We start from the raw sequence: 108,470 nt of genomic DNA on the forward strand, positions 1-108,470 counted from the left end.
TCAGGAGTAGGACAGCCCAGTGAGCACCAAACTACAGGAAAGCATTCCTCCTGCTGCCACAGGCTTTTCTGTGTGACCTTTCTGTAGCTTGGTCACTTGGATGAGATTTACTACTGTCCCACTGCAGAGCAATGTGAGGATAATTTGGAGCAGTCAGGCCATACAGTGGTGGAAGAGCCAATATGGAGACACCCACTGCTTCAGGACTCATGTAGGTTCCACTGGAGCTTTATCTTGGGTACCTTTTGCCTTGCATCTCATGCGTCTTGTTTCCCCAAAATTCTAAATGTATGGAAACCCCTGCCATCTTGATTTAGCAACATCTCCATTCCACTCATTGCCAATGACATTATAAAAACAAGTTGAAAACTGTTTTAGATTCAGATCACTACTACAAGTTTGAAGGAACTAAAAATATTGGACTTCAAAGATCCTCAGGAAAAGTAAATTTGTCGATTGATAATGCATTAATCTTTATGGAGAAGTCAAAACTGTCTTTTTCAGGTTAATGATCTGTTCCTAAGGAAAGCTAGTTAGATTAGAATGTGGTTTTCAGGGGTAATATTTTCATCAGCTTCCCTCTATCTCTTCTGCTACATTTATAGCAGCATTAACTATCACTGCTTCAAGCCCATAATACTTCAGCAGCTGCTCAGTTTGAAATGACAAAAGCCCCTACAGACTTAGGATGATATAAACATGTTTAAGGACAAGCACTTTTTATTTATAGAAAAGACTGAAAGACCTTTGTCTGATTCTACCCGAGTAGCACTAGCCAAAAATATTTAAATGAAATGATTTTCAGCCAGTAAACATGATTTCAAGAAAATCACACCATTTAGTGGAATTGTGTTCATTGATGTCAGTCATAAAAAAAATTAGCAATGATCATGATGCACACATTGAGCACAGTCCAGACAACAGCTTGCCTCAAACTGTGAGCCACTCGACATAATCATAAAGAACAAGGCTGGATCCTGCATCTGGACACAGCATTATTACATCTGACAGCCTGGCTGCTAGATGATTAGCTGCCATGGAACAAAGCTGTCCAGGTGAAGTTCATAGTATTCTGCTCAAGATAGGAAGGCAGGCAGGCTCCCAAACTGTTCTTGTTCTCCATTTTTAGGTAATCCCATAGTTACCGTTCTTGATTTTGGTGAAGGAACTGAGCATAGATGGGTCTATTTTCACTCTTACACTTCTAGAAGTTATAAGATCCAAAGGCTCTGTACAAGCTCACATATAACCAACACCTTGGACATTGCTCCCAGGGTCCTCAAAATAATTCAGACTTGTTACTTTGAAGCTCCTATGCTCCATACTTGGAACTCAAACCTGCAGGTATACATACAGATGTGTAGGAAGGGGTAACAATTTCTTCCCTCTTCCTTTCTATGGCTAACTTCATACAACAGCACAAAGACAGGCTTCTCCCAGTTTACAATCAACGACATTCACTCCAGGCAGTCCATCAGGTTAGACAGATGCTGGTTTCACACTCCCTGGCCAGTGTTTCAGGACACAGCAGCATCGACTCCTTATTCACAGACTACTCTTGAACAAGCTGTTCCCCTGGCTCTTCAGCCCCACTCAGCTTCACAAGCCCAGGTCTTAGTGACTTTTTACTTTGCAACCTGAACCAAAGCTGCTACATCTAGCCTGAGTCTCCTCCATCAAAGGCCTTGAGCCCATCTCATGCTTTCTGCATCTTTCTCATGCTATTATGCATACATTGTGGAGGTCTGGTTTGTTTGGGAATTACCTAACCAGCAAGCTGGGTCCTACCAATCATTCCAATATTTTTTAACCTTGTGTCACTGTCCACATTTTAGAGAAATTTTGAAATCATAGCTTTAACCTTTTGTGTCAGAAAAAAAAGAACAAATGTTCATTCAGCAACCTTAATTGTGCCTTGCAAGTGACTAAGGATAGCTGCCCTTGGTAATCTCAGAGAAAACCTATATATACATAAATATATATATATAAGAAAACATACAGACAACAAAGTAAAATAACAAGGAAAAAAAAAAAAGTGAAGACCAATCAAATGCAGCTCATCATTTATCCTGCAGTAACTCTGGTATGATGAGCAGATAAGTAAGTAGGAAAACAGCATAAATGTTATCTATGCCTATACCATATGTATCTACCCATTTGTCTGGAACAGTCCAAAGAAGAGTCTACAGAGGTCAGTGTAAAACCTGAACTCAGTGCTTGATCAGTGTATTTTGGACAGTCAGGCTACATGCATCACACTAAATCATACTAAATCAAAGAATATCTGACTTGGAAGGGATACAAAGAAGCTTAGATGTAGAGCTTAGGGATATGGTTTAGTGGAGGGCTGTTAGCGTTAGGTTGGAGGTTGGACTCGATGACCTTGAGGTCTCTTCCAACCTAGAAAATTCTGTGATTCTGTGATTCTGTGATTATCGAGTCCAACTCCTGGGTCCCCAAATTACCATCCAAAATAAACAAACAAATTAATCTGTAGCATGTTGCAGAATGTGCCTTTGAATCCTGCCAGTGCCTAACTTGTAGAGAGGGTGACTGCTTTACTTGGTAAAAGTCATGAGCTTGTCTTTCAGTTGCTTCAAAGAAAGCTGTGAAAACTGTTGACAACTACAAACAGGACAGGTTTTCCTGGTGGTCTAGTCTCTGGTCATGCCTTACCACAGAGATCACCTTTGCAACTGAGGAATTAACAGTATGTTGTACTGACATTGCAGTGGATGCAATTTTAGAGAGGATTAGGTTTTGGTGGTGGTGGTTTTGTTGTTTTAAGGAGTACATTGTAGAAACAATACTTCTGTTTAGCATTTTCTAAATACTATATGCTTCTTAAAAGGCAGAAATACTGTGTAGATGGTCGATACCTAAGTCTTCGGATAGGTGCTATGTACCAGCAGAGCTTTGTGGATTCTTGCTGCCAGCCTCCAGGGCAACAACAGATTGAGTAAAATGATTGTACCACATATGTTTGCCTGAACTATAGAATAACATTGCTCAAATCAGGAATGCTATGAACTGTTTCTGTCTGTCAGATCTATCAGAAGAATATTTCTTAGCCTTCAGGACTTCCACATATGCAGTGGGAAGCAATCTCACTAACAGACTCATATGAAAACACCCAAGACAAGAGACTAATCTTGCTTGACCATATCTTGTCCAAGGCCATTCACAGTAGCAGAGATGACTAAGCTACAAAGACATATGAGGACTTGGGAAAAAAATAAAGCCAAAATCCAAAATAAGAGCTTGCACCAAGTTTTACAGAAAAATGAAATTACCGTGAAAGATGTCCATGTTTACAAGCAAACTGGAGTACAGTAAAAGAAGCATGTTCTACACTGAATCCATTAGGGATGTAGCAAAGGGTTTTCTCTGCCTTTAAGAGTTATTCATCTTAACTTGGACACAAAGTGACCCAGAGGAAAAGTGGGAGGCAGGAAAAGCATGTGTTTTGCAGGTTGAGAGGATAATAGAGAGAGCAGTTTGCAGCACCCACTTTCTGGCCTCCCCATCCCACTGATACTTTCTCCCACCTAGCATATTTTCCAGAACTTTGATGTATATTCTCCAGCTTGAGAAAATATTGTCCTTAATTTTAAGCAAATTATCTTTGGGAAAGTGGCTCCAAAATCAATGGAAAACCATCATGGACACTAGGTAGTGGACTTACATGGCCTGGTGAGAATTACTTATCTTCTTCAGACTTGTACTGTTCTGAAATAAGTGGAGTTCCTAATTTGGTGGCACATTTACTCAAGAAGAAAGCAAAGTAACTACCCTATCTGAACAGAGAATTTCTGACAGTAAGAGGTAGCACATTCACTTACAAGTAGCATGACTCCCTAGCATAGAAATATCTCTTGAAGCTCTGTTTGCATTTAAAGATCTTTTAGAATGGGCTTTTGTCACCCCAGCAGACCAGCAAAGAACATCCAGGATAGCAGCCTTCCAGTTTTGGGGAAGTCTAGCAAGCTGGGGTACAATATAATTAAAATTAAAAATAGCAATTAATAAAAGTCTGTTCAGTAATTCCCTGCTCTTCCCTGTGCATGTTACATTAGACTGTCCCTGGTGGTCAGCATCTTCTTTCCCATGAAAGCACCTCATTCCTCCTTTTCTCTGTCATGGCAGAACACTGCTCCCATTTGCACAGAGTGCTGTATACACAGATATGTTAAGACAACTTGTACCCTTGTGAGATCTGCTGCATTTTATATAACTTAAGCATTGCCCTTGCCACTCTAGAACAGGATGGAATTTTATTCCTATCTTGTATCATTTGAAGAGAAAGCATTAAGCATGTAATTGTTACCCCTAGGAAGAATAGTTTAAGAAGAACTTGTCTAAAACATAGCAAAGCTTGAAGAAAACTAAATCCATAAATATTCATTCAGACACTAATAGTATATGTCTTTATACATATATATAATGTATGTATGTAAATATATAAATATTTTTCTCCTTTATTCCCCTTCATATATATATATATATATATATATATATGCCCCTATATATGTATATATAAAGGGGAAAAAATCTGCCAAGAACACAGAAACAAGTCAAACTCCAGAAATAAAAATACCATAGTTATGCTTGGCTTGATAACCCAATGGCTCCCTCTGCAGGGTGAAACATTATTCAGATAAAAACGGTCTTGTACGTAACCAATGCACTTCTCAAGCTACATGGACATGTCAAAGTAATTGCCAGTGCTGTCTCACTTTACACCATCCTCTTAAAATTTCTGCATATGTCAGTTTAGTCCCCTTCCCCTTTAGTCCCCTTCCCCAGTGCCAAGTTGATGCTATCTTCACATTCCTCCTTGTAATAAGGTGGAGATACCAAGTATGTTGTAATTCCCTGTTTACTCACCAGACCCCACATATTTGAGGCTTTCTGTTAGAAAAGAATGCAGACAGTGAAATAATGTTGCAACTGGTTGAAAAATAGAAAAATAGGAACATAGAAGGTCCTTCAATCAGAAGAAAAAAAAAAAAAAAAGCAATGCCTTGTTAGTTTAAATTGAAGGAATAAATGAGTATATAAAGAAAGGAAGAAGAAAGGAAGGCAGAGTTACCAACTTCTCCTTTATTTGCCAATTTAGAACATATTTTCTTTTGTCATTCTTTGTCTTTCCGAGAAAGACTTGATTATTTATATGCCTCTTTGTAATGTCTCAAGGACCAGTTATTAGGAGATGATGTTTGAAAGGTAAGGCCTGGGACACACTGTTCTTGGGAAACATTCTGTCCGCTTCAAGCAGCAACGTGTCTATTTCTAATCACTGATTTCTCATTTCACCTTGGAAATTGGCAGCGTATGTTCTCCCAAATTCCTTTTAAAAGCTGAGTGGCTTTTACAACAGTAGTCTGAGCTGGACATATAAAATGTAGTTAGAGAAAGCTCAAAGTAAATATGATTATTATTCTATCACACATTATTCCAACAATAGAAACCAATAAGCTGTTTCAATCTGTATTGAAACATTAGTGAAGCAAATGTTTCCCACTGTCAGTCCATCTCATAGCAATTCCCCGGAAACCAGACATGCCATTAACTTTAATAGAAGTAGCTTCAGGGCAGGAGGAAGACAGCTATATCTATGCTTTTATTTAAAATTTTAACTACATCTAATATTCATGAGGTAGACTATTTTTTGTACAGCAATAAATAGCTACATAAATTGAACTATTTATTTAGTGATCATTTTTATATGCTTCTTTATACACTCAAACATCCTAAATGTGTACTAGGCATATGGCTGCCATCTTATCCTCACATTAGAAGAAACATCAGACAGTGCTCCAATGTGTATAAAAAGAATGCCTTCCTACACGCTACACCTTCTTTGCCTTCTCCTGTCCTACTATCTTCTCATTTAAAAACTTTTCATGTGACTGAAACCCATACATATTTCCATGATTTATACAGCTTCATTGTTTTCTGAGGGGTTCAAAAATCATTTATTTTACAACTCTCTCTACAAATGAGTGATCATAATTAATAGAAGATGGCATGTGAAATGGAGGTTTAGACTTGTGTTATGTGTCATATATGTAGATGCTGTACTATCTATCCAAAAGATCATAGAAGCTTAGTAATCACAGAAGGTTCAGAAGTGGACAAAAAATTCTTCTATATTTTACCTCAAGGTAAATTAGAACTCACATTCAACAGCTCATGAAACATACTTAAGCTTTCCTCAGACCCAACTCATAGACAAATGTTACTAAAACTGTGATAAAATAAATTTTACATTCCAGGCAATGTATTTCTTGTATATTTAGCACAAAGAAAATAATAATAAAAAAAAAAAGAAAAAAAAATGACACAATTCAAGATATCAGTTGTGGCCTTGCCCATGTGCTCACTACACCACTCACACCAGCACAGCAAACCAAATCAAAGGCACACTGTATTGAGTTTCAACTGGTACTAGTCAGTTAGATAAATCTTGGAGACAGCATGACATGTAAAGACAAAGAGTATTTTCTCATTTTTCGTCTAAGATCCATTCATAATAGGGACAAAATTCCAAGTCTACTCCATATTCTGGCCTCAGTCTCAATCACCTCTCTATAAAGAAAGCACAGTAAGCCTAACATGGCTAACAGCTCTTCCTCAGAGCAGACATCAAGCTACTTTACAAAGTACAAGATGGAATTCTACTTTCAGCTGGAGAAAGTTTTGTCAAGGCAGAAAGTAGATTTAGACATACTGCTCCAGCAACGTAATGTGTAATGAAAATAGGCAGCCAGGCTCTTTGTTCTATTAGGAAGTGCTGATTTAACCACAAGAGGGAGAACAAACACTGTCGAAAACGCAATGAACCAACTGTAAAAGAGCCAGGTCCAGAAGCGTTTGATGCTAAGCCTACAGCTGATAACCTGCATTCTAATTTGTAGTGAAAATCAATTTAATTTCCTCTTCAGCTTTAATTCCTTGCATGTAAATCTTCAATACTAATCTGTTAAAGAGGCAGAGAGAGAGAAAGGCATTCATAACGTTCAGCATTTGGTGGATAAATTATATGCAAAGCCAGGTCAGAACAGCAGCAAAGAGGCCGTGGGTGTGAGGCAGGTGGGACTAAAAGGCTGCACAGATTGCCTGTGCCAAGAAGAAAGGAAGATCAGGTGCTGCAGTTCAAAGAGCTGAGTCTCCCTCCTGCTTTTGATCCTGCCATTGCTGTCATGGAAGGAGGGACTGGGGTGCATGAAAGTACCAGTCCAACTCAGAAGCTACCACCAACCTTAGTAGCAGCAAGAACATTCATCCACACCCTCTGGGACTGTTCCAGCTTCACTCCCTGTTCCCCATTTCCTTTACAAGGGTCAAGAAATAATAACTGTGGTAAAACAGACATTACTTCTCAGTATAGTTCACATTACTGCTGTGTAATACCAATAACACAAATTGTTTTGCCCAAGCCCTCCCTCTCCCTTGTTTTCTGGTTTGAAGTTGCTACATAGATTTTTGCTGCTCAGAAACACATCTACATCCTTTGGTGTTCTTCCATGCACATCTTCTAGGCCTCCACATTTGCTGCTCTTCTATGCTTTTGGTATCAAACCTTTTCCATTAAGATGTTTTGCTTTTCTAGTATAAACACTTTTGTTTTCAAAATTTTCTGCCCAAAAAAGTAATGTAAAAAGTTCTATAGTATTTATTGCCTCATCCATTGCCACTTTTATTCACAGAGGTCTGAAAAGACAAAGACTTGCTGATTGTTTTCCAGGCTTCCAGCCTGTAGTATCTCCCCAAAATAACTTCACAGATATTTGATTCTTGATATTCCAAATAATTTTCATCTAATACCTGGATTTACTGACTTTAGATTTTATAGAAGAGGCTTTCCAAAGCACATCAGCAGCAATGGATACTAATGTTGATGAAATTAGTGGATGTTTGTATCACAGAAGACAGAGGCATCAGCACTTTCCAGTGCTGGCTGGGTCCCCCCAGCTGCAAAGCCAGTTTTACGTTCCTATCCATTCTCTGCCCAATCTTCCCAAACTGGATTTCCCAATTCTTTGTCTCCAAAAACTTCACATTTTTTTTGTTACATCTTGCCTTGGTACTCTCCAGAAATGCAGGCTGCAGCACCCACTGAGCTTCTGCAGGTGTCTTTTACTCCTTGAAAGAGATACTTAAATACCTAACAGATACTTTCATACTGAGCTGTTTATATATGGGTCAAATATCAATTTGTGAAATCTTTTGCCACCAGCACAATATGTTTTTTTTTTTTTATTCTTTATGTCTGAATATTATATAGTTGATTTTTGTTCTTGAGCTGAAGGCTGTTGATAAATATAAGGATAAATAAGGATAAATATATCATGCTAAACCATCCAGAAAAAAACAACCTTTAACAATACTATACTTGAATATCCATTTCATTCAGCTATTGCTGCAGTACTTTAGCAGAAAATGGCATCCTCTGCTACTGGTGTTATGCAAAGAATAGGAGCACAAAAGATAATGCTTGTGAATACTGATTTCCTGACTGACTTAATCACTGTGATAAAAGATAATGTCTCAGTACTATAAAACCCAACTTTTCTGCATGAAATGAGTTACATTCAGCATAAATCTAGCTCATTCTGGGAGCTGAAAAAGGATGGTTATAAGGCTGCAGTGCAGATCTGCATTATGCATCCCATAGTTTCAATGAAACTTTGTTAAAAGAAATGAATTGATTCTGAGGCTATCATGGTACTCACCACACCTGCTGCTTCCCTTTGTATGATGGGATCATTAAAATTCTTAAACTAGTTTATTTAAAACTTCTGTTAATTGTGTGCCCTTCTCATCTCTTCTCATTCTTTTGCCCTTCATGCTTTCTCCTTTATTTTCGTCTTTCTTTCCTCTTTTTTCCTCTTTCTGAATTTGTTACTTTACGAACACTGAATGGTCCAAGTGTGAATCCTAAGCATCTTCCTCTTCCATTCCCTGTAATGGGAGAGAAAGGACCCACATAAGTCTCTGCATCTCCATTGGAATAAACTAGCCAGTTATTGTTCATCCTCAGAACAGAATACAAAGAGACTTAAAATTAAAAAACAATAACAGATCTGTAAATAAGCTGGTGATACTCTCATGACTGTACATTACAATACTTAAGTTCTTTAGCAGGGTGTGAGTTTTGCATCAGGGTTGCAGTTAAAAGATTAGCAAATGAGACTGCAGCATGTTAACTACACGTAACCACATTTACACAGCTAGTGGTGCTTTACAGAGCTGCGAATGTCACTCTAAATGGTTTACAAATTGATTCATTTTAGGCCACCCATTTACATGAAATAGCAAAAAATAACAAATTTACAATCGTTTTTATTGTTTAGTTTTCCTGTGTTGTTATCTAACTGTAATTGTTCTGTGTATTGTAGCAGTAAATGTGTCTTACATAAATTGTTTTAAAAATACACATACTGTTATTCTTAATTACGTAAATTTTACCTTCAGAAATCTGAACAATAGACAGTTTCTCTTTACACTAAATTCACCTTGTAGTTGTTCTACCAGAGGGGAAAAAAAATATATTCAATTGCAATCTTGAAATATTATTGTTTTCTCAGTGCCTAATGATACCCTTCAAGCCATCTCCAAGAGGTAGTGATGTCAAACCAACTCCCTCTCAATAGAAAAATAATATTTCATGGAGAACACATTAATATAAATAAAATAAATTTAATTACTTATTGAAGGCTCAACATACAGAAAACACTAAAATATCAAACATTTTATTAAAAGGATGGAATCATTTTATGGAACTCATGTACATATTTCTCTTTTGTAAATATAAAAGTGCATAGATGTAGTGATCCTTGGCTGAAAATGAAATTTTTAACATTGAAACAAACATGCTTTTGTAAGGGCAGACCTTTGACATAATAAGACAATTTATCTATGCATTTATAGCAAAACAAAAATAACAAAAACAAATACTAGTATATATCATCTGTTTTCTCTTGGATTACGATTTCATCTAGAAAACAGAGTGGACTCTGGATGTAGTTTTGGAGCCAAATTACCAGTTCTGATACTATAGAAGGGTACATGAATAAGGAATTTGTCTCTTCAAAGGCACTGGCACAAACACATCTATCACTTGTTTCAAGTTGAGGTCACTGCTCCCTACTCCCAGAAAATAGCTGACAGCTGCATCTGGTGTCTGATTTTGTTTTATTTAAAGTTTTGGTTTTTACCATGAGATCAATATCTGATGGTACCGGCAGTCATTCTGCAAAGAATTAAGTCATTTCTTAACGTTTTTTTCCACACAGCTTTTACCAAGTGCTTACCAATATAATGGATGTGGTAGAGAATCAGCCCCTGTACTAGAAAATTATTTCTCTACCTTCCTTATCCAACGTGACAGGCAGCCATCTCCAGAACAGAATCCTATCATCATTTGGTACCAGCAACATTTACAACGGTGAGAAAAAATCTCTGTATCTGTTGTGTTTGCTGAGCTCTAAGTCTGGTAGTCATTACTCCCACTGCAACTTAGGCAGTTTCCCCTGCTGTATCTAACTGTTACTTTTGCCAAAGTGCCAGAGCAGGTTAAGCATTAACATAGGCTGAGGCTCCTGCTCCATGTACAGAATAACTTGTATGCAGGATAAAGATCAATAAAGTACATATTTTAACAAAACACAAACATTCTCCTTTATTAGTGCCTGGTCCTTTGATCTGTATGATTTTTCTCACCACACAGCTCAGTAGTCTCACCAGACAGCATGGAGAGAATGGCTTGCTGAGTACACATAGCCTTCTGGTGGCTGTTGGTTTAACTAAGCCCCAGTCATTGCGGATTTCACTTTTTTTTTTTCCCTCCTTGCAAACTACCAAGTCAGACAAACTAAACCCCAGCCAAACTCAAAAATTACTCTTTCCTAAGAGCTCTGTGCAGTGGGAGTGCTGGCAATTCAGGGAATAATAGGATAACCGAGGCTGCAGGAGTCTCAGGAGTCTCTAATCTAACCTCTTCCATTGCTCATCTGTCTACAGATTTGAAAAAAAACTTTTCCTTATATCCTGTTTGAATCTCTTATTTCAGTTGACGCCTATCTGTCATCCTTTCAGCATGCATCACCCTGAACATCATGGTTCCATCTTCTAGAAAACCTCTTCACTGCTATTGGAAGGTCGCTATTAGGGTCCCCTGAAGATTTCTTTTCACCAGACTGATCAAATGCAGATCCTCCAGTCTCTCTTACAGGCCAAGTGTTCTGAACCCTGACAATCTTGATGTACCCCACTGAGTTTACTCCAGTTTACAGGTGCCTTTCTTCTATTGGAGTTTCCAAAACTGGATGCAGTATCTAGATATGGTCTAGTGAGTGATGAGTCAAGACACATAATCATTTCAGCCCGCCTACTAGCCGTTTTCCACAGAGCTGCATCCCAGGCAGCCAGGGCCTGGCCTTTTGTGTTATGTGTGGTTCTTCCTCCCCAAGTGCAGGACTTTGCATTTAATCTTGTTGAATTCTCTAACACTTCTGTCGACCATTCCTCCAGCCTGACCAAGTTCTTCAGAATGGCAGTCCTGTCCTTGAGCCTACAGACTGCTCCCGTCCAGCTTGAAGTTATCTTCAAAATCAACAAAAGCACACTTGTCACCTCCTCCAGGTCACTGATAAAGATAGATGGATCCCAAGACAGACTCCTGCAGAACTCTGCTTGTTACTGGCTGCTAGGTAGAGTAAAACCTACTAAACATTATCATAATCTTTAAGAAAATTCAGAGTAAAAACATCCATCAACAAGCTTGGCACAGATGCAGAGATGTCTGTATTGCGACCAAAACCAGACTGCCTGCAGAGCTTCAGATGCAGAATTACCTCAGTATTTCACAGCTTAATATGGCTTCCTTGGCAGCCCACTAGCACTATCACTGAAACCAGTCTCCAGCCCAAATAGTCCATCAGTTTCCAATGACTCTTCAGCTCATCCTTATAGTGGCTTTACTTGGATGACATTTACTTTTGTTCCATTTTGTTTACTGTTATCATCTATTTGTTGAGTGTCATCACTGGTGATAATAAAAATGATAGAGGAAGAGCTAAACGTGACTTTCTTCTTTGGCCTGTCCCCTCCTTTTTGAGACATTACTATTGGTCGTATTGGTTTGTCATTCTCTTCTCCTGGGGTCTCTTTCGCAGTCCTCTGGAATCTCATCAAGCGAAAGCACAGGAGTTGCAAAAGGCATTGTCGAAACTGTAAGAGAAAATAAACAGAATGAAATTACAATTTGCTAACTGTTCACTATCATATATGATCCAGTGAAGACAGCAATACAGTAAATAACTCAAAATAACCTATTTCTTGTTCTGAGTTGGTTCCAGTGCCATAACAAACAGGCTTTTTAGTGGGCACTTTTTCCCATACACGCTCCAAAGGATTCAATAGGATCACGTGGCCAGTAGAGGGCACCGAAATACAATCTAATATTTTACCATCAGCAAGCTCTGCAGTCAACAAAGAACAAGAATAAGCCCCAGAACATGTCATAGGTATTCTCTCTGAGTATTCAAAAATCTAGTTTGATCTAGCAGGGGAAGAATGTTCTCAGAAGCACTTCATAGGAGGATGTACAGGGAAGGAACAAAGAGGGGGAGGGGAAGGTACAATGAAAGTGAAGTTTTCCATTTATACAACTCCAGAGACCGAAATTTTAACAAAAGCATTTAATAATACCAATGTAAAATAAAGTTGCAAAAGTTGGTAACATAAAACTAAAAACGTTCCCTTTGAATAGGTAAGGAATGGAAGCCTTTCAGCTAACCAGAAGCCACTTATGATACAGGCAGTCTATTCTACCTTGAGACTAAATAACACAAGGTTTTCAGTGAAAGCTCTTATCAGTAAATAAGAGGACAATTCCAGTAGTACCATTGTTCTAAATGCTCCAGTTATGGCCTTCCCTTCACAAAACAGAGCATTCAAGTTCAAGGGTTAGAAGATGCATTCAGTAGTTCCACGTCTGTGCATATCTAAAGCTCAAATGTGACTCTTTGGGGAAATTCTCTGGTTTTACAAAAAGTGTATTAAAAAAAGTTATTAAATAACTCATAATGAGACATGTCTGTAATACTTGGAAAGCACTTAAACACACACACACAGTAGGACATCTTTCTTAAATGCCTGCTATTTGGCTATTTTAAGAATTACTCTATATTATCCTGCATGGCTACTGACTTCATCTAGTTGTTATGCAAGAAGTTCTCTGGCACGTTAATATGGAATAGAAAATTAATCTTTGGTATAGAAAATTAATCCTACGCTTACACAGGGTAGGCAGGTAGGTCCTGTTGGGAAGGGAGCCTAGGAAGATGGAGAAAGGTGATCTGGTGTTATGTAAAACACAACAGAATGGTCATGTGGAAGCCCTGAAGTCTTCAGAGATAATGTGGTACCTCTGAGCAGCATGGATGTGAGAAAGCACAAGCATGTTAGCATAGGTCAGATATATGAAGGATATAATAGGGAAGAATTGGTTTATTATTCCTATAAAAAAAAAAAAAAAAAAAAAAAAAAAAAAAAAAGGTAAGCAAAAATAAATCACTTTGGTCTTAATCTGGAATTAGAGGTGAGTGAAAAGCATTTCACGATACATCTCCAATATGTTTAGCTGAATCATTCTCTTTGTGCCTATGACTTTACTGGCATTGTGCCTGCTGTTGGTTTGATTTGCTTCCTGGTATCAGAACCTACAAAATCTTTTTCAGATTAAACTAATCAATCTGACATCCAGGTACAAAGTCAGAGCCACCATATTAAAATGACCCAGTTGAAAATACTCTTTTGGAGCATGACTGTTGTCAGTGTCCTAAGCAAGGCTCCGAGGGTCTGCAGCCCCTTTCCACCCTCTGCTCCTCCAGGGTTTAGCTCCCCATATCCAGGGCTGACTCTGATACCATGCAGCTACGTAACAATTGCGAGATATGTTCATCTGATTCGTGTCAGTATGGAACAGTGCTAGGGCCTCATGGTATGATGAATGTGACCTTCTGTCCTACAGACCCTTGTATAACCACAAGTCTAAGAAAAACAGAGTGGTTAATGTATATAGTTCTTGTACCTTGCAAAGGAATGTTTTAGCAATTCCTGTCAATAGAGAACTTGAAGGGAAATGTATGTGTAGGCTTTTCCTTGAAGTCTCTTATACCTGGGAGGGGGTTCAGAATAGCTGCTAACTATTATGACTATTTATTGTGACTATTGCATGGGACACTACGCCAGTCTCTGTTATCCGGCCAGGAGATTAAGGAGACAGGGAGAGCTGAAGAACGTCTAAAAGACAAAGCTTGCAGGGGATGTTGCACAAGTCTCGGACATACAGCCTAGTTGGACAAAGGAGAAGGACAAGAAGGAGGAAGACTATGAGCCTTCAGCACAAGAGACCCCCAGAGGGACCACCGGAGACTGATAAGCACGCTCCAGTAGGAGGGTTTGGATTCTGGAAAATAAATCTAATAACCTTGGTTTTTTTAGAAGTAGTAATGAGTATGTGTTAGCCTAGGAGCATAAAAATCAGCTACTTGATGTAACTGGTGTGAGTCTGGGTGGAGCAGACTCCTGGCGCACCCAGCACTGTTTGCTTACCTCTATTCCTTTAATAAATTGTCAACTTTGATTATAGTCCTGTTTTGAAGACTGAGCCATTTATTACACAATGAATCAGCCTGCCATGAAAAGAGCAGTGTAGGAAGAGCTACAAGATGCCACACTGGGGGCCTCCTGCTTCCACTCAGGAGCAGCACTGACACTCAGCTTTGCCCTTGGTCCTGGCCTAAGCTGCACTGCAGCTATGCATTTGCCAGGCCATCCATCAGGCTGATTGGACCCATTGACTTGGCTGCCTTGTGTCTGGACTGCTGATTGGCCCTGGCTGTTCCCTGGTAATAGCACACGAGTGTAGGAAGTCACAGAAAATTCCACCTTTACAATAAGTTAAAGGTAATGAAAACCCAGGGAAGTCCTTCTAGCAATCATTTGTTTTGTTTCTTTTTAACCCTTTGTCTACTGATTCTACTATACTTAAATTCCAGATATCTTTAACTATATATCCTTGATTTCAGAGGTTTACAGTGTGAAGTTACATTTCTATTTAATGTTCTGGGTTATAGTGAAGCTATTTTAACATCTAAACAAATTCACCAGCTCTGCTCAGCTACACTCAGTAGTCATCTTTATAGTACTGGTGATTTACAGAAAGAAGTAAATTACCTGGTTCCACATCTTTTACGAGCTACTGATAACTCCAAACACTTTCACTCTTTCTCTGCTCTGTAGAGCAGCAAAATAAGCTAGTTTACACCATTAAATCATCAGTCTGCTTTTCAAAATGAAGACTATAAAAGTAGACGGAAAGTTGTTTTTCCTTATAGATAAATACACCTTCTTAACCATAAAAAAAGTATCTCCAAAATGCACTTGACTGTCATCCATATGAGATTCTGGCTTTGAGTAAAATAAAGCTCTGAGAAATGTTATTGGTATATTTATTTATTTTTTTCACCAAAATTGCAAATTCATCAAGACAGAAACGATCTAAAACAGTCTGTCAGATTTTGTAAGATGTTTATTTAAAAAACAGATGGAAACATTTTAAGAAAAGAATGTTTCACTTTTGTACTTATAGGTTACCTTTTTAATACTGTACACTTAGAAACTTTTAAATACCTAAAAAGTTATAATTCTTTTGTCACTATTTGAGATTAAACAAAATTTCAGTGTCCTCTTTCCACCCCCCTCCATCTTTCTTCCAGATACCAACTGAATAGATACTTCTGCATTCAGTGTTCTATGCTTTCCATGGTTGAGCACCTGAGAAGTAATATATTAGGAGCATGTGTTCCTAAAAGTTTTCTAGGCTTAAGCAGAAACTGGATTATGGATAATGGTTTAATTTCCTGGTATTTTAACATTAGTGAAACACCCTCACTTAATACTCACTTTGCAAAACCCTAATGTCAGATTGTTAGCAGACTCTCTCTCATGTTTTTGTGAGAACACTCATTTGAAACACTATGCTGTGTTGTTCAATCTTTGTGTTAGCATAATGTAAGTGTCAGAGAAGCAATGGTCTGTTTTTCCTGAAAAACAGACATTGGACATTCTGAATTTTGTCTGATGGACTTCTACTGTTGTAAAGGCATGATTCAGAGAGGATTTTCTAAGTGTAGCCCATTTTCAGGGTAAATTGTCAAAATCAAATGCTTACAGTTTCAGGGGAAGAGTTCCTTCCCCTCCCTTTTGTATGAATGCTCACCTGTATAATTCAGACATCTAAAATCCAATTTCTCATAAACTATTACTTTAAGCACAATCTGTATTTTTAATTTACTAGATTTTTGGTCATTTATCCTCGCTGTTCAAACCAAAACATCTAATCAGAAAAATCTAGTCTTTACAGATCAAAGTAAATCAGATCTAGACTCCACAACTGTGGCACAGGCTACTTATTATTCAAATAACAACATTTTTCACGTACCTACCTTTCTACTCATGAAAATATAGATGACTGGATTATAAGCAGTGCTTGACTTGGCAAAGAAAGATGGGATGATAGCTACTGTTGGAGTTACAAGGTTGCCGTAGCCATATGTTACTAGAAGGGAGACCACTGCATAGGGCATCCAACAAATAAGGAAGGTAGAGATCATTAAGAAACACATCTTAGCCACCTTCTTTTCATATTTTAGAAGTCTGATCACTTGAACAGTCTGAAAGTCTTCCACACTGCGAAGCTAAAGAAGAAAAAGGAAAATGTTAAAGTAAAAGCATTGAATACTTCTACTTTAATTTACAAATAACTAATTCACTAACAGTTTTAGGTACAGATGTTATACGCTCATTTTTATCAACTACGGTTCTTCTGCAAGCTTGCATCGTGCTTCCCAGACTTATTGTATACATTAAATAATGTAAAAACTTTAGAAAACTAACTTGCCTTCATCCATTAACATAAGCAAGCTCAGATTACATTTAGCAGTCCTTAGTCTGAAAACTTAGACAATCCTGTAAATTTGTTTCTTCCCTCTGAAGATAGTTGATGACAATTTGATAAACATTTCTCTAAACTGTTCTGTCACTGAGTTTGTTACCCTGAAGTTATAAAATTTCTACTTTAATCAGAATAGTAGGCAGCAGGTTCCCAATGTCATTTGTGTGAATCTGATAAAATGCAGAAATGATGGGACACATGTGAACGTCCTCAGCAATAGCTGTCAGTTGTGCTGATACTGTTGACCACAAACTTGAATGGGTCTGTTAGACTGATTATCCACAGAATATTAAACATTATCAATTCCTGACCCTGAAGATCCAGACTGAATTAAAATGGGTTGCCTGAACATGGAAACTGGTTTAACAGAGCTTAGTCTCCTCTTGGAAGAGTTTTACAGGGTTATCCTCTCAATAGCAATGAAGAGGAGAGAGAGATTTATTTAATAATAAGAACTGAGACCAAAGATTTTTCCCCTCTGTTTTAAGGAAGGATCTACTGTCAATCAGTGGGCAGGAACAGTTTCCTAATCTGCCTTTTATTTCTAACTCACCTGTAACTCACAAACTACTCAACATATAAGTCTTGGTAGCTCTAGGCTGGTTCTCTTTCAACCATACACCCTTTCTAGTGGTCCCTGACATGGCTGAACATTAAGGTCCTGAAGTTTGAACAGGAAGTGAGAGTGCAGATTCAGGCTCTGATCCAAGTTTAAGAAATGCTGGTACAACACATAACTAAAAATATTTAATTAAAAGAAGCCTTATTTCCATCAACTTACCATTCTTACTGCATATAGAATATGTCCATAGCAATAGGCCATGATCACAACAGGTACAACCAGACAGCCGAGAAAAAAAAAGAGCACAAAGGAGGTGTCATTGGGGTCTTTTGACTTCCAGTCCACTGAGCAACCTAATCCATGAATTTCCAATGTGTATCTGTTCCAGCCCAAAAGAGGTGCTCCAGTCCAGGCCAATGAATAGAGCCAGATGTATGTGATAGCCCGCCAGGACCAGGAGAAGTCAATCACTTTTGCATGGACCACTCGAATGTAGCGTTCATAGGCGAGAACAGTGAGAGTCATAATTGAAACAATTCCTGTAAGAAAAGTAAAGAAAATCAATTAAATCATTCACAAACATTGTAAAATGAACCCAAGTCCTCTTGATAACTTGGTGGCAAAGGAAACATCTAACTCAAGAATAGTTAGCTCATATTATGAGTCTAACACTAATAAGCTTTTTAGGTGACACCTCAGTAATCGTTATCTACTAACTCAAACAGTACTCTAATTTCAGAGCTATTCAGAGTAGGGTATTATAATCTGCCCCATGGTGTATGGCGGACAGAAAGTAGGACAAATAAAAAGGATGACTGAACTAATACTTTTTCCTAAATGTTATTTCATTAAGTGACGGATCATGCTCCAAGGTTTTTTGTTCCGTTTTGGTGATTTCTTTTCCTTCCTTTCTTTTAAGAAAAAGCTGCCATATAAAAATGTGATAACAAACAATAACACTGTTATGAATCGAGACAATTCAGAGCTGACACTAACATCAGGGAAAGCCTTCAAGAACTGGGAACACTGAACACTTAACATTAATAAAATGACTAGCAGAATTACAACGTCTATCAAGATTTCATGCAAGTCTTTCTATTAAAGAAAAAAAACAAAACACAGATAAAGAAAATTGTTACGTAGTTGAAGGAGTCATCTCTGGAAGAGATCTGTTTGAGTTTCCTGTCTTGAAGGTATCATAAAAAAAAAAAAACATAGTCCTCATTTCAATTATTTCTGCATTCTCTGTCCACCTCAACCACACTACACACTTAATGTGTCAAGACAGAAATGCTGTTATTTTCAGCTCTCAGCATTATTCTATCCAGACACTTTAATGAAGTCAAGGAAATGTCCTGAGTAGGACATAAGGATTTCAGTTTCAATGGTCTATGAAATTTAATGATAAAGAGCAAATCTGCCCATTATGCATATGCCAGTCAACTGAAATCTCTGTTAAGATTCAAACATCAAGCTCATATACTTTTAAACAACACAGCCTGAACACAAAAGGGTTTCACAGCACTCTGTGTACAAATACTTGTGTCTATATACTTTTTATTTAATAAGCAGCATGGGTATTTATCACACATTCCCATAGTGTTTCATTTTTTCCAAGTACATTTGTATTAATCACAATATTCATTTATACAGGTGGGAGAAGGTTAAATGTGCAGATCTTGCTGCTAGAAAGAAAATAACCATTTTAGCAGTCAAAAACCTTCAAAGGATATCACAAACATCTCATCTCACTTAAAAGAAGAATAAACATTAAGGAATACAAATCAACAATTTGAGCACCAGCCACATGAATTTTAGGAAGACTACTAAAGATAACAAAATCTAGGGAAACATTTAACCTCTGTGTCAATATGTTAATCCACAAAATCAGCATACTACTACTAACCAAGTATCTCACAGAAGGTTATGCTTTAAGAGATCTGTAAGAAAGCTGCTTTGTCCTGCAAGTATCAGAGGATTTTTAATTTATTTATAAGTTCATGAGTTTAGAAATCTTTCTTGATTAACAGGAAACCGACGTGTTTTTGTCATTTAATTATACGTCTTCTCCATTCTGCATCAATGTGTATCCAAAGCATGTCTGACAATTTCAGCAACATCTTTGAGAAAGAAGCATTGATTAGCGCAAGTAATTCTAGAATAGCCTCATGGATAAACCATTAAAATGGGATATGAACCAGGTTTCGTATCTGTGAATAATTTGGAGTAAAGACTGGAAACCTTGTATGTTATTTCAGTTTCTTACCTATTGGGAATTCCAGCTATATGGGTATGCACTTTGTGGCAACAAATTCCATTATGAAGCTGCAAAGCTGTAAAAGCAGAAAAATGCCCAGGGGCCTTATACAGCTCTAAGTACCAAGGGCTAGGATATGCTTGCCACCTCCACACTTAGCAATGCAGACATAATACAGTGGCAGAAATCTTCAAAACATCTATTCAAGCCTGACCTGCCATGGTCCATGTGCAATGTGCACTTTGACAGTGTGCAGCTTTTTCCACATACTAATACTACTTTTGAGTTACAACCAAATTTCTACATAACAAAAAATATCTTCATTGAGTTACCTGCGGCTTACTTGGGTAATTGCCTGCACCTCTGCTGCAGTTATCCTGCAAATGGGAAACTTCTCAAATGAGCAAATTATAATTAAATTGAAGCGGGGAAGGGAGAATTTATACATTTCAGTAGGTGAAATTTAATTCAATTGGAGATTTTAGCTTTGATGTTAAGGGGTAGTTTCAAGCAGCAGTTGTAATATATTCAGCAACCTACACAATACTTCTTGAATTTTGCAGTTATAATTAAAAAATGAAGGAGATGTACATCCTTTTGAGCTTACTTTAAGTTCGTTACTTTTTTTCCTGTTGTAATGCAGGATTCAATTAAATATATTCTATGTTCCTATTAATGCCACTAGCAAGATTAGAAAAAAAAGACATCTAAGATGCAGCTAAAGAATAATGGTTTTATGTGTGTATATATATACACACACACACAGTCACAGTGTTAATGAAGTAAACCAGAGCTTTTCCACAAGAACTATCTAGTTACACAGTTCAAAGGGCTCAATAAAAAAAAAAAATAATTCATTCATTTTGAGAGCATCCCCAAATGGATTTAAGAGCTCATTTTCTTTAAGTTTTCATACCTGCTTCTAATAAACTCCTATCCCTGACAGACTTATTTGCAGGAGTCTTGCAGTCAGCCTTTAAACAAACAACTTTTCATCTTTAGAGAAAACAGTTTGGGAATCAATAATAACTACCAAATAAGCTTGCCACGTACACGCATATCTGTTTGTCCTTGAAGCCAAAGCTGTTATATCAAAACAACTTCTATAAAAGCTAATCCTCTAGATTTGATGGGGTTTTGTTCTGTAAGATTACTAGCTGGTGATTTTAGATAAAAAGCTAAAACTAGAAACAGATATATAAAACTTTATCCTTGCATTCATATTTTGTTATATGTAGTGTTTATTTCATTGTTATACATCCAGGTTTTTCCCAACAAATGTCAAATGAGCTCTAGAGAGGCCAAATGAAGTTTATTATGGTTGATTGCAAACAGTTCATGAGTGAATCCTGCAGCCTTCACTCAAGCAAAATTAATAATAAGCATTAATAGGGCCTCTGTACCTAAGGACTTTATCCATTCTCCTCTTTAGATTTTAACTCAAATCTTTCAGAATTATTTCTTTCTGAATCTTTTTCTATATTAGGCTCCACTTCACTGTCTTTTAACGGCCTTTCTAATGTGAATGATTTCTTCTTTTAAAACATTGATATACTAGAACATTTATTTTACATCCTAAGAGATCATTCTTTATGGCTTGTTCACAGTTCTGTGTCTTTGCCCAGCATTAACACTATACCCTCACGTCAGGAAGGATGGAGGGAGTGGGTGGCAGGTCAAAGTTAAAGGACTTAAATGTGGGATTGTATGCAAAGCAATAAAAAGCATCAGTTATTTGCAGTTCAGAGAAGACTGTTAAATTCATCCTGATAATAAATATATGTTAAATATGATGCTGAACTGGTTGAACCATCTGTTAAAAGTCCATTTAATGGATCTGATGGGATATCTATGCTGGGCATTAAAGATTCTCTGCTTCTTCTGTGGTCATTAAGCCTTCTTGGCATAACCTATAGTTTCAGGCAATTAGGAGTAACACATACCTGTAGCTACCTTAATTTTCAAACAATATGCAGGACACCATAAAAATCTTAATATAGTTTGGATGACAGATTCATTTCTAAATTTGAGGAAATATGGCCTTAATTTCTGTACCTTTCTACTCATTAAACTTTCAGGCAAATTTGAGCCATAGTATCTCATTAATTTCTCTACTATAATTTATTTTCTTCCATATTCAGATCTAAAATTGAAAGGCAATCTAAAATTATGTTCTACTGTAAATAAATAAATAAATCCAGAATGCTAATCTCATCTAATTCAGATTAAAATAGGAGTAAAATCAAGGTTTAAACTTGTATTACCAGCCGCAATTCCCCTCTACTGACAAGCAAAGGGTTGAAAACAACTTTTCTAATATGAGTGAAAAAAAAAACTTGTTCTGGATCTCATAGCAAAACACAGGGTTTTTGTTTTGTGTCCTGTCCCTGCACCCCTGTCCCCTCTTGTTCCCATCCCTTTCGCCCACCCCCCCAGCATTGATTAACTCTTAATATTGATTCCTCTTTGGTGAAACTAGCTTTGATGTCAATTTTCAGAAAGATTCCAGGAGCTGAACACAAAAGAACAGGTAGAGGGTAATTGTCCTTTAACTACCCATATGCTGAACCACAGAGGCTGGCAAGCACGTACCTGGTGACACTGGAAATAATCCTTAGTAATGAAGGTATCATAAGCAATTTATGAGACTATGTTCTGTGAGGTTGAGGCTTCCTGGGCCTTGGGGGGAAGGTAGCAGTGCTGTTTTCAATATTATCTTGCGAATGGCTGCATGCATCTGGTATTTGGATTTACATTGGCTACTGAAACTCTGTGCAGATCCTCTTTCATACATGATGTGGATCATTTATTTGAAAGGCTAGATTCAGGAAATTTCACATGTCAAATAAATAGAATATTCTTCAGATATATAATGTGTCTCTCCAGATACCTCAATGCCCCCTTAGTGCTGAGCTAGCAATTTGTGTGGAACAATACTCAAGTCGAACAGCCGGAGCTGTCAGCTGACTCCTAAAATTTTCAGCTGATAATGCAGGAAAGAAAGAAACTCTACACAGTGTTACCTAGAATAGGCACATAAAGGAAAAAAATAATCTCATGCAAGTAGAACATTTCTCATTTTCTCAAAGATTCTCTGAAACCTGTTTTCAGAGATACCCCTTTCATGTCTCCACAGTTACACACACATACCTGGCCCATCTTCTATTTTGCCCACCTTTGTTATTTTTGTTTCAGTACTGCTGCCAATTAATATCTTGCATATTACACATTTCAGTGGGAAAGGATATAAATACATAGTAGTAGCAACTACACCTACTGATTTTTCTTTGTATACTCAAAAATCAAACTGAAAGACAAATCTATAACCACAAAGGGTCTCAAGTCACATTTACCATTAAAGAAGTGAGAATATAGCCCGTTTCTCCAAGGATATGTATTAACTGTTTCAAGTTTCATTACTGTGATTGAGATACCTGTCACTACTTCTACATGCCACTTTCTGCAGTCAGTCCTGTCAATTAATTAGTCTAAAACAGCCCCTGTGAAGCAACCACAGATCTTTGGTTTCGAGCCATTTAAGTTAAAGAGGACTCCATCCATCTTCCTTTCTTCCCCATCAGGAAATCCAAATACGTGAACTTTCAACCAATTTTGGTTGGCTGGTAAACAGCAGGCTACAGTGTCTGTTATAACCACTGAATTTAAAGGTGTTCCTTGAGTTAAGCCAAATCCTCGTAGGGATTTGTCAAGAGCACAGAGATGCAAGGCTTCTTGTGCTGTCCCCACAGAAACACAGTGCTTTATGTAATGCCATACTTTGATTGGGATCAACAGTGGCAGTTCTCACCTAGAAGAACCTTGCCTTTTTTAGCATGGGATATACACACATCATCTGTTTTCTTGCACTGCTTCCAGACACCTTTTGTAAGACCTACATACGTGCAAGGCTCCATTCATTTTCCATATACAAATCAAGTTTTGTTGCCCAGTGCAGAGGAACACACTGCATTTTACATTTTTTTTTTTCTTTTCTAAGCAGCTTTTCTGGGAAATGATGGAGATTTCATCCAGGATGAGTTACACATTTTAACATGATGAACTATGTGCTGATTAAAAAAAAAAAAAAAAAAAAAAAAACAACAACAAAAAAAAAGTGTTATAGAAAGCCATTATGGTTATTGTTTGGATATTAGCCCCTAGTATGCAAACCTTTTAAGAGCCATACGTGAGAATTCATTACTTTGACTCCCATAACAAAAACATGTATTTCAAAATGTTTTACCTGAAACTATTTATTCTTGAGATCTAGGTAGTATGATTCAAGACTAAGGCCCAAGATCCTGAAGATTGATTTAACTTACTTGTAAGTCACAGACTTTCAAACTCTTTCTGAAAGACTCAACTGACCAATATTTATAGATAATGCTCGTCTGATCCATAGATTTTCATCTTAGAATACTCCTTTCTTCAAACACTGATTATAAACACTGTGTTAAGGAACTATGGATGCTATTTTAACTCTGATTTAAGCCTGGGCAATTGCATTCGCATGAGTAAGATCATTCTCATTTAAATTGTGTAAGTTAAACATAGCAGAACAGAAGCGTATTCTTGTTTAAGCCAGTAGCATACAATTTCTATGTTGCAGCTTGTACTCTTCCCCAGCAGCAAGCCATTGAGAATTAGAAATGGATGGTATGCTATTTCTTATTTAAAAAAAAAAATCCACAGAAACTATTTTTTGTTGTTGTTTATTTTTTTGTTTTCCTGCTGGATACTGCACTTGGTATAGGTATCATCATATCTCATATGTAACTTTCTATTTATTCTATTTTTCCAGAAGTCATGATACATCTTATGATACATATTCTTGATACATCATGAAATAATTCAAGCTACACAGTGTAGGTCATCATGGAGAAGAGTGAAAAGCACATATCAGCTGCACTGTATCATTCCATACAGTGTGTCTATTCTGATTTTAAAAACATTAATTAGAAAGCAATATTGCAACACTCTTCAGAAATAGATGTGTTAGCTTCATCTAACAACACCCACAGTTGGTCCTGCCTTCTCCCTGCAATATATAACTTACTTGGATTCTGTTTGCCATACTGCCCACCAAAACATGGCTTGCAATGCAGACAGAGTGGGTATCAGATACACATTCCTGACAACTGAGCAACTCTGCAAAGTAACTACAACATTTTCTGTGATTCTATAGGAAATGGACTCTCTGTCAGGGAACATAGTGATAGGACAAAGAATAATGTCTTTAAACCAAAAGTGGTAGATTTAGATTAGATATAGGGAAGAAATTCTTCACTTATAGGGTGGTGAAGCCCTGGAACAGGTTACCTAGAGAAGCTGTGGATGCCCTAGGTGTTAAAGGCCATGTTGGATGAGGCATTGGGCAACTTAGCATAGTGGAAGGTGTCCCTGCCTATGGGAGTGGCAGGGGGATGGAATTGGTAGTATTCTGTGATTCCATAATACAGCAAAGAAAATTCACTTTTGAGACAGACCAAGGCTTCTGTCAAAGAGCATATTATTTTTCATATCAGTTAAGACTTAACCTGCATCTCAGTGCTGAATAACTTTTTTGCATGTCTTAGAGGAGAAATCCCCTCTTCTGCAAGCCCTCCTCATCTCCTTCACAACAGAACAGCTAAATGCCATCTATTCAGTTGAAACAACTTATTGTCCATGGCAAGACAAGGCATTACTACACTATTTTGTATTACTTAATATATAACCAAATCTATATGAATTCAGCAATTAAGTTTTAGAGTATATTTTTGGTGACAACTATGTTTTGTTGCTTATTTTTCAACAAATTTTAGCATCCATAGCCTAATCTAGATAGGTGAAAAAATCACTTCTCCTGGACAGAACAGATTTCCAAGTACATTTTATATACACCTCTACTATGAAAATAGCATAGAATTAATCACCTCCTCCATGTTCAACACTGATTAATTCACTTCAAATTGCTAAAAATTGCTAAAGCTGAAAGCATGCTGATCAAGTCTCCAGCTGTCTGTAATGCAAGACCCTAAAACCGTCTGCCGAGTATTAGAAAATGCTTTTAGTGATATTAAATCAGTGCATATAACATGTATTGGTAATGCGAGACAGGGGTACAGGGTATCATTCTTTCACGGCATGTAGAAGGAGCCTTAGATAAACCTGTGGATGCACACTTCTTTTGCACACATCAAGTTCTGCAACAGTCACTGTCAGTTAAGAGTCTTATTTGTCTGTGAAAGGCCAGAAAACACACAAAGATTATTCACCTTTAGTGTGTTACTCTATAATTAAACAAATAGTTACTTCAGGTAAAAAGAGTAAACTTCTCTGTTAAAGAGACATTTGGGTGTATTTAACTGTCAAGCATCTTCTCTAGCTCTTATACCCAAAACATACACTCAATGATAACAGAAAACCTTCTAGGTACGAGTTGTGTAACTAAATCAGATTTAGGGATTACCCAGATCTCTACTACTTGCAGCTTGGTTGACTACTACAGACAGGAAAAGAGTTAAGGTTTTATATAAAGAAGGGTTGGCAGGCTCAGTGGGACCGGCACAGAGTTGACTGCACAACTGTGTGGAAAGGTGACCCACACAGCTTTAATACATCACTTAACTGAAGTAGGTATTTTATTCCATCAGGACAGCACAACTGTTAAAAATTAGAAGTCAGTAAGCTAAACTAGATAAGGATCACTCTCCAAAACATACAACCGTGACATCAAAACTTAAACTTGTCAGTACTCATTAGATGAAATGATGACAGTTTTGCACTCTGGCGAGCAGATTGTCTCCACACCATCCTCAGCACCTATACATTGTAAAGGTTAAACCAAAGTTCAAGTCCCAGAAAAAACATTCAGCAGTAGCACCAACAGCAAGCCCCAGTCTGCACAAGGAGCAGAAATTGCTACATGGGCTTGCCTACTTATAATGTTATGATAATGCAAATGTAGACAATTGCAAGGAACATAAAAATAGCTGATTGTCTGTCTAGGGATAAACAATCTGAAGCTATATGACTTTCTTCTCAACAGAAAAGCTTTGAAACATGCAAATTTGCTTACAGTGCATAAGGTCTGGATCTCAAGTGCCTCCAATTAGCTAGACTGACTGGTAAAATGAGAAGCACTTTTGCAAATGAAATATTCAGATGCTCTGATACAAAATTCCTAGGAGAAGTGTAGAAAGAGCTCTCTTTGCTGTGACTTTTTTTTTTTTTTGAAAAAAGAAAAAAAGTTGTCATCATGACGTAACAAAGACTTCTGAAAACGCAGATGTTACCGCTTTGTTTTTTAATCACATACTCCACCTATAACAACATATGTAAAAATTATAAATACAGCTGCATGATCACAATTTTCAAAGTGAATTCTGATTCTGGATTATTAACTACAGTAATTGGAAAGAATGCGATTTTCAAAACTTGTTAAGAAATATCCCTGAGTTTAAAATGAAAGTCGCAACTGTTTTAAAGTAGTTTTAATCATGTGTCTTAAACTTGTTCACTATTAGGGGAAATTATAGCTTAAATCACTGCAAACCTATGTTGCTCAAGACTGAAGTGCTATAAAGTCAACAGTGAATATAATGCCACTATTTAAAATTGTTTCCATTCATCTTCCACATGGAGGCTGTTTTGAGTTCATGACACAAATACTTTTGTTACCAGAAGTAGCTAAACACAGAGGTAGGCCAGGATCAGGATATCAAGTTCTTAGCATAAGCTGCAATATAGCCACAGAAGGGGTGGTGCTTTTCAACCTTATACATCTCAAATTCAAAAGCTTTCCTTCAACTTGTCATTTATAGATCATCTATAAACTATAGAACTATTTCTGGAAGGCATGTCCTATGAGTAGAGGCTGAGGATACTTGTTTGTCTAGCTTGGAAAAAGAAGGTCAAGGGGCAGCCTCACTGCTCTCTGCAGCCTCTGAAGGAGGGGAAGCGCAGAGGGAGGTGCCGATCTCTGCTCCCTGATCAACAATGACAAGCTGCACCAGGGGAGCTTCAGAATGGACTTCAGGGAAAATTTATTCACTGTGAGGGTGGTCAAACACCAGAAGGGGTTTTCCAGCGAGGTGGTTGATGGCCCATGCTTATCAGTGTTCAAGAGGTATTTGAACAATGCACTTTAACGTTCGGTTAGCCCTAAAGAGGGCAGGCAGTGGACTCAATCTTCATAGGTCCCTTCCCATTGAACTATTCTATCATATTAACCACAGAAGACAGCTTAGAATATCGGCTGCTCTCCCAAGAAAAACAAGATCAAAACTGAACAGCCTTTGGACTGGAAGCGTACAGAAAACTTCATACGACAAAGTACAAGCTCATGCACAAGAATGTAATCACTTTACAGTAAATAAACAGGCTTTGGTCATTCCACATGAAGTAGCTGGACTGTGTCCAAACCCAGCAGACAAACCTTCATCAGTGAAGTAACCTGATGGTATTTGTTATTATGATTTAATGGACTTCACAGCCATGATATCAGAACTACCCCCACTTTATTCTAGAAACTGCTTTATTAGGTCACTCTGGTTTACTGAAGTTGAAAGCTACAAAGCTGCAACTGTCTTGCTTAGTGATAGCCTTTACTTTTAAATGTCAATTTAAAACAGTTGATTTCAGGTGTTTTCTGATCAGTGAGTGTACTTGTTCTTCCCAAAACTTCTCCAAAGAGGGTTACACTGTAACAATTATTGCTAGTTACTATGCATACAAGACTTCATTGCCTTACCTCCCCCCTCCTCCCCCCCCCCCCTCAACCCTTACTCCAAGAAAATAGCTGACTTGGGCTTTTATATTTGAGAGAATATAAAAGTGTATTTGTAAGTGTAATACCTAGTTACTCTGAATGAAATCCCCAATCAGTCTCTTCACCACCACTACTACCAAAAAATAAAACACCTTCAAGGCATTGCTCTCTTCATAGACATATTAAGTATTGAAAATAGAAGCTGTGGTGGCTATAGTCCAGATGATAAATAGAGAAGGGTGATGTTACCTGCAGGGCATCGTTGTTTTTTCAGTATTGACACGCCTCTGCTCTCCTACTCAGGGAACTACATATCTTCACTATCAGAAAAGAGCGATCTTTGTATTTCCAGCAGAGAACATGGAAGCATTGGTATGTACAAAAGACTTAAGACTAGAAGTAACTTTACTGTGTTACTGACAAATTATAATATCCAAGTGAAATATTTTCGATTACTTGACATGGCAGCTGAACCAAATCAGGAATATCAGACACCTTAACTGAAGTGGTGCATTTACTCTCCACTTCCATGGAAAAGACTCCACACACAAACATGCACTTTTCTAATACATCATAAAAAAATTCTAATCATTGAAGCACACTATGTGAGAGGAAAATAACATTACCAAGCACAGGAAGATGTGGTTTTGCAAACCAAAATGCTACTTAGATCATTCTGTAATTAAGACCCATGAGTTTGCCTACTTTTCTTTGTAAATGATCTTTATATAAGAAAGCAATGCAGGAAAGCATCAACATAAAATATAGTGACCAAATAGTGACTAAATAGTGACAATATAGTGACTAAAAACCAAAAATGAGAAGACACATATGATCAAGCATTTTGCTTCCCAATTTATATCTCATTATTTCTACTTATTCCATCTTTGGAAGATAAGAGATGATTACTATGATTTACTCTTTTTTTCCCCCCTTTACCCTTACTATACCTCTTATTTTTTGACCTATATACAGAATACCATCATTCAAAATTTTAAGTATAACACATTAGGGATAAACATAGTAACTGAAAGATACTTAACTGTGCATGTTTAATGTTCAATTGCCTGGCAGAACCAAATAGCAAATGCCCAAGTTTCTCAAGTATTTGAACGGTCTGACTGACATAGTCAGCCTTATGTTCGCTGGGTCCTCTAGTATTTCCCCTCCTAACACTAGGAACAAATGTTTAAAAGCTATGCACCATTAAAATTATTATGCAATACCAAAGCCTGCACAAAGGTCTAACTACAGCCTGAATCCACCTGCCTCCCAAGATCCAAGATTTTTGCTACTGTATGCAGCAGCAGTCAAATGAATCACGAGGAACCACACACCTTCATCCCAGCAGTCCAACAAAAGCACACTTAAGTGCCACATGAAACAAAGATTAGGCAGGAAAGCCGCAATCCTTTCAAGAGACATTAATTTACCTTAATAAATCCAATTTTCAGTGAACACACATTTTGTGAGCACGTGCAGTAATCCACCTCTCAGTTGCACACCTCTGCTAGAAAGAAAAAGAACTTTAAAATGAACTTTTTGTTCCTGGCTAGCACTTGCCTTCACCATTATAAACACAATCCTGTAATTTACATCACCCCCTATCAGTAAATGAATAAATATCTATATTCTTTTTAACAGGCTGTATGTCTGTTAAATACACAGCTGGACTACATTCTGCTCTTTTGCAAACTTCTGTAAAGGTTAAGTATGAATCTCAGAAAAGAACACAGAAATGTTATGTGGGGGGGTCGGAGGGGTTGTGTTTTGAGTTTCAGTTTGATTTGTTTGTTTGTTTTTGTTTGTTTTGGTGGGTTTGTTTGGATGAAACTAGTGGAAGTACTTCTACAGTGCTGAAAATCCCCTTTCACAGGAAGCAGTGATTTTGCAAATAGCACTCTGACACTGTTACAACTGAAAGATAATACTTGAGTTTCACATAGGGATAAAAATAAATAAATAAAAAATTAAAGTGCTTCCATGTTTGGGATAGTTTTATAGACCAAGAAGTCCAAACACTTGGGGAGGCTGTACCCCTCCTGCTGTAAAAGAGCACGTTTAGAGTAAACCATCAGTTTTCTATCGGCACCACTGCTGAAGCTGCGCACGTTCCTCACCCAGAGGCTAAGGCATTTCCCACAGAACACACAGCTCTCCATGCCAAGTGCCTCCATCGGGCTGGGCCGGGGCTGAGGGGGCGGCTGTTGGTGACAAGAGGGGAAAGGAAGGGCAGCACCCACCGAAGAGGCTGTTGCTGAAGCCGTCCCAGACGCAGCCAGCGGCGTCCCAGACCCAGCGGCTCCTCAGGCAGGACATGAAGGTGAGGCTCACGCCGAAGACGGACACCAGCAGGTCGCTGAGGCTGATGTTGACGAGGAAGAGGTTGGTGGGCGTGCGGAGCCGCTTGAACTTGTAGTAGAGCACCAGCACCAGCAAATTGTTGCACAAACCCAGCACGCCGATGGTGGCGATGAGCAGCGCCAGCAGCTCGTAGGTGCCGGCGCTGAAGGGGGGCCGCTCGCCCGGCGCCTCCTGCTCCGCCGCGGGGGGCTCCAGGCGGCTGGTGGCGGCCGAGCCGTTCCCCCAGGGCATGGTTCACGGGCTGCCGGAGCCCGGCCGCAGCGGGGCTCATCCCCTCCGAGCTCTCCAGCACTACTGCAGCCCGGTAACTAGAGCAGCAGGAGGAGGAGCCCTCTCCGCCTTCCCGCCCACGGAGGGCGATCCCTCAGGCGGTGTCGCCCGTGCATGCCATGAGGTGCCGCCGCCGGGCGGCCCTCAGCGGCTCCGGCTCAGCCCCGCCTGTCGGTGAGCAGCCTGGTTGTGACCGGGATGGGGCTGCTGCCTCCTCTGCCGTGAAATACTCCGTGTGTTTCTGCTCCCTGAAGCTGCTTTCCTGAGCGCTTCCCGTCAGGGAGCTCTGTGTGGGGCAGTCCGGCTTTACGCCGTGCTTCAGGAAACTGCTGAGCCGCTATTTAGACTCCAGATGTCTCACCAGTGACACCGCCCTCCCCTTCCCCTCTGTGGACGTAGTTTCTATTAAGACTGGCTTTTTTATTATTTTTTTTTTTCCCTAGTGAGTCTGAGTTTGCGGCCTTTGCTTACGCGTCTAAGAAGTGCAGCAGAGGAGGAAGGTGTTTGCCCACAGCCCTCTGAGATGGCTGTAGCAGCTGCATCTTCACAAAGCAACTGGCAGCATTATTTTTGATTCCCAGGTAAACTTACGCAAGTGATTTTTTTTTATTTTTTTTTATTTTTTGGTCAGACACGAGGCAAGTAAGTCATGTCAGGTACTGAAGCTAACACTATGAAGTCACCTATTTTTCTATCTTTGTTTCCAGTGTGTGTTGTGCAAAAATGGTATAGAAGCCTGCCTTCCTACAACTGTAGCTGGTAGTAGTCAAGGAGTTGAAGTAACCCCCAGCTGTGCTAGGTTAGCTGTACTGTCTCCAAACTGAGCTTTTATTCCTGAATATGTATGGCTGTAATTTTTGCTCAGCCAAGCTTTAGACCTAACACACCTTGCCAGATGAAACATCAGTCTTCCCCACAGGAAGGCCTCCAGTTTATTTTCTGACCCACACACATTCTTATTGGAAGTCAGGTGCATTAAGAACACCGATAGGGGCCAGCCTTCACTGGGATCAGACAAAACTTTCAGTTTAGATCTCTTCTTAGTTCAGATTATATAAAGAAGACCAGATATGTCAGCTATAGACGCAATACAATTTTCATAGAAATGTGGCCTGGCAAACAAACAATACCTGCTTGTTTTGTGTTTGTTCGTTTGTTTGTGTTTTCCCTCTGAGCATAAATAATGGTGTTAAGAGGGATGAAAGGAGAATATGATTCCTTGTGGACTGAGACTGAAAACACTGGTAGTTGAGGTAGTTTGGATGTCTTTCAAGATGCCTACATGAACACAAATTATGGGCTTGCAGTGGCAATTTTATATGACAAACTAGTGCTGTAATGCAATGGGTCAGAAAAGTAGAACACTAATTGAAGTAACCATTCTTATCAATATAAACTTTATTTACAATATTTTCAAATTCATCAAATATGACATAATCAATAACTGAACCCTAGTTGTAAAACGTAGTTGTCTATTTCTTGATCACTGGTCTTCCGTCTTTTCTGTTTACAAAAGCAGTAGGAGCAGACATCTTTCTCAAATTAATTATATTACCCCATACACACATCCCCCACCCCCAAAAGATGGATTAATAGAACATGTGACTTCCTTCCAAAACTTCCAGTAACTGACCTGTGGCACCTTAGCATGTGCTTTAGGAGAGGCATAACTCTTTAGCTTTCTTTATCAGTAAAAGGGAATTACCTGTGCATGACAGACCCTGTGCAAAAATACCATATTATGGGTTGTTTTAGAACCAGCTGCTGCATGGTAAAAGTCTCACAATAATAATAAGACATGGCTGGGCTAAATTAATGATACACATTATTAAGAAAAAATCTCTATCCTCTACCCTTAAAAGAAAGTCTTATATTTAGTGTGTATCTTGTTTTTGCTGCACAAAATGAAAAGAGAAAAAATCTGTTGAGGCACAGGGTAGAAATTTAGTGAGGAAATAAATAAATTTTAGACAATGTACTGCTCATCAGCAGATTCCATCATATACTCAGGGTTTCTAAGTAGTTTTCCAACTATAGCACCTGACAAAAGTACTCACTCTAGATGTCTTCTGGATTTCTAGAAAATAAGAAAAAACGAGTCCTGTATTATTACAAAAAAAAAAAAAAAAATGTCCTTGCAAATCCCTAGGTGTTCCTAGATCACTTCTGCATTAGTTCTTTTAATGTGTTGTCCATTATGTACAAAGTACATGGAATGGTAGAATCCATTGGATGTAGATTTTCAGATGACCAGCATATATATGTGTAGATATACATGTATGCTTACATATGTATACGGAAAAAAATAAAAGCTAGCTATTAAAATAATGCTTCAAAATTAAAAAATTCATAGTTATCTGGGACTGACTTTAGAAGTTCTCTGACTTGGCTGTATTTAGACATTGAAGTGTTTCAGGACATCAGATCATTGAGTGTCAGTCACATTAGAGGTGAAGAATGAAGCAGAGTGCTCTCTAACCTTGTGTAGGAGTAGAAATAAAAACCCTGTCATATTGACCATGACTCCTAGTCTTCACTGTATGATCAAAAATGTCAGTGAGATATTTTCAAAAAGTGAGAACACTGGGTGGTGGAAGACAAGTGTTTTAAGCAACTTGAGACATCTTTAATTTCCCATTTGTTCATTACCTTATATTTTGCTTTCACTCATTTTCTCTATTATCATTATTATTATTATTATTTCTGTTCTCTATTTTCTCTATTATTTCTTCTTTATTTTCTGCTAGCTTCCTTCTGCTTTCAATTCACAGGCTGTTTCCCATCTTTTGTGACAAGCAGTGTGAGAAGAGAGGCTTTTGTCCATACTCAATACATTTGTTTCAGGAATCAAATGTGCTGGGATTTTGTTTCTTGTTTTGAACTCTAAAACTTATTATTTCAAAGGGTATGTTAGACAGCTAGACTGCAGTTTCTGAAAGAAACTAAGTAAATAACCAGTCTTCAGCTTTTTAATTAGGATTTTGACAGCCTTCTGCTGGTATTTGATTTCTTATATATTCTCTTTGCCATTCTTTAGCTTTAAAGGCAGATAAAAACCAAATGATTATTCACTGCATCTATATATAGCTGCAACACGTATCTACAGCACAAGGAAGAGTTTATGGACAGACAGGTTTGTGGGGATATTTATTTATTCATTTATTTTTGTGGCTGAGCTTGATCTAGACCACAATCAGAGACTGAACCCAAGTATACTACATGCCAGAGCCCAGAGCCTCTTTAAGGACAACTCAGGTCATTTTAGAGCTATTGTGTTTTCTTTTGGACTGTCATTTTACTTGGTGACGATCTGTCTTTAAGTTAGACTATCGGAAAAGACGACTGGCAACCTGGTAGCAGGCAGGGAATAAGATCTATCACTTTTTGCTGGTTTGTCTTCTGCAGTAGCTTAGGGTTATCTGTTTTGAACTGGCAAGGTACATGGTTAGAATTTTAAAACTAGCATACAGTTTCATAGACTTCTGGTAGTTCTTGAGATACAAATTGAAAATGATTGATTTTTCTAACAGGCTGCCAATCCAGCAATGAGATGGCTGTAGCTGTTCTTTGTGCCTGCTGTACAAAGTATCATTAACTTTGTACTGATCTGAGAATTTACCAATCGAGAGCAATGTGATCGCATAGTAAGAACGGGAGAGTTGGGAAGTTCGACTTCTGAATGTGTTACCTCTACCATATTCCACATCCAATGCTTTTCACAGTATCAGTAAGGGAGACAGGAAAGAAAATGCTTTTTATTCATTTAATGCTACTGTAAACTTACTAATGCAAGGACTTCCTGTTACTCATCAATTTAATATTGAATTTGTCTCTTAGACTTAGCTTATCTTCTAATGTAGTTCCTCTCTTCTTTACTTTTGTTTGTCAGTCTATTCAGTCATCACATCTTATTTGAAAATTGTGCTGTACATTTTTTGGAGTTTAAGCGTTGAAGACAGCAGAATTAGCTGGTACTGAAAACAATGGTACTTTATTTGGGATTTCCATGTATTTAGATTGTGCTGTATAACAAGAAATCCCTTGGTTGCAAGAGAACAAAATATAGTTTTCTGTTCTTAACCTTTCCATCCTGTTAATTGAGAAATGAGAATATAATGTCATGTCATACAAGCTTAGATGATGCAGAATGGAGAAATTAGTCAATAGGACACACTGCATAACAAGGGTTCAGCTTGAAGCTCCATAAGGAATACACCATAGCTCTAGCCAAGATACAGTATCCAACAAACCACAAAGTGTCTTGACACACTAGTGAAACATTTTCCTTTATAATGGCTGGAGAATTACTGTAGGAACTAGCAAAAATGCATCTTCAAGCTATCCCTCCCTTTACCAGGAGTCAGTGCTGCTTTCCTCTGCACAATTCTCTTCCTTATTATAAACAAAAGATGTACTCACTGTGGTTGAGCAGGAATACCTAGCAACTTTTGTCCTCTTCCCAGTGGAAAAGATCACTGCTGTTCGCATGATTTTTTCCAAGTGAGTGTGATGAGTATGGTCTTTCTCTGTTTTTGAAGAAGTGGTTTTGTTATTCTTGAAACATGGCTGATCACTGTCAATCCTTTAGGTAGACACAAAACATATACAATACAATTCCTCCTTTCCTTTCAACCACAGAATATCCACAAAGCAGAAATTCCACGTGCAGCAATTCAAGCAAGCCTTGAGCAATGAGCTTGTCATCCACCTTGGATTAAGTAATAGAAAAGCTGATGTGGAGATAAATAACTAAAGAACAATACAAAGAAATTGATCAATATAATCTAGTAAAAAGTGGATCTAATGAATAGACTGAAGTTCATTGTTTGAACAGAGTGCCAATTTGCATAATGTTGTATTGCATAGCAACGTGGTTTCAGCATTATTTTTTTTAAGAAACTGAAAAGCTGAAAAATGCAGAAAAGAATCACAAACATTATTTTGAGACCTGAAGGAAAATGTTGGAGTAGGAGGTACAGAATTCAATGTATTTTAATTAACAAGAGAAAAATGGAGAAGTAAAATCAGGTATAAGGGCTGTAGTAGGAGAATATACCAACTATTTCTCTAAATCACTGAAGACTTTACAAAAACTGTCTAGTGGAAGCCGAAGCCACACAAATTCAAATGAGAGTTTTAAGGTTTAACAGTATGAGCAATTAACCTTCGGAACAAACATGATGGATTCTCCATGTCTTGGTGTCCACTGGATACCTTTCTGCAAGTTACGCTCTAGAAGAACATTGTTGGGATAATTATAATGATAAATGGCTGATATTTAAAGATCTGTGATACAGGGGGAGTGAAAGTAGAAGATCTAATCATCCCTTCTGGATTTAAATGTTATGAATTCATGCTGTCTTCCTTAAATTCGGGAGCAAGAATGTTAATTAAGGTCAACGGATATTTTGGCCTGCCTATTCTAATCAGATTTTCTCATCCAAAAAATCAATCATCTGCTCAGTAAAGCAGTTACATCTTCACTGGTATTAAGAAAAAAAAATCTAGGATTTATCTAGGATTTTGTAAATTACCTTGATGAGGGGAATAAAAAGAGGAACAGCTTTTCTCACTTCTTACAAATTTGTGTTTTTTTTTTTTCTTTTTGAATGACAGAACATACCAGTTTTTATTCATTATCACTAATGTGTTTCTCTGAAGTACCCTGGAATTTTGTTGATCATGAAAATATGTAATTGCATTAATGAATGTGAATTACATCAACGAACAAATGTAAAATTTGCTTAAGCATGGCAAATGCCATGAACAATTTTTCTCACCTTCAATTATAGTTCATTTGTATTTGTTATGCCAATGACATTCCTGTAAATCTATAGTGGATGTGGGAGTAGTGTGATAATCAGAGACATGGCAGAATTTAATGTCAGCAGAGTGTAGTGTTGTAAAAGGGGCTGTGGATATTGCACACATGTTAAAATGTGGACATTAATTACAGGAATTTGTAATACTTTAAAACAAGTAATTCTGGGTTGGGATGTTGTTCCTGTTTTTCAGGCAAATTTTAACAACCTGATAAAGTTAACAAGACAGAAATGTTCATCCGACTTGGAATTAGTACATACTGCCTTCACTTGACAAAGTTAGAAATGGTAAGCCTCTACAATTTACAAAATGTTATCAAGCATAAGGAGTCAGATTCACTAAAAGTTCACAGAGACAGTTGATCATCTGTAATGCAGAACCCTAAGCAAGATAACTAGCTTCCATATGCACAGAACCTACAATTATAACAAGATCCAAAGTAATTAACATACTAATTATTGGTATCTAAAGACTTTTTTTTTTTAACTGCCTATTCAATAGATAGTTACTATTCTCTGAGGAAAGCTTCTAACACCATTCCTTTTACTTCATTCTGAACCATTCTTATAAGACAGCTGTTTATATCATTACTTTCTAAAGACTGAATGAAGCTTGATTCTTTGGAATATTCTCACAAGAAGTGGTACTCATCCTTTATTCAGTAGTCACTGTGATACTTGTTCAGGAGACAAGATTTAGATTTGATTCTCTTTCAGCCAGAGGAAAAATAAATTAACTTTTCCAGCACTCCAGGAGGATACCCTAGGGTTCCACTATTCAGTAAAGAATTTAAGATGTGGTGGGATGGAAAGACAATGCAAATATAACACAGGTTTTGGTGCTTTCACAATGATTTTGATTGGTCAGTGAGTGCTCTGGGCTGTCACTTTTCAAAGTGGTAGCTGCAATTTTGTTTTCTGAACAGTCACATCCTGCTTTTAAGTTGCCTGGACAACTACAAACAGACAGAAGTTCTTGGGTCATTGAGAAGGAATATCTGACTTTAAGGTCCTGACTGAACTTAGGCACAAGTTAAATGTGGACATGTGGATCCTTTTCAAAACAGGGATCATCTAGTAAATATTGCTGAATTTTGGCCAGACACATACTAATACCCAGCACTTAATCTCAGTGATCATTATTTGTATGTTAGGAGAAAGAAAGAAACAATAACTTAACTGGAAGTTAAGGAAGGAGATAAGAGGGGTGATTGGAGAAAAAAAATAAATAGATAGTGCTCAATGAAGACTTTAAAGAATTTTACAATATAGGAAAATCATCAGGAAATAAACACTGAAGATATGTAGTACCCAAGAGCAGTGAGAATAGGAAAGGATAACAAGCCAAAGGTTAGAAGCAGGGTTGAGTTTTCACTCGTATGGGTGCAGTACCATGGCACCTAAGCAAGGCAAGCAGAGCAGCTCTGTTGGTAGCAACCACAATCAACAAACAGTCCAGAACAGTGCAGTGACAAGACAGGGCCAAGATCAAGTCGGCAAGCACCATTAACAAACCAGGCTCAGTTGGAAGAAACCTACTTGCAGCATAGCTAAGTAAGGGCTTAAATAAAGCTCATAAGCCAAAGGGCAGTGAGAGGTCCTAGGTGAGGCCGTTCAGTCAGGTAAGGCCCATTGAGGGATGCAGGGTGCTGACAGGTAACAAGATTCTCAACTAACACAAGAGTAATGGGTGTGTTGCCCTTTGTAAATACATGTAGCACTAAATCTGAAATGGTGACACTGGTAGATGGATTGGCTTAGACTGGGTAGTTTTTTCCCCCTTGTGTGTTGCACAGAAAAAATAAAAACATAAAAAAATATTTATAGAAGGCATTGTTCTGCTTTGCATTTTCCAGGAGCTTTTCCAATGTACAAAGTAATCTAACAAAACTGATAGGAGACAGTAAACAAAAGTACGTGTAGCTTCTCACAAGCAGAGGAAGTTAGTGTAGATGGCTCTAAGAGCTTAAGGAAGAGGAAATTGGACAGCTGAAAATACTAAAACTCCACCGGTCCATCAAGGGATTTCTTGCAATCTTAATCATAATGGCATATGCAATAAATAAATAAATAAATAACGGTTTCCTGCAGAGTAATTGGGTTTCAGGATAGATCCATTGGAAGTCCTATTTTACTGAGTAAGGATTTTTAATATAATAAAACCAATGACAAAGCATATATTGAAGAAATGGAGAGAGATGTACTAACGAAGCAAATATTTAATGTCACTCCCAAGTACCAGCTGTCAAAAAATGCTTTTCTAGTTCTTTTCAACTTGAGTTGTCCTCCTTGTATTACATTAATAATTTCAAAACATAACATCCCTGATAAAATGCTTTTATTACTGGAAAACCAGGCACCCCCACCTAATTGAGGTACCTGGCCAGACCTTACAAAGAGTAGAACATGCCAGAATATCACCAGACTTCTCTCAGTTCTCCTATCACCAAGCAAATATAAAAGGCGAGCTGGCTCCATCATTCTTCACCAAATAATGTGTGGATCCAAGGAACTCCACAACAGCAGCTGTTCCTAACTGCAAGAGTTGGTATGCAGCTTTTGGCAAAGTCTTGAAGATAGTCCAAAGCATAGAAAGGTGTTATAATCTTCCTTCCTTCTCACTCAGTACAAAATTATGAAAGATAGTATGAACTTGCAACAGCTAGTTTCAGAGGTATGTTCTTACCAGAGAATGATATCTTCTATAGCTAAGTCATTGCCAGCTGTAGCAGAACTGAACCCTTATGAGATCCTTACCTGGCTCTTGAGGTGAGAAAGATCAAGCATGTTCAGTAACCAATTGCACCAGACTCCAGGAACTAATCTCACTTGCCAGGTTATTACTAGTAAGTGACACAGGGTTGCTCAGTGAGTAGAATTCTGTGATGTAATGGGAGGTTGTGACACCAACAGTTTGCTAGCATGTTTGCCATCTTGAGATGCTAAACCAGAGTCACCTCTTTCTTGTTATATATTCCGGTCATGCAGTGACATCTCATATGAACTCATGTGAACCACACTGTAAGAAGAGTCCTTCTTTCTACCTTGTTGCCTTCTCTTAATAAAGGATGTCTGAAAAGGATTGTGATAACAAGAGTTGCTCTGCTCTTAACGTGCCAGATTTCAAGAATGCTTTGAAGGAGTTCCAGAAACTAGTTGAAAAAACAGTAGCACAGAAGACAGAGGAAAGATTAGGCTTGTATATTAAAGATGGTAAGAGGCTCTTTCTGATTAAATAAGTGTAATTTTCTTATTGAGAATATGTGTCAGCAACAAAACAGTAGAAAAGACATCAAATTAATGTTCAAACCGTGACTTCTTGACTGTTACAGGAAACAGGTAGATTGCTCTGGGAGAGTACTTTTCACCTCCTTGTAGGACTTTTGGACAAATTACAATGCCGTGGTAGTTGTTCACAAAGTATAATTGGCAGAGTTGCCAAATCTACAAGTCATCATTTCTGTGATGTTTCTTGTGATCTGTTAAAGCACAAAAATGATGAATTATGTAAATACGATTTCTTGATGGTAAATAATCAGGGCAAAGGTTTGCTTTTTTCAATTCTAGTGGCTATTATTGCATGAAAGGATAAACTTTATCCCAGCACACCTTTCAGGTTCATTTCAACAAACCAGAATTGTGTTATTGAAGTAAGGGAAGACAAGAAGAGCTGAGAATTTTTCAGATATTCTTTTATCTGTTTCCTGTCATGTGTTGCAAATCATGTGGTTTTAAAAAGTAAGACCGAACTTTTTTTTTTTTTTCAAAACGCTTTAATGAATACAGTGTGAGAAGATGTGATCTCCACTTTTTTGATTTTAAAGGAGAAATAGAACAGGAGGTAGAGGACAGAAGCTGTAACATGAGTCCTTTGTCTCTCTATGTCACAACAAGAGCAGTCTCATTATTATTTATTCTGGCCATCGTTCAGTTGCTAAAAAAAAAAAAAAAAAAAAAAAGAAATAACTTGGAATATAGATGTGCCTTTGAAGTTAAAAATTAGATAAAATGTATTGTGTGTGTTGATCTAGGCAAAAACAAAATTGAAGGACTGTCTTGGAGTACCTCATTTGTGGCTTCGTTATCCTGTTCAAGAAGTAATGTTTAATTTCAACAAGCTGAGAAAGAGGCTCCATGTTTATTTTTACTCTATTAGTAAACAGTTTACAAACCTGTACTTACTTGTTGTTTAAATGCAAGATTCCAGGGAAGACATTTGAAGACAGGAGGGTAAATCTATCTTTCTGAATTTCTCTTGTGAAATATGAGTGTTAATACCTATTCTGTAACCTGATGCACTTTTATCAATGACTTGAGAGATGAAGGAGGTAACACTAATTTAGCTCTAATTTAGCTTGTGTTATTCTGTGTGCTATGCTATTATTAACTTTAGTCTAAGTAAGAAAAATCCTATTCTCCTAGTACCAAAACCTGGTATGTGAAATTTGAGCATCAGAAGATCTGTGTTCGGTGGAAGTAGAAGTTGTAAATATGAAAAAAATTCCCAAAGCTACCCCTAACCTATTTCACTACAGTAGGGGCTTGCTATTTCAGGCCATTATGTCAGTGAAGGTTTAAGTATGGCAGAGCTTTGCTGACCTCTGCCTTTTCCCCCATTTTGATAAGTTTAAACAACTGAGTGTTTTGCAAATGACAGTATTGTCTCTACGAGTTTTTAGCTAAGAGATTCCCTGAACTGGATTTTCTGCTGACTATCTCTGGCTAATTTCAGACTTCTAAATATGTTGTATAAAACAGCTTAACACATGGGAGAATCCAAACTGCTAATTCTAGCAGATTTTTAAGAGCAATATTTGTTCGTACTGTGCTGGTTACAGCATCAGTTCTAGTATTAGTAAAAATAATAATAATAATAATTGGAATTAAATTAATAAAGCCTGTGTAAATTACATTTTCATTTGTAGGTGAATCACTTTTTTTTCCTACAATGATGTTCCTGTTTAGTACATCATCAGCTGAGCTTGCAAATCTAAATTCTTAATCTTTATGCTACATTGGTTACGTGAGTTTGAGGAAGTTGGCCTCAGTTCTCTCTAAGATTCTTGAACCTATTATGTTGATGCACATGAATGCATGATGAAGAATGACCTAACTAAATAAAAACATTTTTCCTGTTTGCTTTGTAAAAGAGCACTGAGCTGTCTTCCAGAACTTCTTATCCTCAAGCAAAGTTTGATATTCTAGATTCCTGACAAGGCAGCAGGATTTGGATCATAGAGCCTGAGGGTAGAAATCAATATGTGTAGGTCTTCTGAACTACTTCACTGATAAGCATTAGCCTCAGGCATCTTGACAAAATGCAAATATCATATGACTACAGTATGCAATTTGTGCCCTGAGGGTAAGTCTATCTTTATCAAGACCATTGCAAATCTTTCCTCTCCTTCTTCTCCCAGAGATAGATCTGCCCCTTACTTTTGATTGGAAGCTTTAGAGCTATGCCACCATTTTAGTAGATTTTTTTGTAACCGGAAAATTATTGAAGTCTGTAAGTGAGTGAGATAATCCATTTTTCTTTTTCTAATAGTGGTAAATAGCAAATCCTGGCAAAAAGAATGTAATAATTAGTTAAGTAGATCTGGTTTACCTCTCTTAGTTTCTGACAGCATATACCAGCTTAAGCATTTTCTGCAGCAGATTTGCTGATGCAATCTATGCTTAGTATCTCTTGATGGACTTTTCATCTATCTGTCTGTAAATTAGTTCTGAATCCATCAAAAAAGGATGCTTCCATAGCATCCACATTTTTATATATTTTATGAAAAATACTTTGTCTCATTTCTTTTAAATGTGGTGGCCTACTTTTCAAAGTGTTCTGAGAAATTATGAATGCTTGCTCTAGTGAAGTATCTTTTAATAAGATGTTTATCATGGATAGTGTTTCAAGCAACTGTTGTACAAAACCAAATTATTTTTACATTGTTAGATCCAATCTGTATCAAGAGCATCCATGATCAAACGCTTAGATCTTTGTTTTATTTTATGCCTGAAGATGGGTTGTTGGGGGACATAAATTCCAGCACACAGTAACTATGCTGTAACAGCATAGGTGACAAGTCCTTGCTGGTCTTAAAGCCAGGAGGCAAGGTATTACTGAGTGATTAATTCTTTAGCATATTTCCATTTTACATTACCATGGAACATCACATTATTTATGTGAATGTTGAAGATAACCAACACCTGTTCTTTGCATTTTATTAACAACTGCTATCAAGTAGTTTCCTAACACCATCCTGAAAACAACGTGTTTGGTCTTTTCTGTTTAATAAGCTTCTTTATGAGAAGATTTCTGGTTAACACCTCTCTTAAAATTGTTATTTCTTGCAATGTCACCTAACTCACAAACTTTGTTTATGTCAGGGATTAAAAATTTTCTTCAACGAGGGCCTGAGGGAAATTTAGTAAATCATTGTCTGTAGGGGACATCAGATATCATGTAACTGCCTTCTAGTGAATTTGACTGTAAGCTCTCTTTATCAGACAAAACTTCAGGCTACATCCATTTCCTTTCTTACTAATTCACCTTGTGAGATGTAAATTTGAAATCTTTTTCTTTGCATGTCATACTTGCATGTCACCCTTCTTCCTTACTTCCTCACTAAACATGAGAGGATAGTTAAAGATGCAGTCCTGGCTTTGCTCAGTATTTCTTTGAAACTCACTAAAAAATTACAGATTTGCTGGTACAAGTTGTACAAGCTGAGTTCTTGAAATAGCCAGCTGCCATCAGACATGACGTAATGTTTCATTACAGCCCTAGTGAAATTCTCACATGACTCAGCATCCTCTACTTCATTTCAAACTCCTTGCTTCTTGTATGGGAGAGAAGAGTGAGGTGACAATCTCTTGTGTAGAGGTGACAAGCTAGATACATATACTATAGAGTATGATATGCTCTATGGGCACGAAGTGGAGACCAGTTGAGAAAACTACTTCTGAATTCATGCTGATTGTCAGGTTGAGCCAACCCTTTGTTTAGGAAAGCCAAGCAGTAGCAAATTATGTTCAGGCCCTCTACCTAATAAGATAACTGAAGAAAGATCTGTTCATTTACTAGAGTAGTGTCTTTTACTGCAGATTCTTACCTGAGTTTCCAGTACAGTCAGGCTAATTACCTAGGTTACATAATTATTTTTAATTCCTGAAGCCATTGGCTAAATTGATGATATGCTTAAATAATGTTGTAGAAGGTATTCAGAAAAAGGAGGGAAATATGATTCGAGGTACAGAATTTTTAGCATATTAAGCACAAGAATTGGTAACAACTGATGCACTCAGCATCAGCATTAATGAAGGAACTAAAGAACCAGAGAAAGCTGGAAAAGTCATAGAAAGTTTCTTCATTAGCCAAACCATGTTTAAGATAGCAAAAGGATCAACATTAATTGGTCTCCTTCAATAAAAGGTCTCCTTCAAGCTCTAATCTTTTTAACTTCTTGACATTTAAAGATTTGCATATTCACTTACTGGTAAGGACAATAGATTTTTTTTTTTTCCACCCACATTTGTAGCCCCTCCTCTTTTTAAATTTACTTTTCTGAAGTTTACTTTATTTAACACTTGAACAGCCTAAGTCCCTTTTCTTTTCTCATCCTCCTTAGGCTTGTCTTTCAAGTGAAACTTTTTCAGGAAAAAAAAAAGAAGACAATTTCTGTCTTGCATGATTAAAGAACTATTGAAATAGTAATTGGCCTTTTAAGAGACTGGAAACTATTCTGGGTATTCTACTTGAAAGTGGCTGTTGTTTTAGAGAGATGGTGAAATAGATATGTCTCCCTTAATTGATACATTCATTCTTATATTTTTCATTAACCTACTAGTCATGTTAGACAACTCACATTTATAATCTGCAATTTGGACATACTATTAATTACCCCCTGTGAAAAATGGAAGTAGCTTCCTTTTTATCACTTAATTTTTCAAATGAATCATCAATAATGGTTACTTTCTGTAACATTCTAAATAGCCATTGTGTCTTCTGCCATCTATGCTCCAGTACTCAATTTTTTTCTACAAGGACTATATTTCATCCCTGTTCTCCTGAATTCCCCTGCTGCTTTTGTTACCGCTGAGCATTTCATATATACTGAAAGTCAAGGAAGAGGCATACACGTCACTTTGTTCCTTTGATACTTCTCGTTTTATCATCTCTGTCTCTCTCTTCCTTCCCAGAACTCTGTCCCTGACCCTTTGTTCCTCTTTTCCTGCTCTCACAAATACAAAATTTCCTTCTCCATAACTGGCTTCTCTTTAGCTTGACAAAATCTGCAGGATGTGTTCCTGTGACCTAAAAGATCATGGAGTGTGACTGTTTCTACTCCTTTATCTTTTTGATGTTTCTCTTTTTCAAGTACTTTCATTTTCAAGTTCCCTGAACTCCATAACAACATGCCCATACTCAAATAACACTTTTTTATATATAAAAAAAAAAAAAGTGTAATTTTAAATTTTATCTTTAATCTCATTAGAGTGCACTTTTAGTCATTTACTGTCTCCAAAATTTAGAAGACCTAGGTGGCCTAAAAGGTGTCATTTATCAGTTGTCAGCTGACTTGAAAACCTGACCTCTGCATTCCAAAGGTAGCTGACACTTTGAAAGTTCCATTTTAAGTGGCAATAATGAACGATATGTAAATTGTATTTTGCATCATATTTTATGCTCTTTGTCAACCTCTGGTATTGGATGGGGTTTATTGGGATCCCTTTCTCCATATCAGCAGAAGCTATTTTTGCTGCTGTAAGGGATTTCTAAGATGTACTTTCTTTGGGCAGTGTTCTGCCTGCTGGGCAGTGACAGTGGACTCAGCAGTGACCTGATACAAGGTTATAATTTAAAAAAGGTTATCATTTAAAAAAAAAACTACTCCCACCAAAAAAATATTCCCTGGAAAGGTGGAGGGCTTGTTCTCCTTTGCCTGAAAAAAAAATAGGAATATTTGCTTAAAAAAAAATGGCACTCCTATCTTTCAAGAAGGCTGAGAGGAAGGATCAAGGGAACTACAGGATGATTAGCCTCACCTTAATCTCTGGTAAAGATGACAGAGCAACTAATTCTGGAAAATATTTCCAAACACATAAAGGACAAGAAGGTGACTGGGAGTAGTCAGCATTGGTTTACAAAGGGGAAATCATAGAAATCATGCTTAACCAACCTGATGGCCTTCTACAGTGACATGACTATCTATAAGGGGAGAGCAGCAAATGACATTTACTTTGACTTTAGTAAGGCTTTTGACATTGTCTTCTATAACATATTCTTAGACATGCTGGCAAAGTGTGGGTTAGTTCAGTGGGTAGTGAGGCAGAAAGAATACTGGATGAACCCCTCAGCTGCAGAAAAAACAGCTGAAGGCAAGTCAGTAGCGGTGTATGCCAGGGGTCAATACTGGGGCCAATACTATTTAATATCTTAAGATATGACATGGATGATGGGAGTTCCAGTTGTGTGCCTGTTGCAGAGTTGCATTCAGACATGAATCTAAAATTCAGATTTATATTTGGGTACAAGATGGAAAAATAAGGTGATGTCACAAGAAACTAAAAGGAGAAATTTTAGAGGCATAATAGACAGTGATTTGTGATGGATAATTGTGTACATGGTAAGGAGGAAGCTACGAATTGAAACATGAAGACTAACATTGTATAAGAATATGCACAATATTTTTGTTGAAAGTTTTGAATTGCTCACAGAAGAAAAAAGGGATCTCTGTTGTATAATATGAAAAATGTTGAACCAGAAAAGAGTGCAAAATTTTGTCTATTTCATAGGAGAAAGTGGTGCCGTGTCTTCCCAGGTTCAAGAAGAAAACATGGTTTTCCTTGTATCTGAAAAACAGCAGATTACTCATCCAGGTGACCTATTTCATCTTGAGTTCAAAACAACAACAACAAAATCATTGTTCAGTGCTCTGTGTTGCACATTATTGAAATTACTGTTGTAAGATCTCATGGCTGCCTTTGTTTACTATTCATGCTTCTTGTGTGTTCCAGAATTTATGTTTCTTAGTAAACTGCCTCAATATACTGCTGCTGCCCTGCCCAGTTCTCTCACCATTTTCCTCAATTATTTTTGAATTACAACATTGTCTAAGTCAGACTATTTATTTATGCAGTTATTCTTTGCCTTTCCGTAGCTTTCAAAAAAAAAAAAAAAAAAAAAAAAAAGAATAGGACTAGCATATCCATAATTCATTAATAATATTTTAAAATGTAACATGATTATTTAAATAAGGTATAGGATAATCTATGACATGATGTACTACTGTCTTTGAGTTGGTGCCAATATGTATTTCAGGAAGAGAGAATGTTCCTGGTTTTATGGTTTTATTTGTTTAGTATTATGTTTTCAAATGTATGTAGACTTTTCTGTGCCCGTGAGGTGAAGAGTGATATTATGTCATTAACAGTTGTCAAGAGACAAGATGTGATTAAAAGCATAGTGAAGGTGCTCCATTTGGATTTCACAGTAACACCCTCTCAGAAAGGAGTGATAACTATTTTTAACAACCAGGTAATTCTGACTCAAACTTTTCACTTTTCTACTAGACACTGTATGCGTGAACTGAGTGAGCTGTGATCTGAAGTGCAAAATTACCCATAAAAAAAGATAGATATCTTTTTTTTTTTTTTTTTTTTAAATAAAGTTAACAATTTGCTATACTTTTAAGTACAGTGGGAAATATACATTGCTATTTTGAATTATAAACCTACACAAGAGTCCATGAAAGTTGATAGGAAGTAGAGATGGTTGTAAAACAAAATCCTAATAGAAGTCATTTTAATATAAAATAACCTGCTTTCCTTTTTCTAAAAAGTTTTATTTAATACAAAATATCCTATTGGAATTAACTTTTGCATATACAGTGGAAACCAGAGTATTAACAATTTGCTACAGCTACTGGGAATATTCAGAACAGAAAAACATTTTTCAGTCTGCAAAGAACAGTTACTCAATACAGCAAGGTCTTGAAGCTCGAAAGTCTTGAATTTTCTGGCAGTCTGCATGACACTGCTTCTCTCCCCTTGTCAGCAAGCCATAAGGAGATCTGTATCGTTTTAAGTAGAAGTTCAGGCTCAAGATATTGTTAAAATATATTTAGTAAGTGAGTCTCCCAGATAATACTACTATTTAAACATATATAATTCTAAATGTTGTGAGGTACATCACACATCTATGCTCATTGACACTTTACATTTGTACAACCTTAATACAACCAATTTATTAAAAGCTGTTTAAAACAATGCAGTAAATTTTTAAAGCATCAATAAGATTTTCTAGAGGTTTCAGCTAGTTTCAGTTTATGACAGAAGTGTGTAAAGCAAGAACATACTCCTGTGGATGATTAAACAACAAAGCAATACTGCAGTTTTGGTAAATTCTAAACTAATTTATTTGAAAGCCTAATTATTTGACCTCCAGAGCATTATCCCTCTTACATACCTAGGAGAAATAATTTCACAAAGTATAATGTTAAAAATAGATCTCTTCCCTACCCCCTACATCCCCATGCAGTTTTGAAGTTAAGAATTGCTGCTTCCTCATAGTCTGGACTGATGTCACTGACATCAGTGACTGCCATGTAAATAGTTTTCCATACAGCTGCTTAATGCAGTGAATTGGGGACCTCAAATTCCATTTACAAGACTGTACATTCTGAAAATGACTAAGGCATTACGATAGCAGTCAGTTACTCATGATATGATCTCTGATCTCAGTTGATATGAGCAAATGACCTTTGACTTCATTAAAATTGCTCTGATACATCTTGATACAAGCAAGAATAAAATCTTGCTCTTTAGCAATGCAGTCACTTGAATCCTGTTATTAGAATATGACTTCATATCACAAAGCCAAATATAAAGTTAACAACTTTTACATCATTTTTCTTCACCCAAAGGCCAAAAATTTAAAGAGAACTGGCATTAAAGTCTCAGCTAGTGACTTGTTTTGGCTAGTCTAGTTTTGTAGCCTATCGGTAAGGAACTACAAAGATTCTTGCCCTGAAGTTGCTGCTTGGTGGGACTTGTGCTCTGGCTAGAGGGGCAAAAATACGAGTTCATGAGCAGTTCATTGACAAACGTGGAGGCTTATTTTGGGTATATTTGTTGCATTTTTAAAGTAGAGGTGATTACATGTGGTCTTCTTGGATACACATATATCCCACACAAGTCCGTGTGTTCCATGTACATGAATGAGTAATATTTGGTCTGATATAACCAGTGAATCTAAATAATATATATTTCAACTGTGCCACTTCTGAGATATTTGACTGCTAAGAAACATATATATGCAGGAAGAGACAGGGCCATATTCTATTCATTCACACTGACGGAAATTGATGTGCAAACAAGCTTTCCACAAGATCAATTTAGTGTTATTCTCTCTGCTCTTTGGAAAGCAAATACAACTTAACAATTTCCTTAATGATTGCTTTAAATCATTGGAATCATGTCAGGTGACAATCTAGATTTTTTATTTGATACTGGCTAGAAACTGAGAATAGTTTAAAACTGCCAAAAAAAAAAAAAATCAACAAATAGGAACAGGAACAATAAAGAGGTAGCAAACCATCACGCAGCTTGTGACTGTGTTAAGCTTCAGTTAAATAAGAATTGATTAGATTTTTTACCAGAAAATAATTAGTATCAGTCATGTTAGATGACCGATACTAAATTATTACATTAAGAGTGCTAAATTTAGACAGTATACATCAAGATAGTTTTCAAGATCGTCTCCTGTTTCACCGGTAACATTCTTCCATCATTCACCACATCAATTCCCAGTTAATCTAATTCTCTAAATGAGGGCTTGGAGGCTTTTCTAAACCCTGATTGCTGTGATAAGAAATCCTATGTTCTCTCACATATCTGCAGCTACTAGAAATTGAAGGGAAGTCAAAGAAATAATTACTTATTTGTAGGATAGAGTGTTCTTTATCTGAGGGCTAAGCATTGCTGTCTGCGACAGATATGGACCTAATACACTACAAAACCTGTATGCAGCACTGCATTATCAGCCATCTCCTGCTTCTTCTAGAACATAAACCAGATAGGTACCCTCCTCAGGATCTCAAGCCTGGACACTGCCTCAGGCAGCACAGAAGAGTTGTATAGGTAGGCAGCTGGAAAAGTCTCTGTGTAGGCTCTAGTTTATGTTATTGTACATAAAGTCAAATCTGATACAGAGAGTGGATATGAAACAGTTGTTTAACCGTTCTGTTAAATTCTGCTCAAAGACTGTCCATGATGACTCTGGGCACCATGCCTTTATGGGAAGAAAGAGTTTGATCTCAGCTTCTCTATTTCCAAACAGAGGAATTGCTGGGATGGGAATGAGGCACTACTGATTTATTACTGATAATGGACACGGGCAACAGGAGGTAAAAAAGCAGCTATGGATGTTTCAGGAAGGAATGATTAAAACTGATTTTGAAAACTGAGTGTTAGTTTGGTTAGAGGACAAAGAAGGTGGCCCTGTCTTTGCTGTATGGTTGTGTGGGATATGCCTACCTCCATGTGACTTCAGTTTTCAAGGCACATGTTATGCTGTCTGCTAATAGTTAATTTTGTTGAAAGATGCTGTACCAATATGCATATTCCTATTTGCAATGTAAGGTTATATCTCTACCTGGTATTTTGCTGGCACTAGTTAACGTCATCTGGGACAGCATTAACTTGTGTTTTCATATCCCACATTCTACCTCTCATAGGATCCAAAACTGTTCTATTAGAAGCACAATTTCATCAGATGAAAAGCTGATCTGTACTCGGTTGTAAATTTATTTATTTTTACTAATTTTGCTCAATCAAACATCTCAATTTAAAAAAAGGAAATTAAAAAGTTAAGAAAAAAAAAGTGAACCAGTGAGACAAAAAGAGGGTTTAACTTCCTCGCTTTACATGTAGAACAACAGACAGACAATCTAGAGATGTTTCTCGGAAAGACCTTAACAGCAGTCTTTCTGTTGGCTATTATTTTTCTGTTTTGCCTGTGATACAGCAGGGCTGTTTTCAGAGTTTTAATTTAATTGCTATCTAGTTATTATGACAGCATATTTTTGTTTTTCAGATGAAAGTTCTGGCAACCACCAATGTTGAAGTAAGTTCATTTTTCTCTTTCTTTTTAAATCATTTGAATTAAAAATCAATAGATAATAAAGTGAAATAAATAGAAACTGAATATTTTTCTGATGCAACTTCTGACCTCAAGACTTCTGCATAATCTGGCATAGTGTACCACAGGTCAAATGTTCAATTTGTTCTTTTCAATTACACAAACATTTAGGTGATCTGATTTCTTTCCTCTGATAAAAAGAAACCTGAGGAAAATGCTGCATTTTCTACCAAATTGTCTATCAGTAGAATTTCTAGTAGAATTTTCCAGGAATTTTTCTTCTAATTTCCAATACTTCATTTTTCAGTGTAAAATTTAAATGAGAAAAAGTATACATTCATTAGTGGAAAACAGTTCTACATCTTACTAATTAGATTGGTTGGCTACATGGTATATATTTTAAAAGATTGTTTTACCCTGGGAGTGTCACTTCAGATTTTAGATAATGAGTTTCCTTCAGTTAAGATGAGATGCAGATGAGAGCTGCAATTGGTCTGCAACAAAATGGCATGATCCCTTGCCCTAAAAGTTTCTGTAAGTATTTTGTGCTATTGGTCAGTGCTTTTTTTGTTGATTCTGTCACATATTGTGAATGCTGCAAAAAGGAAAAATAAATAAACAATACCAAAAAAAAACCTCCAGACCACAGGTACAGCTACTCCAACTTCAAAAAGCAAACAAACAAACAAACAAAACCTCAGTGCTGGGATTGCATTTAATTTTTTTGCAAGGCTAATCTGACCTGTGTAATTAACATGGAGAGTTAAACCATAAGAAACATTCTGGGGACCTATTGACTTCTGGAAACTTAGACTAGGATCTTAGAGCTTCTTCTACCACTGTGTTACAGGAGTGAATTTTAATAGTGTGCTTCTGATTTGCTTGTAAGAACAATTTCCCCAGTCCAAGTGTATAAATGTAGGATCACATCAGAACAGCGTTTGGTGTTTGGCCCTGGTGAAACCAAGGGGAAGAAGCCAGAACTTCAGCCTGGTGCTACAGTGGGCAGTCTGTGGCTGTATGGTCCTCTTCTTCATCTGGGCACCAAGCACTAATCTTATAATGTATCATCAGGAGAGGTGGATGGCATTTTACTTTGGCAGAAGGAAGATATTGGGAAGACATGGCAGAATTAGGTACTGTTCAAGAACATGTATGCCATAAAAAGTGTGAACGAAGGATGTGTTTAATATAATGGTACCTCTCAGTGTTAGAGTATAACCATAGTTATTAGGACTGTAATTCCAAATGGACACAGTTCCAAAACTGGTACATTTTTTTAGTATCTGTAAGCGCAAAAATCTGTTCAGCTCTGCACCAGATCCATGTGACCTAGCCTAATCTGACGTCTCTTTTGTTATGTGCCATTGTCGTGGTTTAACCCGACTGGCAGCTAAACACCACGCAGCCGTTCGCTCACCCTCCCCCCTCCCTCTCTGGGACGGGGGAGAGAAATGGAAAGTGAAGCCCGTGAGTTGAGATAAAGACAGTTTAATAAGACAGGAAAAAAAATAACAAAATAATAATAACAATAATAATAATGATGATACAATGGTGATAATACGAAAGTAATAATAGTATGTACAAACAAGTGATGCACAATGCAATTGCTCACCACCCGCTGACCGATGCCCAGCCTAACCCCGAGCAGTCCGGCCCCCCCCCCCCGGCTAGCCACCCCTATATATTGTTTAGCATGACGTCAGATGGTATGGAATACCCCTTTGGCTAGTTTGGGTCACCTGTCCTGGGTCTGTCCCCTCCCAGCTCTTACTGCACCCCCCAGCCTGCCCGTTGGCAGGACAGAGCAAAGGCTGAGATGTCCTTGGCTTAGTATAAGCACTGCTCTGCAACAATTAAAGCATCGGGGTGTTATCAGCACTCTTCTCATTCTAAGCCAAAACACAGCATTCCACCAGCTACTAGGAAGAAAATTAATTCTGTGCTAACTGAAACCAGGACAGCCATCCTCTCATGCATTTCCCCCCGAGATGCTTCCACTTCTGCATGCTTCCCTAGGGAAAGAGAAAAGGAGGATAGTAATGGTTTGGACCCCTCCCCCTTGCAATGTAGGATCATTGCTGCTGGTTATCACCGGATCAGTGGGGATCGTTGCTGTACACAACACTATGCAATCCTTCTGGCCCTCTGTTTGAAAGATTAGCTGTTATATTCACTTTTTTGGTATTACAATTGTGAAAATTTCAGGTACTCTACTTAAAAATGCCCCCCTTCTGCATCCTGCTCTGCTTTGTTGAAGGGAAAGGGCAATCTTAATTTAACAATCTTAATTTGAGTGTTTGCACTGAACAGCCATCTCCTTAGTTTATACAGCTTCCTCTCATCCTTCTAACTGCAGCAGTGGAAATAGAATTAAAATGGCTATTACTGACTTTAACTTTTTGTTGGTTGTTAAAAGATTTTGATGTTTACAGAACACAATGTTTTAAGCTATTCTGTTCTTAACTTTGGAATTTTATATCCTTATCCCAAATTGCAGTGAAATAAAATTCTGGATTGATTTGAGAGAATAAATTCCACTTCCAAGGCAGTTGAAATGTATGATGTTATTAAATGTATTAACTTGGGTATTCTTTGAGAGATATATCTCTAGAATTTGGTTACGATTATTTTAATTATTTCAAAATAAGCTTATTAAAATTGAATGTTCTCATTTCAAAAACTTTTATCTAAACTATTATTAAAAATCAAATGCCATTTATCTTATGAGTGTAAGTCATCACCCACAGTGCACTTATTAAAGACACAGTGAACTATACTAGTAGAAGACCTCTAATGGTCTTATAAATGTTATAATATAGAACTATGAGAAAAACCTCGTGATTAATTTCTGAATAGCTAGCAAGAAAGCTGCCTTTGCCTTGCAGGGCTTTTATTTCTCATCTTCAGATCTGCAGAAATAAGTCCTTTCTTTTTTCACTGTAATTGTTGTACCATTTTCATCTGATTTTATTTTTTTTGGTTGGTGGAGTCCCTTGGGAGGCGGTTCTGAAGGGCAGAGGGGTCCAGGAAGGCTGGGCGCTCTTCAAGAGGGAAGTCTTAATGGCGCAGGAACGGTCTGTTCCCACGTGCCCAAAGACGAGCTGGCGGGGAAGAAGACCGGCCTGGCTCAACAGAGAATTGTGGCTTGATCTTAGGAGGAAAAAGAGGGTTTATAAGCTTTGGAAAAGTGGGCAGGCCACTAAGGAGGACTTTAAAGAAGTAGCGAGGCTGTGCAGGGACAAAATTAGGAAGGCCAAAGCTCATCTGGAGCTCAATCTGGCTACTGCCGTTAAAGATAACAAAAAACGTTTCTATAAATACATCAACACAAAAAGGAGGACTAAGGAGAATCTCCATCCTTTACTGGATGCGGGGGGAAACTTAGTTACAAGAGATGAGGAAAAGGCGGAGGTGCGTAATGCCTTCTTTGCCTCAGTCTTTAGCGGCAATACCGGATGTTCTCTGGATACCCAGTACCCTGAGCTGGTGGAAGGGGATGGGGAGCAGGATGTGGCCCTCATTATCCATGAAGAACTGGTTGGTGACCTACTACGGCACTTAGATGTGCACAAGTCGATGGGGCCAGATGGGATCCACCCTAGGGTACTGAGGGAACTGGCAGAGGAGCTGGCCAAGCCGCTGTCCATCATTTATCAACAGTCCTGGCTATCGGGGGAGGTCCCAATCGACTGGCGGCTAGCAAACGTGACGCCCATCTACAAGAAGGGCCGGAGGGCAGACCCAGGAAACTACAGGCCTGTCAGTTTGACCTCAGTGCCAGGAAAGCTCATGGAGCAGATCCTCCTGAGAGTCATCATGCAGCACTTGAAGGGGAAGCAGGCGATCAGGCCCAGTCAGCATGGCTTTATGAAAGGCAGGTCATGCCTGACGAACCTGATCTCCTTCTATGACAGAGTGACGCGCTGGGTGGATGAGGGAAAGGCTGTGGATGTGGTCTACCTTGACTTCAGCAAGGCTTTTGACACCGTCTCCCACAGCATTCTCCTCAAGAAACTGGCTGCTCTTGGCTTGGACTGGCGCACGCTTCGTTGGGTTAGAAACTGGCTGGATAGCCGGGCCCAAAGAGTCGTGGTGAATGGAGCCAAGTCCAGTTGGAGGCCGGTCACTAGTGGCGTCCCCCAGGGCTCGGTGCTGGGGCCGGTCCTCTTTAATATCTTCATCGATGATCTGGACGAGGGCATCGAGTGCACCCTCAGTAAGTTCGCAGATGACACCAAGTTAGGTGCGTGTGTCGATCTGCTTGAGGGTAGGAAAGCTCTGCAGGAGGATCTGGATAGGCTGGACCGATGGGCTGAGGTCAACTGCATGAAGTTTAACAAGGCCAAGTGCCGGGTCCTGCACCTGGGGCGCAATAACCCCAAGCAGAGCTACAGGCTGGGAGAGGAATGGTTGGAGAGCTGCCAGGCAGAGAAGGACCTGGGAGTGATGGTGGACAGTCGGCTGAATATGAGCCAGCAGTGTGCTCAGGTGGCCAAGAAGGCCAACGGCATCCTGGCTTGTATTAGGAACAGCGTGACCAGCAGGGCTAGGGAGGTGATCGTCCCCCTGTACTCAGCTCTGGTGAGGCCGCACCTCGAGTACTGTGTTCAGTTTTGGGCCCCTCGCTACAAGAAGGACATGGAGGTGCTTGAGCGGGTGCAGAGAAGGGCGACGAAGCTGGTGAGGGGCCTGGAGAACAAGTCCTACGAGGAGCGGCTGAGGGAGCTGGGCTTGTTCAGCCTGGAGAAGAGGAGGCTCAGGGGTGACCTTATTGCTCTTTACAGATACCTTAAAGGAGGCTGTAGAGAGGTGGGGGTTGGCCTGTTCTCCCACGTGCCTGGTGACAGGACGAGGGGGAATGGGCTTAAGTTGAGCCAGGGGAGTTTTAGGTTAGATGTTAGGAAGAACTTCTTTACAGAAAGGGTTGTGAGGCATTGGAACAGGCTGCCCAGGGAAGTGGTGGAGTCACCATCCCTGGAAGTCTTCAAAAGACGCTTAGATGTAGAGCTTAGGGATATGGTTTAGTGGAGGGCTGTTAGCGTTAGGTTGGAGGTTGGACTCGATGACCTTGAGGTCTCTTCCAACCTAGAAATTCTGTGATTCTGTGATATGCCATCTTCAGTACCGGCATTAGCTAACTGATCAAGCTGTGTATTTGTATGCATCCTTATGCAAATGAAATAAGGCACTGAATTCAGAGATAAATTACTAGACTCCAAACCTTCCATCTATGGTGGCTAATGATTTGCAGAACAGTCCTTAGGTTCCTCTACCTTCTTCCATTAGTGTTCTCATTCTAAAGGTGTAACAGAACAGAGATTTAATCAGTGACAGAGATCTTGGCCCTGAGGATGTTGAGCTAAAAAGGCTGCAAAACACAGTAGTTCTAGGAATAAAATGCAGGAAATTGCAACCATCAGAACTTTCCCAACATCATGACTGTATATACAGAACATGAGCTATGTGTACAGATCACTTATGATTTTGTTCCAAATATTTTATGGAGCACAGGTCACTTCAATCAAACCTGAGTTCATTCCTTGATGAGGTTATGTAGCTGAGTGAAAAGAGAAGAGGCATAAAGATAACACACTTAGAGCTGTACTGTATTTGACTTAGTACCATATGACTTTCTGTTTTAAAATATGACCACTGCAAACAAAACACTAAAGTGCATGTTAAATCGATTAAGGACTGTCCAAATGACAGATGCCAAAAATATTATTCAGCATGGAAATATCATTAAATGGGAATATTGGTAGGGAACAAGTTGCTTCTCTTGAAGAATAGAAATGAAATGTCCTTTAAATATAACGCAGAAAAGCATACACAGACCCAGTGGATGGAAGCTAGGGCCAGGCAAGCCAAAATCAGAAATTGTATTGGATATGAAAGAATGAAGATAGAGCCCTGAAGTGACAGAACAGAAGAAAGAAATAGCAAAACCTGGTGCAGCCGCTTGTATGTCAAGTTCTGTAGTGCTAAGGAGAAGCACTTAACACCTTAGCTCTAAAGCTGGAATTAGGCAGCACGTTTTGCTGGTAGTCTGTGGCGAACCTTTCTCTTCAATCAGCCACTTCTCAGTGTATCAAGCTGATCTGTTGTTAGTTTGCTCATTGCTCTCCTCAGGATTTCATACTACTAATTTCTGAGCAGTCTCAAGCCCTACTAGGAGTTTGTTTAGATTTCATTGTGGATCTTTAGGACAGAGCACCATGCTCTGCTATTTATTCAGCCTGTTCATTCTGAAGGCTAAGGTCTTAGAACACAGAACTAGCCTGGCAGGCAGTGTTGCCCAACTTGAACAGTCTCTCCATCTCTGTTAGGCTCTAACTTCTCATTTGACATTCTTTGGAGCATGCAATGCAGAAAGCCAGACTCAGTTATTAAGTGGGCTCCCCAGCCCTTTATATCTATGGATCTTTGATGTAATTTAAGTAATTTCACTGAAATTATTAAAGACAAATTTAGTGCAACTTGAGATGTGAATCCTTCATGCATGAAAACATTTCTGTTGCTGCCTGTTCCAGGAAACTTCAATTTAGCTATGCTGGATCTTTTCCTGACTCCCAACTTCTAATAAACTGGTGCAATAAACATCTTTTTTCCTACTTTTGCTACTGTATTATCAGATAAGACTGTGCCTACAAATAATGCAAAAGCAAAGAAGAGAATAAATCCAGAATATATTTTACTAATTCTTGCTTTTTCCTGGGTATAGAAATGGCATGCCATATGTTGCAACCTGATTATTATTTTTTTTCAGATATAATTTTAGGCTGCCAGTCAGTAGTTAGAAATATATATCTTCTGTAGAGGGAAGAATCTAACGAGATTCTTAGATTGACTTTTATCTTTTGTTCTAAGTAGTATACATACCTTTTAAGAATTACAGAAAAAGTTTATTTAGGAATTTCAGCATAGAGTGAGCAGGGACATAGCAAAAATAAATGCACTCATAATGCCATCTTTTTCTGTCATCTTCAGAGAAGGATAAGTAGTACAAATATATCAACTAACAATAGCTATATTTAAGCTTTTACCAGAAAAACTCCTTCATAAATTCTTCTCCTAACTGCAGCTTCCCTGTCATGTATACTTTGTTATTTGCACAAAATCACATATCCGTCTTTGTTAATGATTATTTTTTTCTCATGAAAAGACATGCTTCCATGAATGCTGGAATTGTTGCCTGAAAAGTTGGTGAGAACTTTTCAAGTCATTCCATAAAATCTTTTTTCTTTTTCCTACTGGTTAATGTGTTGGGCTAGAAGGGACTCATATGATGGTTATTCAGAAATGAAAGGAAAACTGTTAAGTCATCAGAGCTGAAATGCTTGAATTCTTTGAGCAGTCATTCATTGGCTTTCAACTCAGTAACCTCATTACGGTATTCTGAACTGTTCTTATGCCAAAACTGAAGCTGAGCAAAGATGTACTTATCCATTCAGGCTTCTGATGGACTCTTTTTTTTTTTTTTTTTCTTTTTTAAGCCTAAGGTGTTGATGAGGCTTAATAAACAAATTGTCAAATCTGTAACTCAGATATACCACCACAGGCATAGCAGAAAGCACCTTATATTTCAGCACATTAAATTAATGCAGAAGTAACATATAAATATAAGTCTCTATAATAAACCATGGAATAAGACTTCTGAAATGCTCCTCTGCATCTGATATGAGTTAGTGATAACAGAGGTTGAACCTGGCAATTTCATTTAAGAGCTGTTCTGGAGAATTCCCAGTCCCATTACCTGGGTTTGAATTTAGTGCTGAGTGTATGGAATTTATGCGGAGATGGCTTAAAATATGTATTTTAACAACAGACGAGATGACTGGATGTGATTTCCTAACTCAGATGGAATGTGTTGTGGCTGTAACTGAAAGGACAATCATTGTCTGGGACTATAAATCAAAAGGAAGTCAGGTAGTATGTTGGATCATGCAAATGTTAAAAAGGAGGTCTGAAAAAGATTACTCTTTGTTTTCAATGTACATTCATGTATCCTTTTGTCCGACCGGATGAAGGCATTAACTTTTGTCTTTGTAGCAACTCAGTTAAACAGTGGAATACTGAAGAAGGAATATCCTTCCACACCAAACAGGCTTTTAGACTCTCTTAAAAACTTGCAATAAAGAGGAAAATATGGTCCTATGTTGCAGACAGACCACCAAAGCAGTTCAGTTTTCTGTGTATATCTGATGTGTATATGTTGACATTTATAACTGATGTATATGCATGTTTATCTTGAACTTTATTTAAAGAACAAAGGGACAAGTCTTCCAAAGGAATTCAGCATAGAGTCCCTTGAGGTAACCTCTTGATTTAAAGAAAACCTTTCTTCAAATACTACATTTTCAGGATTTTTCAAGAGTAAAAGCATCTTGATGTTGACAGCATGTGTTCAAGCAGTTAAAGTCTTCTTGAATGCCTTATTACAAAATATAAGTTTTGCAAGGATTTCTAATCCATTTCTTAGTTTTTTTCTTTAGTTCCAGGGTCTTTTCACAGCAGTTCTGAGTTAGCTGAGATGAGATGAAGTAAAGTAAATATTTTTAGAATAAGATCGAGCCTTGGGATTTTTCATTTCTTCTCTTAATATTAAAAGGTCTGTTCCCAAGCTCAGCTAAGTCAATCTAAGTCATTCTGCCAATTCAATTGGACTCCTGGGAAGGAAGGCTCAAACACATATTCTCATAGAGCTTTCCTCCAGTCATTACATGAGTGAGATTTTAAACTGTCTTGGATGAATAGGAACAGTTCTCTTATGAGATCCCAGGAATAATATCCAGACAGTCTGTATCTGTGTTATGTCTCTTCAGTGTTTCTGTGCTACACAGAGAACCACAAAGTGGTTAATTCCTATGGCGTATGAACCATTGCCAGTTTATGTTGGCAAGGATGCTTTAATCAAATAACAGATGGAGTCAGACAGTAGAACCAATAAACAGTGTAACGTAGATGACCCAAAATCTCATTCCCGGGTCTTCTCAGTATAGCAAAATACCACAATGGCTTGCCACTGTATTCATTGCCACTGTCTCAATTCCTAAAAATTCAAAAGCCTGCCCATGTAAGTACACTTGATACTCTTAGGCTGTAGTAATAACTCCTAGGCTGTGTGTGCTATTGCTGCATTTTATGGTTTGAATAATTCTGTAAGTCAACCATTTCACATTTTCTTTTAGATGGCACCTTCTTTTCTGACAGGGAAGCCATTTAGGATTGTAGCAAATACATCATTCCAATTAACTACTGAATTTCACAGAATAATTGCTTTATCATCAAACCAATGGAAAATGGTTTGCTCTGTGTTTGCATGGTGACTATGTCAGATCACCTGGCTGATGATAATATCATAATGGGAGATGAAAAGGGAGATGATAAGGTTCACCTGCTTAAAGTGACCGGTGATCACTTCGGATTGAAGTAATGTAAAGGTGAAAAGGAATCACAGATTCAGATTTTGGATTCCAAAAATTTTAACATGTAAGTTACTTATGATAAAATATTATCAGTCTGGCAATATTTGTTGAATTTGGGTGTTCTCTGGTCTGGGTGGAGGATTAGTTTCTATGCGTAAATTAACCCCACCTGAAATGAAAAAAAGAAAAAAAATGCAGGAAGTGTAATTTGCTTTTCATTGTGTGAAGAAAATACTGTAATTTTCAGGAGGAGATCTTACAGCAGCAAGGCAACAGAGCAAATGTCCAGGGAAGAATTCACAATTGCTTTTATCCAGACATAGGGACAGCCTTATTGTCCCTGATTAGATAGAAGCATAATTGCTGCTAGAGAAGTGCATGATTCAACTCTAACCTTAGTTCTGCTCTAAGATCTGCTTGCTTTTCAGCTGGAAGAGCGGTTCTGGATCTGGCCTGGATATTAAACACTAGCATTTATTGCACATAATCGCATTCACAAAACTATTCAGCCATGGGCATATTACAGTAGATGCTATTATATCCTAATAACATCTCAATTTATATCCCTAATGTTAAACGCAAACTACATGATGACTGGGTTGTGAAAGTTAAGTACATTTCTGACCTAAATTGTTTCGGATCCTGCTCCTCAGACAGTATTCATTCATTTGTTTTGGATGACATAAAGAGACTAGAGGATAGCTTGTATGTATATGACATCTTCCAAAAAAAATATACTTCTTGCCTTAGAAGTTTGCATGAGATCTGTGCTATGCAAGATGCTGTCCTGTTGTATTGAAAATATCTTTATCCAAAGCATTGGTAATACAAATGAAAATACAACTATTAAAGTACTTGAATGTTTTTGTTTTCTAGCTTTTAATGTAGGACTGTCCTTATATGTTTATTATTTACCACCCCTAAAAATAAGTTACACTTGCAATATTATCTGCTTTAACTTCTCAGTAGGCAAATTTTAGTTATAAAATAGATTACTTTGTTACTTGTATATCATGTATCTATTCATTTGAACTTTATATCCAATATATATATATAATATATAGATATATATATTCATGTGTTTCGTTTACAGTTTCGGTTTCACAAGTTCTGTTAAACCAACTAGCTTAAACCAAGAGAACAATGTATTCTGAGGGCTTCAAAGTGGATTTTGTTTGCAGCAGGAAAACAGCTGTGTCTCCCTTATTTGTGCCATATCATTCATATGATCCACCAGTCTTATTGCTGATTCCAAGCTGTCCCAGTTCATGATTGTAGAAGAGTTTATAGTCCAGTTAGAAATAAATAATATAGGTAAACATAATTTGATGCAAAAAGGAACCATAAATTACATCTATATAGATTTTTTATTCAAATATCTCAAAGCATTGTAAACTTTAGATAAGGTTCACAATTACTGTGAGGTATATCCAGAGATTAATAGATTTTTAAGGCTAGTGGCAACAACTATGATAATCTTCTATAGCACAAGCCATATTTTTTAATGTTGTGTTCTTGCATCAATCCAATAACTTTAGGTTTTATGAATATTGTATATTTGTTGTGTTTGAGGAATGTGAAATATAAATTAATCATAGCTTGTTTAAGGTCATATACTATGTCAGAAAAGCTGATTTTGCTAGAGTTTTGGAAAAACAGTTAATTTGAGGAGAAAGAAAACAGAGACTGGAGAATCAGAAGTATAGTCAAAAGAGTAAATGCTACAGCTATGCACTCCTTTTTATACAGAATGTTAACTGCAAATGTGTTGGTAGGTCTTTTTCAGTTAACACTGACTATAATTGTGCTTGCAATCACAATAATTATCTTTCTTTAAGCAGTTTCATTCAGCAGCTAAATGAAATTATATTTAGTCAACTGAATAATTACATTGTTGAAATAGCCCATGCATCAAATCACATTGAAATGCCCTTTCCATAAGTAATTGTGGTTCAATTATATGATTTACTGGTGCTAACAAAATAAATTTCTGTAATTAAGTTTCCAGCAAGCAAATGTTATTGTTCTTGAAAAGGGATGCAATCTTGTCTCCTACATGTCTGTTAAGTTTTTTGGTGTCTGATGAATGGTTATAACCTTTTATTGTAAAGCATCTAAAAAGGGAGGTGTGGCTGGGATCACAGAGTGCTTCTGTTACAAGGCCGTGACTTGGACAGGACCTCAAACTGCTAGAACCCCTTATTCACTCTATTATTGGAAGAGAATCAAAACTGTTCATTGAGGAACCAGTAGAGAGTTATACAGAAGTATTAAATTTAAGAATTAAAGGAGAAAAATGAGAAATTGTGAAGTCATCTGCCAGTCACAATTTTAAATCAAATACTTGCTGTTTTAAACTATTAAGAGAATACAGACTCCTCTGATAGGATTCTGAAAAGAAAGCTTTTCTTCCATTAGGTAATGGGGAGTGAACAACCTTTTACTTAGACCTGCCAAGAACAGGTTCCTTCACTAATCCCAAAAGTTTCCAGAGTCTTTTGGCAAATTTACCACCATCCACAGTTATGGTTTGCAAGAGCCGTGGTTACTCTCTAGCTCAGAATAAATCCAGACCTACCTGTCTGGATTTCAAAGAAAAAAATGTATCTTTGAATGAGTACTCATTTCAGTCTGTATAGCCCAACTACACTGACAGTCATCATTTCCTGGCATAAATGGGTGTTAAACATGTTGTTGCTGAATCCAAAATTCTAGAAAATACTTGCTCATTGGTAGTAAAGTATGAAACATGGAGAGAGAAGCAGAGGTTGTTCAAAGGATAGGCTAAGCTTTTGATGTAGGAAAAGGGTCACAAAATCAATCTCAGTCTGTGTTGGCTGTTTGAATGCCTGTGTTTCTTTTAGTAAACACAACAGAATAAATCTGTAAAAATGAGTTTTAGAAACTTGCAGTCTCTTCATGTTTTTACACAAAGTAGGTAAAATAGTGACTATGTATTACACAATACTATTATACAGAAGCAGCACAAAACTAATTACAGTTGGTTTATGCAAAATAGTAGCCACAATAGACCTCTATTGCTGAAACAGGCAAAGGCAGATGGTTTGATGCCTTTGTTCAGTGAAGAACTTTAAGCATGCAGATGTATAACGGCTTTCTTTAGCAACAGTTAACATTTTAGGATTCTGTTTGGAGTATGACTGGTAAAGAATTCAGCTGTTCAAATCAGAGATCTATTATTTTACTGGAAAGTGCACCTTGTCCCAGTTTTATTGATGTTACTATCTAAGTCAGTTACAAATCAATTTGCTTTTAACAAGATATTGTATACATTACGCAAACATCTATTCTATATATTACAGAAGAGTAAAGTGGAATGACTGTAGACTGCATTTTCCTATACTCTTACCTGATTAACTGTTTTATTGATGATTACAGACCTGTAAAGGAATTTGCTGTCCCTAAAGGGGTGAATGCCTTCACATATTGTGGAAAAGCAAAAGTCATTGTCACTGGAGGTTAGTATTGGGCTTACGTTATGTATGAAGAGAGTAGGTTATCCAAGAGATCATTTTGTTGTGATTCTTTTCCCAATTCAATAAGATGAAATAAAAGCTGTATTAGTATCTTATGCATTTAAATAGAGGCTTCTGTCTTAAATGGCAGGAAACAAATTCTCTTGCTTGTAATTGCTGGGATCAATGCTCTGAAGAGATAGATATTCCAATAGAAATCTAACAAGGGCTCAGTCTGTTTTTGATTCAAGAGTCTTGTCATTTATTTAATAGAATAGGAGAAAGAGTAGGATGAACTACTCTAACTCACCTTTCCAACCCACAGTGGTAACTGTCTTGGTGAGGTTTTAGAGATTACTCCATCAGCATGGGCCCCATCCCTTCCTATTATTCTTTGGCCTTCTTTCTTGTCATAAACAGTCACACTGGCTCACCTTAATAATTTTTGTTGCTCTTCTCTCTGATCATGTTTCTAAAAAGCTTTACTGTTCTTTCTTTCTCCAAGTGCAGACTGCAGAAATAGCACTCTCACATCCATTTCTTCCTGTTATCTAATAAGTTTATGAGCTTCTATTGAAATGGTCATATTTCATGCTGCAGAAATATGGCTGGAGCATGGCAGCAGTCTTGTTTGTGTATTCTGTCCGATGTGGTGGTGCCTTGAAGTGACTACATTGATGCTTCTGATCTCAAAGTCTTCAGTACCACAGTCCTGCTTAAAACTTAGTTAAAAATTGTTCTGAATACACGTATCACATAACAATTCTTGGGTTTACATTTAATAATAAGGAAACAAACAAACAAAAAAAAATGGCCAAGATCACAGAATCATCAAGTTTGGAAAAGACCTTGAAGATCATCTGGTCCAATCATCACCCTACTACCAATGTCACCCACTACACAATGTCCCTAAGCACCATGTCCAACATTTACTTGAACTCCTACAGGGACAGTGACTCCACCACTTCCCTGGGCAACCCTTTCCAATGCCTGACAACTCATGCAAGACAGTAAAATAAATCTGGGGGGAAAAAAAAAAAAAAAAAAAAAAAAACATGGGAAATAATACAACTCAAGTTGAAGTGTTCAAGTTTACCAAAGGGAAAACTGAGACAGATATCACAAACAATATCAGATGAGATGTGTATTTCAGAAGTTCTACTGATTTTCTAGACACAAATTTTAAAGGGAAAGCAATAGTGCTATAGGAAAGTTGTTACTGAAAAAAATGACATTCAGCCTTCGGAGAGGTCTTATTTACATTGATTACTTTGACACAGACACAAAAAAGTAGTCTGCAGAAATTTCCTGATGCCATAAAGTAGGGAGGCACTATAAAGTGGCATATGATTAGTATTACCCGCAGGTAAGAACTGGAGGATTTTACTGTAGTAATAAAAACAGGGTGAAGACCAGGACAGAAGATCACGTACACAGGAACTAATAATACTTTCTGTTACAGACTGAAAATTCTTCATATAGAATTAGCAAGGGAGGAGAAAAATCTGGATAAAATTCCTAAGAAAATTCCAGACCAAAAGTCAGCCCAGCCCACTCTACCCCCACTGACAATAACCAGCAATAGGCACCTCAGGCAGAGTAGAGGAATGGAGCAATCCTGTAGCTATACTTGCCTAGGTACTTGGGTACCACAGTATAGTGGCAGTAGAAGAAAGAAATATCCTTAATCTAAAATGGAGCTTGAAATTTTTGAAAAGGATAGATAACATACATGACTGTGAGAGTTAGAGACTAGTCTTGGATTGTAGGACTTCTAAACTGCTCTCTAAACAGCTACCTAATGAGAAAATATAATAAGGAGATGAGCTTTCTCACCAATACATTTTAATTTGTCTTGAGGTTCACTGCACAAAAGTACAGAGTATGGACTACATGACAAAAGTTTAATAATACTGTGTTCAAGAATGATTCTGCAGTGATGACTTTGAAAAACTGTAAGAATTGTGCTTGCCAGTAACAATCTTCAAGCTTTTTCCTGGTTTATAACATTTACATATCCTTGATTTGGAAAGAATTCCAAATCTAGCTTGTTCACCCATTGACCTTCATCTTGATGTTGGAAGGCTTTCTTCTGCCTCACCCTCATTCCCAGTGCTTAGTCTTGCTGCTTTCCTTAAACTGCTGCTTTTCCTTGAAAGGAAATTATTCCTGATCTGGATTACTAATAGTCACAGGAGAGAGTGGGAATATATGGCCAAATCCATGACAGGATGGGATCGTACCTTTCAAATTTACAGTAAATTTTAGATCATATGGGGCTACTGTGAAGCTGGACCCAAAATTAAGAATCCAGTCCTTCAGCCTTTGAGAGATCCATCTACTGAGCTCTTTGGAAGCTAGCTTTATAATTCAGTTCTCAATTAATAAAATATACTATTCCAATGGCTCAGCAGTCAGCTGGACTAGGGCACACTAATTTTGTCTCTATATATTAAAAAACATTACTCTTTCTTATCTGGCTGAGAAACACGTGAGACTCAGTTAATTAAATGAACAGATTCAAATGAACATACACACCTGATGTAGTAAAATCTTTTTGACTAGAAAGCCTATAATTTTACCTGTAATTTACCCTAACAATCAATGGCCAGGGAAGGTAAATAATTCAATAATCATCATGTGTAGATTTATTCATGATGTGTAAACATTTGTGAAAAATCATATCAGCATGTCATATCGTATCATATTCAGCAATAAAAAGACAAAAAATGTGAGAGAAAAAAAAAAAAGCAGCCTTTGATTGTAAGATAGCTTTTTAAGTAATTAGTGAGGATAATTTGTTAATGAGCTTCAACTGAGCTTCAATCTACTGTTATTTCGCACAAATGGTTTGCAAAATACTAGATCCTACAATGTATTTTTACACTGGGAAGTGGCTATTTAAAGACATATGTTTTAACACCCCTACTCTTCTATTATATATTTAGTTACATTTGAATACTCTCATGAGTTTCTGTTAGCACAGTGATGCAACCTAGTTTTATCTTCCAGGCATTTGACATTTATAAGAAGAAAGATACAAGCAAACCTGGTACATAGTTCACTTTTCATGCTAAAAGCTAGACTTCTTTAACCATTAAATGATACAAGCCCATTAGTGGCCCGAAAGATGGATCCCACAGTAGCTCAGAGTAACTTTTCTGTGTAACATTTTGCATTATTATGCTCAATGTTAAAGTGATATGGTTTTCCTCTTACTCAGGATCTATTTCAATTCTAACTATGTCTTAGTCATAACCTCAGGGAATAGCTACACTTAAAAGCAAATCATATATGCATATAAAAGCTGAAGAAGATCAGTTTTAAATTATATGATACATCAACTTCTAACCTTACTAGTTTTTCAAATCTAGCTACTCTTCTCTTGTGAACAATAAAGTAGAATCAAAACTATTGGTTATTTCTAAATCTAACAGTAGCAGCTTAAGACTGATTAAAAGGAAGTCTCCCATCCTTGTTCAATAGTCTTTTTGCATTCCTGGCAGAAGTGAAGTAACTGGTAACATCTTGTATCTTGATTTTTTTTTTTTTTTTTTTCTAAAGGGACTATGCATTGGTATTGACATTTTCAGGAATTCTTGGGATCATAGTTATAGAAATGATATCCCAGAACTCCCAAAATACTGGCCCTTACAAGTATAGGAGAGTATTTTCTGTGATGCAGTCTAATTCTAAGAACATATGAAGATGGACAAGGCAGCACAAAGGGAAAAGAGAGAGACGTTGGTTAATATGATCAACATATAAACTTGTCTTAATTTACTTGTTGTCTAAGTGTTGTAAGGAGATTTTTCAGACATCATAGCTTAGGATTGTAGGCTTTTAAAAGGCTGGCTTGAGAAAATGACAATGAAGTTGCTTTAAAAAATAGGAGGCCTTTGTGTGGGACAGGAGCAATATGGAAAGAAACCAGAAATTATATTTTATGTTTCTAGTTTTTTAGTGGAGAACAAGCTAAGCCTAGTGTTTGTTCAAAAATGCTATTGTTCTCTGTAGAGTTTCAACACCACTGAAATGCAGACAACTCATTGGAATACCAATGACATCTTATACCAAAGACATCTTGGAATACCACATAAACTGCAAACCTGTATAAGCAAGGGAGACAGTTTGATAAAGGATAACACTTGATAAGGTCTTGGAATCCATAACATCTAGCTAGAGTAGAAATGTGGTCACAGAATCTGAAATAAAAATATAAAAATAAAAATAATAATAAAAAAAAAAACATAAACACATTTTCATATTTATTTGTCTTGGAAGAGAAAACACTGAAGTGATCCCATTATGATTCAAATATTTGATTTCAAAGAATCTTAACTTCTTTTTTCTGATATTTAGAGAGATTCAAGCTTTTCTTGAATGTGTTTTGTACCCATGCCTTCTGTGTCCAGATTCTGAATCCCGGAGGCATATTTGGATCACAGAAGAGAATAGATGTTCCAGCAAATGTTCCAGTGAAGCAGTGAATGTCTGCCCTAACTGTCGTTAGGGCAGAATGAGCACATAGCTTTGCAGTAACAGGGCCAGTCTGGCATTAGTCCAGAAAAAGGAGAGAGAATGTATCTACTGCAACTACTTCTACCATTATCTCAACATCAGTAAAATGAACTAAAACTAATCCACTATTTCACATAGGAAGAAAACTGTATTGTTAATGTAGGGAAAGGTTTTCTTTCTGAATGAGACTTTTTTTCCTGTTAATATCTTGAATAAATAACAAGTGTTAGTGATTCTATTGTTAAAAGAAACTCTCTGTACCATAATTAAGGGTCACTTAATTGAGTGCCTGCTCTCTGTTCATATGCCATCACCTCAGGAACATAGAGAACAGAGCACAGCTCCGCTATCTTACGCAGAAGTTACACCCTCATTGCACCGCTGCAGCTGTTTGCATGGTCTCTTTCTCAGGCATACCTTTGAAATGATCTGGCATAAAACAAAATTATTTTTTGTTGTAGCTATTCTAAGAGTAGATCATTTTTCCAATGTCATTCAGAGAGAGGCTACCTAAACTGTGGAATCAATTTAACCAAGAGGGCCATAAAGCTTAATGCAAGAAAAGGGAGATGGGGCGCTCCTAAAAGAATCACATATTGCTGTAATAAGAAGGAATAGATCTCTGTGGAGAGAGGTTGAGGGACTGACCAATGACAAGAGGCTGAAAGAGCTTCAGGAAGATACTTGGAAAGCATACTGAAAGAGATGACCTTTAACTTTCCTCTTCGTAAACAGAACTAAGCCAAGTGTCACAGTCTGGAGGTTGGGTTAATCTTTCAGGCCATGTACTTGCTCCTGTATACTTTTTTTGGCTTTCTGCATGTCACTTTAAGATGAGAGAAAATTAAAACTGAAATTGTAATCTAGATAAAATGTGATTGGTTCATTTATTGTATATTAAAATAGGCTGTTCAGCTAATTTCATACAGTGCATACAATTGCAATATTTGCCAGGAACCGAAAGTAAAAATATAAACAAATTAGCATCAAATTTAAACTGGAATCATGTCCTCTTCAAACTCCTGAAAAAAAAAATATGATTTTTTTTCAATGTCTACAATTGAGTTTGCATTAGTATGTAAACCCAGGAGCTTGCTAATATGTTTTTAACAACTTCCTTGTGTTTTGAAATGTTTATGGAAACTATTATGAAAACAGTACCAAAAGATTTATCTATAATGCAATCAGGGATGATACCCTAATTGCAGGTAATTTTAATGTATGAACGTACAAATAAAATGAAAAAAAAAAAAAAAAAAACAAACTTAATTCTCATTTACAGTAAGAAAAAAAAATCACTTAGCTGTTTTTATTTCCCATTTGCCCTCAACTTTCACGTCTGCTCCTCTTCCCATTATGCAGGATCATCCCTTTCCATAGAGGTAGTCATCCCTTCACTACTGGGTTAAATGGACATAATTATTGTTTTGTTCTTTTTCTCAATCAGATCTTTGAAAGAAAAAAAAATCAATTCAAATTCCAATTCCATTTTTAAATTAGTATTCTGCTTTTATGGCACTACCACATGTGCACCTGACATTCCTCTAAGAAAATAAAAAGCCTTGAAATGCTAATTAGTTATGTGATTTTAATGCAAGTATGAGGACAAATACTGAAAACATATCAAAACATAAGCTGGAATCCAGCTCTTAGAAGGAAAAGTTAGCACCCTTACGTGGGAGTTGCCTACATAGGGAAACCAGAAACTTATGAATATTAGTATCTCCATTAAGAAACTCACAGTGTTTGTGACTATTCAGTCTTTCTGAATATATGAATTCTTTTCTGTCAGGTCATGACAAATTCCTTCATTTGTGTCATCCTTGTATTAATAGCAGACCTACAGGGAAGCTATCAGGACACCGACACAGTGTTTTGGAATTGTGACAAATGAAAAACATCAGTATGTTATCAGCCTTTCTTCTGCAAAGGTTAAATTGTTTCATTAACTTCATGGAAATCAATGTTATAAACGCAAGTAGTAATGTGTTTTTGAGTAAGTATCTCTGGTAGCATCTAGTCCAAATTTCATTGCCTGTCAGTTAATTTATTTTAATTTAAAGGTAGAGTTTTAGCTTAATATTTCCAAATTATTTTATATTGAGGAACAAGACTAAAATATAAGTATTTGACCTTTCTGTATGTGCAAAAATAGTATTTATGATAGTAGATATTAATATTCTGATATACTCTGTATCACTTTGGCAGCTGACAGAATTATAACATAACTGCTATCTGAATGCTTCGGTCATGATCATCTGCAACAACTTTCTACAGCTTCATTTACCCCTCTCTGCCTGTCAGCCTGCTAAATCTGTAGGTGGATTTTTTCTTACATTGGTCTCTCCATACACTGTGTTCAGATCTCAGCCTCTTTCTGAATGGTGTCTGAATTAGAAGACACTGCTCCAAAATATTGTTAAGACAAAAATACAAATAGCATCAATAGTAAAATTTCTTTAGCCATATACTGTAAGACTTGGCTGGAAATTGGTGGGTTTCATTTAAATTATTGGTGGAATCATGGCGTCAATGCTTTATCTTATTTTGTCAAGTTAAGACTGTTCAGGAGAAAATAAAAACATCTAAAAACTTGTGCAAAAATAAATGAAAAGCTACTGAAGTGGTAGTTGCTCCATAAAAGGCTATGGAGCTCTTTCAAATATAGTCCTATGCAATATTCTCAATATTCCGTAATATTCAGTATTTTTATTAACATCTGCAGTGATGGAATAGCGAGTATGGATGCTAGATTAACCAATTGCCTCAGGTTGAATAAGGGCTGCAAGCCACGGGCAGAAATATTAGAGTACTGAATGGGTATTAAAATTGAAGGTATGATCTGTGGCAAAAGTCAGTTGCGTCCTATAAAGTAATAAGGACCAAATATAGGTAGTCAACTGAGATATCCAGCTTTTTGATGTGTTATGTAGGAAATATTACAAATCTCTCTGTATAGTGTGTCCATGCTGCTCCTCTGCCACAATTGCTTACCATTGCTCATTGAGGTGGAGTAAATACCGTGTTTTCACATCTTTAATCCTATTCTTAAAATAAACTATACTCTTCTGAATGGGCTTAAATTAAATAATCAGAAATATGTCATTTTCAAATAATCCTTGAACCATAGCCATTCCTCCTTCCTCACTTGTATAGATCTATACTTGTCTTTTCTGTAGGTAACTACATTTGCTGCAGGCATGCACCACTGCTGAACTAAAAAAGGTTTTGACAGATAGCCTGCAAGCTATGCATGTAGGAAAAATATAATAAGACATAAAACAAGACTTAAGGGGAATGAATGTACATGAAGATATCTATACAGGAAAAAAAAAAAAAAAAAAAAAAAAAAAAAAAAAAAAAGGAATGAAGTACCTTAGGAGATTTCTTGAGGTACTTTTGAGGTACTATCTGGGCCTTTCTATGATTCAATACAATACCTTTGGAGAGAAACAAAATCTATTTTACAAGACTCCAAGTATGTGGACTTTTATACCTGATCTTAATTAAACATACTTGAGTTGTGTCAATGACATCAGTAAAATCATTTGTACATGAATTTGTGAAAGTATATTCTAATTAAAAATTAACTTTGTGTCTTTAAATTGTGCTGTGAGTTATAAGTTACACTTCTCCTCAGAAGTAAAAAGAAATAAAGAGAAATTCCTATACTTTTAAAAGGCAGATAAATCTTGTGGTCGCAGTTGAAAGCTATATCAAAAAAGAAGAAATCCTTCACAGAGAAGTCTAAAGGACTTTACAGATAAAGTCATGATCACTCTGTGTCACAAAAATAAATAAATAAATAAATATTACGATATATAGATGATTTACATGGTTAAATCTTTGCATTAGGGGTAAGGTAGCTCTCTTGTCAGCACACTGAGCAGACAATAAAGAGACAAAAATGCAGAGCCTTTACACAGTCTCAGCCATTATATAGCACCCAGTAAACTGTCTGCAGGCTCATTAGTTTACAATTAGACTCACTGTTCCATATTACCCACTTTAAATTCTTTCCATTATTCCACCATAATTTGGAAAAGGAAGTAACCTTATATATTACCAGTCTTGTGGTTATAATAATATGCTTAGAGCTAAATCCTCCTTCCCTTAGCCTCACATGTAATCCTATTGACATCAGTTTGCTCCTAAGTCTTCTAATAACTACAGGGAGTTGTAGTACTTTGCAGGATCACCTTCAGGGATCATAGGAAACACAGCTGCGCTCTCTGCAGGTAACTCACTCATTTTAAATAACACGACAACAGAACTGCAGTTTGGCCTCTGCTTCATGCCTGGTGATTTTTGTCTTTGAGGGCTCAGACTTTCTGTGTGAATTTGTAACTTTGTCACTTCAGCCTTCCACAACAGCCTCCTCATGATAACCCAGCAAGACAGTGTTCCTGAGCCTGAACTTTATTGTACGAAGAGTATGTAAAATATTTATTTAACAATTTTGTCTTATTTCCCAACTTTTTTCTAACTCCATCTTCTGTTACCATTTCAGTTGGTAAGATCATAGAATCATAGAATCATAGAATAGCTTGTGTTGGAAGGAACCTTAAAAATCAACCAATTTCAACCCCCCCGCCATAGGCAGGGATGCCACCCACTACATACAGTTGGCCAAGGCTTCATCCAGCCTGGCCTTGAACACCTCCAGGGGTGGGGCATCCACAACTTCTCTTGGCTACCTCTTCCAGTGCCTCACCACCCTCTGAGTGAAGAACTTCCTCCTAATGTCTAGTCTAAATCTCTCCTCTTTATAAGATGAATCTTCTGCTTTGTGTGTGTGTGTGTGTGTTAAGAAAAATAGAAGAGAAAGGTGTTGCTGGTCTTTATATGCTCTCAAAACATAGACTTTAGACTAGATGGAAAAGATAGTTCAGGCTTTTTAGTGTGTTCTGAGATTTGGGGATTGACAAAGTAGTACTTGAGAGAAAAGTGTTTATGTATGCAAATATACACATTTAAAAATGTTAAGGGGTGTCAAAAAGCTTTGGCAAGAACTCACTTTGAATTCTGGAGGGATTCGGTTCCAATTTTGCTCTGTGTCTGTGAAAAAAACATCTGTAGCTATGGGGTTTTGCCATTAGGTTGAGAGATGAATGATACAAGAAGAACACCTGAGAAAAGAGGGGAGTGATCCAGGCTGCAGTCCTGGAAGGATGGCAGACTAGCTTGTTAAAGCTGTTGCAGCAAATATAGGAGAGAAAGACAACATGCACTCCTGGAATGCCGCTCTGTGCCTACTACCTACTGTGTGAAGGAAGCTGGCCCCAGTGAGGGAACACAAGCAAAAAACCCTGCATCCCAAACAACACAACATCCATATTCAAAAGGTATGCCTGTGGGTCAATGCCAATTCTCCTAATATGCAAATTGAACCAACAAGTTTTTTCATTAATATAAGAGTGTTGTAGACACAGCTCAGCTTTTCCTCTAAGGTGGAACAGTGGGAAAAAGAAAAGTCATTTTCAAAAGCATTTGATGCTCCACCTCCTCTCTATTGTGTTTTGTTTGCAAGTCTGTGTGTGATTTCAGAAGACATAGTCAAGCATTTTGCCATAAAGAGTATGTTTTCACAGGGCTTCAGTGATTCCTGGTGTTTGTCATGTCGATGTGGAAATTTTTATAAATCTTTAATAAATACACAGAACAACACTGTTTTAACGAAACGTTCCTAAGGCAACTCCCCCAGTCACCTCCTGGTTTCAAACTAAGCATGCCTTTCATTTCCGCTCTTTGCACATGCATTCATGCAGTTATGTGTGCTGATACAGATGAACAGCAGTGACATTATATCTCACGGCCATGCTGGTGATGCCTTGTGTTAAAATTACTCATGTGAAACAGTGGCTTATATAATGTCCCCATCCTGTGCCCCTCGGCTGGAAAAGGAAGAAGGCCTGAAGGAAGGGAAGAGATTTGTGAAAGCTGTGAGGGACCCAGGTTTTTGCTTCAAGTGACCACGTATTCTTAATGTGGTATTGGCATTAGTGGCTAAACAAAGAGCAAGAAAGGGCACAAGAGGCTCTGATATTTACTTGTGCTGTAAAATAATTTTCTCATTGCTTTGATGAAATAAGACATCAAGCTTATGTCTTGATTGTTGTTTACTTGAAAAAGCCATGTGATTGTTAAAATTGTGTGTCTTCAATTTTTTTTTCTAGTTCTACTTTGTAATGGATCTGGATGATGTCTCTGGAAAGGTTATTATGTCTTTGTTCAGTGACTTATTCTTTTCTCCTGAGTGGAGTATCTCTATAGATACATACTTGTGATAAATCTTCAGTTCTTAAAGCTATTTTTATACCTTCTAATTGTGACTGTGCCAGAAATGATCTTTGAGATCTACCCTTACTTTCTCAACTTTTTATTTCTTCTCTTTCTATTTCTGCTGGTCTACTTATTTTAGACAGATAAACAGTTTCTTCATTTTTCTGTTCAACTGGGTTTCCTGGTTTTCAGAGGCATTCTCACTACTTATTTTTCCATGAAGCTATTCCTTTTGTAAGCTTCAGAGAGTGTCTGAATACATTTCTGAAATGTGGTCAAAAATCTAGTAGAGGAATTTGATGGGCATGGTTCTTCTGAAGCAATATGGTCTCAGAGAAAAATTAATCTCAGAAGCTCTTTAGAGCCTTTTCCTTTTGCATTTTCCATGCAACAAACAATATAATCGGGAGAAATTTTCTTTCTACTTAAAATTCGGAAACATTCATGTATGAATTTCTCTCTGTTGCCAGAACTGATCTATTTAAACACTGGTGTATCTGTTTGTTTTTTTTCCCTTCTATTGCAAAGTTTTGCTGGATCTTCTGTAACCTTCTTTAAAATTAGGTTATGGATGGAAATTTTAATAATCTCTAAAGCTTTGTATTTATCTCCTTTCTTGACACTGCATAACCCTTTCCATCCATTACTCTTTCCCTTATTTTTATTTTACAAACAGCGAACGGTCTTCCATTTTGTTTCTTTAGCAGCTTTTTTTTTTTTTTTTTCTACGCTGAGAGGCTATTTTAAGTGAAAAGAGAGATACTTCAACAATTCACAACATACAAACTAATGAACTTTCATTCTTAATTGTACAGTGTATGTCTTCTGAAGAAATAATTGCTGGGAATTGCATTGAACTTTTTATAACATTAATGTAAGCACAAGTGAAGTCTTCTTAATTATCAAAAACATATTTAAGGAGAGGGCATACTGCCTGTGGATTATAATAGACACATACTATGTTCAAGAGAAAAATAAACAGAATTCTAAATGAAGAAGGGAATAGGATATAATGAGGAAAGCTGAAAAAGTCTAAACTTGTGGTTTATGTTTCAGATTGTAACTTGCTGTATGTCTTTGGGAAACACTTTCTCTGCTTATAGTTGTAAAATGATATATTTTTTTCATTAATTAATTATATATTAAAAAACAAAACAAAACAAAAAAAAACATGGAAATGTTTAAGCTTTTATGTGATCAGAAAGACAGATATAAGTGGTATTCTGCAGACATCCCTAATGTTTCCAAAATTTATCTGATCCCAAATTTGCAGAGAAAGTATTTATTTCTTAGGGATTTATTTCTTTTGTTTTCAAATGTCTTTGTATTACATAGGGATTTACATTTTGAAACTTTTTTCTTTTTTTTTTTTTTAATTTTCAGCAATGAAAGCTGTTTTTGATTGTAGCCGGTTTTGTTATAAGGTTGACAGATGTCATGTTCTTGTTTCTTCCTCAGAGTTCTTCCTGACAGATTTCTATGTTGGTATTAGGCAATATGGGCTAAAAGCAATTACTTTGCAAATCAATACAACTTTAACAATAATTTAATACCATCTCTTCTGCAAGTTACCAACATTTCTAGGTCAGCGGCACCCTTACAGTGGTCAATTTAAATTATACATCAAATAGTGTTTCTTGGCATTTCTGTTATGAGACTGGCTGTAAGTCATTTCCTGTTAATGGCATAACTTCTTAATGACCTCAGTAAGTACCTTATGTCATTAAAACATTTATGAAATGTTCTGAAAGTGATGAACAGAATTCTATATTCTTTTTTCTGTCTAATCTCTTTCATTTTTTTCTAAGGTGCCAGCTGTTGTACTATCTAATATATCAATCAGAAATAAAACAAGTCATTTTTAAATAAACTTCCAGTCTCACTGTCCAGTGACTGGTCCTCTAATTACACTTGTATCTATTCTTGTTGGGTTATGGCATCTGATCAGGACAGTTTCATGAGGCTTACTGGACTTTCTACACAGTAGGCAAGCTAGTATAGCAACAAGGCTGCTTTTAGCTGTGGGTAAATTAAGTAGGTTCTCAGGAATAAAAATGCAAGAATCTGCACCCAACATGCAGATAAGTTTGGATTTGTAACTACCTTTACCATAATGTTTTTCACCATATAGCAGATTCTGGAAAGAATCAAGAAATGGATGCACATTACAATCCCTTAAGATTTTTCCTAGGATTTTTTTTTTCAACATTATCAGATCTCCAAAATTATTGCTCTTTTAGAGAAATAGCACTCCAGCCCCAGTCATGGCTCTCTGGTTGCTTCTTGTTTACTGGCCAAGGCTATGAAGTTAAAAGTTGAGTGATTGCATCAAGATCATCTAAGGAAACCCATAGAGATCTCCACTGAGTTTCAAGGCTAAGAATAAGGAACAGCTGAGAGAAGAAAATATCCACGGATTGTAGTCCAGGAAGCTGAATTATTCATGTAATATTTCTTTCTTCCTGAGATGCAGTTTAGTTATCAAATTCAGCTGAATATTTCATGGGTTTGTGCTTATGTGTTTTATGGGCTAACATTCTATGGAGCATTTCATCCAAAGATTCAAAGACCTTTGTCAAAGTCCGCAACATTCCAAGTATTGATGGGAACATTTGTGTTAAAAATCCCAATTTGAAATGCAACACTACCTTTTAATAATACATGAATATAAACACCTTGCACAAATGCCTACATAAAACTACAGTTTTGTCAGCTGAATGAGAATTACATGCAGAGGTGGTGACAAAATAACTTTTGATAACATTGTAAGTCTATCTTGCTGGGAAATACGCTACACTAAAAACCGTGGGGTCTGAGAACCTACATCGTGATTTCTTGCAGAATTAATAGCAGTTTGCATGGGATAGCAACAAGTACAACATGGGTTTGATCAGGCAGGATGAATGAATGTTGCCAACATATTACTAACTAGTAATTCTAGAGTCTAAAGCAAATGCCATGTTGTCTGTTGAAACTGAAAGAACTATATACGGGTATAAGAAAGAACTATATCTGGTATATCTACTGTTCCGTAGAGGTTGGTAATGTGACTGTGGGCAGTCGCAGTTGCGTATACAGAGTACAAGAATTGTATGTGCATAAAAATGACCCATCTACAGGATGTCCTGATCCTGATTTCCTTCCAACATCTGCTGTCAGTCAAAGATTTCAGGAATTCCTGATGTGGAACCCTCTGAAATTTATCTTTGTATTATTTGACAAAATTTATTAGTCCAGTCCAGAATACAAGCTTTTAAACTATCGGCATTTGTCTGTACTTGACTGAAAAGCATGACACAATGGAATCATTTTGTTATTAAGGAGTAGAATTGATTCTCAGGAGATCTGGTTCTCCTGTGGACTTCTCAGGTCAATATTTCAAGACTCAGCCTTTCTGTGCCGTTTAATTAAAATGACAATAAAGATGTCTTCAGTGTTTGTCTTACTTATTTGGGGATGTAACAATTAACAACATGATCTGCATTAGAGGGTATATTATTTTTGTCATGCAAAAAGAGTAGTTGAAAATCCAATCATGATACAGTATTAGGTTTTCTCCCCCACTCCTCTCTAGCTTTTTTGAGTGTGGAATAGACAGACCCTTTCAATGCTTCAGGTTTTTCATGATAATCAAGGGATTCCTGGAGAGTTGGAGACTCTTGCCATGGTATTTGACAATGATAGTGGCACATTGATTGCAGGTATGCTACTGTAATTAAAGTGTGAGAGCATCCCCCTTCTAGAATGTGGTTTCCCTTATGATTGCATACTACTGAAGTTGAATGCAGGAATAAATTATATGAGATGTATAGAATACTGTGCATTCAGCGTATTTGCACATTAAGACCATCTTGAAGTATGTCTTGTTATATGTTGTGCTAATTTCAATGTGGAAATATTTATGAAAATATCCAGCATGGGAATTAACAGCAGGAACCAGAGGAAATGAGGAAGGCTTCTCTGAAAGCAAGGTGAAGCTTTTTTAGAAACATTAAGCTACATGTAATTTCTTGACTCCATAGCAAGGAGCCTGGAACCTCTGAAGGCCCAGAGATCTGCAGGTGTCCCTAAGGATTTTAGACTTCTTTATTTAGGGCAGAGAACCTAGAAACCAGCGGCTTTTTCTGTCCCAGAAACATGGTCTCTGAAATCCTGGAGTCCTCAGCTTTGAACCTGTCCTGGGGCTATAGACGTCTGAGGATTATCAGGGAAATAAGGTCATTGTCTTTGGAGACAGCTTTTTCTGTCCTTGCAACAAGAACAAGGCACAAAGCTTGTCAAATCTGAAATGAACATGAAATTTCTTATTTTCAGTGACCCGGCAGTTTCTGCTGAATATTTGTGTCAATAAACCTGTTTTAGAAGCCTAAATATATACATCGGATGAGAGTTCACAAATGGTTGCATGTATTTTGGAATTGGCTAAGCATTGCAAAGCTTAAGAAACTTTATCTTCTAGGTCTTATTTAAAAAATGGTCCAAATACTAATCAGAATACTTTTTAAAGATATTTCATTACTAAAAGGTACAGATGGGATCTTCAATTCAAATTTAAGTTAGTGAGATTTTCAAGGTTTAGTAATCTAGTGATTTTACATAGCTAAGTCCTTGTGAAAATGAGATGGCTTTGCCCTTATAAACAATGATTGGAGCAGTGCCTAAATATCTGTAAAAATCTGGCCCTGAATTCTGTTAATGATTCCATTAAAAGGTTAAGTAAATGTTCCCTTGCTCCTGAACAGGGCAAGAGACTGAGGTTATATGTGAGCAAATTAATCCTTATTGCTATGTACCTGACTTTACAGAGATTTTCAGTTATTGGTTCACTAAAATCAATAAATCATGGCTCACCTTCATGCTTCATTGAATATTGCCGCAGCTTTCCTTCTGTGCCCATTTCCAAGCTGCTGGACTGTGTGCCTGGGCTCATGCCAAGTATTAGGCAATTCTGCTCTTTCCTGCATGCTCACTGCTGACTGCTGCTCCTCTGCTGGTAGAAGAGCAATTCAGGAATTGGAATTAGAGGCTGGATTGTGAGCCTGCATTGTAAAAACCTTGCCCTTTCCTTTGTCTTGTCTTCCCCATCTGTCTTTCTGTTATGCAGCCCTTCAGATCAGAGGGCACTGGAAGGTGCAATGCCGTTCAGACCTGCAGTGCTGTATAAAAGAAGGTGCTGGAAAGACCTCATTGGCTGCAGCTAGAATTGCCTTATCTCTAAGACAGTGGTTACCAGAATTTATTTTAGTGATATACTTGCCAGTTCATATTTCATTTATTTGGGTTCCATTCCGACCCACTGTGGTCCAGGGGGATTTACCACTCTTAATGATCTTGGATTCAGGGTATCAATCCCATAAAAGGTAGGCAGGTGGTTGTTTAAGGCAGGGAAATACTTAGCTGTTGTTTAACTGATGTCTTGTGGGGAGCATGGGTAAATGTTTTCTCTTTTCAGAAAACAGACAAGACTTTCTTCTCAAGAAACAGACAAGATTCCTTATGCCCTTCAGAAGAACTCAGAAGAATACCATGTCCTAAATTAAACCTTTCTATAATGTATATATTCTCACTTGTCTCACCATATGCAGGTTCAACTGTCATTGATATTTATCCCCCAACTCACATGATACAAGATATGAAACAGGTTCCACAGACACATGAGAAAAACATCAGTGTTCTGGCTTACAACAGGACTTTTCACCGAGTCCTCACTATCTGCTCTCAGTCAATACGGAAGGTGAGTGTAAGTTGTCATCTGAAATAGTCCTGGCTATCAACTGAAATAGTCTCAGGTTGTTGTTTATTTTGTTTGTTTGTTTATTACAAATAATTGATCGGGCACTTAGATAAGTGATTAGTGTTTATTATTCAAAGTGTTTGTTTTGTGACTATTCTTATGCTCAGATTCTTCTGGGAAGTGGTAGCCATGATAAACAGGATATATATAGTTCAACAGCATTTTTTTGTCAGAAAACTGCTTTGCTGACCGCACTACAATTGCTAGGCAGATTGAGCAAGGTTTCAGAGGCTCTGGATTTAGTTAGGATTTATTTCCTTTGGCCACATTTTGATTCACCTGTTCTGTGATGAACAGTGTCAAGAGTAGTGAAAGTCCATTGGCCACCTAATATCTCTAAAGGAAAATTTAAAATGCCACGATGTCAAAATGTGCATCCAATTCATAATTCATGCAAACACAATTACACGTTATTCAGAAGGCATATCTGATGAGCATCTCCTCAAATTTAGGAAGTGTTCGAGTCCCAGACAGCTTAGTGGGATGTAAAAGTACTTTAGACATTCTATGGATTGGTATAAAACATAAAAGAGACTTTGTAAAAACAGTACTGGGTAAAAGATACTACTCTTGGATAAAAAGATTCTTTAATTCTAAAATTGAAAAGTTCCTCTGGTACATACAATGTGGCTAAACTACAGAACCTCATTTTTTGTCCTTTCATTCTCCTGTTGTTCTTGTTCTTTTTTCTGAATCTGATTCTTTTTGACTAGCAGTTCTGGAGACAATTTTCTGACTTCCATGGATCCTTTTTTAAAAAATTTCCTAGAACATCTTGTTCTGAGCATTCAGGATATCGAGTCATACAGTGAGGGAAAAGCATTGAATATAATAGCCAGTTAACAAGAAAAATAAAGTGAAAGAGATGTCTCTCATTTGTTGCTTTTTATCACAACATTATTTGTGTTGAAGCTGTAATGAAAAGATTAATTTACCATTTACGTTTGAACCTCTAAAAATAGTCACCATGCAAGTGTAAGAAAATCCATAGGCAAATATAATGAATTGTTACAGGTATGCTGAGGATCTGCAGTTTTGTTCATTGCTGATGGGGTTAAGTGGCAAGATTTATAGGGTGAAGTAGGTTCTCTTATTGGGCCAGTTGGTGATGCATGCGATTCCTTTGCTTGTTTGTGTAAAGGTTTGTCTATATTGTACATTCAATAAAGATGTTATTTCTCATTGTAAATCCCCACCTTCTTTAGGTCATGATGGCTACAACACCAAGAACAAATTGTGTGAGGAGTTTTAAAGGATGTACTACAAATAATTATTTTATTTTATTTTTTTTAAGTCTGGGACCTAGAAACAGGATATCAAATATATCAGATTGAAGATGCACATGGGCTTAAGCCATTGAAGTGACCTGTGCAGCCATTGAAATAAATGGTTTTTATCTTGCTACTTGGGCATGGGATGGTAAAGCAATTAAATAATTATTACCTTTTTATTATGTTTATGTTAAATGACAAATGGCATGAGTGATCAGAACTTGGCTGCTGGGGCTCTGTTACTTTGCTTGCCTATTGGTCTATGGAAGGCTATCTGCAAAGCTGTTTGTCTGAAAAGGTGTTTCCTCATAGGTCTTAGGGCCTAGATCTTTATAGCACTGTAAGTAAATGGCTCCAAATGCATGGTAGGTTTTATTTTTATTTTATTATTATTATTATTTTGTAGTGTCTAAGCTCAATTTTGTGGTAAACATCAGAATATATCTCTCTCTGTGTTTCCATTTTTTTAACCTTGTGTTATTTAGCATACATCAGTTATAGATGATGTGAAAAGAGCTCTCCAATATATTCACATGTGCTACACTGAATTCTGCAACAAACCTTAATATTTTTGTGAGCTGTTAACATAGCAGAATAATACTTCTCACATTCAAATATTCATGAGTGCACGCACACCTGAAGTATTAAAACATGAAAAATATGAAAGCTTTCTTTTCTTTCCAAAGAAAAATATGAAAGAGGAAATGCCCTTTTTCCATTCAGAATACTGACTAATGTTTATTACTTGTACTTGGCTACAGAGACTAAACCCCGTTATGGATTTTAAGAGCATGACAAAAGGTGAATGCTATCAAGTCCCACACAACTGGAGCCATGTAACAGCTGCTTCACTTAAGCTAATACTCTAGCTCCTTTTTCCCACTAGCTGTGTGAGACAAGTCCAGCAACCAGCAATAGCATTTTGAAATATCTATTCTTCCATATAGACTATTTACAGAAAGATAGGCAATTTGAGGAGAAAGATGAAAAAAAAAAAAAATCCCTAAGGCTGTGAGTGTCACTAATCAATTTTGCCTAGTTCTAGCAAACACTTTAAACAGATCAGTAGCAATAATTCAAAAATACTTATTGCTTTTTTTTTTTTTTTTTTTTTTGGCCTTTAAATTAAGGGGGGGGTTTGAAGTGGCATGAATTGAAAACTTGTTTAATTTTCTTCAGTTCAAAGAGTACAAAGGTTGATCTGGGGAAAATGCTCATTTCAACTTGAAATGTTTAGCTCTCAGATACTTGGAAGAAAGCGGAAATGAAAAGTTTTGTTTCACAGAAAAAAAAAAAAAATCCTCTGTTGATAGTCCTCTTCACTCAATAAGCCCATGGTACATGTCAGTCCATTGGAGACATAGACTCAATTCCTATTTCTGTCTAGATGGTTTTGAACCTACAGGTCCCACAAGGGTTTTTCAAATATTATGCTACAGGATATAACGCAGCACAAAAGGCAAAGGGGAATTGTTTCTCTTAGAGCAATTCCAGTTTGCATTGTATTCTTAACTGTGCAGGGAACCACAAGATAAGAATGATCTGTGCACCCAGGTCAAAGCTGAAATCTCTTTGTACCATAGGTAGTAAAAACAACTTCTGTTCTGGCTTTATCTCTTCTTTTTATTTATTTATTTATTTTTTAACCTCCTCATGTATGAGGGGGAAATCATTGTTTTGTAAGTACAGTATTTTACTCATAGTTCATACATGACTGTCTTGAATGCCAGAAACAATGTACTTTTCTAACATTAATGTAGCTGGTTAACTTTGACATAAGTTACTTCACTTTTCTTTTAAACACTAATTCTCAAGAAAATACTTGGCTGAATGAAATGTACACCATTGCACTGGGTTTCTGTTTTTCCTGTTACAGGCACATTCTTTACCTACTCTTCACTGTCATTAATGCATCATAACTGATTAACTAATTTTGAAAAACTATGTCTAAAACTTTTAGGTTACTTACATTTGGGGAAATAAAATGTTTAAATTTTTAGATTTTGAATAAAGTCTACAACCTTTTCTGGGAACAATACACAACCTATCTGATATATCTGGTACAAACATCTTCATTTTCAGGTGTAAAATTAATGAGAATAGCCAAGCTTCAATTCCTCAAGCATCTGGTAAATGCCGTGTTGTTCCTTGTACATAGTGCTTCCTCTTCCAGGTAACTGCGTGCCTTGTATCTTTCACCATGACAGGTGTGCTCATTTGGAATTCTGTTGTATTAAACTGATGTAATTTTTTATCTAAGATAGCATATTTAAACTGGGTTGCTGCTCTTATGCTGTCAGAATTTGGATGGATCAAGGTTTGGTTTTTGGTTCTGCTGTTGTTGTTTTATTTTTTTTTTTGATTTGTTTCAAAACCAAGCAAGAGTTTGAAGCTGGTGCTGAAAATGAAGAGGATTTTCCATTCCCCATTGATTCAAATCTGTACATGAGTTCAGGAAGGCAGCGTGCACTGAAAATGATTTTTTTTATTCATGGAAAAGTAACCACCCTATTACCTATTCATCTGATACTCTCCCTTTGTCCTTTTGTGGTCGTGCCTCTGAGCATATATACTTCTCATGACTTTTGCACCCTTCTCTTCTTTCTGTAGTGCTACTACTAAATTCTTGTTCCCGTTATAGATTTTCCTTTTTAGAAGGTCAACTACTCTATCAGCCTCCTTGCTTGCTTGCAGATGTACAGTCCTAGAAACCAAATGTGATCAGTATGAAGGCTGGAATTACACAAAAGATTCCTGTCTAGTAGTAGAAACAAGGGAGATAACAAGCAACCACATCAGGAAACAGGGAGTTTTCTCAGGAAACTAAGCAGTAATGGGTCATAAGGAAAATGGTTCTTTGATTCTAGTTTCACATGGGTGTACTGGGAGGTTGTAAAAGATTAAGCTTTCATTATGTATGCATATCATCAAACAATATCCATTTTACCAGCATTGAAATATAGTTCAATCCCTAAAAAACTCCCTAGAAAACTGTCTGGACAAGATTAATCTTATTTTTTACTCTTGTCATTCAAGGAAAAAAACAACTTTACATTTTTCCATTTCAAATATATTCAAAGATACATTACTCACAAATAGTATTTGTATTTGTTTGCATATTAATAAATAGTACATTGTTTTCTACTTTGTGTGCTTGACAATGACCTGAAATCTTTTCATCATTCTGCTCAGCATTTATCAAGAGCATATGGTAGCAACAAGCAAATGTGTGGCAATAATGAAATGTATTGATTTTTTCTTTTTTTCTTTTTTAATCAGAGGGATGTATTATGCGCTGGAGCATTGTGTCATTCTTAGAAGATCCACAAAATAGCAAAAGAATAAGGAAAAATCTGATATATTTTCTTAACCTGAACAGTATAAGAGGGTAAGACAAATAGAGAAAAATGGATTCAGACTTCTACAGGGACTAAAACTGTTTCCTGAACATAAAGGTCATGTCTTTTGCTTTCAATAATAATTTGATGCTGTGAAAAACAAGAGAAAACATAACTAAAATGCTGCCAGCATTATTCTAGTGTGTTCAAAGAGGTTATGTTAAGAATTTATTTATCCCTGTCCCCTGAGCAGTTTCTACCATGTGTCATTTCCAGCCTTTTTGTTGGAGGGAATAATATTTCACCTCTTAATTTTCAGACAGCCATATTGATGAACCCAGTAAGCCAGTAACCATGGTGGCATACAGAACTGCCTGAAATGTGGTTATGTTGCTTTTTTCCCTCAGCAAATAAAGGAGTAGCTCTGCTGGAGGGCACATTCTACTGAAGTGGTTGGCTTATTTCATGAAGAGGAGAAAAACGTGGTAGTGACAGCATCTGTTGATGGTTCAGTCAGGTACAAAATGATATAATACTTCTTAATTCTATGGCCAGTCAGTTGAACAGTCTCCAAAGGTCCTCTTCTTGCTAGACTTGCATATAGGCTAATAGGTGTGTTTTCTGTTCTGCACCTGCAAGAACGATTTTTTTAATGTAACACTTCCATTTTTCCCATGAAGTCATACCTTTTACAGACTGTCATTTTCTATCAACAAGGTGACCTTGAATGCATGGGTAACAGTCCCATATGACTTCCTTTTCTCAATCCATTTTAGCTTTCAGTACTTTCTAAGTTAACACGGGTCCTTAACATTACAATGTATCAAATTAAACCATTTCACTCTCAAGCCTTTTTATAGACAACTGCGTAATTCTTTCTTGGCTAGTAAGTACATTTGAAGTTTTTGTTTGTTTGTTTTGTTTTGTTTTTTAATTTTATGTTTATTGTTGGGGAGAGATTGCTAAGGAATTTTTGTGTAGATCCTACTGTGGTGGCAGTACCTTACAGTTAGAGCAGTTCAGGATATTGGTGCCTTTACTCCTCAATTTCTGATAAAAATGAACTGTGATTGTTTTCTGATTTTTCCAACATCCTTCTGAGATTATTTTTTCTCTCAAGTTATTTAAATGATAAACTGATCTTTAATATCGTGTGTTTTTTTTTTAATGACTTACACACTGCACTCTAGTACAATGCTGCAGAACCTGATCATGTATACAAACATTTTTCATGTTTGCTCCACTTCTAAAATGATCCATTTTTCCTTTCTGTCCTTTGGGAACACTTCTTCTATATCTATAGACTATGGCATGCCACAAATGAATGCTATCTTGGTTACTTTGGACAGCTCAGGAAGTTTGAATTATCAGACATCACTCAGTTGATTTTGCCTTGTGATGTTAATAGCTTTCCCATTATAATTAAAGAGGAAAGCAAGCATATGGAAAATAAAAAGAAATTTGAATATCCTCTAATGCTGGACATGGACAGGTAAGATCTTAAACATTTATATATAAGTATGACTTGGGGAACAGTTCTGAAAATATTATACTTAAAAAGCATCTTTTGACTGAAGGTCATAAAAATAAAAATAATTCCTATGAGGTATTCACTATAATCCTCTTTTTTTTTTTTTTTTTTTTTTTTTTTAAATTAATATGGTTTTACAAATCATTAATAAATCTCTTAGATGTTATAACTAGGTGGCTGTTAGGATTAGGTGATGGTCAGGATTTGAATTGAGTAATAGTGATGACTATATAATTGCTTCAGATTTTAGCCTTATTTAGAGTCTGTATGTTATGTATGTTAGCAGCCTGTTTCTCTTCTAATTGCACAAGCTGATATACTTCTGGGATCCCTAAAGCTTTATTGAAAAAGCTTAATGTGAATAGCTTCATCCCAGAAACAATCTTTCTGTTTAAAAAGTGGTCTTATTAAGTTTGCTGGGATGTTGTAGACATATTCACATACTCACATACTATAGATCATAACAGTCTGATACAGGCATGTTGTATGTTCAATAGCAGTTTTAATTCTAGGTAGAGTTCTCAAGGGATGTGGGTTGGCTACAAGACAAGCCAGTAATACTTGGTCCTTTAGCTAAGGCTGTAGGAAGTCAAATTTCTAGTCCTGGAGCTCCCTGTTTTATTAATCATTGGGTTAAGCAAATGCAGAAGCTACATGCACATGGTCTTTAGTGACAAGGCAATTCAAGCCTAGGAAAAAAATATTTCACAGCTTAAGAAAATCACACATGCTTTAATGTTAAGGTTTCATGTGCCATGTGCACTTTTTAGGCTGCCTTTTAACCAAAGCACTTTGGGACAATGGGAAAGCTCAAAGATCCTTTAGTGTTAGCCCATCTAGGCCAGTATCCTGGAAGCACTTATGATTACATATAGTTCTTACTAATGTGAGTAGTGCCACTGAAGTCAGAATAGTAACTCATCAGTGAAGAGAAGTTCTTGGCTGTGTTTGAAGGACTACTCCCTATAGTCCTTTTGAACAGGCAGCAACGAGGCTGAAACCTCTAGAATCAAAGATACTATAATTAAAGGCAGCTAACCTTAAAGAAACTTTGCATAAATGACATGCCTGTGTCAAACACGACTACTTTTTTAAGGACCCTTCAAATATTTCAGTAAAGGAAAACAGGTAGCATACATTTAAAACACAATAATTAGACTGGAAGCAAATGAGAAGCCTTTTTAACTGTGAAAAAAAAAAAAAAAAAAAAAAAAAACAGTCACATGCTGTGCAACAGAAAGTTTCAGTCTTATCATTCTATATGATCTGTATGCTGCCACCTCAAGAGTAGCTCAATTCTCTAGATTAATTGTACCAAATAGTATAATGGACAGGTAGCCTACTTTTGCTAGCCAATACTTATCCAAGAGTCAGTGTTACTTATATGTGCTAGGCTTTGCTCTTCACAGGATACAGGAGCTTCTCTTGGGTTAAGTCAACTTATCTTCCTGGTGTTAATACTGTTCCCTTATTGGATAGCTGTCATATAATTCACCAAGTTAATATTTTAGAATTTTTAATAATAATTCACATTATAAATGTTAATAACAGATATTCCCTAAATGTGCATATATATGAAAAGGTACAAACCCAGCTGAATAGCATAGGTGCTAGTTTAAATGACTGTCTCAGGTGACATACTGAAAAATGTCAGCAGGAAGACAGACCCATAAAGAAAAATTGTATCAGTTTCTCTCTGTAGTTTATGATTCCTTAGCTTGTGTGTTATGACATTTTTTCTGATTATAAAATTAAACTGTGTTAATCTGCACTGATAGATATTTTAATTTAGATCATTCCTTCTTGTGATTAACTTTGGAAACCAGATATATGACCAGAGGAAACTCTCTTTGTTATTACAGTGGCATAGAGGAATTGTAGTAAGAACTGAGAGAAATGATGAAAACCCATTATCAGACTGCACTCAGATTTGCTAACTAGTGTTTTATGTATCAATTTATCTAGCCTCCTAAAGATGACAAACCAGTGTCTGGATTGACAAAGTTTGATTGAAGCACTTTATGGCACCTTTGAAGCTCCCAATATAAATCATATTTTGATTATATGGAATAATTTACACATCAAAATAATTTTATTTTGAAGCAATTAAGAATGTCAAATTCAAAATTGCCACTTAGATAGGAGCATCTGATTTTTTTCTTTCTTCTTCTGCCTTATGTGCACAGGTGGAAATCATTGACCAGATAACCTTCAATTTCCTAAACATGTTGACTTAATTCAAGACTTGAAGTTTTTCAAAGCTTTGGCTTTTCCAAAGGTATGCAATGTATATGACAGATTTGTTTCTGTTCTGTGCAATATATTATGAATTGCAACTGCATTTCTCATTTATAAAACAGCCATAAATAACCCTATATATTCTCATTCAGTGGACAAGCTAGAACAAAAAATGCAGTAACAGAGAGATCAAAAAAATCAAAAATTCTGTGGTTTTCATTCTCATTGTTTCACGCTTCCAAGTTCCATTTATATGAAAGAACACAATGATTCACTTGCTTGGCTTAACAGCCTAAAAACAAACAAAAAACAACAACAATAAAATCTAGGATTCTCACATACTCCAACAGAAATCCTAAATATCCCAGTTCTACCTGAAGGGTGTGTGAAAATGCTAGAATGACAGTGGTTATGTATAATTGTTCTTTCAAGGTTCCCATGAAATCAGATTCCAAGAGAATCCTGAGTCAGTTTGGATATCATTATGAACAATTTCTATGCCTCTAACTGAATAATGGTCCATCTTTACTTGGCTTAGCCCTTAAAACTTCTTTTGTTGGAGTTGTACTAGAAAAGGGAAAAGATACAAATTCTATGGCCACTTGCAAAATAAAGAAACAAACAAAAAAACGGCTTCCATTAACACCTTTCTGACCATTCTCTCCCACCACTAAACAGCTAGTGAGGGGTATGAACTCAACATCCTCTCCTAAAATCTGTGGTACTGTGTCTCCTATGTACCACAATCTGTTATCCTAATGTGGTCAGCTAAGATTCAAACAGTAGTCAATAAAAGACATTATTCCATGTGACCATTTCTCTCAGTGTATCTTGGGTGAAATGATGACAAGGTGAGTGGAAGATACTTCTCTGTTGCTTATTGCCCTGTCTTACCACCTTGTACTGGGTCTGGCTGGAATGTTAACTTTCCCGGCAGCAGCCCATACAGTGCCGTACTCTGTACTTGTAGCTGGAACAGCAGTGTTATCACACCAGTGTTGTGTCTACTGCTGAGCAGCAGTGGCACAGCACTGGGCCTTTCTCTAACCCTCCTAGGGGGTGGGCAAAAAGTGAGGAGAGAAACATCACTAGGGCAGCTGACCTAAACCAATCAAAGGGATATTCCATACCATGTGGTGTCACACTCAGCAATAAAAGGTGGAAACAGGAAGAAGAGGGGAGGAGTGGGCTCTCGTTGAGAAGACGTCGGTCCTCCTCTCGAACACCGGCTGCGTGCGTTGAGGCCTTGCTTCAAGGACGTGGTCAATCATCGCTCATTTGTGGGAAGTAGAGAGTAATTTCTTTCCTCTGCACTTCCATATAGCTTTCATTTATTTTGTTTGTTTGTTTTCCTCCCTTTTTCCCCTTTCCCTTTTACTTCCCCTTAGTTAAATTGTTTAGTTCATGGTAGTCTTTATTTAATTATTATAATTATTTCCCTTTAATTAAATTATCCTTATCTCAACCCGTGAGTTGTTCTTTGCTTTACTTCTCCCCCTCCTCATCTAAAGGAGGGGGAGTGAGAGAGCGGTTGTGGGGTTTAGCTGCCCAGCACGGTAAAACCACCACACACCTCCTTTCTCTTGTTTCCTGGGACACCAAGGATCAGTTCTCATCTCATATGGATGATTGACTAGTTTGAGCTAGTGGATTACTTGCTGCTAGGTAAAGGTAGCCAAGCACACAGTTTTGAGACATTCTGTCATTTCACCTGAAGGAAGCAACAAGTTGACAAGCTCCCTTAAGTAACAGTTATACCAGTCATGGATGCTGCACAGTCTCTGAAGTGGCCCGTGTTTAAATCACAGGGAAACTACTGGAGCTGGTTGTGCTGTAGGAGCATACATTGTTGTTCAACAGCTCTAGACAACAATGTATAATAAGAGAGAACAGTGTTAGTGGGGAGAAAAAAAAAAAAAAAAAGGTTGATGTTGGGTATAAAACATGAATTTTAATGTAGCAGAGTCAGTGGTTGAAAACGTGGTGGGACAAGTCAGTAGTTTCATGTTCAAAAACATTAGCACTGGAGTACCCTTGTGATTGGGATTTTGATGAGAAAAAAGGTATGATTTCCTTTTATTAGCCTTAGAGATGAACAAAACAGTGGACTTCAGTTTTTATTTCATACTAGAAAAAAAATGTAAGTAGAAAATCTCTGTACATTGTACCATTTTGAATTAAACTCATGTTTTCAACTATTTCAAGGTTTAGGTATACTTTTTTTCCTCATTGGAGGACCATAAGTTGTTCTACTAGGGTGAAATCACTGCTATATTGTGTAAGAACAGTTACATTTCCTGCCCTGTCTTTAAGTATAATACCTACATAAGTATCAGGATTCAGGTGAGCGTGGATGAACTTGATGTATTTTCAGTAATTCAGAGCTTCCTACAGTTTACAGCAGTAATGCCCTTTTGTTCATCTGCATTTTTCCTAACAGTTTGCTGAGGTGTTTGGGATTTGCACAGCCCAACAAAGATAGCCAGAGTAACAGGCCTGTGATGAAGCTATCATTTGGGAGAGAGTTCTTACTGTATTAATTACCCTTTGGCTAGACTTCCATTGTCCTCTAATAACATACATCCAACAAACCTGACAAGTAACCTGAAAATGATTCCTGTATTGAACTTAGCCAAGATGTTAATAGGTGATGTAACTACATAAGTATTTAAAACTAGCTTTAGTTTAGGTGAAAAAAAAAACATTTTGCTATTAACTGTCTTTATTTGTTGTCCCAGGGGAAGCTGGAATCTTGCTAGTTGTGCCTTTTCTATAGCAGAAAGATCTCTTTCTAATTTAGAAATGTTCAAAACTTGTGCATAAAACACAATCTATCTACGTAGTAATTGCATTCCTTTCTTCAGATAACATGAATGTTACTATGCTGTTCAATAACAAAAGTAATATGCAACAGCATTTCTTTATTACCTTTTGTCTTGAGCTAGTAATGCACTGACTTTGGTTTCCCTTGATCAGATCCACAGGCAACCTTTGGAAATTTTTGAGTCAGGAAACAGAGTATGTGGTGCAGTATTTGGGTCACTTCCCATATATGAAGTAAGCACAAGCGTTTTCCAACTTTTGCAGTAACATTAATGTACCAGAAGCCATTAGAACTAGTAAATGGTTACAATCACATACTTGGACATTTTATTTTTAAATGCTTCTCAATTTAATTTTCTCACATGGTTTGCATCACTACCAATTATATCCAACTTCTTATGATTAACTGCTTTAAAGATTAAGGGCCATATATCTGCAAAAATACTTGTATTGCTAGCCATACAGACATCTCTGAAGAATAAAAAATATCTGGGATGTAACTAATTTTCTTCACAGCAGCCCATATGATTACCGTGTTTTAGATTTGTGACTAAAAGAGTATGGTAACAGGACAGTGTTGTAGCTATTGCTGAGCATTGCCTGCACTGTGTCAAGGTGTTTTCCCCACCCTCAGTGAGTAGAATGTGGGTGCACAAGAAGCTGGGAAGGACCACAGCTGGGACAGCTGACATAAAACTGACCAGAGATATTCAATACCATATAATGTCCTACTCAGCGATAAAAGGTTGGGAAAAGGAGGAGGAAGATGAGACGGTTATGGTTACGGTATTCATCTGCCCAAGTAACCATGATGTGTGCTGAGGCCCTGCTTCCCAGGAATGGGATAAACATCAGCCTGCTGATGGGAAGTAGTAAATTAATTCATTATTTTGTTTGCTTGCATATGCTGCCTTGCTTCACCTATTAGACTGGCTTTATCTCAACCCACACATTTTCTTGCTTTTGCTCTTCCACTTCTCTTCCCCATCCCACTTGGGGAAGTGAGCAAGCAACATCGTGGGTACTTAGCCATTAGTGTATAAAAGCTAACACCACTACAATTCCATGTCCTATTTGCCTTTGAAAGACAGCCACATCAGCTCTCTTCCCGCTATTGAAAATTGCTTCATCTTCAGAGATTAATAGAAATGAACAGGTTCAGAGAGCTGCTTATCCATTTCTTTACATGCTTTTAAAAACACGTCATTTTATAATTATGTAAGGTTTTCCCTTTGGCATTTTCCCTATTTCTAATTAAAACTAAAGTATTTAACTCTAGTTGTAAGATGCAGATATCCCTCTTCTGTCCAGTTTATTAAATAGTTCTTCACAGAATCACAGAATGGTTGAGGTTGGAAGGGACCTCCAGAGATCATCTAGTCCAAACCCCCTGCTCAAGCAGGGTCACCATTCTTCCTTGGTTCTTCCTCAGAACTGACTACTTACTACGTTTCTTCTTAGGCTCTTAATGTTTGATTTTTTTTCAGTCTTGCTAGCTGCTCCCTTTGGTTTTCCTTTTTAATTTCCTGTGTTGTCCAAGAGCTGATTTTTACTTATGTCTATTCATGTCTCCATATTCTCCATTATGCAGAACACTCCCTCCATAATGCAATACTACTTCCAGTAACAATTAAATATTTAATCCTACGCTGAGTGAAGTCAATGGACCACCGCTCAGGAGGGCACCTGAAGGGATGAAAGACACGGACTCCTGATGGCTCTTGAACAGGAGACATTTATTGCCATTTTTCACTACTACATATACTTTGCCTGTAGCCCCATGTGCTGTCCACACGCCCAAATCTGTCATACAATTGGTTAGAGACTCTCAGACACAGGCCTCAAGCCAGCCAGCAATTGGCCACTGCCAAGCTCATCTTTAACACTGTAGCCAAGTTACTTTATCTTGACCTTGCTCAAGTTTTTCTTTCTACCGCTTGTTTCCTCATTATCTCTAATTCAGGGACATGTGAAACAGCACAAAGCCACCTGCAAATTCCTTTCCCACAATTCCCCCTCTTTTATTTTCAACCAACCAAATGCTTTCTATAGATTTTTCTATCAAGCACAGCAGACATTGCAATAAGCAAGGTACAATAAGCAACAGGGTGAAAATCACAAGCAGAATTACAATTGTAAAGTAGCGTGCCTACTAGAATCTACATCAGTCAACAACCACTAAGCGCTAGGGATGTTGCTTCGCAGCGACGCTGCATCTCACTCACACAGCACAATCACACAATCATGTAATGAGGCCTCTTGCACTTCTCATTCATACCACAGAAAAATATCACTTAAAATAATTTGTCCGCAGCTTCAGGAGGTCCTTGTCTACTCTCACGGTGAGCGGCTGAGAGTGGAGACCCCTCCGAGGAAAAAGCTCTGGGTGCATCTAGGGGTGTCCACTCCACAGTCAATCCCACAGCCAAGCAGAGTGGCTCCTGGCGCAAGGAATGATGCTATTATAGTTTTGTATAATTACACCAAAGAGATGCATTGCAATAAGGAGCAAGTGTGGCGTTGACCATTTGTTTCATGATTTAGTTTTTGCCCGAGAAATTGAACCTTACACATTCGGTTGCTGTTACACATCCCAGGATATCTAATTCCTGTGGCTCTAAGGGCGCCTGTGGCAAGTAGACAGTCCAGTCTTTGTTATCTGCTGGGTTCCCCACCAGACATGTTGTAAATGGGTCATTAGCACTAGCCAGGGACAGGCACATCACTTCTTGTCCTGTCATGTTGGCAAGGGTGACCCCGATGTTGTGGCATGGTTGGATGGAGACCCAGGGCTGGCAATAACCAATGGCAGTGGTGATTTTGAGGAGGAGGCCAACCATGACCTTACTCCCCTTGCTGGTACCCATCTTGGTCCATGACCTGTGGAGACACAAGTGTACCCTCGACCCCAAGTTAATAGAGGCTGGGGTCCCTCCCAAAGACCTGTATTTAAATTTTTTACCATTTACTAAGGCCTGCTCTGATTGTGGCACCTGTGACAGTGTGGAATTCATATTTTTGTAATGTTTTATTATGGACAGTACCTCTTTGTGAAGAAAGGGAAATGATAGGTGATTCATTAAGTAAAGTGCCTTTCCCAACCTGTTCTGTGGTGTTTCCTGGGTGTCTCCCCCTTTTTGTTTATTTAGCAATGCTTTCAAGGTGCAATGTGTGTGCTCAACAATGGCTTGATCTGTGGGGGAACGAGGAATTCCTGTGATGTGTCAGTTACCCCAAATTCGAAAAAACGTTTGAAGGGAGTGACTACCATAGGCAGGGACATTGTTGGGTTTTATTTCCTTTGGGATGCCTAGCACTATGAAAGCAACATGGAAGTGAGCCTGGACACGGCGACTAGTTTTTTCTTTTTTTTTTTTCTCTTTTTCTTTTTTCTCTCTCTCTTTTCTTTCTTTCTTTTTTTTTTTTTTTTTTTTTTTTGTTTGTTTTTTTTGTTTGTTTGTTTGTTTGTTTTGTTTTGTTTTATTTTCTGGCTGCAATGTCCTCAGTCACTGCATTGATTCATTGCAAATCATGCAGCAATCTCCATTTCCCGCCCTTCTTCTCGATGACAAACACTGGTGAATGCCATGGGCTGTCTGTTGGATGTATGTCCTTGTTGGAGTTGTTCTTGAACCAACTCCTGCAGACTACTGCTCAGACAAGAATCAGATGAGCAATTCTAGTTCCCTTTGGTATGAGCACTGGAGGAGAGGGAGTCCATGCCATTGCTTGTATTATCCCTTCGAAATCTTCATCAATTACTCCAGGCAGTACAAAAAGACCCGTGGTCCCTTTACACTAAGAGGTATTTTACAGACCCAAGCGTCCCAAAGGGTGCATGCAGTCCATTACTGTGGAGACATCCAACCCGGCACTTCCTCATGTTTGGGCGGTGGGGGAGTCCACCGTGACGCAGTCGGTGGAACCACTGGAGCAGCGGGCGGTGACGGCTGCGGCCTGGCAGTCACCATCCCCCAGGGTGGTGACTGCCCACGACGGAGGGCCGGGGCACTGGAGTCGCCGCACGCCCCGCACTCACCTTCCCGTTTCACCACCACAGCTGTGAAGGCTGACCCTCTGCGTTATACTTCGAGCGGCAGTGGTTGGCCCAGTGCCAGCCCTTGCCGCACCGTGAGCAAGCGGCGGGAGGAGCAGGGTTACCACGTGTCCCCCCTCCCCGCTCCTCACTGTGGGTATTCAGCAGCAAAATGTCCCGTGGCTTGGCAGCGGAAACACCGCCTGCCTCCCGTTTGAAGCGCCACAGCAAAGGCTACGGCCAAAGCGACAGCGTGATGTTCTATGGACCCAACTCAATCACACGCCTCTGTCGTTTGTGCTAATGTAGTATTAACAGGCAGGGCTTGGAGTATTTTCTTACATTCTGTGTTTGCATTTTCCGCTGCCACAAGGGCCTCCTTCGCCTCGCGGTTGTCAATATCAGTGAATTGCGTATAAGGCTCGCTAACTTGTTGCCTAATGCTAGTAAACGATGGCTCGACTTTTCCCGCTTCAGGTAACTTCAGCATAGCCTGGCGGGCCAGAGACGCGGACTGCCGCAGGATGGCATCGTTGAGCCGAGCCTGTAATCTCGGATTAAGGAACGGCTCGGTCCCCATCAACTCTGGGATCCCGGCCCCCCGGAGGGGGTCGCTAGGCCCTCTTATATACTTTACATATACTTTCCCCGTAGCCCCATGTGCTGTCCACACGCCCAAATCTGTCATACAATTGGTTAGAGACCCTCAGACACACGCCTCGAGCCAGCCAGCAATTGGCCACTGCCAAGCTCATCTTTAACACTGTAGCCAAGTTACTTTATCTCGACCTTGCTCAAGTTTTTCTTTCTACCGCTTGTTTCCTCATTATCTCTAATTCAGGGACACACGAAACAGCACAAAGCCACCTGCAAATTCCTTTCCCACAGGAACCATGCAGTAAAGAAAACTGTCTAAAATGCATGATGTGTACATGTTGTGTCTAGCAGCCTTCCATCGACCTTATTGCTGTGCTATTTAAATCGTGACAAAACTACAGCACTATATAGTAATGCTCTCTTTTTTCTCATAATTCATTACATAAAACCTGAAGTAGTTCAGGCTGTATGTCACTGCACTGCATTAGTTTACTTGTTGAGTTCCAACTCCTAATGCTTTAAAGACACCAAATGGAAATTAGTCCTAGCCCCAAACATTCTAAACAATGGTATTACTCAGTTGTTGTTTTTTTTAAGTGTTGCAAGAAAAGCAAAGACACTCCATTTCTTTGAACAGATAATCTACTAAGACACTGTACTACAAATAATTATTTTGAAGAATAATTGTTTATTGTATCCTAGAGGAGAGAGGACACTGCTGGGAAGAAGCTAAGAACAAAAGAGCATGTCAGACAAGTAATATTTCCAAAGATACCCTTCAGGCAGTCTTTTCAGTGCTGGATCTAGTACAAAGCTGTTTGTTAACTGATTTGTTGGGTATTATCTGTGAATTTTATCTTGATGATGTCTGTCTTTAGAGGTTAGTGTCTCTCCTCCAGCATCCAGAATTATATTGCAGGTTTAAGAGTGTATCAGGTGTATCAGTTGTTTTGTTGTTCCAGATCATTACTGTAGTATGGAAAGGTATCTTAAGACAGTCTCTTTCAGCACGGCAGAAATTCATGGTTGGACTGGCTACAGTAATTAGTTTGCCAGAATTTCATTACAGCTCTTGCTAATGCTTTACAGAATCTGAGACGCTCTTCAGGTGCCCTAACCCACTGGGGTAGCTCCATCTGAATGGCATCAACGGCACCAGAATCATGGGAGCCAAAAGGCTTTGTTATGTATCCACCACTGTAATAGTTCCCATTATTGGGGCTAGGATTGGATGGAGAAAGCACACAAACATAACTGTTATTTTGTTCTTCGATATATTTACCCAAACTTCTGTTCCCTGCAAGCAGAGTCTCAAAAGACACACTAACTAGCTGATTGGCCAGATATCTAATGGAGGAACATGATGCAGAAGACACCAGAGTTAAGGGGAGTTTTTGAAACTGTATAGCCTAGTTCTATCCACTGTTCAGGATGTGCTTGTCCATGGATATCTAGAATCAGGACCCTTGTCATCTGTGATTTTGCAGTGGTCAAAAATCCCATATAATCCTCCCAGGCCTGTTCTGCTTGGGGAATTCCAAAGGCGGCTTCTTCCTTTTCCCTGTTAGCATCCATCTTGAACCTCTGTAGGTGGTTTATAATGATATGTGGGAAGAAGCCATCAGTAATCTTGTTGATTTCTTCAGCAAGAACCTGAGCCACTTTTATGGTATACCTGTCTTGGTTGGTAGATGCTTTGCAGTTCTTATAGTCTTGAATGCTTCCAGGAGGACAGTCATGAGAGAAAATACAAGAAGATGTCTCTGCATCCCAACAGCCAGCATCTCAATCAGGGATGTCTTCAGGTTCCATTGACCCACCATGTGGGACAGAGAGGATCAGGTTCATGTTGCCCACTTGATATTCTGTGAAATTATGACCAAATAAAAGTTTTCTGCTGCCAGTGTGTTTCAATAGCAAAGATAAAATGGAAAGGAAGAAGAGATGCATGATTTTTATTTGCTGCTGGAAGACTTGGCAATAAGGAACATGGCAGTACCTACATAAAAGCAAAAGACAGATTTTAGATTTTTTACAGCTGGAAACATGAGTGTTCAAATGCTGCTGGAATAATTAGTTACTGGTTAATCTATTTTAATCTATCTCCAACTAGCACAAAGAAGAAAAGCACTTACAAGAGAAACAAGGGACTTAGTGTGGCTAGACATAACTAGGAGAATTCTCACAGAACAACAGGACAAGGGAAATGGTAGGTTACTGGGCTGCCTTCATTCCCCAAGAACACGGAAGGATTGATTATCTTGATTATCCCAGTGAATTGCCAGATCTCAGCAAAATATTTAAAATAAACGTTTTCCCACCTCACCTCTGAAACTTGAAGAAAATTCTACCAAGATTTGATAAAACATCTGTATCTCATTGACCTGAGTGACATGTCTTTCCATTATCCACATGCTTACAAAAACTAGAGGCTATTTCAACTCAGACCATCATTGGGTTTATCTAAAATAAACAGACTGATAAAAATTGAGTGCTACCAAGCCCTATCTCTATCTGCTCTTCAGGCTGAGTTAATTTCATAGCATCATAGACAGATACCAGTGAGTGCATTATGGAGTGACTCTCTCCTCTTTGGTTTTCAAGTTATTTCTCTTCAACACAGATAAGATATTTTTAAGCTCTCACTGACTGACTTTTTTGGAAAGCTGCAATTCAGCAAGATGCTAAAAGTACTTACTGGTTTGGAGGTATTACATCCCTAAGAAAATCAATTGAGTGTAACCGTGTTGGACAGCTGTAAAATGAATGAGTAAAGTCAGTGAAGAGCAGAATAAGAAAGGATACTTTCACTTCCATGAATTAAAAAAAAAAAAGCTTCACATAACACAGTCCAGGTGAAGAGTATGTGTGTATTAAATGGGTGCACTAACAGATGAGGCAGGCTGTGCTGTTGTCTGTATTGCCTTTACCATTAATTCGCCTGTAGAATAGCAGAGGCACAGAGGGACAGCTAAGTAAGAGAGCTGAAGATCTGAAATAATCTGTCCACCAAGCCTGGCCTGAGCACATATATTACAGCAGTCAGTAATACTGAGAAGGGAAGCACTAAGGTTCCTATCACCTTCATTTCCCCAAGCAGTCTGCACCCACTGATCTGTCTGGGGCTCCCTTCCACTACTGCATTTGTCTTCAAATCTGAAGGAGCAGTAACCAGCAAAGGAGGCATCCTACACCTTACCCTTTTAATGCTGCCATAAAGACAGCACAGAGTATCTCTGCTCCCTGCTGTAACTTCTGCAGATTCTCCTAAAACCCATGCAGCTCCCATTGGTATGGATGTGCCCTCCCACCAGTTTTTCACACTTAAGAAAAGCAGAGAGCAATTTCACCCAGGTGACACAGCAAAATGTTCTTTTCCTACTGTGAAGTCAACTGTCAGCATCTTTGCTGGCTTTTTAGAAACAACCTCCTCTGCCTACTGGTCTGGTACACATTGGGGTGCCTGTGCACAAAGCGATTATCTTGTTTCTCAGATGAAAGTCCATGAGCTAGAATCTGATCCCTGGAAATCTAATCTTGAGTTTTCCTTCAGAGCATAATCAAAAGCTCTTTTTTTTTTTTCCCCTCTCCTCTCTCTTATAAAGGATTTTCAGTCCTTTAACATGAGCTTTCAGCTTAAAACAAGCTCTTATCCTCCATTGTTTATGGTTACCTAGGTTTCCCTGAGGCACAGACTTATACCAGTCAGTTCACTGTTTGCATTACCAGAAACACAGAGAAAATATTTTCAAGCATTACTCAAAATCCTTTTTATCCAAGGGACAGACTACAGATAAAATATAGCACAAGTCACTTATATAAGTCTAGGAATAGCTTACCTACAGTGGGCCCCAACAACAAGTTAAATAAATCAACAGCAACAACTCACAGGTGCTACTCACCTGCCTTAGGATTCAGGTTTCCTTTGCCTCAGGCTCTCAGCTTAAATACAATGACACAGCTGTTCATTTCCCACTACCGGCCCGGAAATTTGTTGTCACCTGCAGCAGTTCACTTGTCTTTTTACATTTTCTTGTTAATGATTGAATCAGACTGTTAACACCACTAGATTCCATTTTAAAAATATCTGCAGACACAGCTTTGTATGGTTCCCAAATGGGAAGAAAGTCACCCAGGCACAGTTCATGCTCTGGGCAAGTTTGGAGAGTGAGAAGGAAGTTAGAGAATTTAGGAGGAAGCTAGAAAATTTACCTGTTTGCCGTCTTCTCCATAAGGGGGGGGTTCATGTGAATAAGAAATAATTAAACTCTGAAGTAGGCTTCAAGATACCTGTTTATCATAGGTAAACTAACATTATTGCAAGGTTTAAAAAATCCTCAATATTGTAAACTGGCAGTAATCACTGTAGGATTACTTTGAATATTTACCTAAAAAGAAAGGGAGAGAGAGCTGTTCCTGACTCCGTGCCTTCAAAAGCAAAACTGAACTGATCATTGCACTTGTTTCACTTGGGGCTCTCTGTCCAAGCAGGTCCCTAGAGGCCAGGCTGAGTCATGCAGCTATGTGGCACAGAGACTTCATCTTCACCTGTATTTATCATTTCACAACTCAGAACTACAAAAGGCAAATATATATTTTTATATATATATATATATATACACACACACACACACACACTAGTATACTACAAGCTTAGCATTTAGAGCCAGCAGTGTGCCCTGGCTGCCAGGAGGGCCAACCATACCCTGGGGTGCATCAAGCACAGCATTGCTAGTCAGTCGAGGGAGGTGATTGTCCCGTTCTACTCTGCACTGGTGCGGCCTTACCTCGAGTACTGTGTGCAGTTCTGGGCACCACAGTACAAGAAGGACATTAAATTGTAGAGTGTCCAGAGGAGGGCGACGAAGGTGGTGAAGGGCCTAGAGGTGAAGACACGAGAAGCAGCTGAGGGCACTGGGCCTGTTCAGTCTGGAGAAGAGGAGGCTGAGGGGGGACCTCATCACAGTCTACAGCTTCTTCACGAGGGGGAGTGGAGAGGTAGGTGACCTATTCTCTGTAATCACCAGTGATAGGATCCGCAGGAATGGTGTCAAGCTGAGGCAGGGGAAGTTTAGGCTGGACATCAGGAAGAGCTTCTTCACTGAGAGGGTGGTTGCATGCTGGAACAGGCTCCCCAGTGAAGTAGTCACTTCACCAAGCCTGTCTGAATTTAAAAAGTGTTTGGACTGTGCACTTAATCACATGGTCTAATCTTTTGGGTAGACCTGTGTGGTGCCAGGAGTTGGATTTGATGATCCTTATGGTTCCCTTCCAACTCAGAATATTCTATGATTCTTTTGTTCTCTATAATGACGTGCCTCTTTAGAGATCAACAGAAACTTGCCACAAGCACCACAGCCACACCAAAGGTAAGCTCAGAATAATTAATGTGATTCATAAAGATAGATGTGATTCTTTCACGAACTCTTTTTTGCCACCACTTATATCTTTACTTCCTCCCTAAAAGAAGACCAGAAGGTAAAGCGTAACTAGTCACACTGCCATTATTCCACCTGAAAACTGTTCAGGCCAATGCTTACAACATAAAAATAAATAAATAAATAAATAAATAGATAAATAAATAAATCTGGTATCTGGATATGAGAATGACACTCTCTTAATTCAGGTTATGTATCAGTTGATTAGTAAGCAGGCAAAAAGGCTGCTGCTTATGGAATCATTCCTGCTGCATCTAAGAGCACCTGAGTTTCCATCAGAGGTCTACAAGGCTGTTCTTTAGTGAGCATGGTTTGATTTAATCACAGGTTGCAGCTGCAGATAGAAAGTACCACCCAAGGGAAAAATGCACTGATGTAACAGCCAAATTGGGTCAGGAGGAAAGTAGTTCTGTTAGCAACACAGTTAAAGAAGCCTCACTTCCTGGCCCCCTCCCTCAATTTTTCTGATTTCCAAATGAGGGAGACCATTAGCTTTTTCTTTGGTGCGGGAAAGATAGACAAAAACCTACTTCCAAAAAGATTTTCCAGGTCTAGGTATATCCCCTGCCTGCATGTCAACCTCATGCATAGAGGAGACCACAGAGTGCCCCAAGCTCACCCCCCTTCTGTAGCTTTCATGCAAAGGAAACCCTGTACTGAGTGGGATTTGGAAATGATGAACCATATGTGTCTGCATGATCAGGGCAGCAAGACCCTCATGAAATGGATATTTCTACTTCTAGCTCTTTGTCAAATTACATGAAAATAAATCCATGGGCTCAACGATTATTGCAAATATACATTCAGAAAAGTGGCATGAGCATGTAAGTCTTCTTTCTTTAGTAGATCAGGCTAAAAACCAAGTCCCAAATGCATTAACTTTTAAGAAACAAGTGGAGACTAAATTAGAAAAGAGTGTGTTCACCTCAATGCCTCTGTCCCCTTGGGTGCAGTGACTTTTCATTTTACATCACACTATGTTAGAAGCCGTTGTAGAGTCACTGGGATGGCTGGAGACCTTGTATTTTATGGTAGGAAGCACAGGTGGAAAAGCCAAGAGAAGAGCCTCCTACCTGCTCCCTCCCTTTGGCCATTATTCATTTGGAAAGAGGGATTGTAAATAAAATTCCAGAAAGAGGGTGATCAGTCCTGAGGGAAAAAAAAAAAAAAAAAAAATATGAGTTGGGCAAGAATTTTGTGGTCCTGGCCTTCTTCAGCAAAAGTTCCTTGGCTCCAGTGTTTCTGACTCTGAGACTCACCTTATGACTATTTTTAATGTAATCTACAGAAAATAGACAAAAGTAGATTAAATCAAATTACACATATAGCATTTAAAAAGATGTGGATATATTGTATTAAAATGATGTGGATATATTGTATTGCCTACCCTGATTATTGTTCTTCTCATGAGCAGAATAGTTTAAGAAAAAAAAAAAAAAGACATGTCAAAACTGATATAAGAACACATTTTTAAGAGAAGTAATCAAGAATCCAAAATGCAATTGAATTTAAGAGTCCTGGAGTGTGCTAGATATAGACAGAAACATGGGGTGAAAAAAATAAAAATAAAAAGATAGTAAAGAGGTATTCAATCAGTATTTTCAGCTTTAAAACATCTTATGGTGTCATCACAGCCAACATATTTCTATGCATTCTTTATGCATGCACAATATACTTGAGTTTAAATTCAGTATTGAATTTAAGCCTTACTGTCCACTGCCTGGAAACATTGCTTTTCTGCCCTGGTGACTAAGTCACATTCAATATTCCAAATGAGCATACTTTTGGTTAAACTAACAAGAAAAAGAGAAAAAGAGGGAAAGGAAAAGGAGTGGGAAAAGAACTATTATATATTTCAGACTTAAAACTGGTCAGTTGTCAATCATTTTACTCCAGACATTGTATTTCTCACTTCTACCTTGAAATTATTGTATTGGAACTGCAGCACTAACATCTCAGGATGACTTGTGGTGTGCTTTACGTGACTGGCTCTGGCCCTGATGTGGAAAATGTAATGGCGTGCTCTGGCCAGCCCACTGGAGTGAAAGCAGGACCTCATCAGGACACATCAGACACATTGCACAAGGATGAGTCCATCTGATAGTTCACACCTGTAAGGGAAACAGATTAAAACAAGAATGCCCTTCCAGGTACTTTAAAGCGACTTTATGCTACTGTGTTTATACTATTTGCTGTATTTATGCAATATTTATTTATGCTACTTATGGTACTTATGCTGTCTCATGAGGCCTGGGAATAGAAATGTTGTCAAGAAATGTTGTCTGTCATGGCATAGACTTGCTTCTCAGCCCAGCATACCAATTTTTCTAAGTTGTTACGTGTGGCCGCAGATGCCACTCCAGGCACTAAAATTGCCAATGCTGCTCTAGCTGCAACCCCACACAATTCAGCATTATCATTGCAATCCGGTGCAAGCAATGCCCATTTATGTCTGGTGATCTCACACAACTGTAACAAGCTAGTAGCAAATACAATGAGTTTATCTAAGTAACATGGACATCTGATAGCATTTGCAGGGGTACCTTGCCAGGCCCTATCCCCACAAATCAGAAAAACATCAGGAGGTAAGGCCAAAGCTGTACAATTGTTCCAAACACTGTAGTTGTTACCCCTTGTCTCCATGCTATAAACCCCTAAACCCTGCTTAGCAGCATCATTGTAATCACAGGTGTTATTTGTATTTTTGTACCGGTATGGCCCTTTCCAGGTTCCTGTAGCAGGATTCATCTGATAGCCATAGCTACATTCACATTTGTAGCCACCCTTCAGGTTGATACAGATTTGACTACAGATACCAGGGTTTTGGCATTCATCAATATCTCCACAGTTTCTCTTGTCTACAAACTCAAACCCAGCTGGACAGTCACACTCATTTATGATGCATTCCTTCAGGAGCTCATCACCCCAGTCCTTGCAGTCTCTCTGCTGGTTACACACTTTATTGATATCTATGCATTCTCCACTTCTGCACTTGAATTTGCCAGGTCCAGAGCACTGAATAACATTGTTACAGTTTGCTTCATCAGTGCCATCCAGACAGTCTCTCACACCACTGCACTGCCTACTCCCATGGACACAGTTCCCATCTTCACATCTGAACTGGTCTGGCCTGTAGGTCCGAGAAAAGCAGTTAATTTCATCACTTCCATCCTTGCAATAAGGATCTCTGTCACATCGCCACTTCTTGTAGGTACATTCACCTGAGCCGCACTGCACCTCACTCACAGAACACTTCACCGGAGGTGCAGGCTGGCGGCCACACTGCTCCAAAGATTCATCCGACTGGTCGGAGCAGTCACCTTGACCACTGCAGACAGAACTTTTGGAAATACATTGCCCACTACTGCATGTGAACTCTGCTGCACTACAAGTCACATTGCCACAATTCTCTTCATCTTCTCCACTGTCACAGTCTTTTTCACCATCACATTTCCATGACACTGTTCTCATATGACACAGCTCAGCACTCTCATCAGACCCATTTTCACACTCCGGATCCCCATCACACTGCCATCTGTTTGGCACACACTGACCACTGTTGCACACAAAGTCAGATTCAGCACATGTCTTCTTCACACAAGCACTCTCATCACTGCCATCTGAGCAGTCTTCACATTTTGCTCTAGCACCGTCGGCAGCAGTGCACAGGCCGGTGAGGGCGAGCAGCAGAGTGCCCCGCAGCGCAGCAGCGCCTGCCGCCGCCCCGCACCTGTGTCACTTATACTACTGCTATTACCCGTGCTGTTACTGTCAGTGGCATCCTCCTGGTACCGTTTCTGTCTTTGTCGCCCCTTACTCTACCCCTTTTCTTTTTGCCACTTACCATTCACCACAAATGGATGAGACACATGATTACTAGTTAGGAAAGAGAGTGTAACATCTGCTATACGGCTGCAGGCAGTGCCGGCTGCAACCATTGAATCATAGAATATCCTGAGTTGGAAGGGACCCTTAAGGATCATCAAGTCCAACTCTTGACACCACACAGGTCTACCCAAAAGTTCAGACCATGTGCCTAAGTGCACAGTCCAATCTCTTCTTAAATTCAGACAGGCTCGGTGCAGTGACCACTTCCCTGGGGAGCCTGTTCCAGTGCGCAACCACCCTCTCTGTGAAGAACCCCCTCCTGATGTCAAGCCTAAATTTCCCCTGCCTCAGCTTAACCCCGTTCCCGCGGGTCCTGTCACTGGTGTTAATGGAGAAAAGGTCTCCTGCCTCTCGACACCCCCTTACGAGGAAGTTGTAGACTGTGATTCACAAACCTTAGAAGCGGTTTGTGAAAGAGCCTGCCGGTGGGCATTTGGCAGTGTAATCTGCGTCTCTGCACTCCTGCCCCGCAATAGAGCTAAATCGTCATTAGTAATCCGTAGAATGTGGCAACCCCACGGAATGTTATTCAGAAACATAGTTATAACACCGATCTGGGGACGAATAGTCTTTTTTGCATTGCAAGATAAACTTCTTATAAAAAGAATGCCAGAGAGAAGCAGCACAGCCGCCGCTGCTTCCATGGTTACGTCAGACAGGCTGCAGGGTCCTGATGTCCGCCCCTCTGCTCTGTGCCGACTCGCCTCACGGTGAGGGTCGGCTGCCGTTGTCCACTGACGCCTCTGGTCTCCCGTAGCAACTCGATCTCGGATGTTCCGCATCGCACCGCGATTACTTCAATTTCCCGCGTCCCTCCGCGATTCCCTTTTCCGCATCTCTCCGCGATTCCTTTTTGCAGTCTATACCCTGCGTGCTCCGCTTTTCTAAAAAGCACTTGAGCAAATCATACGCCGCTTGTCTCTCCATACCTTTATTTATGTCAGCGCTGTTGCAGCCTTTGCAAGACTTCGGCGACACGTGGCCGGCGGGACCCTGTATAGGTGCTCCCGGATGCGGGGATTCCGCGTTTACATCCCTTTCACCTCCTGGGCTGCGTTGCAGGACCGGTTTCCTTCTCATATTCCGTCCAACCGTGGCTCGCAGGTTCACCGCCAGCGGTGTCCCTGTTCGGGGCGCCATTTGTTGTCGACGGAAGGAAGACAGGGACACTCAATATGAGTGATCAGCAAGCTTCATTTTATTGCCCGAATAGCCTAACTTTTATAGTGAACTTAACAGGGGCGGACAGTGTTTCACACAAGATTATTGGTCAAAAGCACTCAGACAAACAACTACAAGAAAACAACCCCACCTGCAAGAAAACAACCCCCTTGTGATTAGCAGTCACGTAGACCTTGTCCTTGAAGCCAGCTACTGGTAACAATATTTTCCTGAATTCCTCAATTGGGCGATGTGGGAACATTGTCATGGGAACTTCTCATAGTTGCCCTGGTAGCTTGGTTTGCTCAGCTACAGCAAGCCATGGGATTTTTTGCTGTTTCAAAAATCCCTCAACATAGAAATATAGAAATATTTAATTTCCTGTTTGTAACTACAGGTGGACCAAACAGTAAAATTCTGTGAAATTTCAGGCAAAGTACTGCATTTAATTCCTCTTGATATTTTCCTTTGTACCAAGACAATATCATGATTTTTCAAACGCTTTCCATGTGCAGACGTCCTCTAACCAGGATTTAATCACCAGCTCCAGAGACCAATACTAAGAGCAGCTTAATAAAGTAGTTAAACATAATGCAAAAAAAAAAAAAAAAAAAAAAAAAATCAGAAAATCAAGTAAAAAAAGACTCTATTTCAATGCAGTGCTACTTTCTAGAGCGTTGGCAAGTCTTGCGGCTGAGTGATCTCATTGCATGCAGCTGGAAACATGCACACACTCCTGTATTTGTTTCCATTTTATGAGTGCTAACTCAATACATGAAGGTTTTCTTAAGAGTGCAGATAAAATTTGCATAATTCATTATTGTGTGCATAGTCTTTCTTCGGTTCTAATCCTCTCCCCATTCTTTACTGTTTCTAGACTGCACTTGCTCTCATTAGAAAACATACAAAGACGTATTTCCTGAAGATAGGAAAAATCATGAATAAAATCAGTCTGGGACTTTTAGGTTCCAGCACGTGTGTTGCCAATAGGGAGAATTTAAGGCTGGCACTGTAGAGTGCCTTGTAGTCCTAGTCTGTGGCACGTACAGACCACACGTTGGTTATCAAACTACAGTTGACTGCGTTTAATATGTCAAATAGGCAGAATGAGTTCTGCCTATTTAATATGTCAAATATGTTTAATATGTCAAATAGGCAGGTGAATTCTAGCAGATGTTTAAACAGGAAGTCAATCCCATGCCTGAGATGTCCCTAAACATTAACTAGATCTCTGAAATAAAAATGTTGCTTTCTTGCCTTTTCTATTTGTATAGTTTGACTATTGTAAAATTCCTCTGTGAACCACTTCAAATTTCAGTATGGAATATGGATGTTCCAGGTTTTGTTTTTAATTAAAGCAGTTATAGTAGCATACATAGACAGTTTTAAATTTCTAACTTTAAGCACTGATTCTTACAGTAACCCCAGGGTTTTGCTGCAGTAACGTCTGTCCCTAGC

At 38.0% G+C, this 108,470-nt stretch overlaps 3 protein-coding genes across 20 annotated transcripts; 1 reads left to right on the plus strand and 2 right to left on the minus strand.

Annotated features, from left to right (window-relative positions):
- Window positions 1-9,685: 9,685 nt before the first annotated feature.
- OPN3 (opsin 3) lies at window positions 9,686-31,533 on the minus strand. The gene is made up of 4 exons (XM_084515176.1): window positions 30,844-31,533; window positions 17,811-18,130; window positions 16,521-16,772; window positions 9,686-12,237 (listed from the first exon to the last, which is right to left on the minus strand). Exons 1-4 carry the CDS (start codon window positions 31,193-31,195, stop codon window positions 11,974-11,976), a joined length of 1,188 nt encoding a protein of 395 aa, XP_084371302.1. The 5' UTR covers window positions 31,196-31,533; the 3' UTR covers window positions 9,686-11,973.
- WDR64 (WD repeat domain 64) lies at window positions 31,194-94,416 on the plus strand (the record flags this gene model as incomplete). Its single annotated transcript, XM_084514997.1, is given in 29 exon segments — window positions 31,194-31,408; window positions 40,124-40,269; window positions 40,435-40,583; window positions 46,815-46,929; window positions 47,484-47,587; window positions 51,146-51,179; window positions 59,019-59,119; window positions 60,462-60,623; window positions 60,627-60,682; window positions 61,189-61,323; window positions 64,018-64,097; window positions 64,695-64,820; window positions 70,408-70,494; window positions 70,497-70,546; window positions 78,472-78,477; window positions 78,481-78,598; window positions 80,483-80,635; window positions 81,986-82,044; window positions 82,047-82,110; window positions 82,849-82,852; window positions 84,045-84,092; window positions 84,094-84,135; window positions 84,263-84,279; window positions 85,242-85,303; window positions 85,708-85,719; window positions 85,723-85,817; window positions 86,604-86,792; window positions 92,015-92,126; window positions 94,207-94,416. Coding segments are annotated over 29 exon segments (2,751 nt in total).
- A 2,777-nt stretch (window positions 94,417-97,193) lies between these two features.
- LOC311434732 (very low-density lipoprotein receptor-like) lies at window positions 97,194-107,552 on the minus strand. Of its 18 annotated transcripts, none has more exons than XM_084515066.1 (6): window positions 103,882-107,552; window positions 103,037-103,112; window positions 101,313-101,405; window positions 100,365-101,073; window positions 99,224-99,280; window positions 97,194-98,524 (listed from the first exon to the last, which is right to left on the minus strand). In XM_084515066.1, the coding sequence occupies exon 1, from the start codon at window positions 105,432-105,434 to the stop codon at window positions 104,232-104,234; it is 1,203 nt and encodes a 400-aa protein (XP_084371192.1). In that variant the 5' UTR covers window positions 105,435-107,552; the 3' UTR covers window positions 97,194-98,524; window positions 99,224-99,280; window positions 100,365-101,073; window positions 101,313-101,405; window positions 103,037-103,112; window positions 103,882-104,231. The 18 variants fall into 18 exon arrangements, with proteins under 18 accessions (XP_084371192.1, XP_084371191.1, XP_084371188.1 ...); XM_084515065.1 differs by having other exon boundaries at window positions 100,365-101,100; XM_084515062.1 differs by having other exon boundaries at window positions 100,365-101,100; window positions 102,889-103,112.
- Between the last annotated feature and the right edge of the window lie 918 nt (window positions 107,553-108,470).

Source organism: Aythya ferina, assembly GCF_964211825.1.
Source record: "Aythya ferina genome assembly, chromosome: 3".
In the NCBI taxonomy this organism is placed as follows: Eukaryota; Metazoa; Chordata; class Aves; order Anseriformes; family Anatidae; genus Aythya; species Aythya ferina.

Coding starts and splice junctions, on each gene's coding strand:
- OPN3 (XM_084515176.1), bottom strand. CDS start 31,195: ATGCCCTGGGGGAACGGCTCGGCCGCCACCAGCCGCCTGGAGCCCCCC. Junction 18,131..30,843: donor CTTCAGCAACAGCCTCTTCG/GTGGGTGCTGCC, acceptor CTTTTCTTACAG/GAATTGTTTCAATTATGACT. Junction 12,238..16,520: donor ATATTTTCATGAGTAGAAAG/GTAGGTACGTGA, acceptor TTTCTCTTACAG/TTTCGACAATGCCTTTTGCA.
- LOC311434732 (XM_084515066.1), bottom strand. CDS start 105,434: ATGAGAACAGTGTCATGGAAATGTGATGGTGAAAAAGACTGTGACAGT.